Source organism: Cnephaeus nilssonii (assembly GCF_951640355.1).
Source record: "Cnephaeus nilssonii genome assembly, chromosome: 4".
Lineage (NCBI taxonomy): Eukaryota > Metazoa > Chordata > Mammalia > Chiroptera > Vespertilionidae > Cnephaeus > Cnephaeus nilssonii.
This window is the reverse complement of record NC_137075.1, coordinates 71574438-71718616: the sequence shown is the minus strand read 5'-3', so window position 1 is coordinate 71718616 and position 144179 is coordinate 71574438. Positions and strand designations below refer to the sequence as shown.

The 144179-nt window shown below is 40.3% G+C and overlaps 1 pseudogene across 1 annotated transcript; it reads right to left on the bottom strand.

The window, feature by feature from the left end:
* Positions 1-57702: 57702 nt before the first annotated feature.
* On the bottom strand, positions 57703-124266 carry LOC307098288 (KRR1 small subunit processome component homolog; annotated as a pseudogene). The gene is made up of 5 exons: positions 124228-124266; positions 113012-113144; positions 98604-98655; positions 97646-97748; positions 57703-58666 (listed from the first exon to the last, which is right to left on the bottom strand). The product of its transcript is annotated as a KRR1 small subunit processome component homolog (transcript).
* Positions 124267-144179: the final 19913 nt, after the last annotated feature.

Sequence of the window (144179 nt, the reverse complement as noted above, 5' to 3'; positions counted from 1 at the left end):
GTGTTGGATCTTGTGTATTTACAGGAAATGTTTCCATTTAAGGCCATTGATACATTAATAGTTTCCAGGCACATTTTATGACAGGGCCTAAGTTTGTTCTCTTTTGAACAACTAGGAAAGGATGTTTTTAAAGTAACCACTTAGATTTGCCTGGATCTCATTTATAAAGCAAGGGACTTAACTCTAAATGTCTCTGAAATCAAACTATGCCCCGGAGTAGTGAATTCCCCAGGGATGACCGAAGCGTCTTCCTTCTATTCATTTTTCCTTTTCTGTCATTCAAACTTCCCAAGTCTCCTTCACACCTGTGTTTTCTTTCTTGGAAAAATGAGAATGGATGCAGCTCCTGGTTGTCCCTCACATCATCACATCATCCAGTTTTACTCATGGGTAGTCTGTGATTTTATTTTCATAGTTCCTTTGAAAAGTTGCTAATCACACATTATTCATTACTGTACTGTTTTAAAGCTTTGCTTATTTGGACATTGGAGTTTGACTGGGATCTTTTAGCAGCATTATGAGACCTCTATGAATTGCGGGGCCCGGGGGGGTGGGGGTGGGGCGGGTGGTGACATCTGATTAGATGGAGAATATATGAATGTATTCTCAAGAACAGGTAAAGTTCTATTGACCTGAATCCTTTTGTCTTCTAGTGTGTAAGTAAAGCCCCCTAGTGGCCAGGTGACCCCAGTCAGGTGCTGCGTGTCCCCTCTTTTGGGGAGAGAGGATCTTGAGAGCCTAGCTCTTCTCTCCCGTTCTCTCTGAACTAGGAGAGAAGACTATTGGGTTCCCAATATAGCCCAGGTCCCTGGATTCAAAACTTCTCAGGGAGTCCTGGCATTGACTCCTTGCGGGCTTCCCAAGGAAAAAAGAGGTCAACAAGTATCCAGCTGAGAAGGCCTGAGCTGGCTCTGTAAAGAGGTAAGGGGCATTCTTACTGTCAGCTCAGGCTGAAAAACTCCTCAAGGCTCTCAGAGCTGTGAGCTGGGGTTTCCCAAGGTGGCTTCCTGGTTTTACACGACTTACCCGACTGCACAACTTCAGAGGGAGGGATGGAGTCCAGATTTCCCCTAGACTTTCTCAGAGGAGAGTTTAGGTAGCACAAAAACAGAGTTTGAACAGTTTCACTCACGTGACTTGGGTACTTGCCCGAGTGAAATCAAATGACCCCTCACTTTAGGTACTATAATGTTAGCCCTTGAGCAACCCCCTTTGTCCCCTAAGACCCCATGCCTCCACGTGACAGGCGACCATGTCTGCTCTGCGTCCTCGGAAATGAGCGGGGGTGTTTGGCACACACTGAGTCTTTGGAATACATGAACATTATTGAATTAAGTCAATTGGAAGTATAGGTGTTCCCCGTGAGACCCGCTAAGTTGCAAAAGATACACGTTACCAACCTTTTAAGTTCAGAGGCTTGTTGTTGTGTGTGAGCAGTATACCCAGCACTGTGGGGATGCAGAGGAATCTTAGACCAAATTAATTCCCAACGAAGAGCCAATAGTCAAGTGGAAACCACTGCCCACCTTGACCTCCACCCCCTGCCCTAATTCTCCACCCCCGGTCAAGCTTCCTAGTGCTCTTTCCCCACTTCACATGCCCCTTCAGTGCTTTCCTCTGCATTCGACCCCCACCACTCTGAGGCGCCCCCAACTCCAAGGTGCCCCCCACTCCGAGGACACCGGGTAGTGAAGTCAATGTCTCTTTTTAGTCCTCCCAACCTGAACGTCACCCCCAGGAGCATTTCCACAGGTGGCCACCTCCTCACTTCACTCTCCGCTCTGGTTTGCTTTTCTACTTTGTGACTGTTCCTTTTCAGGCTCCCCTGCCAGTTCTCCTGTCTCTTCGCAGATCTAAACGTTGGCTTTTCTTACACCTCTGTCTTGGAGGCTCGTTTCTCGTATCCCCTTTCTGCTTATTTTAATCCTGGATGTACATTAGAAGCACTTGGGGAGTTTTTTGTTTGTTTGTTTGTTTTTCCTACACATATCCAGACCCCAGAAATTCTGACTTACGGGAACATTTTGAGAAAATTCCACAAGTGAATTTTAATAAGACCTCCTTGTTAAGAACAACCACTGTCTCTCTCTCCTCCTTCTCTCTTCTTCCTCCCTCTCTCTAGGTGATCTCATCCTCTCCTGTGGCTTCCATATGCTGATGACTTTTCAATCTAAGTCTCCATCCCTAGCTTGTCTTTGAGTCCAGATCACTGGATACAGATGCATCCTTGGGCAACTCCGAGACTTCTCATAAAACTTGTCCTAAAAGGAAGTCATGATTTATTTCTCTAAACCTGCTCCGTAAGTCACTTGTCGTTTGTATAACCCAGAAAACCAAACAATCTCTTTGGCCACTTCTTCATCCTCAGCCCCGGAGAAGCCCCGAGTCTTCTAAATATGAAATGGCTGGTAAGCAACCATTTCTTTAAGTGCAGAACCTAAGAGATTGAACCCAAATACTTATAAACTATGTTTACTTCTCTCTGTTTCAGTGACAGCATCTTGGTCCAAATGCTGGCTCTTTAGGGGCTGAGAAACCTTTCTTACTGGCCTCTCTGCATCTGTTCTTGTCCCCTCTTTCCATTGTTTACATTGTCTCCGGAGTGATGTTTTTGAGGCAGATCTAATTACATCATCATACCTTTATTGTAACCCCCTGGAAGCTCTCAGTGTGCTTGGAATAGGTCTCCAGTTCTTAAATGGCTTGGATGACTCCATGTCACTTGGTTCTTTTCCCCTCTCCATCCATCTTATTCTAAGCAACTTTTTTCTTCCACTTCCTTCTATGGTCAAGTCTCGCTATGCTTTTTCAGGTACCTTCTGGTTTAGGGACTTTGCACATAAATTTCCTTGGCCTTTTATGATCTTTAACAATTTTTGTTTGTTTGTTTGAATAATGCCCATCAATTCTTCATATCTCAGCCTAAGTATCACTTCTGCGAAGCTGTGCCTGATGCTTCCCACTAGGCTCAGGGCCCCTATTAGTAGTCTGCAACTCTCAATTATAGTGCTAATCGCCATTGTTATTCATGCTGTAACCTGTAGTGCAATTATTTATCCAATAACTATCTCTCTGTGCTCCACTAAGTGTCCATGGGAGCAGGGTCTGTCTGCATCTCATTTTCCACAACACTCTCAGCTTTTATCATGGTGCCTTCAACTTGGCTAACTTTCAATGCATATGCATTAAATGCATGAATAAGATGGAAGTTGAAATCAATGTGAACAGCAAATACTAGAAACTATTTTAGAAGTGTCATGGTAGAGGCATGAACAAAGCAAAGTAAGTGTTGGAAAGGAATTTTCATAGAAAATTTCACTCAAAGAGTGGTATTGGTCTTGGTTCTTTGCAGATAGATGGTGGGTTTTGTTTTGTTTTTAATGGCATTTTGTGGAACATCTGTAATACTTCCAACAATAAAGTTCTTTTTTTTTTTTAAAGAATGGTATTATAAACAGATGAAAAAACAGAAGTGAAGGCATAAAGGTAGAAAAATATAGAGTAACCTTGAGGAATAACAAGCAATCCAATTGACTTGAGGAGAAGGGATGTGCCAGGGAGGTAGTGAGAAGGCGGAGAAATAGACAGGGGAGGGGCCAAATGATGGAGAGCCTAAGGAGTTTGCACTTTGAATTTTTAGCCAGGATCAGAGCAGTGCTCTGAGAGAACTGATCTGGCCTTTGTGTGCAGAGGGAGTTTTGGACACCCAAAACCAGTTAGGAAGATGGCAATAAAACTTGTGAGAGATAATGACAGCCAGAACTCAGGCTGTCACAGTGGGAGTGAAAGGAAAGATGGACTCGAGGCTAAGATTACAGACGGAGCTTTGCTGGGAAGTTGATGACTGGTTCCATGTAATGGCAACAGAGAGACAAGGCCAAGATGGCCTTAGGTCCAAACACCACACCTTGGCCACGGGTTTCAGAATAGCCACTAGTCAGACTTTAAGGGGGAACTGATGAGTGCATCAAATGTCCATTCCACAAAAGTGACAAGAGTTCATTCATTAGTCAGATCTGTTCACCAAGACTTCCTGCTTGCCATCCAGTGTCAGCTGAAACATTTCTACTCATGAATAGTTGTTGAGATGATTTGTAAGCTGATTTTTAGACTGCTGATTTAAAAAAATTTTTTTTTTTTTTGCATTTGAAAAATTCTTTTCTTTTCCCAGACAGTTGTTATGGTTCAGTCCACTTCACAGGTATGCGGGAGGCTGGCAAATGACTATTTCCCATTTACTGTGTAAACTAGTGACTCAGTATGTTGCTTTAGAACCAGATATGTGTGGTTTTGCTTCACTTGAGGAATTCAGTAAAGAACATACTTCATGTCAGCAGAAACCCTCGTAAATCTATAGAGAGAAGGACATGAGTAAAGCCTCCTTTTATAATCACATGGGGCATGGAATTCGTTTCCTTTGCTTTATGGAGAAGCTCTAGATTTCTCTCTCATGCCTCACAAAAAAAACTTATTTGAGCCTGTGAGCGGCTTGTGAGAAGAAATACCACTGTCAGCTTGGTCTTGAGGTTACTCTTCACTATTAAACACGTGATTGAAGGAGAAAATAAAATTCTAGGGATTGTTGTTTTGACTTGTATGTAAGAAGTATGCATTCTCCCTCTAGACCTGTGCTCCGGGGAAGCTTGCCAGGAAAAACAAACAGGGCAGCTGGACCCTACACAGCTTCGCCCGCACAATGGCCGAGCTTCTGCGTCTGGCGCTGTGAGCAGGGTGGGCAAAGATAGGCTTACAGTTGGGAGTACCCGAAACACAGACTTTATTCTTGTATTATTATTTGTTAGTTATTGTATTATTTTCCCATATGAACAACTGTAAACCTACTTTTGCCCCACCCTGTATATACACTGTGTATCCTGGAATAAAAGGTCTTCTAGAAGCATCAACCCATGAACCCAAGAAGGAGGGAGGAGACAGAACATCGATAGCATTACTATTGCAGCTTGGATATTAAGATTTAACATATCAGAGCTTTCACCTTTGCTCCATAAATAGCATCTTCTGGCCGTGCAGGTTTTGGCTCAGAGAAACTGGGACTAGCGAGATTAAGTGGAAGGAGATAGCTATTCAGGGGAGCCCCCAGATAGAAGGGTTGTTGCAGGAGACACCTACCCAGCTTGACGTAATGGACTCAGCGGCCAGGAAGAATCTCTATTTGAATACTTCGGTTGGTTTCTAGGACCTTTTGTGGCATGGAAAAAACACACATATAATTTCTTTTTTTTCTGAGTCGAGTGCTATATATTCCTCTAAAGAGTCCTGGGCATTCTGTTGTCTCCTGGCCTTTATTAGTGAACTTGGACATGTATGATGTTAGAAACAAATGTAAGACTTTTTAAATTTTCATTTTCTGTGGGCCACATCACAAAGCTTCTCTAGGAAATTGATGTATTATTTATCTACATTTATACTTGAAATGCCAAGCATTTCACGTTGTCACAGGGATATCTACTCAGGCATTAGTCTTTTAAAACACATTTTAAATTTCATCTCTGGTTGTTCTAACACTATTCCTTGTGTGTGTGTGTGTGTGTGTGTGTGTGTGTGTGTGTGTGTATGTGTGTACATATTCTAACCTCTGAAATCTAAGAAATATGTCTTATTTTGTTTGACTTTAGAAGGCTTTTGAGGCTACTTGTCATGCCTAGTGACTAGTGCCCAGAGACCATGTGCCCCAGAGTCCACAGGTCTTGGACCTGAGGTTGCCACCCCTGGTTTAATAGCAACCTCAGTGCTCCCATGACCAGGTGTTTTCGTATTTTCTTTGGTGAGTAGGCCTAGAAAATATTGCTCCTTTAATTTATAGGTGACACTTCCTTGGAAGGGAAAGCTAAAAGTGTACATTTGGGATCAGATTAGACTTCAGAGTAACTTTGATAGAAACTGAAGAATTAATAGAGCGAAGCTTTGTTATATGGCAGTAACATTCACTGGGTCACAGAGCATTCACCCTGTCTCCAACTTTAACTCAAACCTGACTGCTCCCAGGACTCCTTCTCTGGGGTCTCCCCAGCACAGGCTGCTGGCCCAGTCCCTGCTCACTCCCCACTTCCCCTCACACACTCCTGAAAGCCAGTTCTCCATTCCTCTGAGGTCATTTGGATCCCTTGCTGCCTTCTGCTAAGGTTCATCTTCTGACCACTTTTCTCTCACCTTCCACTGACATTCATGGATGGTTTGAGCATGTTCCTTCTTCATTCTTTTAACATGTTTGTTCTTCTCCTTTTCCCCTCTCATGATGGAAAAGATGCTCCTCCACTCACCTAAGACAGTATCTACTGGTAGGTCCTGGATCCCATCCCTTCTGGCCTCTGTGGTTCTTTGTTGTTGTTGTTGTTTTAATATCTCCAGCTTCATCACCTCTGTCTTCATTTAAGTCATCACAATCTCACAATCTCTTAGGTCCCCATTTGGTTTTCTGCATAATATTGCCTTTTCCAGACCATCCTTTCTCATGAAGCCATTCTGAGTTTTCCAAAAGGTACACCTGAGCCTTTCACATAACCCCTTCCTTCCCTGCCAACCTGGGTTCCCCTTGGTTCTTTGAATAAGGTCTAAACTCCCTTCAGGGTGCTGGCCTTTGCTTAGCTCTGGGAGGTGACAACAATCACCTCTCAGCAAATTAAATGGTGATATGAATTCATTGAAGTCTCCTATGTTAGAACATATTTTTAAATAAACAATCTCCAGCACATAGCCTCATTTTAAAGAGTTGAGAGAGAACTTCAGAGCTTATAGAACTGTTTCTGTTATTTGCAGAATCTCTATAAGCCATGCACCTTTTTCTTTTGGATGCCCATGATGCATGTCTGGACAATTCCTTTTGTAGGGAAGATGTGATTCACTGGAGAGATTGATTGGTAGTTTAGAAACCATGCGTTCTAATTACAGGAAGTGGCCTGTGCAAGGCATATGCGCAGTCCTTTCCTGTTTTCTAGGCTGTAAGATGGTGACAAAACTACTACACCGCCTCCATGGGTGTTTGTGAAGCATAACTAATAAAAATAACAGGAGATGTTTTAGGCTGTTAAGATGCCTTGCAAGTAATAATCTTTTTCCTTAATAATGCAGATTTATGATTTATGAGTCCTGTGGAATTGTTTTTAATCCCTGAGGCGAGTCCTTATGTAACTTAAGGAAGAATAATCAGATACAAGGTGGTGATACTTCCTGCTCTCGGTGTGTGTAATATGATAGATGATGCCAAACTAAAACCATGACATTGACAACAAAATCAGCTAATATTTAACATTTATGAGTATCATTTTGCTTTCACAACCCTTTCCAAACCTCAACTAATTAATTTATACACATCTCAAAGGAAGGCGATGATTATCTGTTTTACAGGTGGGAAGAAACTGAAGTTAGCTGTTAAAAGCCTTGCCCAAGGCTACAGAGGAGGGGGATGCTTTGCACCTGGCCTAGAACCAGGCCACTCCTGACCTGGAATTTAGCTGCATCACCAGCTCTTGGAATATTGCCTCTGCTTCTCTCCTTCGTGGCCTTGATTGTTGAGTAATGGATTTTTGACATTTGGTCTTCAACGGCTAGAATGTTGAAGCCAATATATTTTGTGATTCGTGTGGCCTTCATGGGTCCCCAGAAAATCTCAATTCATGGAACCATATTTTTGGGGATGATTTTTTTCAGAGACAACAAAAGGGGTGTGAGGGAATAAGTAAAAACATGATATACCAGGAAGTGCTTCTGCTCCAGCATGTGGGTAAGTGGTAATTGATGCCCTGTGTGGCTTCCAGGGAGGAAATTGAAGCAGTTAGTGTTAAATGTTAATTGTGAGTGGACTCGGCCTACCTAGTGCAGGGTGATGAATTGTAAACTTCTAGAGGGCAGATGATGGTGTAATTCCTTTGTCCCTGCAAACTGAGGATGACAGGTTAGACAGGTTGTTCCAAATGCTCTCTGAAAAGGGACTGTCAGAGAGCCTTGATTGCTTGCATTCCTCACTTTACATAACAGATATATTCCCCTCAAGTTTGTGTAAATGAAGCCATATTTTTAAAGCACCAGGAAAGCTTGCCTTTTAAAGAACTCTTGTTTTGAATTCATTTGAAAGTGAACTAAACTATTGTGATAGAGACAATTGCTTCTGAATCTATTGTGCAAATCTGGCTTTTGAGTAAGTGCATTTTTAAAAGCGGGGTGTGGGGGGACTTCTGTGAACTTGTCACAAAATGGGGCAACTGCAGAGGGGAAGGTAGCAGGTCCCCTGGAGGAACATGACATTTAGAGACAGTTGTCTTTGAGTTGCCATATAAATTCTGTTAATTAATAATACTGAGGTGACCATGGGCAAGTCTTCTTTGGTAAGTTTTACAAAGAATCAAGTGGTTTTATACTGAGAATTTTAATGTAACCAAGTATCATGGACAACTTCAAGATGGTTTCAAGGCAGTTTTATAGATTTCCCTCATTCTTTTAATATATGCATAAAAAATTTCATTGTGTACATTTACCAATAGCTTATTTATTCATTCTTCTAGTAGTGGATGCATTAATTTTTCTCTACTTTTTTAAAATAACAAAGGATCTTGCAAAGAACATCTTCACAATATGTGTTTTGGTATTCCTATTCTATGTGTGTGATCAATGGAATAGGAGTTTTTGGGGTGCTGCGAGGAAAAGAATTTCCTGAGGCCCCACAGGAGGATGGGGTTTCATGGAAAGTTTTGTTGATGATGTAAAATTAAGGGGGTTCCCTTCCAAGGTCCCATCTCACTCCATCTTGCCATGGAAGAAGTCCAATCTTCTCTCCAGGAGGGCAAGAGTTAAGGCCACTGCCCAGAATTTCTGCTCCATATTTAAGTACAGTGCAATCCAGCATCTGGTAGCTTAGCTGGTGTTCCCAGCTGTAGTCTGTTGTGTGTGGGGTCTGCAAGGCTATGGAACATGCGGCTGCTTAAGGCCACATGGCTATGGAGAGAGAACAGGCAAGCACATGGGCAAAACCGGTCACGGAGCAAGAGAGAGCGAGAGCAAACAAGAGCGAACGAGAGAGAGAGAGAGAGAGAGAGAAAGAGAAATCTTTGGGGATTTTAATCAGGAAATTCTTCAAACCAACCAATTTCCCAAGATTTCGAGTGCTTGCATTGGGGTTCACCCTCCAGCCAATCCATTGTTCCGTAGACTGACAGGTAAGCACCTTCCTTAAGTCACCCCAGCTTCACTGTGCATGCACCTATCTCCCCCTTCATGGGACCCCTTCCCCTGGTGATCTGCAGGGAATGAGCTAGTGGTTCCCTGGGGAGAGTGAAACTGTAGCTTCCTGGTGAAGCTGCCCAGGTAACCGTGCTTATAATGTCTGACTCCCTTTGCTTTCTTTCTTTAATTAATATTAATAACTAGCTAATTACGTCAACAACATATGTAGGTCAGGTTTTTAAAAGTGGGATGACTAGGCATGTGTGTTTACTTCATAGGTTCTGAAAGTGTGCTCCAAAGGTGACAGCACTGTAATTCCCAGGGACACTTTGTCAGAGAGTTCAGATCCTGCCACCCTGGCCTCTACTGGGCATTCCAAGCATTCTCCTTGGTCTACTCTGTTAGATTGAAAAAAAAAATGTATCTAATATTGTTTTTATTTGTATTATTTATTTGGGGGTGAGCTTACTAATCAGATTTTACTTGTGTATTAGGCCAACAATTTTGTTTCTGGCTGATTGGAAATAACTAAAAATTAGGCATGCAACTTAATCCAACTCTGGGAATGAGAACTTCCTTGATATTAGCCTCTAGGTAATGGTTACAGTAACTTGCAAGATGATGCCCTGATTTATTTATTCCCAACATATTGGGGCGGGGCGGGGGAGTGGGAATGAAAAAGCAAGTGCAGCAGTTCCTGTATTGTCTCTAACTTTATTAAGTCTCTTGATTATTAGACAAGCATTTTTTTGTTCTGGGTACTGTAATTGGTGAAAATGCTTTATGACAAAGCTTAGGAGAGAACTCAGTTTCAAGGAACACGAGGTTAAGATTTTAGGGGGAGATTGACTTTTATTTAACAGAAAATAATTTTATACCCTTGACTTCTGACTTTGAGCTGGAGAATCATTCCTAGTCTTGACATTTTGATTGTTATAGTTGGTAATAGTTAGGGGCTTACTCACTTGAATTCATGGTTTGAATAGCCCACAGACATTTGGCCTGTAGCCTTTTGAAGAAAATGACCCTTTAAATGTGTTGTTATTGAAAAAAAAATCATCTCTGTGCTAATATTAAGTCTGATAACAAGACTGTGTTTAAGGCTTTCTCTGTAATTGATTTCTTCTTCTTCTTCTTCTTCTTCTTCTTCTTCTTCTTCTTCTTCTTCTTCTTCTTCTTCTTCTTCTTCTTCTTCTCCTCCTCCTCCTCCTCCTCCTCCTCCTCCTCCTCCTCCTCCTCTCTCTCTCTCTCTGTCTCTGCCCTCCTCCTCCTCTTTCTTTCTCTCCCCTCTTTCTCTCCATCATTATAAGAAACACTTTTCAAATATTACCTTATATTAATAAAAAATGAGAAGAGAGGGTGGGAAAAGCCAGAACATAAAATCAACCTCTTTTTAACCTACAGGAGGATCAAATAAATTATTGCAAGTAAAAATAAAAAAATATCAAGTCAATTTCACCCCTCCTTGCCCCCCCCACCCCCCAGTTCCCTATCGCTATAATGCAGTTTTTCAAACATGGACCACTATTTGGGAACCTCTGCAAAAATGGGATTAAGCAGAAATACAAACAAGGGTAGGGTTTTCCTCTCTCAGAAGAACCAAAGCATTTTTGCCAAGGAATCAGAGGAGCGTGGTTTTATAATACTCCAGTGAGTATTGCAAATCCTGTTTTGAAGAAAAGTCTACTGCAAGATTATTTTAATAACTAGAACAAGAATATTTGGTACTTAATGATAAGACTATGGAGCTAGCTCGGTCCTATCACTTAGCTCTTTTTGATTAGAGAAATTTGGTTGGGAGGAGATGATGGTGGCGGACAGATGTGGGACAATGGAAAGGGATGGAGGCTCAGGAAGGGGAAAACCTGGTGTGCTTTGTGGGGTGGCCTGGCCATGAAAAATGGTTGTGGGAAAAAGAGAGATAGAGAAAAAAAAAAGAAAAATGGTTGTGGCCAAGCCCTGGCTAGTGTGTTCAGTGGTTAGAGCATCAGCCTGCACACTGAAGGGTCATGGGTTTGATTCCCCATCAAGGACACTTACCTGGGTTGCAGATTTGGTTCCCAGCCCCAGTCCAGGCATGTGTGGGAGGCAACCAATTGATGTGTCTGTCTCACATCGATCTCTCTCTCTCTCTCTCTCTCTCTCTCTCTCTCTCTCTCTTCTCTTCTCTTCTCTTCCTCCCTTCCACTCACTCTAAAACTCAATGGGAAAAATATCCTCAGGTGAGGACTAAAAAAAAGAAAAACTTGAGGCCAAGAGGACTTTTAGGAGCGGCATAGCTAATTTTATCATACAATGTTTGCAAGTCTGCAATTTAAATCCTTTTTATATCATCAAAATGTCAGTCAAATCTACCTATACACATAAAGACTTGAGTATAGGGACTGAGTTGACTGGGTCGGTGTGTTATAGAACAGAGACAGCATGCATATGCTATCTAAATGATTCATAGACTGCATTAATCATTGGAAGCAGGAGCTAGAAGTCAGAGATTACCTCGAGAGTGTAACCCTTGAAACCTCGCTGACCATCTCTCTCTTGCATCACTTCACTTCCCGCAGCAATCTGGGAGTTGTAGGAATCTTTGGGTGAGGGTGGAAGGAGCAAGGGATTTTCTACAAAATGGGAATCGTATGTCCAAACTGATAGTATCTAGACTTTAGTAAAAGTTCCATCTGTCTAAGTAGGCAGATACTCAACTTCCACCTTGCAGCTGAGGCGCTCCTCATGGAGAAAAGAGCAGCCTCCCAGGCTCTGGCTCCGAGAGCAGACACAATTTTGGAGGATATTTTCACGTTGTATTAAAATAAAAAATGTGTATATCTGTAGAGGATATAATTAGTTAAGTGAGAGAGAGAGAAAAAAACATGTATTAAGACATTCACTGAAGCAATTTTTATAATAGACAAAATTGGAAGCAATTCTGTTTGGCAGGTGACCTGACTGTCTCCCCAGACGTCCCAAAGGAATCTACAGAAACACATTCTACTAGTATTCATAAGTGAGTTTAGCAAGATAGAAAAAGTCAGTATACAAAAATTCATTGCATTTCTACGTAGCAGAGGTAAACAATTGGAAAGAAAAGTTTAAAAAATCAATGCCACTTAAAATAGCACCAGGAACATGATGGTATTGCCTAGCTGTGTTTGTCAAAACTCATAGAATTGACATCAACTAAGTGGGAACTTTACTATGTGTAAATAAAGAAACCAGTAAGAAAATACTCCTGTAGAAAAATATCCACCAATATCTTAAAGATTTTCTGAGTGGCAGGACACTGCATGATTTCAGTTTTTCTTTCTGTTTCTGTAATAAAAATAATTTCAAAATAAAAATAAGAGACAAATTAATACATGCTGAATGTAGCATATATTGGAAAAGACAGAAAAGTGGTATGTAGGGGAAAAAATTATCATAGCCCAACCCCCTTTGGCAATTTCACTTTAATCTATTTCACTCTGCTCTTTTCTGTATATAGGGCTACACATGTTTCCAAATGACTTAAATATGTTTTTGTTTTTCTTTAAATCTGTACTTTTTATCTTATCCAAGAGCACACATACTTACCCTAAGAAATATATTCCTGTTGTTGGTAAAAATAGTGGCCATTTGTTCCACTTTTGATGCCACACCCAGGCAGGGCCTTGAGACCTCTGTCTGGTCTTGGGGGACCAGCGCCAGCAAAGCAGCCTTCTCCCTTTTGGGAAGCATGTCCGTCAAGGCCTTCAGTGCAGAGCTCGCTGCTACCTGGGTGGGCATCTGCCAGGGCACTCATGTGAATGGATACCCATAGGAAGATTTCATATCTCCAGGAGCTTTATTTCCAACACAGGAAATATCTTACTCAGATAGCCCTCTAATGACTAGTGTGTTTATATTTGCCCTCAAGTCTAGTCTTGGCTTCCTCTCATATTCTGAGTTCCTTCATGGTTTCTTCTTTTGTCTGGAGCCCAAGTAGCACATTCTTTCAGTTCTCCCTGCTCAATTGAGCCTGTGTGTGTACTAGACTTTTTCCCAGGTTTGTATCATGTTTCCTTCTGGGCATCTCCTTGATTATTCTAGCTGCTGTTCTCTTTGACCTCTGGCTGAGCCACTTCTCACAATTCTCTCTCTGTGTCTCGAGGTCATTACTCTGTATCCCTGCCTCTTTCTTTGCATGTCTTTCAGTCTCTCTCTCTCTCTCTCTCTCTGCCCCTCACCTTCTCTCACTCCCCTCTTTTCTTTCTCCCATTTGGACTCTAGGTGTTGTACAGAGACATCTGGGGGTCAATCCTCCCTCCCACCCCTCAGGGCCAAAATATTTGTAGTAATTCCACATCTGGCACCAAATGTCTGTGCAAATATTGCTTATGAATATAAACTGCCCAGTGCAAAGATTATAAAGGAGAATGTTTTTTGGATTAACTTTGAGGTAACTTTTTTATACGTAGGGAAAGGCAGTGTAGTATTGTGGGTAAGGAGTCAACACTCTGGGGCCAGATTACTTAGATATGGATTCCTGTTGTGCTACTTTCCAGCTGTTGGGTGTTGGGTGAGTTAATTAACTTCTCTGTGCCTTGATATTCATATCTATATAACAGGAACTTGAATGGTACCTAGGTCATGGTATTGTTGTGAGGATTAAATTGGTTTTCTTAGAATAATATGGAGGAGTGCCTGGCACATTGTAAGTGCTACATAAATGCCAGCTCTTCTCATTATGAGATAATTTCACCTCTATGGGCCACTTACGATGATGGCAGAAATAAGCGTTAACAACAAATACCAACTGTAAGTTGCGGGATGAGCCAGCTCCCAGAAGAGGATTCTCTGTGATCTGAATGAAAGCTAGCATCAAGGCAGAGGGCCTGGAGAACTGAGAAGGCCATGGGGTGTTTGTTCTCAAGGGATTGAGGTTAAAAACTTCAGGTAGTTGCCCAGACAGAACAGTTCCTTGTACAGGTGTTACCTCTGTGAGGAGGGACGATTCGGGAGCCCAGAGAGCTGCGTATCCTATCCATTTTCCTGTGTGTGAGAGTTTGTGTGAGTGTGTGTGTGTATGTGTGTGTATGTGTGCGTGTGTGTGTGTGTGTGTGTGTGTGTGTGTGTGTGTGTGTTTAGATGGGGGTGGTGATTGGGAAGGAGGGTCTTTCCTTCCCCAGTGCTCAGTGAGCTACACAGAGTTTACATCAATGACTGCCATTTAAAACCATAGAACTACTACTACTAGGGAGCTCGGCCTTCGTTCTTGGTTGATTCTTACACCTGGGAGAAACTTACCTGCTAGGAAAAAGTTAACAAACCTTACTTCCGTTTTTGAAATGGAAACTCAAGACCCTGGGAAGCCTATTGACCTTTCACGTTTTGCTGTCCTCGTTGGCTAGTGACTCCTACACAATGCACGGTCACATCATCATTTCCACAGAGAGTAAGGCAGCAAAGAACTATTGAAGCGATACAGATGCCTCTGGGAATGGGCTGTTTCTGTGAAACGCACAAGGAGGAATAGAGGGCATTTTCTAATTTGATTATACATTTCCAGTGTGCGTCTGTTAAAGGCAGCGGAATACATTTCCGTAAACACTCGTCCGTTTTCTTACAGCAGGGCTGTTTGAATCTTTTCATCTGACTGTGCATGCCCTCTCACCAAACAAAAACAACAGCACAACACAAAACAAAAACTCCAGCAACTGGCAGCAAACTAGAGGAAGCAGAGAGGATCAGCAACATTTTGTGCCCAGGAGGGATTTAGTTGCAGAGAAAGTGGAGAAATAGGACCAGAGGGGCAAGATGGAGAGGGCCCTGGAGCTGCCCGGGAGGGCAAGAAGGTAATTGTGGGAAGCGTGCCTAGCTATGTGGTTGCAAGGGGGTACCAAGGATTGGTTTGGGGTTTTTTTCCCCTCAGGTGAATATTTTAAAAGTGAAAATTTAAAAAAATCCCATTAACTATGACATAAAAAACATAAAATACTTAGGAATAACTTTCACAAAAGTGCTCTACCCTGAAAAGTACAAGCCACAGCTGAAAGAAATGAAGAAAGACCTAAATAAATAGTGCATGAATCAGAAGTCTAATATTGTTACCTGTCAATTCTCCCCAAATTGATCTATAGAGTCAATGTAAGACCAATCAAAATTCCAACTGGATTTTTTTTTTTTTTTGGTAAAAATTGACAAGTTGATTCTAAAATCCTATATAATAAAAGCCTAATATGCAAATTAACCTCTTGACCAGGAGTTCTACTGGGAGTTTGACTGCTCGCTATGACGTGTGCTGACCACCAGGTGACGCAGCGCTGGCAGCAGGCGGCAGTGGAGGTGCTTCGGGCCCCGATGGGCCCCGATGAGAGCAGGACCATGGTGGGATGGTGGAGCAGGTGAGTGGGAGGCGCAAGGCCAAGGTGGGTGCAAGCTGGGCCTGATTGCCCCACCAACTGCCCCTCAGATGGCAACCAGTGGTGGTGGCGGGGTGCGTGGCCGCCACCCGGCTCCCAGGCACTGAGGGAGCCGGGCAGGGGCCCGATGACTCAGACAGAGGGAGGCGTACGGGGGCCCAGGGGCCCACGTGCTACCCAGGGCCCAGAGGTCAGCTGGGACCTGCCCTTCCACGCTAGACGCTCGCACTTCAATTGCTGGCCAGGCCTAGGGACTACACATGTGCACGAATTTCGTGTACCGGGCCTCTAGTTTATATAGAAAAGCAAAGGTCCTTGAGTAGCCAAAACAACCTTGAAGAGGAAGTATTTTTTATACCTTAAATATTGATGACAAAAGGGCTGTTATTTAATGCTTTAACTCGTTGGGGAAAAGTTACAATGATGAGATGCCCAGGGGTTTTAGTTTTTGTCTGCACGTTCTGTGTGTCTTTGACGGTTAATACTGAAAAGTACCACAGTTACAGCTGCATTTGGTTCTTGGTTGGCCTTTTCTTAATTCAAACATTGGAAAGGGTGAGGGTTGAGGTGGAGACCAACAGAACAGATGATGTCCCTTCATGCTTCTGTTAGTTCCTAAGTGGATAGGCAAAAATTTAGCTCTAGCATACACAGTTCTCTAAATTTACTAACAAAATCCCTGTGTAAATCTTACAAGGTGGTTTATATTTATAACTGCTTCCTAATGTCTTCCTCCCTTTGGTCCTCTCTTTAGACATGCTAACCATAGGGTTTAGAAAAACTGGGACTGTTTAGAGAATGTTAGAGAATATTGGATTAAGGCCAGGATGTGTTAAACTTCTCAATGTAAATATCTACTAACATCCCATGGTGAGTGGGAGTGCAGCTAGTGTTTATATTTACCATTGGTTTCCATAAATTCACATTAGCTGGGCTGCAAAGTTAATCTGGATACAAAACTTGAATGGAGCGCCTTTACTATGTACAGTCTGTGAGTGGATGTGAATGGTGATGACAGCTGCTAGAATAACAAAATTGAGGAGAGGAAAAAGGATAGCACAGCTCTCATCCTGAGCTCAATTGTTGCTAATTGGAGGACCAGTCTCAATATCCAGGCAGCTTGTTCTGGGCTCAAATGGCAGACAGATGCTCTAAAGCCCTTGGGCTCAGGTATCTTATAATTGTGGATCCAGCCAAGGACAAATTTGATTTGTAGCCCATATTTTGACCTCTCTACAGTGCAAAGTGCTGGGAGTTGTTCCCACTTTGCCCCTCTCTTTCAGATTGTTTCCATCACAGTCCCCCACTCCCAACTGCTTGTCGATTTCCAGAACTACATTCATATTTTACTAATAGTCAGTCCTCAGGAGATTGAATTCCAGAAAGAATGATGGGGCAGAAGTGATACTAGAGGAGAAAGGAAGACAGACTCATGGTGCAGGTCACTATAAAGCTGACCCTTAGGCTTTTGGGAGGCAGAAAATGAACACTTGCTTGGGAAGTGTGTGATTCTGCGAAGACCATGTCAACCTCTCGTGTGCAGATTTATATGGATAAAGTCAAGTTAAAAAGAAAGGGAAGGCAAGTTGGAAGGGAAAGAGAGCAAGGCATAACTTGGTGTGGTGTGTAAGGAGGTCAGATTTGGCAATAGTTGAGAAGGTTTAAAAACAAATTGTGTGTTAAGAGTCTCAAAACTTTTCAGTCACCAGATGTCACAATGACCTCTCAGAAAATTAGCAGGCCCCTGTAAATGCCATCACCACTGTGTGGGTCCTTGGATATTTATTTTAAAAACAATAGCTCATTTTGATGGTTAAGCCTATGGGATGGGACCCTACCCCAGTTAGGACTCAGCCTTAGCATTGCAGAGCTGCCCAACGCGTATGTGTGTGTGCGCGCGCGCGCACACACACACACACACACACGAATGCCCTTTGCACACCAACAGAGAATAGCATCAGGGAACTGCTTAGAACTTTGCAGATTCTTTATTTACATCAGAGCTACATGGCCCCAGGCATTTAACCTTTCTCTTTAAGCACAAAACTTGGTTTTTAAAATGTTTGTTTTGGTCAAAAAGAAATATTTGTGAAATTGTCAGAGATAACATGCATGTCTTATTATACATCTTACTGATCTTATAACCAGTACAGTAAGCACCAGCTACTTATGAGGAGGAGGATCAAGTGATTATTGTTTCAGATTATATTTCTATGGATAGCAGTACGCTAGATTTTAATATAAGAAACATGTAAAAGGAAAGCTGATCAACAGCCAAGATACTTGCCAATTCAATCTATTTCCCTCACTCAAATAGTTAACTATTTATTCAAAACAAACTATGTGACCAACACTTTGCCTAATGTAAAGTAACTTAATAATTTCAGTGGGGAGAAAGACATGCCAATAAGACCCATTAGTTATTTCTTAATCTGAGATTGGAAATGAAGGGTCAGCATTTCACCTACAGCATTTTCATATGAATAATCAGGTGAGCAAAGAAAAAGTTACAAAAAGCAACAAGACCGTGGGTCATAGAATTTGAAGCAGGAACGAATCTTGATAATCACAGATTCCAAAGCTTTCGTTTTACAAAGTTGGTAGAAGGGCAACAAAAAACATCTTCTAGAAGAGTAAGTGATTTGCCGGAGGTTATACAGAATCATTGGTCTACACAGACCAATCATAAAAAGGCATCCCTTTGGGTGGACCAATCAGAAAAGGCCCCTCCTCCTCAGGTGATTACAAAGCCTGGTTTCATCCCACTTTCCTCCTTGGCCAAGGAGAGTTGTGTACAACTGTAGGCAGAGGCCCTGAGAAAGGTCACTCTTCTTTGATCTCTTCATTGTGGTTGACATAGTCCCAACTCAAAAAAAAAATTTTGCTCCCCTCTCTCCCTTTCTCTGAGGTTCACTGTGGGAAAGCAATAAAAATCTATCAAGACCTTGATGATTTCAGGTTGTAACAAAATCTCTTTATTATGTTGTGTTGTCTTAGGAGTTTCAAATGTATGCTTCAGCTTCTTAAGTATGAATCCATGCTCCTTATTAAAATTATAATATTAATATTTTAAAAAATTAAATGAAGAGGAACTTTAAAATCCATTGCATTTTGTGTATTTAGACCAAATAATATTTGATTGTAAGCCATTGCCTCAGGAAGTTGAACTAACTTGTGGGGGCCAGTGTTTCTTCTGACGTAATCAGAGTTTTAAAAAATTATTTGTGAGGTGATAAACTCATTAATTAAAAAAATTTGAAAAATACAATCTTTCGGTCTGGCATTTTGGAGATCTGCCATGATCTTTATCTTTTCCCCCCAGATTTATTGAGATATAATTGATACGTAACATTGTGGAAGCTTAAGGTGTACCACCTGCTGAGTTGATACATTTATAAATTGCAAAATGATCATCACCATAATATTAGCAACTGCCTCCAGCTTGTCACATAGTTACCATATCTATTTTGTGGTGAGAATGTTAATTACTAAATCTGCTTTCTTAGCAATGTTCAAACTCACCATCTTTATTTTAATCTTAAGGTTTCTCATTTTGATCTTAGGTATTTATTTTTTAAATTTTTATTCCTATGGGTCTTCTTTGGGATTATTTCCCCTTAGTAATTAATAACATTTTTTTCCTACCCTTCTCTGAAGATTTGTATTACCATTACTGATGAATTATAGTCTGTTTTCTCTAGATAATTATCTTTGTTTCTTTTGATTTTTTTGCTAATAATTTAGGATTGAAGATTTTTCATTGCATATACATTTCTAACTGGATCTTGTGGCATGTTTCCATAATTACAATCTTGAAAACAACTTCTCCCATTTTCTTGATACATTTTAGCTGCAAAAATTGGTCACTGATTTTGTTCCTATTTGTTTTTGGAAAGCTGATTTCTTTGTGAATTTAAGATTTGAATAATTTGCCAATTGAAATATAGTTTGTTCCTGGCTATTCTGGTCTCCAAAATACTAGTTTTTTATTGGTAAGTTGTATTTAAATATAGTAAGATCTTAGCTTTGAAACCAAATAACTAGAAAGATAATTCATTAAAAAATAAGATTATTTTAGTATTAGTTAATTTTTAAAAATGATTGTGAAATATTGTAATATTTCAAATTGCTTTGAAAAATATATTATAAGATAATGATATTCCAGATAGGTTCAGGATTATGGATTATCTTCTTCTAATATGATATGTAAACTATGAGTAAAACATTCTGAACCTGGATTTCATATGTTTCTTTGTGAGCTCAATCTTATTAACTTTGCTTTCACACTTCCTATACAGTAACACTTAGTTTGCCAGAAATTCTATTAGTGATGATATTCAATTTCCAACCCTGAGTACAATAGAAACAATAACAAAACCCCCAGGTTGAGTAATAAACATTCTCCCTTCCATTCAGAATGCACCACTGTAATAAAATATTGATAATGTTTGATCACTTAGTTGAATAATATTATTTTCTAAAAGCTGTACTCCTCCTACCACAGATTTAGATTCTGCCTTGTTTCACCTCAAACCAGTTATTAACAATCCAATGTGACTGAGCTGGTGGTATCTTTAGGAACAAATGTTGTGTCTACCTCATTGTAACGTAAATAAAACTGCACGTCATCGCTATGAAAGCTACTCAGAATAACATATTGATAATGGGTGTTTCCCCAACTAGATTGGGAGCCTGGGGTGTGTCCTGAGGTTGTTACATCCACGTTGTTTTCCCAGGGCTTACATATGGTGAGCACTCAAACATGTTTACGGATTAGAAATAAATAAACATATTTATAATACGCTTTGGAGAGCACTTCCTTTACAGATGCTGCTTTGGTCTTTGTTGGCGCCAACAAGTCCTCCAATAGCTCTCTGCTCTGCACATTGCCCTGTGCTCAACCGGCCAGGAAAGGATTGTAGCAAGAACAGGGGTCCTGAGTTTGCTTAGTGCCAGAGATTGAAGTGTATGGACCCTCCAGAGAGGGATGCACACAGGGTGGGGGGAGGCCTTGGTTTCTTGGTACTTCCATGTGCTGTTCTCACCTATCTTGGGGCTTCATTTTTGCATCTGTCAAATATGGGTATATATTATGGGTGAGTGAATAGGCTTAACCCTTTGCACTCGCTTGCTTTTCTCGATTCCTTTATTCTACTGCTAACCGTGTCGAGTCACACTTGACATCCGAGTGCAAAGGCTTAAAAGGCCAGTACTTCTCAACTGTCCACGTGCACACAGATCTGCTGACCATCTTGTTAAAATGCAGATTCTGATTCAGTAGGTCTGGGTGGGGTCTGAGATGCTCTGCCCCTGGCTGGTTCTCAGATGATGGCCCGCACTGCTGATCCATGGACCACACACTGAACACTGAGGCAGGGACCTGCTTAACTCATCTCTGCATGTCTCATCCTGTGAAGGGAATAGACCAGGCCCTCAATAACTGTCTGCTGGGGAAAAAACAAACAAAGTCCCATATTTCATACCCACGCTGTACAGCTTTCAATTCAGAACCAGGCCCTTAGAGGATAAAAGAAGGATTTTGAATTCCAAACACTTTGCTTTTAATATAAAAATCTTGGGGGACTGAGAGCACAGAGCATTTACCATGAGCCACAGAGTTGGGTGGCTGGTTTCCAGCTTGTAAGAAAACACATCCAACAGCAGGAAAGGCAGATGAGAGATAATGAGAGGTGAGGTCCTAATGGGTGCCTAACAAGGGGTCCCTGGGGTTGGGCGCCCGAGGGAGTCCGAGAGCAGAGAGGACAAGTGCTCCATCTCTCAGGGTTTAGTACGGTGAGAGTGGAAGACCCACGCAAGAGCAGACCCTGAGGAGTGGATCAGTACCGGTGAGGACAGCCTCCCACACAGTCCTGAGCCCCTTAAAGAACTTGAATTGTCAAATTCAAGGGTTCCGGAAGTTGGGCTTGTGATCTAAATTGTGTGCTAAGTTAGCAAGAAATAAAGTATAGTTATTTTGTATCTGAGGCAAATCAGTAAATTTTAAATTTGCTCCAGATGTCTGATATTGGGCTCCCCTCTAAAGTAAAGAGGCAAACAGGGATGAAGTGAGCAGAGAGTCATGGAAAATGCCAGACAATAGTTGTGTGAACACAGTAGCAACTTCCCAGGTGCTTTGTGCCTGGCTGATTGAATGAACTGGATTATCTTAATTAAGAACCTAAGCTCTTGGGAATAGGAAGAAACATTCCCAAGAACTTCAAGAAGTCTTTGGTGACTGGGGCAAAGAGAAATGTCCAAATGTACCCTTCACTAGCCCCACACAGGTTGTGATGTGTCGCTCTTAGTGGGGGACAGAACTGACACAAGGTCACCCTCAAGGATGGTGTTTAGACAGATTCTGTTTAAGACACACACACACACACACACACACACACACACACACACCCTCACACCAAAAAACCAGGAGAAGACACAGCAGATAAGCTGCCTCGTAGAAATCATGTGGAAGGGAGAGTACAGAGTGCTTTTGTTTGCTGGCTTGTTCCTTACTACCAACCACTTGAAACCCACATACCACGGTTAGAATCCATCTGCAATGCGATCCCTCCCACCCAACCCACAATAGGATCCCATGTTCCATTGTCCTCTGCCCCAAGAGATGAATGGGGAGTCTGCGGACCCAGTTCAAGCCGCTGGACTCTCACAGGCTTGAGTCCAGTTGCAACATCTGGTGGCTTGGGAGGGGCATTGGCTTGAAGCTTGGAAAACAGTTGTGACATCTCTGTCCTCACGAGAGGTGGCCTCCTACCACAGCTTCCTCTTGGAGCTCCTGCACCACCCAAGCTGACAACTGTGAAAGTGGGTGGGATCATGAATCCAGCCATGGCAGTACCCCGGGGCGCTGGGCCTTCAAACGGAGTGGACTAAGAAGTCAGTGGCCTGGAAGATCACAGGCCCATTATGGTGCTAATATTTTGTGTGTTTTTTTTTCTCATTTCCTCAAGCTTTAATCTAAGGTTTGTCTGATGACTCTGGAACTCCATGCTTGTACTTGCACTGGGTCCCAAGCACAGCTGATTACAGCTCAGATTCCAGGCCTTACTTCAGACCTGGTGATTAATGTCCAGAGGTGGGGCCTGAAAAACTTTTCTACCTTTCCTTTTTTCCTTTCTTCCTTCCTTCCTTCCTTCCTTCCTTCCTTCCTTCCTTCCTTCCTTCCTTCCTTCCTTCCTTCCTTCCTTCCTTCCCTCCTCCCTTCCTCCTCTCTTTCTTCCCTTCTTTCTTTTCTAGATTTCCCCCTTTCTCCATCTTTCTTCCTTCAAAACATAAGCTTCTCAGGTGTTTTCTGCAGGCTACTTGTAAAAACTGGACAGCGGTGGTGTTTGCAAACTCTCTCCGTGGTGTCTGCTGTGCTCCTCTGGTCGTGTCCTGTCTTTGGCATCATGAGCAAGCTTTGATGTCTTGCCCAGGCATTTTTTGTTACTACCCCTTTCCCAGGTCTTTGCCTCTGCTATTTCTGTCTCAGCCAAGGCCTTGCAACAGTACCAAAATATAGGGAGGAGGGCTGAAGACCACGCTTGGGAGAAAGCCTAGATTGGGATCATGGCATGTGTCATATCAGAGGATGGTGAGGAGGAGAATCAAGTGATTATTGTTTCAGAAGAGAGACCATTTAGGGAGGAAGGTAAGCATCTCCACCAATATCCATAGACACGTCCAAGAGAATGTGCAGCATATGAGGAAGGGCAACGTATCGCAGTGGCACTGGGTGGTGGGAGAAGCAGCCAGGTAGCAGGGAAAAGGAAAGTGTGAGCAAGCCCCCTTTAAAGGAAGGGAAGCTGCCTCCCAGGAAGGCCACATGCACAGGTTACCTCCACTTTCTAAGTTTCAGTGTCCTCGTCTGTAAAATGAAGATAAGAATAGTTCTAAACTTGAACCATTTGTCTCCATAGTAGCTAAATGTACAAAACAGAGCTTGGCACAAAGTAAAAACTCAAAAACTATTTCTTTTTTCTCCCCCCCGCCCCCGTCTCTTCCTCCTCCTCCTCCTCCTCCTCCTCCTCCTCCTCCTCCTCCTCCTCCTCCTCCTCCTCCTTCTCCTCCTCCTCCTCCCCCCTTCTTCTTCCTCTTTTTCTCCTACTTTTAAATCTTGTTACTGACTCCAGACTTTGCACATAAAGGTCGTATTATTATTATTATTATAGCTTTCCCCTTGGGCTGAACTCTCTACTGGGAGATTTGGGGGGGGGGGGGGAAGCATATTGCCTTACCAAGTAGAAGTTATTATTATTTATAATTAAAGAGAGGAAGGTAAAAACAACACCAATTTGCTTTTTACATTTTATTTTTATTGATTTTTAGAGAGAGAGGAAGAGAGAGGGAGAGAGAGGGAGAGAGAGAGGGAGAGAGAAAAACATGGATATGTGCCCTGACCGGGAATCGAATCGAACTGGCAATCTTTGGGTGCACAGGTTGCCACTCAACCAGCTGAGCCACACTGGCCAGGGAAATACCAATTTGCTCTTGATGGTCTTCTTCTTCAATTGGTAGCTGAGAATTGGTTGGGGGTGGAGAGGTGAGGTCGCTAGGTGGAGTAAGTTATTTTCCTAAGTTGGCGTTAGTGTTACTGGAAGCCCCTCAGATGGAGCTGGTGGCTTCTCCTTCTCTTTCACCCACAGCAGTGGGTCTATAGATTTGTTAACTTTACTGGCTCCATTTCTAATGCTTAATAACAGATACCCTCTCTTTAAAACATGGTGTCGCCATGCCTTCCATGTAAGGGTGGCAACTGCCACCACTGAAAAAGTCTTGACATCACTCACTTTTTCTGGGACTCTGTTTTGGTTCCCAGGGCATCTGAGTTCTTAATGTACCTTTAAACCTTAGCACATTGCTTATTGCTTCCAGATACGGAGGCCATCCTGCCTTTATTGGAAGTGCTGCGCTGCCCCACTCAATTGCCAACAGTGGTAAAGGAGTGCGATATTGGTGGCCTATTGTTCTAGCCTGGCAGACCCTGGAAGACATTTGTAACATGTTTTTTAAGTTTTAGATTTTAAAGCGAATATTTACAGGGTCAGCTGTTTAATGTTTTTTTTTTTATTTTTTTTTCACTAATTAGACTAATCCCTTGCAGTTCGCCTCTCCTTTGTGTTTTATGTTTATTGTGACCCATATAATACATAAAAATACATAAAGTCTTTACTATAGTAAAAAAAATGTAGTAAGAAATTAAATAACTTCATTATTGAGTTCTTCTTGGCCAGGGTCATTTTAGCCACATCTTCCTCCTCCCGTCCCTTCTCCCTTTTGTTGTGAAGGCTCCCAGGACTGTGCCTTCAGGGGACCCACAATTCATAAGCCTTTGTTCCCAGGGGGCCCTCTGCTCTCCTGGCCCACCTCCCTGAGTGATGTATTGGAACAACCAGTGGGTCCCGGGGTTTTATCCTCCCATCCCCTTAGGGGCCTTGTGGTCTCTGCTGAGTCTCAGGCTTTGGATTTGCAGAGGTCTCAGCTGGGGAACACTGGGTGGCCTGGTCTGCCTTCTTTGCTTTAAGTGCGATAGAGCCGTGAGCAAAGAGCATTTCTGGAGGAGAGGAAACACTGCCCACCAGCTGAGCCCCGGAGTGAAGTTCCACCCTAGGCCACAGGATTCCTGGAAAGATGATGTCCAGAACCAGTACCATGCTCTTTGTAGGACTAACTAGGTACGGATGTGTCACCCACATCTGGTTTTCCCTGGAGATGTTTACATGCAACTGCTCTATGAAATCAGTCCACCATGCGAACTCATCTTACTGAGAAATGTGTGCAGATGATTTAACTTAATGACTTGGTTGAATTGAATGGCTTCCAGTAGCATAGTAATGTGTTTTGAGAAGTTTTGAAAAAGAGAGAGGAAAAGCTGGTTTCCCATCTCCTTCAAATAATTTTCCATTCCTCAGGGGAAGAAAGGAAAGTCTGAGAATCCAGCAGAATGAATGCAGGCTACCCATGACTTCATTTTATAATGTTTGGCAAGGAACACAGGTAAGTCCGTTCAGTCTGCTTACTTGGCTCTTCCAGGCATCCCGTGTGCACTGCAGGGACAGTGAAACGGACTTCTGCTGGGATGCCTTCCTGGAGAGGAGTGGGCCTGTGTTGTATAAGCAGGGCTGGCAACACCTGGATTCTCAGGGGTTGATTTGGGACCAGGGGTTTACACTTGAGCACTTGTACGCAGTCACCCCTCTGGCAGGAGAAGCACTGGAGAAGCCCATCCCTGACCCCTCAGGCTGTTATGGAGAAGCTTTGTATGGGGCCACCTGGGATCAATTCCTTTCTGCTGTTTTCATGGTGGCGTTGGGCAGCAGGTCATGCGATCTCTGCACATCCTAAGGAGAACTCCCTACTTGGGAGAATTGTTGGAACAAGCACATAACACAGCAGATCTGAAAGGGCCTTATCATCTGTGAACCAATAGCACAATGCATTCTAACAAATCATTTTGAAGAAAGCATACTTTCAGCTAGAACATGGTAGAGAAGAGGGTAGAGGATATGTAGAATGAAAATACTGACTTCCCAGACCTGTTCCCAAAGCGTGTGACTGATGCGTGTGAAAAGGTGGCCTTACTGGAAGGAGTTGGATGCAGTAGTGAGAAGGGCCATAGGCTGTGTTTGTATCCCATAGTGGAACTAGCAGGTGAGAGGGTGGAGACTGCATTGGGCAGATGAGGACAGCAATGCCAATGACCTTGCATAGACTGAATAGACTCTGGTCACCTGCTAGATGCTTACTTGCATCACCTCAATTCTTCTTCACAACCATTGGCTCTACTCCAAGTCTTATCCACCTTTACAGAGAAGAATTCTTGGAGAAGTTAAGAAAAGTGTCCAAATTTACACAGCTAGAAAGTAGCAGAACAGGATTCAAACGCAGGTCTGATTCACTTTTGAACCCACACCCTTAAAAGGAAAGAAATATAGCAAGGGTTTTGTTCCCCCCCACCCCGCTTCTTCCTGAAGGTCCCAGTATAGAAATTTTCTTTTCCTCTATAAACTATATCAGGATTATTCCCAAAATTTCTTAGGAGCACCTAGAAAAATCAAAATAGAAAGGGAAGAGGAGATTTTACCATGTGGCTGCAATTAGTTGCTATGATCGGCTAGAAGCAGGGGCACCTCTGAGAACTGTTAATCCTCAAGAGGACCTCTAGACTCTCCTTCTTGAGATCTCAGGACAGATGTTCAAGTTCAAGTCTCGGCTCTCCATGGGGACAAAACCCTATGTTTTTGGTTTCTAAGGATTCCCTTCAGTGCCTCATATATCATTAAAAAGAAATACTTGGTGATGAGTAGAATCAGTAGAAATGAAAACAAACCCCAAACTGCTCCCTGTAGATCTTGTCCTCTTATCACTTCTTTAAAAACCCCCAATCATTTCTGAAGTTTGTGGCTCCAAGAATTTCTATAGCTAAGCTCTGAAAACAACACCTGCATTGGTTCTGCTGAGCAGGTGAGGCCTCACCTGGCTCCCGGCTCTGTTCGTGCAGAAGTTTGAATTCATTGCATATCTGGAGGAGGAGCAGATGTGACCTGGTGGGAACTGGGTCTATTTGGCTTGTCATCCAAACTTTTGGTCCTCCGTGATTTTGTCTTGTACTTCTCCAGTTGTGTTTGCATATAAAATAAACAAACATGAAAGCCTCAACAAAGCAGAGAGAGAATGCTTATCTAACAGGGTGGTGCCAATTTATACATACCTACTGGTTTCATTGTGTTAAGACTCTCTTTTCCTTTTTTTTTCATTCTTCGATCAACTCCACTTACATCTGAATCATTGAGAAAGTATTCCCAAGAAGTTTTACTGGAAAGAAAAGGCATAGTGATGCCTGGAGGCAAGGGGCTGTTTTATTTAGTGCGGAGGTAAAATCATTCATTCTCATTGGGAAGATGAGCATGGGATTGTATGCTTGGTGCTTGATCACTAGTGTGTGAGAAAGATTGGGGTGAGACATTGGTGAAGCTCCTGGGGCCAAAGAGATGATGCAAAACCACTTCAGAAACCACATGACCTGGAAAGGATTCTTGTTTAAGTACGTTGTTCTAGTCCTCGGTGTAGCCTGCATTTAGGAGAGACCGCCAGCTTCCATCTCTTCCTCCTGTCATTGGGGAGGAGTATTATACACCCTTTCTTGTATATAACAGCCTTTCCAGGTGGTTTTGTTGGAACTTTGGAGTGGTACAGTAGAAGAACCCCAGAGATCAGGCAGCCCCATCCTTCTTGGCTTCTCTTCTTACCAGCTAACGACCTTGCCACTTAACCTTTCTGCACCTCAGTTTTCTGGTTTGCCTACTTCACAGAATGGCTGTAGGCAGAAACTCAGGGGTGTTTGTGAAAAGACTCCAAAAACTATAAAGCACTATGCCAATTTAAGGCAATAATATTTTAAAAAATAATTTTAGAAAGAGCAGGTCACTATAAGTGAAAGATGAAATAGAGAAAATTTCTTTTTAAATGTTGTTTAAATGATGCTTATGTTAAAATCATATAAACTGGAGCTCCTTCATGTTGGATGAACCATGTTTGATTATATGGGATTCATTAGTGTGACAAAATAGAAATACATTGAACTGACATATAAGTTAGCAATTTAAAGAATCAGACACTGATTTATTTTGTAACCATGTTATAGCATGTATTATCAGCCCACTTTTTAGTCCATGGTCAAGGTGATTGAAGAGCTGAATTGTGGTGGCTTTGTAGTGCTTAAGTTACATTTATACAATTATTCCACATATTTAGAATCACCAAAGCATAATGATTAAATTGCTATAATTAATTATAGTTAATTAGACTTATGTAACTTATTTTACTTACTCAGATTACTTTGTTGTTAAGATAGTGAACAGCTTTTTATTTATTTATTTTAAAACAAAATGCCTTATTTTTTAAAATCTTAATATAATTTTTTTAATTTAATAAATCTTTATTGTTCAGATTATTACAATTGTTCCTCTTTCCCCCTCCCCATAGCTCCCCTCCACCCGGTTCCCACCCCACCCTCTGCCCTTACCACCCCACCCCCCACTGTCCTCATCCATAGGTGTACAATTTTTGTCCAGTCTCTCCACGCACCCCCCCACCCCTTTCCCCCTGAGAATTGTCAGTCCACTCCCATTCTATGCCCCTGATTCTATTATATTCACCAGTTTATTCTGTTCATCAGATTTTTTATTCACTTGATTTTTAGATTCACTTGTTGATAGATATGTATTTGTTGTTCATAATTTTTATCTTTACCTTTTTCTTCTTCTTCCTCTTATTAAAGAATACCTTTCAGCATTTCATATAATACTGGTTTGGTGGTGATGAACTCCTTCAGCTTTTTGTTATCTGTGAAGCTCTTTATCTGCCCTTCAATTCTGAATGATAGCTTTGTTGGGTAAAATAATCTTGGTTGTAGGTTCTTGCTATTCATCACTGAATATTTCTTGCCACTCCCATCTGGCCTGCATAGTTTCTGTTGAGAAATCAGCTGACAATCGTATGGGTGCTCCCTTGTAGGTAACTAACTATTTTTCTCCTGCTGCTTTTAATATTCTCTCTTTGTCTTTTGCTCTTGGCATTTTAATTATGATGTGTCTTGGTGTGGTCCTCTTTGGATTCCTTTTGTTTGGGGTTCTCTGTGCTTCCTGGACTTGTAAGTCTATTTCTTTCAACAGGTGGGGGAAGTTTTCTGTCATTATTTCTTCAAATAAGTTTTCAGTATTTTGCTCTCTCTCTTCTTCTGGCACCCCCATAATTCAGATGTTGGTATGCTTGAAGTTGTCCCAGAGGCTCCTTACACTATCTTCATATTTTTGAATTCTTTTTTCTTTTTGCTTTTCCGGTTGGGTGTTTTTTGCTTCTTTGTATTCCAAATCTTTGACTTGATTCTTGTGGTCCTCTTGTCTGCTGTTGGATCTCTGTATAATATTTTTTATTTTAGTCAGTGTATGCTTAATTTCTAGTTGGTCCGTTTTCATATCCTCGAGGGTCTTGCTAAATTTATCGGCCTTTTCTAGAAAATTCTTGAAAAACCTTATATCCGTTGTTTTGAACTCTATATCCAGTCATTTGCTTTCCTCCATTTCTTTCATTTGTGACCTGTTTCTTTGTCTTTGCATTTTGGCTGCTTCCCTGAGTTGATAGAGAAGCTTTGTGTGCTAGGTGTCCTATAGGCCCCAGTGGCTCAGCCTCCCCAGTTACCTGAGGTGGACACTTTTGGTGCACCCCTTTTTGGGCTGTGTGCACAGTCTTGTTGTAGTTAAGCCTTGATTGTTGTTGGTATCACTGGGAGGAATTGACCTCCAGGCCAATTAGCTGTGAGGATCAGCTGTGTCTACGCTGGGAGAACTTCTGTGCTGGAGACACCCTTATGAGACAAGACTTGCAAAAGCCTTTGTGCTCAGCTTGGATGGGGCAGTCTCAGGGCAGAGCAGACAGCATTGGCTTCCCATCAGCCCTGCCCTAAGAGACCCCTGGGTCTCAGTGTCCTGCAGTAATTGCTGCAAGCACCTCTGAGAGAAAGCTGCCCTCGAGTTTCTCCCGCTGCCAGAGAGTCCAGTTTCTCCCCGAATGAGTTTGGGTCCCCAGAGTCTCGCCCGGAACTGAAGTTCAGAGCAGTCGGGAGCTTTTGTCTCCCTCCCGCTTGAGAAAGCCAGCCGCATACTCAGTTGCCAGCCCTCTCCACACACGCACCTCCGTACCTCTGCCTTCTGCAGTTCCTTTGAGTCTCAGTGTGCTTTTCTCTTTCCATCTAGTTGTAGAATTTCCACTCAGCCAGCCTTCCTGTGGTTCTAGATGATGTCCAGTTGTAGTTTTGAAATTGTTTTGTGAGGCAGCAGTTTAGGTGTTTACCTATGCCGCCATCTTGGTTTCCCTCAAAACAAAATGCCTTATATTTGCATAGTGCTTTGTAATTTTCAAAGCCTTTCACAGACACTCCTTTTAGTGCTTTTCTCTGAAAGTATTATGGGAGGTGAGACATTGGGGATTCAAACAGTCCCAGTATTACTGGCAAGATGAAGAGACCTTGGTTTTTGTCTTCTTGAAGGAAAGGTTTTAATCAAGAGACAACGTGTAGCAAAGCAAGCAAGAATTTATTGACCTCAGCAAGAACACACTTAGGACAATGAGGCAAGAAGGGCATCGAAGAAGCATCAGGAGAGCTGAGGCTGGGCTGCATTGACTCACAAAGAAGTAAGAGAAAAGGGAGCCTTGGAGACAGGTTCATGGATGAGCTGCCACTGCCCACTGCTCCCCTGGTTGCAAGTCTTGTGAGGTCTCTTAGATGGAAGAAAGGAGAAAGGAATGGCATGGGCATGCTCCCCTGGGGGAGAGCTTTCTCTGGGTCCTTCATCCTGATCCTAGGTCAGGGTCATTAGTCAATCCAGCTGGTTCTGAGGCAGCCACAGTGTCACTTGTCTGATTTTTATGCTTTTCTGGGTCTGAAGCTGAGATACAGCTGAGACCTAGATGTTATCTTTGGTAAGGAAAAGGTCAGGGTCGGGGGGTCTAAATCACATGACTAGTAATATGAAAAGTCAGGGGTCCAAACTGCCTGTGCAGCGATATGCTAGGGGAGGAAAGGTTACCCTGGGGGTGAGGTTCTTGTTTTCCCCCTTGCTAGGCATCCTGGGATTTCTGCCCTGGTGAGATTCTATACCTGGCCCATCATCCTTGCTCTGCTCATGTCTGTCCACTGCCTATAACACCAGGAAAACCAATGCTAATTTACCCCTTAGGATGTTGTGAAGTTAGATTCTCCTTGTTAGCTGTTCTCCTAGCACTGTGGCCCTTGCCAAAGTTGTATTTGTAAGTCAATTTCTTTTAAAAAAAAATAAATATATTTTTATTGATTACAGAGAGGAAGGGAGAAGAAGATAGAAATATCAATGATGAGAGAGAATCATTGATCGGCTGACTCCTGCACGCCCCCTTCTGGGTATTGAGCCCACAACCCAGGCATGTGCCCTTGACCAGAATCCAGCCTAGGGCCCTTCAGTCCACAGGCTGACACTCTATCCACTGAGCCAAACTGGCTAAGGCTATATGTCAATTTCTGTGATGACTTGGTGTCTTTCTCTGCCAGGAGATGTTCAGCTCCACGAGGGCAGGACCAGTCTGTTTGCTCATCGCTGGTCCCCACCTCCTCACATACTGCTGGCTCTTCATAGGGGCTCAGTAAAGAATTGATGAATGAATTAATGAGTCCAGGACAGTGCTTGTTACATGACACAGGGTCTCCTTTTTTGAGGCTCCCAGGAGAATTTTCTTTGTGGTCTTACTGCTGCAAAGAACATGGCTTCTCCAAAACAGTTGGTTTGTTCTTAGCTCATGGGTACTCTCAGCTGTGTACCTGTTCATATTCTCCTGTTTCTGTTGGCAGCTAGAAAGCTTTAAAATAAATTGTGGTTGACCCTTGGCAGGTACATAGAACTTACGGTATATACTCTATGCACTGGCCACCTTCCTGCTTACAGTTTATGCCCCCGTCCTTAGTTTCCCTTCTCCTTACTTTTCTTTACCATTCTTTTTTTATTATATTGCATATTTTATGTGACCTTTGCTATTATCTTAAGTATACTTGACAGCAAGGCAGGTTATGCAATATAGTACTCATATGAATGACCCTTAATGTACTGGTGGCAATAAATAAAAAGTTAGGATTTCAAGAACAGGACATTTTCATATGACAGTAATTTATTTCAACTTTTGTTTGCTTTTCTATTTCATGGTGAAGTAATGATAAAAATCAATGTTCACGCTGAGATTCTTTGGTTCTAGCAATGTTAAGATCCTATAACCGCACAGAAATGTAGACCATGCTGTCTACTTCATGTTTAGAGGCTATGTAAGAAATTAAGTTATCTAAATAGTGCTTGGCCAGAAGACTGCTTGGTTTCTCTCTTGTTTTGCTTTCTCATACCTTTAGTTTTGGAGACATGGATAAGGCAGGTTCTTCTGTGGCTCACCACACTCAGTTTTGCTTTGTTCCTCCCCCCCCTCCCACAATCCCTCCCACCCCCGGCTTCAATGACTGGAGACCTTATTTCCCACACCTAAAGCATGGTCCAGCCTAAAGCTCCTCAGGCACTCTTTTGGCTTGAGAAATGTTATCTGACCCATACTGTCCCTGAATTAAACCTTAAAAACAGTTCCAGCTACAATTTCCACAGCACTCAAGCCACCAGATTTGCAGCACCAGCCTTCTCTCTGTGCTTTTGAAACTTTCATGACCTCCACTGTGGGGGGCAGGGAGCCTTTGTTTACACGCGAAGCACTACTTTCAGTTACATGTGATTATGTGACTTTCGGTATTTGCTATGTCCTCACTCTTGGCCAACACAAATATGTTATCACATTCGACCTTCCTTCGCATAAGAATGACTTTGGAAGGCCACAAGATTTTCTAATAAACAAATAATGAAGGAAATGAGAGCACCTGCAAAAGGAAGGAAAACCTCCAACTGCAGATTAGGAGATAAGACATAACAAAGCCATCCACGTTCCTGTTAAATGATGGTCCCTTCCAAGAATGCAGAGTGCTATGGCCACTTGTGTGGAATGCCTGCCTTGGAACACTTGTTCCAACACAGGCAAGCCAAGCCAAGCCAGACAGGGAGTATCATCTGATCCATTTTCCCTGAATGAATCCCCACCCATTCACCCCAGGGCCTTCCCTGACCCCCACCCAGGAGGCCAAGGAGGAGAAGGCTCCTGGCACTGTGACACTTGAAATGAACTCTTTGAGGGCAACAGCTACAGTATTCATTCCCAATCCTCCCTTTTCCCTTGCAACCCATCCCCCCTCCCTCCCAACCTGCCCATTGCCCCCAACCCATCCCAACTATTTAGAGTCTGTTTATGAAGACAGTTCTTCGAGTTGGGAGGAAAGGGTTTCTCCTCTTATTCTGACTCAGGAGAAATCTCTTAGTCTCTATTAGCCTGTTTCATCCTCTGAAAAGAATCCGGTTACATTAGAAAAATCTCCAGAATCCTTGTACTTTCAATTTCTCAGTTTTTGAATAGCATTACCTCTGTTTCTCTACTCCCAATGATGCTCAAACTTCTCTAGAATGCTTATTTAACCTTCTTCAGACTGTTTTGCTTCTTTTACTCCTTATAGGATTCAGACAACTGGGTTCATTTCAAATCCTTGCTTCGTGACTTGCTAGCTATGAGATCTTAAGGAAGTTGCCTAAGCTTTCTAAGCCTCAGTTTCCCACTGGGGGAAAAGGATTAAATTAGAAAATCCATGTATAACACCTCATATTCTTTCCTAACCCCTCTTCTTCTTTTTCTCTCCTTTCCTCCCTCCTCCACTTTCTTGTCTTCTCTCCTACTCTAACAACCCCTTCCCATCCCCAACTTTCCTCACTCCTTCCTCTTCTCTGATACTCCATTGTACAGCTTGGGTAAATCAGAATCTAAAAGGAAGCAGCAGTAAGATATTAGGGAGGGATGTTTGAGTTCCTACTCCCACTGTTAACTTTTCTACCTCCCACTTTGACCCTGTAGGCAAGCCCAGAGACCCTGTGTCTACGGCACCAGCAAGCACCAGGAGAGGACCCCAAGGGCATGGAGCCCTCTGCAATAGGGGAGATGTGCTTTGTTTGTATTTCCTTTTAAAATGGATACAAGCACATTTATTCTCTTCAAAAGTAATTCTGTGATGAAGCCATGGCTTCATCTTAGTTCAGGAAGCTTCTTACATCAACGGTCTTATTGATCTGTTAGGCTCTTCGGGCGGTCATCCTTTTGAAACAATGACCAGTATCATGACTGAAGGAGGGATAGGGACAACAAATAGAATAGAAGAAAGGAATAAAACAAAAGCTTGTAGAGGTAGATATCTGGCATATTTTGGAATTGGTTTGATAAGGAGTTTGTAGTTGAGCTTAAGGAAAGTTGTGTGTGTGTGTGTGTGTGTGTGTGTGTGTGTGTGTGTGTGTGTGTGTGTAATATATCCTGAACCTTTACTGCTTACAAAGCTGCAAAGGTAGAACCACAGATATAGACAAGATAGGGAGCCCATGAGCAGGATCCCACATACAGTGATGGGAATTAGGTTTTACCTCACGTGCCTGTTCCCAGCAATTTGTAATGTTTGCCTTGAATGTACTGAGAAAACTTTGAAGGCAGTACTACAAGTTTTTTTAAACCAATGCCTGCCATGGGCAAGGTGAGAGTGATGGGTATATGGACTATGTATTTGCCAGTTTTAGATTAGAGCATACAGTGATGACATCATCTCAAGCAGGAAGCAAAATAAACTAAGACTGTTCCAATGTTTTAGTGTGGCCCGCTGAAAGAGAAAGACATGAGTATTCTTTTCTTGGAATGGGGAATGAAACGGGGAAGAGAGAGTGAAGAAGACAGGGCTGCTGAAATGAATAGGGGAGGGGAAAAATCGGTCCACAGTAGGGGGATATAAAAGATACACGAACCTTAACTCTGTGAGATGAAGTCATATGAAACAGTCTTTTAACAAAAGTCTCTCCTTACACCTGGTAATGTTTAACCTCTGCTGAGGTGGAGCCAGTAATTCAGCTGGACATATCCGTTGAGTGTAAATGGTTTTCTAGGTTTCCCATATGCTGTTTCTGTCTTAAGTTATTGATACTCTGCAAAGCAAAGGGGAAAAAGTTTAATTTAAGTGTATGGAAGAAGCCTTGCTTGTCTTCAATTCCTTTGATGAAAAGGTCTCCCTTTTAGATAACTTTGACCATAGCAAAGGCTTTAAACGGGCTCTCTTACATGAAGATTATTATTGGAGATGATCATTTAAATCTAACTAATGAAGTGAAATCTGGTCATGGCTACTTTACTCAATACAAAATCAAATTGGAATTGTCTCTATGTCCTCAGGAATTTAGGCTCCTCAAGTGTATAAATTAGGTTGTGTTTTGAAAAGTTTTCAATTAAAAAAAAAGTTTTTTGACTGTCACTATGTTTGTATTTGGAGAATATTTGATATAGATATGATGATTTTTCCTAGTTGTCACAATTTTGCAGTTATAAACTCATAGCTTTCTGAAGTAGCCCAGTGAGGCCATGTGCAAGGAATTAGGTACTAACAAGGATTGTTCTCTTCTTTCTGTAATGACTCCTCCTACTTCCTACATCAAACTGAACACTCATTCCTGTTGATTTCACCTAATAGCCTTTTGGGCTTAGTTCATCTCCCTTCTCTGCTCTTATTCAAACCATCCTTGCTTCTTTAGTTTATTTGCCAAACTCCTGCCATAATAATCTTGTTACTCCTTTACTTAAAACCATGCAGCAGTTTTCCAGAGCCTGTGGGATAAAGCCCATTCGAGGAGTTCGAACTTTGCACCCCCAGCCCCATCTTTGCCTCTCCATATCCTACAATCCATCCCCACCACATCAGATCTCTTACGGTTCTCTCTGAATCCCCTGGTGATTCTCACCTCCATGTTTCTTCATGTATGTACTGTATCTCTCTTACCTTCATCTTTTGGTCCACCAGGTAAACACAACTTTGAGATCTAGCCCAAGCATTGTCTCTAGTCACCAAGCCATTCTTTCCCCTTCTTCCTTGTTTTCGCCTCTGCCCTAGCCTGGGCAGGATCTCCAGGCTTTGTGCCCTATGAAACCAGACAGAATGTTTAATCATTAAATAATTCCATGGGACACGGGGGCCCCAGGACCTCCTAGTGACCCAGCAATTGAAGGGTTACTTCTCTCACCAGCAGGGGGTCTCCTGGACCCTGTTCCAGTGCTCTGGCACAGCCATCTGGGTTCATCAGTTGATATTTTCAATTTGTCCCTTGATCACATCATTTCCCACCCTTGAATGCATTGCCTGTTGCATTTACTACCTCTTCTCTCTTTCTAAATTATCATTTTCTGAAGGCAAGGATACAGCCTTCCCCAATCCAGAATCCTCAGCATCCAGGGCAGAAACTGAAACAAAGTAGGTGCTTAATAAATACGAATGAGACTGTCTCCTGAGGTGGGGCCCGGGGATTGTAGACACTGATTTCTGAATGCCTCTGAACCTGCCCACACCGGTTTCTCTTGTAGCAGTGCTTCTGATCTGGGGTGATTTGGACCCCTCAGGGGACATTTGACAAGGTCTGGAGACCCTTGTAGTTGTCAAGATCGTGGGATGGGTGGATGCTGGGTGGGGGTGCTAATGACATCTAGTGGGTAGAGCCAAGGCATGCTGCTAAACATCCTACAAGGCACAGCATAGTGCCCACAGAATGATCTAGTTCAAAATGTCAAACAGTGCTGAGGTGGGGGCCCTGCCTTACCGCCTTGGCAGACATTTCCCTTCCTCTGTTCTCCCTGACATCGTCGTGGGGGGGGGGGGGGGGGCGGGGAGGAGGGGAGTCTCGTCCTCTCCTTAACCTTTTCCTGACCAGTTTTCCTTATTCCCTGGTTCTAGTGAGTCTGTACCCAGGAACAGAAGAAGGGAATTAATTTCCTTTTTTCTCTCTCCCTTCCCATTCCTTTGCTGTCTGAGGAGGCCCCTCTCCACCTTATCTCTGCCAGTGTCCCTCCAAGGTTGAGGTCCTTCCCTTATTCACATGCCTAGAAGTGAAGGTTTTGAACAGTGTGTGAGATCTGAAGTTCACATGCACAGCCTGACCTACTCAAGATGGTGTGGGGGGCTGTGAGAGAACTGGTGAAGGACGGGGAGTCGGAGTCTGGATATTTGACTGAGTCTAAAGGACATCAAAACACCCGGTGGAACAGGGAAAGAAGGGGCTGCCAGGCCGCTCTGTTTGTGTGGAACAGGCCGATTGTTTCCTCCCACGTGAGTGGCTGGGTTTGTTTTATCTGTATGTAGCCACTATCCTCTTTTTCCCCCCACAGGCCAACTACAATTCATTCTTTTTGTGATCTTTGTTTTGACTTTTTTTTTTTTTTTTTTGGTTTCTTCCATTCAACTCTTATTGTGCTGCATAATATCAAAATATTTTCTTCAAAGACAATTTCCTTTAAAAATAAACTGTTATCAGGATAGAAGCTATGTTCACAGCTGGTAAAGGCATGATTAAATAATCACTGTATGGGGAATTGCAAAGCAATTTCATAATATAGCCTTAGAATCCAAAGAGAAAATCGAAGGAAACATTCCATTTAGTTAAGAAAACTCTTAATCAAATGAAGCCTTTGAACTCTAGTTGGTTTTTGTACTTTTTTTTTTTTGGGGGGGGGAGGCAACTTTCTGTATGTGCATGTTTTACTTGGTGAGACTTTGTAAGAGGTTATCTTAATACAGTTATGGGTTTCCTGAGAGTTTGGTTAACCTTCTAATTACATATAAAATCGCCTTGCAAATAGTTACACTAAATGTTTTGGACATAAATTTGACTCAGGTCCTTATCTTTACTGCCAGTCTCTGCCATAGCTTTGTTTTTATTTTTTATCTTAGTTTAAAAATTATCACTAATCTAAGAGGAAACAAGAATATTTGAAGAGAAGCTCCTATATTCTTCATGCTCATAGAGTGACATGGACTCTTTTACCCATGAGTAGTAAAGTTATGGAGAAAGAGAACCTTCTTTTGAATCGAAAAGGCTTGGGCTCTGCCAATGACTAGCATGTAACTCTCAGAAATCACCTCACCTCTCTGAGGCTCAGTTTACTTCATCTGTAGACTGGGCACAATGTTACAATGTTCAGGTTTGTGCTAATGACTACAGTTTACCAGTGCAAAGTCCTCATCACAGTGCATGGCAGGTCCCGGATGCTCAGAAATAATAGCTATAATCATTACCACGATGATGCTGGCAATTTGGTGGACACCAGGTTTTACATAAAAGGTTTCACTTTGAAACTGATGTCACAGCTACTGAAGAGGAATTTTAAAAATGCTTATCAGAACTCCTAAGGCCACAAATGTACATAGTCTAAACTGAAATATAATTTTATGCCTTTGGTTTCGGGGCCAGTATATATTAATTTCAGATAAGAATTATTTTATTTTTTTAACATCATTAGGTATGGATATCCTGTACTAATACAAAAAATTAAAACAATTTATATAATTTACTTATGTAATTTATGCAATGAATTTATTGTTTATTTCATAAATAATATTTATTATTCATTGCATAAATATTTATTATTTATTGCTTACATTTAACCAAATTTGTGTAATTTAATTGTAATTGTGAGACAGTGTAAATTCCATTAGAAAATTATATTTGAATGATTATAAATGTGATTCTATTATCAGCCCCAAATTTTTAAATAATAAATTTAGTTATGAAACATTATTTAAATACCGAAATGTATCTTCGAACTTTGCACATTGATTTACTTGTATAAATGACATAGCTGAGGATGTCTGTTTTATAAAGCTATATTCAAGCCTCAAAAAATTGAATAGCAGAAAAATCTTTCCAAAATTTGTGAAATGACATTATTTTTGTTGTTTACATGTAGCTCAGACTATTTTAATGCTTGTGTATATGCTAAAATCAAAATTACATATTCTGAAAACATATCTAGCTTCTATAACAGACTTGGCACATGCTTTGAAAGTAGCACATTCAGCAAACCATTTGATTAATTTATATAATACAGTATTCAAAATGCCTTTCCAAAGCATATTTACCTCTATTTTATCCCCAAGGAAATTTGAATTTTATTTAAGTATGTATATGTCATTTTTGTATTTCTCTTGAAAAGTCATATTTAACATTCTATAAAGACTTCCATTAGTATTAATCCAACAGATTAATTTCAAAGAATGGTATTTTTTAATTAAACTCTTGGTTGTTTTTTTTTTACCTTTTATAGAAATGCTATATCATACCTGTTAATAAGGTTTATCTTCAATGAAAAGATAATCTTGCCTATCCACACACAACCTCCTATGCACATAGGATTTTTAAAGATGAGATGAGTTCAGTCATTCAGTGAAGGACATTCTCTGATTCTACAAACAAGAAAGAAAACTGGTGACATGCAGACAAAGAGAATCAACCTAGTTTTAAAGCTGATTGCTTTGTATTTTTGTCTTATGAACTTTGAATTGAACTTCTGCCCAGGATCTGATCTGGATGAAATGTCATATCTGAGACTAATCCTTATCTCCTAAACGTTTCCTTTGTTTCTTGGATTCTTTTAGGCTTTACCCTCTTATTTTATTGTGAGTGGCCCAGAGCTTTGATCTTGCAATAAGCTCTGGCTTGCAACACAAACCTTTGCTTTGGTATGACACACAGAGGGACATGGGTATACTCAGAAAATCTAAATAGACAAGAGGTTACTTCTTCTGTGGTCAGGGCTGAAGGCAAACGGGGTAACTTCAGAATTTATTGTCTCCCATTACATTATGGGAAACTAAAAATTCACACGGGTATTTTAACTTTAAGAACGCACACCTGTGAGAACAAGTTTGGATGTACAGTATATATCTGTTTCTCATTCCGTTTGCAATCATTTCTTGAGTTTTAAGAACGAAAGTTTTGCCCTTTGTATTGCTGCAGACAGAAACATGCCGAGCCATCTTTCAGATTCCAAATTCCTTTCTGGTTAAAGAATTACATGAAGATAGTTTTGAAATGGTACAATAAGTCTAAACATTATGAATACACTAAACACAGACTGGATCATTCATAAGTTTTCTTTAGCCTCAATAATAATTAGAAATGCCTAGTGCATACTAAAAATAGAAGTTGTATTTTGTTTGCAAATAGTATTTCCTAGTTCCTATTTAAAATTGTTCTTACTTTAAAGAAAAAAAGCTTCATAAAAATTTCTGAACCATATAATTCATTATATCCTCAGTTTCAGAGAATATACTCAATAATCCTATATTGAAGGCATGTATTTAGACTAAGCGACATCTACACATGTTAGATATATACGTCCAATGCACCTCTAAAACTGGGGGTATCATAAATAGAATGTTCCGACACTCAGATTACCCTAAAGATGCTTGAGGAGAACTTCAAAGGGTTTCCTCCTTCAAGGAGATCTACTAATAAGTTAACTATAAACATATAAGTAGTGGTTTTGTAAGGCAGTTTTTTTGGGGGGGAGAGGGCTTTGTTCAAGCAAAAACTGTTACGTACCATGCCAGATCCAGCCATATGACTCCATCGATGGCAAGTTTATCGTTTTGAGATGGAGACGGACACTTTTATATCCCTCAAAATAAAAACAACTAAGACGTTGATTTTACATGCTTAGTAAATGAGTAATTAGGATGGAAACATTTTATTTGCCAACATCAGACATTTCCCTAACAGACATTTCTACTAACATTTTCATGACATTTTAGCTGAAAGGACCAGGTCAGAAACATATGGGTAGACAGCTCTAAACCGAAGGTTATGCTGAGGAATCAGTCCTGTTACCATGACTCCTATGTCAGTCTTTTACTCCCAAGAATCAGAGACTTTCAGTATGTTGCTCTTTCTTCATGTATTTACATACATACTGATATTTTTTTAAACTGGGACTCACCCGCTCGTTCCCAAACAAGCACTGAACTTTGTGAGTTCATAACCTGAATCCAAGCTGTAGGTAATGTTTGTAATTCTAAAAATGCCGACATTTGTCATTGTGAATTATGTTTCCTTTAGGAAATTCCTTTACTAAAGAGAGGCAGTCATTTTTGACACTAATCAGATGCCTCGGTGCTGACCCTCTTGCTGAATGAGGCCAGGCTTTCTAGGTTATTAGTATTTAAAAAGAAATAACCATTGAGTGTAGCATTTCAGTAAATAATGACCTACAAGACTTATTAGGCATATTCCACAAGTTTTCCCACCCACGGCAATGATTAACTTAGAAAACATTACAGGGCTTTTCTGGTGTCAGCTGAGCGGGGTTTGTAGTTCCTCATTCACATTTTTTCACTTAATCCGATGGCTTTGAATTCCTTTGCCTTGCAAGTTCCTATATATAAAGATTAGAAACTGCTTTTGGCTATGCGGAATTACATGCTTTTAGATGAAATTCAATCCATTGTAAAAGGTTTTGTTCAGAGCAACACTATTTATTCCTTGTTGAAGTTGGATGACACAGAGAAGAACATAGTTAACTGGGAACAGAAATCGTGTTACCCAATTTAAAAAAGCTGTAGCAATAATTTTGGGAAAGACTAGAAAAATTAAACACGGGTGAGTTTATTTAAGCCTTTTAAGGAAAAGAGGAAATACCGGAAGATAATTAAAAGTGCAGGGCCAACTTTCCCTCTGGAATGTCTTTGACTTGCCTGCCTTTTATATAGGTTATGTCATAATGAAGGCTGGGAATTGAAAACAAATTTTTGGTATTTAAGGAAGTGATGGGTTTTTCTGATTCTTAGTAGCCATCTTTGAGTAAAACAGATTTAAAAAAATCTTTAGGAGTGAAAAGGAAAAATATTTGGATCTCATGAACTACTGGAAATGTGTGTGTGTGTGCGTGTGTGCGTGCGTGCGTGTGTGTGTGTGTGTGTGTGTGTGTGTGTTTCAACTATAATAGGTTACAAACTTGGAGAAGTCCTGAAAAGTGACCACTGTCTCCTAAATAATTTATCTGACCAGAGGGGAGGCTCCTTTCTGAGATGCTTGATATTTGGCTGCAGAATTCCAAAGAAACAGAAGCATGGAGGGTGGGGGTTGGGGTGAGGAGTGGAAGTAAGAAAGGTGTTCACATATTACCCACAGAGGAAAATGCTGAACAAATATTTCATTTGTTCATACAGCAGGATTAAAATGTTTGTTCCCTGTGGAGTACAGGCATAAATCCTTAGACAATCGGCAAAATGTGTCGAAGGATCACGTGAACTTAACGGTAACACATTCTTGGGGCTTTTGAGGGACACATTTTTACATCCTTACACCCTTTTCAACTAACAGGAAGGCAAAGCACCCAAAGGACCTCCTTTATTGTTCTCAGTGTCCTTCTCTGCCGTTCACATCTTATTTTCTTCCCAGATGCATTTAGCAGGTTTTTGTTTTGGTTCGAGTAAATGAGTTTCATCTCAAAGTAGCCACGTCCCTCCCACTTCTGAACCCACTTTTAATGGATAACCCTTACTTCCTTGTTTCCCAGTCTTCCCCCTAAACACATTTGTTGCTCCACTGTGTTTAACATTAGCATTGAATGGTTCTCGGGATTCATTCAAAGATGGTAAATGAGGTTTTTTCCCCCCATTTAATTTACTTGGCTGGAAGTTGCTCATATAAAAAAGATGCCGGGAAAAGAAAATGAGCAGACATTCTAGGGTAGTGAGGTAACTATTAAGCAGAGGGCAGTACCAGAAGGTTCCACTCAGAGTGGGCTTCGGTGTTATGGAGCACGAATCTCCCAGATCCTGGCTCAGTGCCCTCAGATAGAAAGGGTGACATAAATATGTAACCCCTCTCCAATGGACTCTTCTCATCACCAATAAGTATTATTGACTAATTGACTATTTGCTCCAGGAAGATATTTTGTTAAGAAACTTTTTTTTTAAAAGACCAAAAACAAAACACACACACACACACACACACACCATTCCTTCATTGAGCTGAGAGACCCAGACTTCTCTGACTAACCTGTTGAAGAGGAAACCGGAAATGTTCAACTAAAGCATGCAGATGGCTATTTCATGTGCGCCCAACTCATACTCTTTGGCTGGGGAAGTTAATATCACCAGAAAGAACACAACACAGAAGCTCTGCGGGGGCCAGTCCACCACCTCTCCAGGGCGGTGGGTGCTTGGGGAAAGCTGGCTGACTGGATGAATGAGCTATCCTGCAAGCCGTGGCTGCCAAGTCTTTGGCTGGTTCCTTTTTGATGTAATTTGTATTAGGCCTGAGATTTGCTTTGAAATCACAGGAAGAAAGACTCTATATAAACTAAATGGCCATTGTTTTGGTTAATATTATTATGTCACACCCAACCCCCATTCCCTCCCAGACAACAATTGAACCAAAGCAATGTTTGTCACATGACGCCCAGGTCAAGTGAGTTCACCTCCCTGCCTCTAGCCTGGCATTATGTAAACCACTGAAATAAAGGCAACTGTTTCTTTGGAGGTACACACTTAATAAAAACACAATTTGAGATGAGAGGGCAGAGGAGGGACAACGTTCTATTTCCTCCAGAAGAGGAACCAAGTCTCCTGCAAATTCCATTTTTCCCTTGGATTGTGGACTTCCAGTTTGTTGTGGCAGGAAGGGCCTGACCTCACCTGCACCAGGTGATTTCTGTTTGTCTCATGCAAGAGACTAAAGCTTCCTCAACACCAGATTCTGGGTGAATTTAGATTGACTTTTTGGTAATGGTAAGGACAAAAGGAGGCCATGAATTTTGAGCCTCATGAGACTATCCACGGATGGGTGAAGTCTCCATGTGCTTGTATTGTATAAGTTACAGTGAAAAAAGGATATGCTCTCACACATCCCTAAAAATTGATGAGAAGTGTACCCTTCTCATGCCACTAGGTCTTCCTGTTTACCATATATCTATACAGCAGATATTTATTTAGCATCTTTTTGGGTCAGGCTGGTGTCAGACAGACATGATTCTACCTTCCTGAAGTTCCTATGTTTAGCATTGAAACAGTTATCAATAAACATAAGAACTTTCACTCTCTAAAATACTATATTCAGACTGCTTCGTAATAATAATGAAGAGGAGGCAGAGGAGAAAAAAGGGAGAGAAGGAAAAACAAAAGAGAAGAAAATGAAAGAAAATAATACATAAGGTATCAACCAAGAATGAACCAAAAAGAAAACCTAGGGACTGTGTTAATCAGTAGCAGAAAGCTCAGCCCCGATCCTCAAATCCACCGGCCACCTTGTGACACCCTATCACATAGTATTTGTTTAATGGACACTCCTGGGTGGGAAACAGTGGGAGAGCCAAGGCTTGGGTCAGGCTGCAGATGTTTGCTATTCTTTGGGGAGTTCCCTTCCCCAATAAACACCTGCTGAGGTAACAGGGAATTGTGGCAGCCACAGAGAAAGCATAGAAGGGGCCTCCCATTCATCTTGCAAGGGCAAGTTTGGGCCACAAGTTCAATATACCCTTTTGCTTAATAAGAACCCTTGCCTGGTGACACTGAGCCTCTTTACCTTAGTCATCCACTGCCAGTGGTGAGGGACCCCCAGTAGGAGGGAGGGAAGAGGCCACACCCAATAAAAGAATATCCTTTCCTGCCCATGGTCCTGTTCTTCCAGATGAATCTACAAGCAGTGCTCGGGCCTAGCAAGCCATGAAAGAAAGTATGCTGCATAAATTAATAAAAATATTGCCCGAGGAGTAAGCCAATGCCTTACAGGGCAGGTGGGAAACACAGTGGAGCAGAGTGACCAGGGTCATGGGCGGTGTTCAAACCTGGCCCAGTGCATGGGGTGGGCCCCACTTCACGGGAAGCTGCAGCTTAGTATCGCCATGGGGGAAACATGGGGCCAGCATTGCTCAATCTTCTGAGTTTTTCAAGAGGAGCCAGAAATCTAGACTTCTGTGTGAAATAGCATTTTTTTTAAAAAATCTCATTTTAACAATGTTGCTATCACTATTTTTTTAAACACTGTAAGGAGGACCAAACAGAACATATCTGTGGGCCAGATGCAGCCCAAGTCTGCTACTTTATGGCTCTAGCTGAGATGAAAACAAAGGGGGCTGTATTGGGAAAAACAACTCAAAGAACATAATTTTGGAAAAGGTTTTTTCTGTCCATATTCATGAACTCTTTCGGTTTATGTCACTTAGAGAATATGCTAGGCTGGGACGGTCTCGGCATCTCGTGAGGTGCTCTTGTTAGGGCCTCTCTTTGGCTTTCTGCTGTCTTCTCAGAGCAGGTACCTCCTTAGATCCAGGATGCCAGAACTCTCCCCAGGGTTACTGCTTGTGCTCACTGCTTCTGAAATAATGGAAGGACGCTAAAGTACTTTTGTGTGGTGGGTCATTCTACCTGGTGATCAACAGAGGAACCAACGAGGCCATGCTCTGCAAATGATAACAACAAGCAACAGTACGGGACTGAAATGTATTTAATTATAAGTTGTGGGGAGGGGTGGAGAACTGAGGCCTGATATCACTCTGGGAATAAGAGAAAAATGACTTTTCACTCCAGTCAGTACAAAGCAAATTTCTAGGGTGTGACCTGCAGAGAACATCTGTGACCTTCTTTATTTCAGAAGTTCCAGGAGGAGGCTATGGCTCTGGCTGCCACCACCGGTTGAGCTGGTCAGCAGGAAGCTTGGCCTGCCAGAAAAACAAGGAAGGGAACAAGAAAGGCTTTTTTCCAATTTATCCAGATGCCTCAGAGCCCAGAGCCTATGGGCCAAAGAGACCGATTTTAATGAGCTTATTGTTACCAGTCTGTATTAGATATGGTAGGCTACCTGATGCTATAACAAATAAACCCCAAACCTCAGTGGCTTAACACAGTAAAAGTTCATATTTTTTATGTAGGCAAAATCTACTGGGTATTCAGAGGGTGGCTTCTGTGGGGCTTTACCCCAAGAATTCTGGGATCCAGCTCCTCCCTTTTAGGGCCTCTGCTGGGAGAAGCAAAGAGAGAGAATCAACCAGCCTGCCTTAGAGCCAGGCCTAGGAGTGGAACTCTTTGCTTCTGTCACATTTTGCTGTCCAGAACTTAGTCACATGGACAGAAGCTGTTTACCCTGCTATTGTCTGTGGAGGAGGAAGCAGTGTATGAACATACTGGTAAAGTCATCCTGACACACTGCCTGTTGACCCTCTGAGCAGAGGAGGGAGAGTTGTACCAACATGTTCTTCTCCCCTTCCCTCTCTATTCCCCCCTCGCTCTTCTCTCCTTTTCTATCTTCCCCCTTGTCTTTATTCTCTCTCATGCTCATTATGACTGGATAACTACAAGAACAGTGAAGCCCAACTGCTAGGCTTTCTATGAGATTGAACTTGAAAAATCAAGGAAGAAGCATAATGGTTTCATTCGGATTGGATCGTAAAAGCTAATTTGTCTGTAGCCTATTACTTAATTTCTTACTTAATAGAGTTGTTTTTAAAGAACTTTTATTCCTTCTCCTTCTTAGTAAGTTTAAACTTATATGAACACAAAGACCAATAAAAGATGTATGTAGACAATTCCAATTAAACATGCATCTAGGTTTTTCTGACCAAGACAAGTTATTTAATTCATTAATTCATTGCACTTTCAAAGTGGCTTTCATCAGAGGACATAATGGTACTTTACAAATAATTAAGTCATTAATATTTATCGCCATGAGTTTTTTCGGTAGCTGAGCCAAATGTCAAACTTCCTTAGTTTATAGGGGAGAAACTGAGTCACTAAGAGATTTGTCCATGGCCACTTTCACAAGTAATCATTGCCAGAAGCTCCTAAGACTCTTAATCATTTAATTCCCCAAAGCAGATCAGAACTTAAACCCCTTATATTACTCCTACAAAAACTAAATTGTATTTATGTGTTGAGTATTTTTAAATATGCATTTTTGAATAATTGCCACTAAAATGACAGGCCCTTTGTCTTAATTCAGAAATGGTTGGAACATGTATTTAAAGAGTTTACTCAATCAAAGACAAGATTTTGAAAGCCACAAAGTCATGCTAGTTGTCCAAGCAAGTAGGTCCTCTTGGTTTTTGAATCTGGCTTCATGGTGAACCTGTGTTTCTATAAAGCCTGGCCTTTGAATGCAATTTCTAGAGTATCAGTAAGAAGTGGTGTTCTTACTGATGTGCAAACAGTGTATGTGGGGAGACAATTATCTTCTAACCAAATTAGGTGAAAAATATCTATTTAATGCACTGTATATAGAATTGTCAAATTAAAAAGATTTTTGAGTGGGCTTAAAGTGACATTTTTGGGGGGAGGGTTTATTGACCAGATGCAGTGAATCTGAGATCAATTAATTTTGCTTTGAAGTTTGTTCTTGATCCAGATCTTCAATAAGAAGGTAGTTTCCAAATCACTGGTCTGTGAACACTGCTTGTGATTAATTACCCTTTTATAATCTTAGGAATTCTGTTCTTTGCTATATTTTGAATAACTCAGACTCCATGGGGAGTTGTATTTTGGCTGGTATTTTTGGAACGGCTAATAAACACCTACTTCCTGTTTTTCTTACTACTGTGTATAACAAAATTGTAAAATTACTTGTATTGCCATCTCTGTTTCTTGTGTTTAACCAGCCCTGATTTATGTTGTGGACTAATCTGCATTAAAGAGTCTTTGCCAACACATTTCTCATTGCTTCAAAATGTAAGATACTGTGTCTGACTATTGCAATACAAACTTGGAAGATGATAGGAGAAAGTATTTCATTTCATCAGCACAGAAAGATTAGACTTTTAGTATCTTGGGCCCCAAATAATTCTTGGAAAGAAGCTAAGTGTATTTTTATTTTGTTTCTTACATATTTTCTGAGCTCAGTAGTTTTATTCTTTTTGGAAAATGTGATGGGATAGAAAATTCTTCTCTGTTTTCCTTTGAGGTGCAGTTTTTCTTGCTAAAGTCTAAACAGCATATTTAACCAATGGTAAATACTATTATTATTATTACTAATCTCAGGTTTTTATTTTTATTTTTAATATTTTATTTTTAACTTTTTATTATTTTAAATAATTTTTTACTTTTTAATTACAGTTGACATATAATATTATATTCATTTCAGGTGTACAACATAGTGATTAGACATTTATATAATGTGTGAAGTGACTAACAATAAGTTTAGTACCCTTCTGGTACCACACATAGTTATTATTATATTATTGACTTGCATAATATTATTTCTCTTGTATTCCCTATGCTGTAACTTTACATTCCTGTGACTATTTTTATAACTGACAATTTGCACATTTCAACCCCTCCCCCCTTTTCACCCATCTTCCCAACCCCCTTCTCATCTGGCAACCATCAAAAGGTTCTCTGTATCTATGAATCTGTTTCTGTTTTGTTCGTTCATTTATTTTTTTATATCTCACATATAAGTGAAGTCATATGGTATTTGTCTTGCTCTGTCTGACTTATTTCCCTTAGCACAATACCCTCTAAGTCCATCCATGTTGTTGCAGATGGCAATATTTCACTCTTTTTTATGGCTGAATAATATTCCTTTATATATATATATATATATATATATATATATATATATATATATACCACCTGTTTTATACATTCATCTGCTGATGGACACTTAGGTTGCTTCCATATCTTCACTATTGTAAATGATGCTGCAATGAGCATAGGTATGCACATGTCTTTTCGAACTAGCATTCTGGGTTTCTTCAGATAAGTACCCAGGAGTGGAATTGCTAGGTTCTTCCTTGTATCTTGCTATATATATATATATATATATATATATATATATATATATAGCCTTTGTTTTAAAGCCTATTTTGTCTGCTATAAGTATTTATATCTTAGCTTTTTATTTTGTTTTGTTTCCATTTGAATGATATACCTTTTTCATCCCTTTACCTTCAGTCTGTGTGGGTCTCTTGTTCTCTTATCCATTTAGGTGCCCTATATCTTTTGATTGGAGCATTTACTCCATTTACACTTAAAGTAATTATTGATAGGTATGTAATTATTGCCATTTTATTATTAATATTTTTTATTTTTCTTCTTGTTAAAGAAGTTTCGTCATCATTCCTTATAATACTGGTTTGGTAGTGAAGAACTCCTTTAGCTTTTTCTTGTCTGGAATACTCATCTGAGGTTTTTAATTTACAAAATACTCTTGTTGCATTTGTTGCACCCATTAGCCTGGCCAGCACTGAAACCTCCAGCTGGTGTGTCATCTGTAGGCTCAAGTCGAAGTCCAGGAAGTTGCTGACTTAAGATAGGTTGGGGCCTCCCACAGGAGCCTGGGAGAACTGGCCTGTGTCTAGCACTAGCTCTGAGAGGAGGTGGCTCTCTTTGCCTTGCAAGTCCAGTTATTGAGTGAATGATCAACAGATATTCATTCTCCTTTGCTGAGAGAAAAGTATAGAGAGTTAATGAGTTATTGGTGCCTTGGAATCTCAACCCCTTTTCTGCTCTCCCACAGACCTCTCCCACATGCTCCTGGTGACTGAAGTTGGAATGGAAAGGTTGAAAATGACATGTGATGTTACTTAGGAACAGTCTATGAATTAGGCACTGCACTGTGATGTAGCAGTACTGCCCTTGGACTTGGGCAATTGGGCCCCTCTGGGACTCCTTTTTTGGAGGATGCTGCTCAGACCCTTCTCTGCTTTGCTTCTAACCAATGGGACGAAATATTTGGGGGGTTAAGTAGCATGCACCCAGAGCTCATGCCCAATCCCTCTATAATCTGGTTACTGAGACTAGATAATTCCTGCCCAAATGACCCTAATACTTTTTTCAGGGCCTGTGAAGGCCTCATTCCTCATCTGTCCTCCTGAGAGTGGTGTGTGTGTGTATATGTGTGTTTGTGTGTGTGTTGGCAGAATGGAGTTTGGACATGAGGAATAGGGTATCCACACACACATGCAGGCACTCACAATGAATAGGGTATCCACACACACAGGCACTCAAAATGTAGGATGGGAACAAAGGCAAGAAGCCAATACTGGAGACCTTCACATATTTTCTTGCCCTGGTCAGGAGACGTTAGGGGCAGTCCCACTGTGCGGGGCCAAAGGAAAGGTGGAGCTTAAAGCCTCCACTGTGCTCCCCAAGTTTCTATCCTTTTCTCTTCCAGTTTCTTTGCTCTCTTAACAACATTTTTATATCTTCACCTCTCACCTCTCTGCAGTTGACTGCCCAAATCACCCTTCTAATCTCTCTAATCCCCACTCCCACTTTCAACGGCCATCTTGTTTTTTCTCCTGGAAGATTCTATCAGCACCTCAAAGGCAACATTGGAAACACAGATGAAAATCAGAATCTCCTACAACCAGCTCTTACTTTTGAGATCTCTTCTTTGGCGAATCACACCAGCTTCTATAATTATCCAGCCAGCTGTATTCAGAACCAGGTTTGACTTTTTGCTCTCCCCTCTGCCTTCATTTACTTTATTCAAAATTAATGAATGAATTCTGACTATGAGGCAGACTATCACTGTGCAAAACCTCTCATTTGCTACTGCCTCCTGCTCACTAGCAGGACCTTTCCAACTCAGCACCTCCTTTTGCTCCAACCAGCTTCCTCCAAGTGGCCAGACTCATCTTCCCCAAGGACAGGAGCCCTCATATCACTCCCCTGTTCAAGAGCCTTAAAGAAATCTCATTTGCTGAGCAAATTTAGCAAAAACTCCTTAGCCAGTTCTTTAATTTTTTAATGTTTCTTTGATCTATATTCTGTCTCTCCTATCAAACCATTGTGTTCCCCCAAGATCTATTTAAAATAATACCAAGAAGCTTATCTTGAGTTCTCAACTGTAGTGAGTATATTTTTCTTCATTTAGTGCCTTTTTTATTGTATAATATTTCAAATAAACAAGATTTGAGAATAAATGATGAACAGCAAATCACTGGTATAGATTGGCAGAGGGGACTGTCCAAGGAGATACTCAGCTGTGAGCCATCAGTAGCCTACGCTACTGGCAGCTGGAGATACAAAGCGGGACCTGGGTGGTTATACCACAGTATCCACTCCATGCATTATTAAGATCCAGTCAATTAATCAAAGTATTCTGATTACAAATACTGGCACTGGGGTGAGAGAGCCCCGGGATTGAATCCCAGATCAACAACTCATCCTGCTAGGTAACCTTGGACAAGTTAACTGTACTTAGTATTATTCATGATATTCTTTCAACAGATATTCATTGAGTACTTGAGAGTACCTTCCTTGAGATTGTTGTGAGGGTTAAGTGAATGAATACTCATAACTACTTTAACCCAGTTTCTGGTACACGTTTAATGCTCGATAAACAGTGACTATTATTTATTATGATTAATAATACTGTGGCTAAAAGCCGGTGTTACTTTGGCTCTGTCAGTGTAGTACAGCAAGAAACTTTCTTGGAATGTGCTTCTGTGGCTTTCTTAGATAAATGCAGTGCTCTGAGGTCAGTGGGATTTAGAGCGGGCTTATTCTCTAGTCTATGCCGGCAAATACCTTAGCTGTTTAATAAAACATTTCCTGGATTTATATTTAAAACTCAACTGACTTCCCACTTCTCAAGACCAGTTGTTATTTTTCTCTTCCTATTTTCATATGACTTAATTCCTATAACAAACGGGTAATCTCAGACAAGAGAAACAATTCAAGTACCCCATTTCTATCAGATGACTGTGGTACCTAGCTTTAGGAGAAAATTCTTTTGTTGTTGTTGTTGTTAGGATTGGCAGAATCAGATAAACTTCAGAGCCAAAGGGGTCCACAGAACTTAAAGATGATCCAGGGGTAATGGTTTTCATTTTGGTAAGTAGTGGGAATCACCACCTCCCACCCCCGCCACTTTTTAAATAAATGAGATATCATGCAACAGCCCATTATTTGGAGCAAGAAAACACAGGCCAGCTCTGGTTGAAGTTGGGATGAGAAGACTAAAATTCACCCTCTCTATTTGCTCTTTGCAGTCTACATTTTCATATAGCCATCCTTGATATAACTCTTGGTCATAGTTTAAAAAAAATCACTGGTGTAGAGTAACAAATTCATTGTGAAGATGAAAAAATGCCTGGTTTTCTTCCTGCCTCCCTGGCCTCTTCTTCTTAATCTCTTTTGCTGGGTCCTCCTTCTTCTACCACTGGGTCTCCTCACACTTTTTTCTTGAACCTCTCTTCTTTATACAGGCACATCTCTGATGATTCTTTACAATGTTATGGCTTTCAGTTCCATTTATATCCTATTGATTCCCAAATTTATATATCCAGCCCAGACCGCTGTCCCGAACCCCAAACATATTTCCCACTGCCTAATTGGAAGCTAGCTGTCTTGGGTATCTAACAGATAGCTCAAAATGAACATGGCCCAAACAAGATGCCTGCAAAGCTGCTCTACTTTATTTAATGGTCACTATGTCCTTCCAGTTGTTTGATCCTCAGAGTCCCCATCTCCACTCTCTCTCTGACAATCCACATCCAAGCCACCCAGAAATCTTGTGGACCCCACCTTAAACATACTTTAAATCAGATAATTTCTCCTTCATTGCCGTTAGCCTGTCTCGTAGCATCTTCATCGCTCAGCTGCATGATTGCAATAGTATGGTCTCTTTAGTTAGGGTGATAACGTAACTTATTTCTGAACTGGGACACTTTGAAGACTTCAAGGAGAGGGGCATTCATAAGTGTATTAAGACACATTGCCCAGGGTTGTTCTTGGCAAACAGGGGTATAGTCATCCTACCCATAACTCATCTTCCTATCTCTACTCTTGCTACCTTGAAGTTTAATCCTGATACTATCAGCCAGAGTGCCCCTGTTCAAATGTGGCTTTAGATCATATCACACTGTTCTAACCACTTCAATGGACTCCATTTCACTCAAAGTAAAGCTAAAGTCCTTACAAGGTTCTGTGCCATCTGTTCCCTTTTGCCTCCAAACACATTTCCTGACACCCTTCTTCTCCCCCTCTCTCCAGCAGCTTCTCTGCTGTTTTTCAACCTTGCCAGGCAGGCTCCCACCTCAGAACATTCGTATTTGCCATTTCTCTGAACGCCCTTCCCCAGGATGTTTGCCTGGCTGCATCCCTCAACCCCTTTAAATGTCAGTCATTGAGGCTGACTCTTATCATGTTATTTTAAATTATAACCACCCTCTTCCACTTCATTTCCCTTTCTTTGCTTTAACTTTTTGCATAGTACTCTTCTAATATTTTATAAACTTTACTTCTTAAATATTTACTTTCTGTCTCTGACCAATAGCCTATAAGCTCCATGTAGATGAGAAATTTTTTACTTGGTTTCTGCTGTATCTCTTGAGCCTAGAGCAGAGCCTGGCATATAGTTGGAAGATATTTGCTGGTAACTGAGCAAAGAAGCCAAAAGACTCCAAAGATTAAAGGGCTTCATTCAGTCACTAAATGAGCTTGTGGAAAGTCTGAATCTGGAGCTGGAGTCTCTGACTTCCCATCTTAAGGGCTTTGGTTTGGATTATAGACCACAACATGCAATGAGATAACAGACCACAACATGCAATGAGATAAAAGACCAAACTACTGGTTGTTCAGCTGAGCTCTGTTGTAACTGGGCACTTTATCTTGTTCAGATCTGCATGTCATTTCTGAAGTTCATTTCTGAAGGCTAGGTCTAAAAATGACATTGGAAATGTATCAAAAAAATTCATGAAGAACTAATTCTTAGAAGTCATTCTTTGTTTTAAGAGAAGCGATGTGAAAACAAATGCAATCCTATTCAGAGGATGATCTGAGGATTTCTGCTTCAATCCTATTGAACTAGAGATTAAAATAGCACTTTTTGTGGTGACAGCCTCAGAAAACAGATTCTAAGAAATTGGCTATGTTTGAGGAAGAGAATGAGAGGCTGGACATGGGGCTCTGCAAATGCTTGGAAATCTGAACTCTGGGGCTCTCTGTAATTCTATTTTCATGCTCCTCTATTTCTTTGAAAATATAAATCTTGCCTTCCTGTAAATATGAGGTGATGAGTGAGTCAAATTAATGTGGGAATTACTGCTAGTAATGTGTGACTTTTTCCATTTCTTATGTCTGAAATGTCTTCCCCACACTCATTCCCAAGCTTCTTCCAAATAAAAATCCAAAGTTGAATTGTTTTCAATTTTTTGAAATATTTACATGTTGCTTCATCTGCTATATCTTGATTTCAAAATGTTATCAAACTACTTTCATTAGGATCTGCCTTGAATCTCCAGTTAAATTTAGAATCATCTGAAGGTAGAGGATAAGCACTTGTGTACCTTTTTTTCTTAAGTTTCTCTTAAAGTTGTCTATTTATCTCACAAGGGTCAATGAAGGGAATGAGAAGACCTTGATTCCACTTTCAGTTTTCTGTTTACTATCTATATAATCTCTCTGCAATTCAATTTGCTCATCTGTGAAATGATAATAATCCTATATAATAAAAGGCTAATACACAAATTGTCCCCTTGACCAGGAGTTCGACCAGAGGTTCGACCAGGGGTTTGACCAGGGGGTGGATTCAGCCAGCCATCTGCCCGAGGCCCATCCCCCAGGCTGGCCCGATTGGCCCCGATTGGGGGAGGCCAGCCAGACCCCACTCATGCACGAATTTGTGCACCGGGCCTCTAGTAATAATAATAATAGTAAATAAGACTTCAGTGGGCAGGGCAGAACATCAAGTAAATAATATATGTATTAGTAGCCATTGAGTTGTTGGCCTTAAATTCTTACTTTTGGAATAACTTCCTCCCCTCTGATGTCCCGCCCACTCCCATCTGCACAGTTTGCAATGGATCAGCTCCTGCCAGACATATTTGAGCCATATGACCCAGCTTCCCTAGCCAGGTGATTGACAAATGATGCCTGACCAAGGAGGCCCTTTAAATCCTTGAAATTAAGACCAAAAAATATCAGTTTCATTTGACCATCCTTTTAAGTTGAGAAGAGACAAATTCAAAATGTTTGGTTGGGGACATATTTTCTGTCATGCAGCTCAATCAGAGAGAAAGCTGCTCTGTGGTTGAAGATAATAAAGACAAAAGGAAGAAGGATTTTTTGGGTTTCCTGGACCAGAGCACTCTAATTCCTCATTCCTGAGGCCCAGCTGCAATTCTGCCCTGGTACCTACATAATCAATTCTTATCATTATTATTTGCTTTATTTAGCTTGAGTTGGTTTCTGTTACAACCGAAAGTATGCTGGTTAATACACTGTATAAGCAATGATTGGTAAATCAGATATAAAGGATGATTACTGAGTAACTGCTTTCTCACTGTTCCACATTCCCTTTTTATGCTTGAGTCCTGGATGACAGTGAGGATTTTGAAGTGAATCAACATCTGATTCCTCCACTTCCATCCCAAGCTCACACTGAGGCATCCTTTGTTACCACCAGTCACCAAATATCACTTCCTTTGCACTATATCAAGCTGATACAGCTGTTCCGTGGGCAAGAAAGGAATTGGGACTTTTGTGGTAGTGAGCTAAGATTGAGTCAGGAAAGTAAGAATGCACAGCCCTTAAGAATGACTGTTTCACCCAAAAGGCTCCTAGAGCAACAATTACTGTCGTGGGTGCTGGCACTGGTGGGTTAGATGCCAGTGAAGCTGGGCGAGACTACTTCACAGCATGCTCTCAGGATCACTCCAGGACAGGCTTTGCAGGGATTCAGGGCTGTGCCTCATAGTTAACACTCACATGCGGTCCGTTTTGGTTTCACTCACGCCACATCATGACGTAACCTCTAAGAGCCAAGATAAGATGAGACAGATGTACTGCTTGTGGGATCCAAAGATCTGTAAGTTGAACTCTTTTCCTTTAATTTTATATTGAACTTTTAAAAGAGATTCTAACACAAAGGACCCATTCAAGTTTTCTACTGTTGTGAAGAAGTTGAAAACACACACATGCAAGCACCTTGGCTATTGGCTAGCTACGGAGGATGCAGTTAAGAGCACCTCCGAGCTTTTCTCCACACCTCACATGATTAAAGTCAATTCACGAGGTTAACTGCAGGCACCCACATCACAAATAATTTTTGAGTCAGAACAATGGGGAGCAACCTTGCCCTCCAAGAGGAATGTGCGGTCTGCATGGCAAATGTCAGAGATGGCATGGCACACTGAGGAAAACCACATTTCTCTGTCATCTACTCTTTTATGTGAAAATTCAAGGGTCTGCCTATAACCGGAGTGGGTCTGTCTCCCATCACTGGAGAAATGTGAGGAGGGTCTTGAACACCAGCACTGTGGTTGTTTTTAGACTGTAGCAGAAATGGATCTGATGGGAAAATGGGTGGCTGAGTAACATGACTTAAGCCATCTCTTGCTGAGAGGTGGCCAGTTAGCTGAAGACCAGGAGATCAAGCAGGATCCTGGTCAGAGTTCATTTGAATGACCCCAGTGAGGCCCATCAGGGTTCTCTGAGCTGCAGTTTTACTGCTGAGAGTTCTGCCACCAACAATTGGGTTGCAGAGGAAATGTGCCTCCCCCCAAATTTACTTTCACCTCTCCTCCCACTCATTGATTTTGATAGTTTTAAAACATCCTGGAAGATATATGACCAAATGAATTTTCTCTCCCCAAGGTTCTCTTCTATGGCATGTTCTCTAAAATTTTTGACCATTAATTATCATGTCATAGCAGTTTGATAATTGCCAATTTGGAAACACCCAATAAAAAGATTTATGGCATTGCAAATTATACACAATTATATTGCAATTCAATGACTTAGGATTGTTCTAAAACTAGAAAAAGTAATTATATTCTTTGGTTGATCTCTATATAAGATATAGAGCATCAGCGCATCAGCCATCTACATACAGTATCAAATCCCAAGATAAGAGCCAATGCTCTTGTATTGATTTCTCTGCAGGGAAGGAGCTACACAGTTCAAGGAGCTTACACTTTGGAATTGGACTTGGTGTGGATCCTGGCTCTACCACAGCACAGTGGAAAACAACTCCTTAGAAATAAATTGATTAATTAATACTGATTATTCCCAATGTTGAGTGCAGTACCTGGCATTTGGTAGGTACTCAAGGTTTTTGATTAATTGATTGATGGTTTGCCAAATGCTTTAATATGAAATTTCAAGTTTACTTTGAAAGGAGCAGCTACAGTTGCCATGCGAGGAATTAAACCTTCTTAGAAAAATATCTCCATGTATGAATGTTACCATGATTTGTTCCAGAGAACAGAATTAGGAACAGAAGTTGAAAATCAGAAGGAAGGTAATTTCAGCTCAATTTTAAGAACTATTTGACAAATTAGGGTTGCCCATTTGTACAATGGGTGTTCCTGTGAGATATACTAGAAGATGAAATGATCTTAAGAACACCCACTTTCCCTGAAATACCTTCCTCCTTCTATTGTATCCTGCACTGATGTTATTTATTTTTAAGAGTATAATAATTTATATTTATTAATAATAGCTGTTTACATACACACTGTTATAAAGAACAAAACAAACTCAGAAAAAATTAATCAGAGTATTACTTCTTACAGTAACTAATGCCCTAATATCTCAAACTTATTTATTTGAGAGAGAGAGAGAGAGACATTGATTTACTGTTCCACTTATTTATGCATTCTTTGGTTGACTCTTGTATGTCCCCAGCCCGCGCCCATCTCAAAATTCTTTACAAAAGAGATAGCTTAATAAGTTCTAGTTCAGGGTTGTTGTTTTTCATGCATATTACATTTTCCTCCTTTTCTTTTTATCTGCTTCCATTTTATGCTTAACTTCTTCAGCTGCAAGAGCTCCCAGTTGTTTATGCATTGCTTTTTTCATCTTTTCCTTGATGGCAGCCACATCAATTTTAGTTTTAGTAGAAGCTCTCTCAGGTTTTACAGCTGGCTTTTCTGTAGGTGGAATAACGCTTTGTTTTTCTCCTCCTGTCTCTTACTGAGAGTATCCACTTGTCTAGCCTTTATTGCTTTCATTGTCTGTCACTTTTTTTGACTTGCCTTCAGAAAGTATTCACCACTAGGCACTTCTTTATCAATCTGACATTCTGGTTGTGGTGGTAGGCATGGTGTATACTCTGTCCTATCAGATTTTTTCTTTGGTTCCTTGCATTTATTCACATTTTTGTGTGTGACCTGTGGCAAAAATTGTTCCCAACTTCGTGATTACAATTCAGAATCTTTTTGCCAACTCTTGTTTAATCATTAAGGTCTCTTTTAAGCCACTCAAAGGTCCAAATGGCTGAAACTGTGTTTCCCTGGACCATAATATAACGGTTTATTAAAGTTTTCAATGTTCAAATGAAACACTCCTTGCTAATGGTGTTATCAGGTCTCTGGCCCTAATGATGGTATCTGGCTCAAAATCTTCTTTGTTTTCCAAACAGTCATGCTGCCTTCCATCAGGTCCAGGGGTGTGTTCATGTGATGTTTATTCAAGGCTTTCTGTACCAGTGGCCAGCAATCTTTCAAGTAAGCCTCTCTATAATTTGGGAACGAAGTTGCAAAACTGCCCTCCTTTAAGAGTCCTCTGGGATTGTCCTCTTTGGAAATAGCTGGTTCCTGCCAATCATCAGGAACAGTGAGGAGTTCTGTTCATCTCGGTTCTCCTCCGGCTTTGGCTTCTGGTTACAAAATTCACTTTTCTCAGCCCGTTCAGTTGGGAGGACACCATCTTTAAATTGCCTGATGTTCTTTTTGTATTAATTGATATTATAAGAAGTTTGTATTTATATATGAACCAGATAATGTTAGTGAACTTTAACCAGCCACTATACACTAACCTCTTGGAATGTCAGAGCAATGTCCCATCTGGACAAGCATTGTGAAGGTCCGCCCCATCTTGAGTGAATGGAAGGGGTGTGGGATATGGTTACTCGTTAAGTGAATAGGGGATGTGGTTCTAAGATAAGTTCTAAGGTAAGTGAATGCCTCTGCTTGTGACTCAATCTTGGAAGCGTTCAGATGTGAGCATTCAAAATTTAGCTGCAAGCTAAATCAAATACTAAAATCCGGGAAAAGGATTAAAAAAAATTGTTCTGGGCTTTCCTGTTGTGTGTTCTTCACTCCCTCCTACTAACAATTTACTGAGGGCTCTGCTGGGTGACCAGCTGGGCCATCCTAGAGATGTCCCTGTCTCCAAGACCGAGGGGTGGAATGTAGGAGTGGGAAGAACAAGTTATACTGAATTGGCTTTTCTATTCATTTTAAAATTTCCATCTGTTTTAAAAGACTAGCTATTAACAGAAATGAATTTAATTAGTCTATTTCAGGTTGGGAAGAGAATTTGAAGTCCAAGTGAATTCTGAGAGTTGTATGACTATTAAGTTGGATCTACCTAGAACCATCCAGAGAGGTGTTTCTACCCTTTAATGGTGGGCTGATGCAGTAGCTGTGATGGTCAATTCTATGTTCTTTTACAATTTGGGGGATCTATGGGGATTTTTAAGACAAGGTGGAATGAATTCTGGTTTTGGAGGTGAGAAAGTTCTGGACCAAAAGATTTACACATGATTCTGCTTGTAGAGGCTCTGCTTGCTGTGGCTGCTAGGTGAAATCTGTGCATTTTTCTCTAGTGCAGCTTTCATAAAGGGGTTGACCAGAACTCTTACCTCTTGGCCTAATTTTTTGCTGCTCAGAAGGAAGCTGTGGAAATGCCTTGGATTTAATTATGGCAAATGATGTGTTTACCTCAGGACATTTTAAGTTAATGAAAAACCTGGAAAATATCAATTTGGTCATAATGCAAAGCCCAGAAAGCAGTAAATAATTCTAGCACCTTTCTGTGTCCAGGAAACACAAAACTAGCTTTGTTTTATTCTTTTTTTTTTCTATTTTAAATCTATATTCTGTTTTAAATCTCTGTGGGATACGTTTTCAGCTTTGAAAGGTTCATTAAATCACAGATCCTTAAATTAGGTTCTTTTCAATGGGTTTGGAAAACACAAGCACCCATAAGTTCTACTAATTTATACTGTCTTGAATTGTCTGGGTAGACACATTCACATTCAGAGAGAGAAACTTGGCCAATCTACTGAATCACTACATGGCAAAAACATTTTAGTTTATCAATGTATACTTAAAGAAATTTACCCATATCTACATTGGTCTCTCTTTTTAAAAATACTTTTTAATTGATTTCAGAGAGGAAGGAAGAGAAAGAGAGAGAGAGAGAGAGAGAGAGAGAGAGAGAGAAACATCAATGATGAGAGAGAATCATTGATTGGCTGCCTCCTGCACACTCCCCACTGGGGATTGAGCCTGCAACCTGGGCATGTGCCCTGACCAGGAATTGAACTATGACCTTCTGCATCATAGGTTGATGCTCAATCACTGAGCCATGCTGGTTGGGCTACATTGGTCTCTTAAAACATATTTGTTTTATAGCCTTCACTTTATGATTGACAGGTGAAACACTTCATCTACATGCTTTGAAAGACCTATAAAGAACAATTCATGCTGCTTAGGGGACAGGCTTGGGTAGAAGGAAGAGGGGTTTAGGGAACAGCATGGTGCAAGTGTTGCTTCCTGAGGTTAGACATTGCAGTGGGCGTACAGAGAGTGCACATGTTGATCTAACAAAACTTACTGAGAACCTGCCAGGTGCCAAGTCCTGTGTTGGACACTATGAATACCAACATCTACTTCATGGGCTTAACAATTTTGTTCATTGCTTGCACTTGTTAGGCATCACTTACAAGAGCTGTGTGTGGGGAGGTATGAAGTCAAGTCATGGTACTGATTGGATTGGGACTGATTCCAGCACAACCCCAGGGAGGATAGCCTAATCCCCTCTTAATTGTGGGTTCCTAGGGACCAGGTTCCCAGGAGGCTATATAGACTTTTGGTTAGGAAGCCAATGGCAAGTCCTTAGATTGGAGGCCAGTTGAAGAGCAGCTTTTATGTGTTATATCATAAATGCCTTAGCAGAAATTTGGTTCAAGCCAGTGAAATATAAATAGCAAGTAAATTTGATGTGACCAAGAAAATAAAAAGCATTTTTATCCCAAAAATATATTTACTAATTCAAAAATAGCTAGCATTATTGAGTTCTTACTATGTACCAGCAGCTGTACTAAGGATCAGGTATACATACTTTCATTTGATCTTCAACGTCAAACTATGAGCTACACACTCTTACTATCTCAGTTTTGCTGTTAGAGAATTGGGACTCAGAGAGGCTAAGTTGTTCTACACCACGTGGCTCTTGAATGGGAAGGAAAGCAGTGGACTTGACTCCTGATCTCTGACTTCAAAGCTCATGCTCTTCACTGGCCACTATTGCTTTAGCTCCTAGTGTTGGAGGAGGCCTGCGGAGAAACCCAAACCCACTGCCCCTCCTATCTTCTCCAGACCATTAATGGCCCATTATCTTCCCAAACCTGAACCCTCGGAGTCACCTGGTCCTTTTTTCTTCATTTCTTTCCCTTTCTTCTCACCCATCAGTCTTTAAGTCCTGATGATTTTAATTTCTAGTATTTCTTAAATCTGCCTGTATTCATTTTTTTTTTTACCATGACAATTGCAGTAATTTCCTAGCCAGCATCTCTCTTTCTCTCACTTCCAATTCAGTCTTTACAATGCTATTAACAACATGGAACAACAAAGATGTTCGCGCCACATCTCCACTGAAAAACCTTCAGTGAAGTTCAGACCCATCATGCTCTGGAGCCTCCTCCCACTCCTTTCTCTCTGTGCTCTAGGGACCTGGAGCTGGTTGCAGTTAGCTGACTGTGCTGTTGCTTCCCTGCCTCTGCTTATTCTTTCTCTAAACCAGAATGATATCCTCATGGGTTTCTGCCCAGTAATGTGGCTCTAATGTCTCTTCTAAGAAGCTTTCCCTTGGCCCTCCCAGCCACGGGTAGGTTCCCTGCCTCCAGCTGCACCTCACCCGTGTCTCTGTGATAACAGTTACTACTTCGAGCTGCAATTTGATACCTGCCTATTTCCCTCCCTCCATGGTGAATGTTTCAAGGCAGAGAAATGTCACCTGTCCAGGTAGACACAGTGTTCTATCTGAGGGTTCTTAGGAGGAGCTGTCCACACCAAAAGGAGCACCAATAACAGGCATCTATAGTACCTTAAGCCCCACCAAGAGTCCTGCTCAGGGTCAATAAAAGAGAAGCTTTCCACGCAGGTATCCATGGCACCTGCACATCTATTGTGCTGGTGTGATCAGCTCATATGCCAAATGTCAGCCCTGCCAGCATGCCCCCTTTGTATTTATCATCTGAAATATACTCATTGAGGCTTTGGACTCACCTCGTCAGTATGTTGCTCTCTAAGTTTGCAGCAGGGCAAGTCTTATCAGACCTGGTGTTCTTCATCACAGGAACATGGTCTGCTTGCCCCCTCCCTGAATAATATGCCCTTCTCTCTATCTCCTTGCACTTCAGTTATTTATGTATTTAGGTGTGTGGTGTGTTTTTTTTTATTGGAAGTATGTCATTCATACGTCTTCTTTTCTTTTTTTATTGAATTTATTGGGGTGACATTGGTTAATAAAATTATATAGGATTCAGGGATATAATTCTATAATACATTCATATGTTTTCTTTGGGGTAATTTGTGAAATGGGGCTCTCGCTGCTATGAAAGTGATGTACCCCCCCTTTTTTTGGAGCTCAGTTTTTCTTTGAGTTGTTACCTGGGCCATTGCCTTCTCTCAGGATGGCAAATCCTGGCATGTGCACAGCCTTGGCATAACTCCCTGCTGCCCACGGAAGACATCACAGAGGGATTGCAGCAGTCTTATCCCGGAGCCTGACAACTCAGGTGACTACTACCAATCATTTGGAGTTGACACCTGAGAGGAAAATCAAATTACCATTGTGTTCTTATGCTGGCTGGACAGCCTGCACACTCTTAGAGAAAATGGAACTGCCTTTCCCCAGGGACCACATCATGACCTTTACCCACTTCTGTCTTGCTCCCATGAAGCTGTTAGGCCTTTGTGGATGAAAATGTAAGAATCTGCAAAAATCCTCCTGGGTACAATGTTAAAAGCACAAGAAACCCAGACTTGTTTGCAGTTACCAGGAACAGGGGCTGCTGTCATCTGGTCATGAGTAAAGTACCTCCCAAAACAGTCAATGCACTGTAAGCTCAGATAAATCTAATGAGATCATGTGTATCATGTGAGAAACAGAAAAAAAGTAATTGAAAAGCCATATAAGTAAGAGAGTTATATTTTCTTAAAAATGAAGGAAGAAAGGTGATCACAGATGTGAATGTTCTAAGTCAGATAGCTAAATAGTATACTTTTATTTCATTTAAAATTTTTTTTTGCCTCAAAATAATCTCAAAAAAGAATATTTTTTAAAGCTTCTCTTTTCAAATGGCAAGAAAACCCATATGTATATTCTTTGAGGTGGGATTCCAAGTATTCAGCCAATTGAAGATAAAATTGAGCTTTAAAATAAAGCATATTAGAGACCTACCGAAAGAAGATGAAGCAATACTGAATTGTAGAAAAGAGCCGGAAGTCAGAGAAGAGTCTGGATTTTGTTTGGTGTCACTGCCTGTTGCCAGCTGTGTGACACTGGGCAGATTGCTTAATGTCTCTGAGCCTCGCTCTCTGCATCTCTGCATGTGTAAAACAATACCCCTATAGTTACAATACCCCAAACCTGGCATATAATCAGCACTCAGTCAATGGACGTCCCATGGGTCAAGTGGACCTATAACAAATGAAAATGGGTTATTTAAGTTGAAGTCAGAAAAAAATTGCCCTTGGTTAAGGTAATCTCTTACTTCTCTGATAGATTTTTCACCAAGAGACCCTTTAATCAACTTAACAGCACACTCAAACTTGAGGGGAGATGAGCTCTGAGCAAACTAATCGAAGTCTGAGATGACCTTAAAGGCAGTTTTGACTACATTTCCTGCAGCTGGCCTAGCTCTGCCCTGAGGCCACCAATACTTTGCTTGCTCAGTGTCCAGACCAGAAGGGACTGGAGCCCTCCAGAAAAATTACCCCTGTGGAAAAGAATGACATGATTAAGCCAGCTCTTTGCTTGGGGAATCCTCCTCTGGTCATAAGATTAGCCTGTTAGCAACTGCTCCAGGAGAACTTACCTCATAGGATCTGAACAAAAACATACTCAGAAAGAGAACAAGACAGAAGTGATCATCAATTGGTCCTCAAACCCAAGGAGTGCCTCTTATGGGCAAACAGAGTTCTGACTTTGACAATCCTCACTGCAGCTCCAAGGGAAATCAGCATTGCTGTTCTTATTTTATAGGCAGAAAACCCAAGGCACCAAGGGATTAAATAATTTGTATTGGAATGAGATTTTACTAACTCCATAGAAAATTGACCTAAAACTGAAACATGGATAAACCACATCCTTTATTTAAACAGTATTTTACAGTCTATGATGAAAGAATACTTAGAGATGGAATTTCCAGATTGGCTGTTCATGAACTCAGAGAAAAATCATGCAACTTTCCATTCATTCAACAAACATTTATTCTATATATACCAAGTGCTAGGCACTGTGATAGGTGCTGGGAATACAAGCTCATATAAAACTATTACCTGCCCTCAGGGAAATCAGAAGGAGGCACACATGTAAAGAAATAAAATTAAATGGCATAGACACCGTGATAGTAACAAAAACCTGTGTACATAATGGTAGGGGCCCAGAGAGGAGGCAAGTCCTGAAAGATCACTCAGTTTGTTTTGCCCTGGGTAGGCTTGGCAACAGAAAGAATGCTACCGAATCCTAAAAGAGTTGCAATACTTGCCAAGCTTAAACCCACAAATAGGTGAACATCATGTGTGCCTAAGTGCTAGAAGTCATGGCTGCATGTGCACAGAGAATGTCATTTTTTATGTTTAGTATCTGAATTGAGATTGTAATTATTTTCCAAATTCTGAAAAATTAGGCAGTGTAGTCTCCTAAATTTGACCTTTATATAATAATTCCTGGCTAATAGCTATCTTGCCAAAGTAGAGACTTACCATGGGGAGGGCCAGAAATCAACCCAGACCTTAGACTGTTGGAAGGAGGGTGGAGTTCCAGGCCCTGACAAAATTAAACACAGCTTTCAATCCACTTACACGCTCTCTTCTTGAAACATTCCGTTGCGCTGACTTTGGCAACACCCCATTTTCCTGGTTTCCTTCTAATTTACCGGCACTCCTTCACAGTCTTTGCTGACTCATCACCCTCTATCTTTAATGAAGGTTTTTTTCAGGCCCTTCTTACTCTCTCCATAGGTAATCACACAGTCTGCCATACCTTCTATGTAAATCTCAATCACTTTCACCTGCTTCCAATTGAGATCTTTTCTCTACCATCCAGACATGTATGTCCAACTTTAAACTTGATCTATCACCTGAGTGACTCTGACAAAACCTACATCAGATTGGAAACTCATGAAATTTCCCCTCAAACTCTCTCCCTGTCTGCTGTTTTCTCCTTTGGGAACTCTTGTTCACCTGATTCAGGGATTCTCTAACCTGGCTTCACATTTGAAAATGCTGAGAGGCACTGAAAACATACGTGTGCCTGGGCCCCCTGCTTAACCAGTTAAATCAGAATCTTGGAGATAAGGGTTTTCAGGAGAGTTTAATGAGCAGCCAGATTAAGAATCACTGAGCTAGTGGCTCAGGTTGGAAATCTATGAGTTATCATTATCCTTTCGTAGTCAGCCACCTGCTGATAAAGCTCTTGACTTTATTGTTTTCCATCATCAAAGTCATCACCCTAAACCAAGATATCATCATCTCTTGCCTGAAATAACTTCTAACTGTCCTCTTTGCTTCTGTTTTTGGTCCCATCCACACCATAATTCACAATGAAGTCAGGGAGATTTTTTAAAACTCTGATCACATCACTCTTACTTACAATTATCCCGACTTTTTGTTTGCTCCTGGAACAAGCCCTAGTCCTCCTGGCCTATGAAGATGTGGATATAGGACTATAGCCTCTGTGCTTTGGTCTGATCAGGAAACTTACCCATCTTCTCTGTTCTGGTAACATATCTTTCTGACCACTAACACACAGGGTAGGCTTATGATCAGGTGTCCCAGGGATGGGGGTGGGGGGGCTCTTTCCTTATAATTGTTGGGTCTAGAGTAGAAGTAGCCTTGCCTTGGGTTCATGGTGAAAGGGTATGAATTTGGACCTCTTGGCAAACATTTTTCCTCCTCTCCAACTCACAGAGTCAAATCCAATATTCCTGGAAACAGGGGGAAATCCTCTCTATGATTAATTAATTGTTGGAGTAATATTTTGTTTACTTTCTATCTTTCCTGTCCAACTGTTAGAGTCATGAGGGCAACGGCCATGCCTGTTTCATTCAATGCAGTATCTTTATTTCCTAGCACATGGAAAGTCATCAATCTTTGATGGATGAATGAATGAATGCCTAGTTTTGGAGACATCTACTGCAATTAAGGTCAGATTAAGGACACATATCAATGGAAGGTTTGTGGATCCATTTTACCAAGTTTCACTGTGCTGACTTGGCAACGAGGACTTGAGATGAAGGTATGTATGATATGTGAATGCCTAGCCACCCACCTTGGTACAATCAGGGATTTCTTTAGCTTTCTCTCACCAGGAGATGCTCCCTTGGCATTTTTAGTCTCTCCTCTTCCTTACTAAGGTAAAATTTCTGTTCCAAAACATCCCAAAGTGGGATAGTTACTATGGACTGTTTTATTTTATAATTTGACATTGGAATGGAAGAAGAGAGTATGCTTTTTAAGCTCTTTAAAATGCAGTTCTATTAAAAATAGTTATTGAAATACATCCATAAAATAAACTCTAAGGAATGACAAGGAAGAGTTATAGATATGTGTAATGGTGTTCTACCCAGAAATATTGTACAATATAGAGATAAATTTAATCCTTAAGAATGTAACCAAAATATACATAAGCCTCCATAATTTTTGCTTCATAATTTAATTCACTAGGGTTCTTGATGTTTGGATGTAACCATTTGATTCATTGATAGTGAGGTGGAAATATTTTGACATAACTAAAAAGCAAATTCTAAAAGCATATCTGTTTTAATTATGAATAATACATGAATCAGATTTGTCCTATCTTTGAAGTTCATCCTATTTCAACCTATTCTCCAACCATGGATGGGTTAGTGTCAGGGTTGGGAGACAGATGGTATGGAAATATAGTCCCAGATGGCTGGCAAACTACATGGAAAAAGGATTCACAGTCTTACCACACTTGCCAGTCTCAGAAAGGGCCTCCCATTATGGTTCTGAATCAGGTTGCTGCTCACTTTGGAAGAATTTATTTGTATCATCTGTATCTCAGTATCTTGAATTTATCTCCGAAATGATAATTTTCATAATCATTTGCTTTTTGAAAAAAAAAGTGTTTTTTAATTGATTTTTTAGAGAGAGAAGAACGAAGAGGGAGAGAGAGAAACATTGATGCAATAGAGAAACATCGATTGGCTGCCTCCTATACATACCCCAAATGGGGATCAATCTTGCAACCTAGGCATGTGCCTTGGCCTGGAATCGAACTGGCCACCCCTCATTACATGGGACAATGCTCATCCAACTGAGCCACACTGGCCAGAGCATCATTTGCTTTGAATCAATAAATACATGTGTTCATTTAATTGTGGTATTAATTCTGTCTTTTCATTTGAAAAGCTGTAAGATGAACACATTTAAGTTGACTTCTTGATTCTATAATACCATAGTATGTATTATTGACTAGGCAAGGTGGAGGTGGGAATAGGAAGAGGATATCTATTAACACAATAGTATATTCTCCAGTTTTCATAGAAAAACCTCGGATTTCTTGTGGTTTTCTCAATAGTCCATTATATGCACACATTTTACAATTATTAAACTCCTTCAAAATGGAGGTTGGGGGATTGATCAATTCCAATAGACTAAAAATCTATGCTGTTTTTCTGATTTTAAAATTAAAGCTTATTCATATAGAATAACATATTCTGTCTTCAAATAATACAGAAATGAAATTTTAAAAGAAGAAAATTTTTCCATGATCAAGTTTTAGGTTAGGGATGGAGTAAAAAATCAGAGACCATTTGATTCCTTGCAAAATGTTGAAGCATAAACTTCAAGGCCCTTCACTTGCATGGACCCCTTCAAAAGCCCTGGGAGGGCTCTAATAATATGTAGATAGAGTCATGGGCTTTTATAAAATGTATACATGCAAAATATTTTAACTTCAGTTAGTGAAATTCCTATTCTCACCTCCTCTTGTTACATTTCCTCTCACGCTGAGTAGCACTGGGGTTACCACAGGCCTTTTGGAGAACAGTCTACAAATAAGTTGAGTTAGGGACCCATTTACGTTTAGGTCAGATCCATTTACATCGTTTACAGCCATATTCATGAGGAGCTATTTAGCTAGCTGTTTTGGTGTAGGAATTATTTCCAGGCTCATTCCTACCATCCACTGCTTTGACTCACCATCATTATGACAGCAAAGTGCAAGACCAGAGCCTGCATGGTAATATGTGAATGAGCTAAAGCTCCTATCCCTGAAAGTATGTGGGTGGTGGAGGAGAAACACAGATTGAAATATATGGAGCCAGAAGTCAGTCTGTGGAAAATTCTTCCAATCATCAGGCACACAAAATTATAAGAGAATCACTCAGTGTTCATCAATGTCTTGTCAAAACAAGACATTGCTGCCAGAAATATACTGGGTAATGTTTTTGATACATTTAGAAATATTTTGGAAATCTCTCAAAAGGGTATTTATCAGAATTACCATGTTTGTAGGACAAACATGTTTGATGTATCCTGAAATATCACTGAATTACACAAGTATATTGGAAAAATATTTACATTTCTAACTGGTGTAAAAATAAAATACTGGCATCAGCAATGATAACATAAAACTTGTATTATTACAACAAGTTCATTGACTAGTTCTCTTCATTCAAAGAGTAAGATTGGCCTCTGATAAGAAAACTTGAGATGACTTGAAATCTTACAGCTCACATGGACCCGGGTAGAGGTTCCCCAAAATTTGACAACAATCCTAAGAATCATAAGAAGATTCTGCCACACCTCCAGCCCCAGTCCTTGGGCCCTAAAAACGGTGCCAGATTTGATTCTTTTCATAAGTGCCTCGCACATAGTAGGCCCTCGAATATTAGTTTTTTGTTTTCCTCTTTTTTCTGTTATTTTTCTGCCAGGTATAAGGAAATGTTTACGAAAAGAAAACATACCTAACACATTCCAATCATATTACCCAATGACTGCCTTTATTAGGCTGTCTAGTATGACAGAGTCCAGGCCTATGACAACAGAGCAGCCAGGAATTGTCTTTACACCTGGCATGATTTTTCATTGTTTCACATGGGACTGCAGCTAAACGGATCAACTGCAGCAAACTAGAATAAAGCGTGTTCACCGAGATGCTGAACGGAGAGATGCTACACTCAAATGCTAGTCCTTATCCTGTGGACAGAATAATAGCAACTAGTAATAATACAAACAGTAATAATGCTAAATTGTAAACCCATTTTGGTGTAGAGGGCCCTTCAACATTCATTGCCTCATGAAATCCTTGTAACAACTTTGGAGGGTGGGTATAATCTTTATCCTGATTTTAGAGAGAACAGGGGCGTCAAGTGACTGACCCAGGATGTCCTGACCAATGAGTGGAGAAGCCAGAACTTGGATCCTTGACGGTGGAACTTCTATGACTCCTGAATTTTTACAGCATTTATATTAACGGTATTCAATCCAGTACCTGTCCTGTTGACAGCCCCCTGTTCTCCTCATCATAAAAAGATGAAAGCCATTGGGAAAAAAACTTAGATGTTGTATAAAATGGATCACTTCAGGATGTCTCTGGTGGGCTCTAGGGATAAAAATAGAAAAAAAAATGATAGAAGAGGCAAAAAGGAAGTGAAAGCTCTAAAATAAGAAAGAGCTTGGCACTTGGAAGAAAAATTTTAAAAAGTGGGAGGTGTGAGCCACTGGGAGGTAGGTAGGAATGAGGTACCTGTGGCCTCACAAATGACTTTATTCATTTACTAAACTCTTATATGGCATTGCATAGGTGCCAGACACAGTTTTAATCCCCCGCCGGTTCTGTGAGGTAGAGCCTTTTATCCATCACATTTTCAGGTGGTAAAGCTGAGGTATAAGGAGGTTAAGCACCTTCCTGAGTGGAGCTCAGGCAGTCTGGCCCCTGCGTCTGCTAACCTGGGAGGTGGGTGGAAGCAGTTTATCATGGAGCATCCAAGCGGAATGTCTCATATCATTGGTTATAAAGCCTGAAACACAGGGATGGCTTTGGAATTGAAGATATAGATTTATCAGTTATGTTGGCTGCAATTGATGAGTTCATAATTTTTATTTTTATTTTAAAATATATTTTATTGATTTTTTACAGAGAGGAAGGGAGAGGGATAGTTAGAAACATCGATGACAGAGAAACATCTATCAGCTGCCTCCTGCACACCCCCCAAATGGGGATATGCCCGTAACCAAGGTACATGCCCTTGACCAGAATCGAACTGGGACCCTTTAGTCCACAGGCCGATGCTCTATCCACTGAGCCAAACCGGTTAGGGCAACTTCATCATTTTTAAAAACTAATTTAAACTAGCAGATTCAAGGACAATGTGGTTTCTTCTATTTATGTTCTTAATTCAGAGAAATTTCTGCATGCGTTGTAGCATTTGGCTTTAAAGTTCATGGTCTTCCATGAATCTCCTTGGGCCCACATGTATTGAAATCACAGGATTTGTTCATTCTTTTGTTCTATCAAAAATGTTTAATAAAAAATACTACTATTGAAATAGTATAAGTATTATAATAACAACTAGAGGCCTGGTGCACAAAATTTGTGCACGGTGTGTGTGTGTGTGTGTGTGTGTGTGTGTGTCCCTCAGCCCTGCCTGCACCCTCTCCAATCTGGGATCCCTCTCACAATATAGGACTGCTGGCTCCTAATTGCTTGCCTGCCTGCCTGCCTGATTGCCCCTAACCACTTCTGCCTGCCAGCCAGATTACCCCCTAACCACTCCCCTCCTAGCCTGATCGAAGCCAAACTGCTCCCCTGCCAGCCCAATTGCCCCTAACTGCCCTCCCCTGCTGGCCCAGTTACCCCTAACTTTCCTCCTTTGCCAGCCTGGTTCCCCCTAACTGCTCTCCCCTGCCAGCCCGATTGCCTCCAACTACCCTCCCCTGCAGGCCTGGTTGCCCCCAACTGCCCTCCCCTGCAGGCCTGGTTGCCCACAACTGCTCTCCCCTGCTGGCCTGGTTGCCCACAACTGCCCTCCCCTGCAGGCCTGGTCCCTCCCAACTACCCTCCCCTGCCGGCCATCTTGTGGTGGCCATCTTGTGTCCACATGGAGGAGGCCATCTTTGACCACTTGGGGGCAGCCGTCTTGTTGGAGTGATGGTCAATTTGCATATTACCTCTTTATTATATCTCTATAATAAAGAGCCAAGTGTAACGACCGATCATGACCAAAGGCTGATCATCTGAAGTCAGCGCTGGGTTGCCATGGTGACCCAGCGCTGACTACTGCGGCTGCAGGCCCGGTGACCCAGCAGTGACTGCTGAGGGGGTTTTGAATCAGGCCCAGAAAGAGACCTGAAGAGAGAAGCAGGGGCTGATCTGTAGCGTCTGAGGCAGCTTTTGACCAGCACTTGCCTCTCTCTTTCCCTCCGAGCTGGCCAGCAGCCCTGCCTCCATTTCTCTCCAGGCCTCCACTGGGGCTGCTGATCAGCCCCACCTTTCTGATCAGGCTCCGTTGATAGACCCAGAGACGCTGACTGGCATAGAAACTGGCCAATCAAAACCAAATCTGGGTCAACTGTGAGGAGGCAGTGGCTGCCTAGGAGACAGAGCTTTTGACACTGACTGGCATAGAAACTGATCAATCAGAACCAAATCTTAGTCAACTGTGAGGAGCCAATAGCTTCCTAGAAGGTGGAGCTTTTGACACTGACTGGCATAGAAACTGACCAATTAGAACCAAATTGGCCAGCAGAGGAGGGCAGTTGGGGGTGGGATCAGGCCAGCAAGGGAGGGCTGTTAGGGGTGATCAAGCAGGCAGAGGCAGTTAGGGGTGATCAGGCAGGCAGGCAGGTGAGCGGTTAGGAGCTATCAGTCAGATTGCGAGAGGGATGTCTGACTGCCGGTTTAGGCCTGATCAGGCCTAAACCGGCAGTCGGACATCCTCCAAGGGGTCCCCAATTGGAGAGGGTGCAGGCTAGGCTGAGGGAACCGCCCCCTCCATGCACGAATTTTGTGCACCGGGCCACTAGTAGGATAATAAAAATAATATTAAACCATTACTAATCCCATCTTTTAAAAAGCATATGTAATATAAAGTAAAACACATATACATTATTTTTAAATGATACAATATAAGTACTTAACAAATCTGTAAATAATATAACTTTTTTTTTTTATCAAACCCTGCTTTTATTCAATTTTGAAGAGAATCCTCCTCTTATTCTGGATTTTAATTGTAGGTAAATACGGTTCATAGGTGTAGTCCTGATGTTAATGTACAAAAAAATCATGGCAGTCTCGTTTTAAAATTCTTGCTTTAACTCATTGGCAAAAATATCAAACTTTATTAAGAATTCAGAGGGAGACACTCATTGCGCTTGCCAAGGTTCCTTCTGGTACTAGAGCAGCGTGAACGTCAATGAGCAAGAGGTGGTTCTAGTTCTAGAAGGGTTTACAGTACATGAAAGCATGTGCCAGGTAAACACCTGACCATCATACAATAGGTACAGGGCTGGAAGAGGCACAGTTGAAATCCACTGGAATCCAGGACCAGAGAGGGAAAATACATGTAGTCTATCCTCCATTAGCCATTGGGAAACCCAATGCTGATGCCCCCTTCTTAATTTGCATAAAATAATACTGTAGCAGTTAATATAGCCACTTAGACTGATTACACATTAACTTCTGCTGTGTCTTAGAGTGACTCCTAAAGCAAATATCCCTGGAATTTAAGAAGTTGAAAGAAATATAATGAAATTTCACCACTGTGCAAATGTGTTGTTTTATTTTTATCCTAGTTATCTGACTTCTTTTTTTTATATTGTCTCTTTAATTGCAACATCCTTTCCTTTGTATTTTCTTTTGTAGCTAAGTCCTTGTCCTTTAGATCTAAATAAAGCATTTCAGGTCATCCAGCTACCATTAGGCCTGGAATCAGACTCCTGGTTGCAGAGGATTAATCAAATAAATAACTTTCTCCTCTCACTCTTCCCATATTTAATTTATTTTTATTTTATTGTGTGGTACCTGCATTTGAAATATGGAATTATATCATCTATTAATTGCTGCTCATGAAGAAAATTAAAAGCAGTATCATTGAGTCAGATAGAATTATAAAATCCACTTACGGGAACAGAGACTGTTTCTGTGCCTAGGGTTATATAGAGGTTCATTATTTTGTATTAAAATGGAATTACAAGCTTAACTTGTTTTCACTTTTGTCTGTCAGCATGGAGTTTTGATTAAAAATGCATAAAAGCATTGTGAATTTTGTGCTGGCTATTTCTCCAACTTTTCTATATGTTGAAATGGGATGTTTGCTGGTAAAAATAATTTCTGATCGATTTTTCTATTTTGGCCCACTGACCAACAGACTGAATGAAATGCTTGACTTAAATTTTGAAACAAAATCCTAGATTTTAATGCCTCTTCCTACTGAAAATTATCCCGAATGTGTCCTATAATAAAATGCATATAGACAGTGGGCTGTAAGTGGTGGTTATCACTGGAAACATGTCCTCAGGGGACAAGCTCTCTGCTTGTTCCTCTGGCTCCACCCTTTTAGAATTTTCTTCTGTCCAATTTCCTCATTATGTCTCCTTCACCTATTTGCATTTGGTGAAGTGTTTTCTTGTGGAGAGAACATGAGATTGACCCTCTTAATAAAATTTTTAAGTGTAATGTATTACCATTGGCTATAATTGTGAATTATTCAGGAGTATTATCATTTCTATTGCATTTATGGAACACCCATTATATGCATAAGGATTTTAGATTGTTAATCATTTGATCCTCACAACACTACAGGTAGATAGTATTTATTGTTTCTATTTGATAGATGGGAAACTGGGTCTTTGATTCAGGTCAGAATCAATCTGACACCCTTGTTCTCATTTAGTGTCTGTTTCAGAAACTTCTGTGTTCAGAAAAGCACCTGCAATGTATTCAAAGATAGGAGGGCTTTGATGTGGGTTCCTCCACAGGTGACCCACAAACCACATGTCTACAGGAGGACTTCAGATGACTGTACCCCCTTCCTGTGCTTTCTCACCTCTCCCAGATTCTCTGGTGGGAGGAGAGAACTGCTCAGCTATCTGAAGGTTCTGATAGCTGCTCTGAGCTCGCCTCTCCTGGGATTCTGTTTTTTCATATAATTCCTGAACCCTTTGAACACCCATTGAACACTGATTCCCCTTTGAGCCATTAGCACTTGAACATATTACATGTGCACTGTGTATATAACAGGGGCTCAACAGATGTTTATTAATTACTTTTGTATTGTGTAAATTTCCATATAGTCCTCTTCAGTTCGTATGCTCAGTTTTCCTCAACTGAGTAGTAAGATGCTTAAGAAAAGGGAATGATGGGTCTTCCATTGTCCATTATCTGAAATCTCTCCATAGTTTGTAGATGTTCCAAAAAGACTGCTGACTCACTCACTTATAGTAGAAGATATTTAAAACATGTTGGATGAATTAATTAACCATTCAAAGGTGTTAGTGACCACTATTCTTTCATAGATGATGAGATTTTCACGATTGGAAATCTTTTGAACATTTACACTTCGTTTTCCACCTTAAACATTCAGAGGGGAGGAAAAAAAATAACCCAATTTTAGCCTCAGAGGTAAAATATTTAACTACTCAACATTCTTTGTTTTTGCATAAAGAAATGTTTAACCAAGATTCCTCAGGTTACAGTCAGATGGCCAAACTTTTAAAAACAAACGTGTGGACACAAATATGCAGGAGGATTTACCTCAAAATGCAACTGCTTGTGGATTAGGTCTCTACCTCTGTAACTTTGTAGGATCTCAAGTTTTTTTCTGAAGCTTGGATTTGCCTGAATAAATGGTTTGTTCTTTGGCATAGAAATCCTCAGCAAGGACAATTGCTGAGATTCTTCTTTTTTAAAAAAATATATTTTATTGAGTTTTTACAGAGAGGAAGGGAGAGAGATAGAGTTAGAAACATTGAAGAGAGAGAAACATCGATCAGCTGCCTCCTGCACACCCCCTACTGGGGATGTGCCTGCTACCAAGGTACATGCCCTTGACCGGAATTGAACCTGGGACCCTTCAGTGAGCCAAACCGGCTAGGGCCAATTGCTGAGATTCTTGAAGTTCAACCAAAGCACTGGGAGTTAGAAATGGAACTATAAGATAAAATGCCTAATGTATAACATTATAGACTGTTTGTATAATTAAACTTTTCTAAGAGAATATAATTTAAATGTCCTCACCAAAAAAAGGAGAAAAAAACGGTAAATACGTGAGACGATAGGCGTGTTAATTCATTTGATGGGTGGAATTCCTTCCACAATGTATATGTATATGATATGACCACATTGTACACTCTAAATATCTTACCATTGTATTGGTCAATTAGACCTCAATACAGCTGAAAAAAATAAAAGATAAAATGCCTGCCTTTAAGGAGTCTATAATCTAATTGGAGTAAATGTACATACCAGATAACTGAGAGTAAAAGACTGTTGTTTGTGTTAGAAATTTCCAAAATCTTAAAGACTATCTAGTTTAAAATTCTCATTTTTTTTTTTTATATAAAGGGGTGGAAGAAGAGGTACAAGAATGTGACAAGGTCATAGAGAACGTTAAAGGCAGAGGCTGAAACAGAGCCCTGATCCCTTTTCTCTTATTTATGGGCTCTTTCCAAACCACAGTAAAATCTAAACTCCTAAAAAAAAAAAAAAGTTTGCATTTCATCAGAGGGGAACATTGCTGGTGCAACATGATGGAGATGGCCAGGACCAAAAGGCTCGTCCAACTAGAGGGCCACTAGTTATATCAAACGATGACTATTATGGGATTGCAGCCAGGAAGCTAATTAGCATGGGGATGGGTACGTGAGTCATATAGTCTCAAGCCGGGAGGCAGAGAACCGGGTTTAGAGTAGTGCTGGCCAGTATAAATATAGTGCAAGCCACAAGTGCAAGCCACATGTATAATTTTAAAATTTCTGGTAGCCACAATAAAAAAAAAGTAAGAAGAAACAGGTGACATTAATTTTAAGAATACATTTTATTTAACCCACTCTGTCTAAAATATTATGATTTTAACATGTGATTAATATGAAAAATAAGGTATTTTACATTTGCCTTTGTGTGTTAAGTCTTTGAAATCCACTGAGTGTTTTATACCGACAGCACATTTCAAAGGTTTCATAGCCACAAGTGGCTAGTGGCTTCTGCATTGGACAGTGTAGGGGAGGGTTCTCACTGATGGGAAAGATTAGCAGAGCAACATTATGCCAAGTAGATTGTCTTGGTCAGAGAGTATCTTAGAGAATGCTTCTCAAACTTTAATATGTAGAGAACTTGCCCTGGCCTGTGTGGCTCAGTTGGTTGGGCATCCTGCCCCTAAGGGTTGCCAGCTCAATTTCAGGTCAGGGCACCTGTGTGAGTTTTGGGTTCAATTCCCTGTAGCGGACAGGCAGGAAGCAGCAGATCAATGTTCCCCTCTTACGCTGATGTTTTTCTTCCTTTCTCTTTTGAAAAAATTAGTATATATATATATATATATATATATATATATATATATATATATATACACTAATTTTTAAAAAAATATATATATTTTTTAATGTAGAGAACTCACCGGGAGATCTGATAAAAGTGCTGATTGTGATTTACTAGGTCTAGATTCTACATTTCTAACAAGCTTTCAGGTAATGCTGGTTTGAGAACCACACTTTGAGTAGCCAGGTAACTTTAAGAGATCAACTATAGTGAGGAGAAAAAACAAATAAAGATGTTCTAAGTGGACCAACCAGAATTTGATCAATGAGTTCCTTGGCCCATGAAATAGGAACGTCTACCAACAGTGCTGTTCTCTCAGAAAAGCAGAGGCTGCTTCTTCCATTCTGTCGATGGCTCCTCTTTAGGCTGTGACTGAGGTGTGCTTGCATGGGGGCAGAGAGTATTGGTAAAACTTACTACTTCACATCATGAATGTGATATCTCTTTTAATTTCTATAGGTCCATTTAATGTATTTCAGAACCTTTTATGATTTGCTCCTTAAGGTCTTGAGTATATTTTGATAGATTTATTTCTAGACATTTTTTCCTTAGGCAAAATTTGTCATTTTTGTTGCTGTAGTGAACAACATTTTAGAAAACCATATATATTATTTTTCCTCAGCTTGTTACTGGTTTCTAGAATTCCAATTGGTTTTCATTTTGTATCTAGAAAATCCCCTAAACTTTCTTATTGATTCTAATAATTTACATAAAATGTTTTTATCTTCCAAGAAGACAATCATATCTATAATAACTACCCATCTTTTTTTCTTTCTGATTCTATTCTTTTATATTTTTCTTGTTATTTTGCACTAAGTTTTTCAGGGCATTGCGGAATTGATGAGGCTAGAGTGAGACATTTGTATTGGTTTTGAAGATTTTAATGATCACTATTAAATATGTCATTTGTTGTATACATATTTTTTGTAGATGTACTTTATCAGTTTAAAAGTATTTTATTGTTTTCTGATTTTTGAATAATAAAAAATCTATCCTGATTTTATCAAATAAATTTTTGCATCTATTGAGTTGATCATGTTTTTCCATCTTGTATGCCTTTAAAAATTTCTTAAATTTTATTTTTCAATTACAACTTACATTCAATATTATTCTGCATTAGTTTCAGGCATACAGCATAGCAGTTAGATAATCATAGAATTTACAAAATGGTACCCCTGATATTTCCAATACCCATCTGGCACCATACACAGTTCCTCTTCTAAGCTATCAAAGTGGTTAAATTATATTATTAAATTTATAATATAATAGCTTAAATTTACCACTTTTCATGTCTGGAATGAACTCTACTTGGTTATGAGATATATTTCTTATACATTGCCACATTTGGATGCTAATGTTTTGCTTAGAATCTTTATATTTTTGTGTATTACTGGGATTAGCTTGTGATATTCTTTTTTAATACTTTCCTTATCTATTTTGATGTCACTGCCTCATACAATGAGTTCTCTCTTTTGCCATTCTTAAAAAATTTGTATATGTGTATAATGATCTATTCTTTGGATGTTGGGAGAAGCTTTCCTATGAAGTTACCTGAGTCTGATGTTTTCATTTGGGGAGGATATTTATCTATTATTTTAATTACTTCAATTTTTATAGTATTGTCCCTTTTTTTTTGTATTTCCTCATAAGTTGGTTTTGGTGGTTTGTATTTTAGTAACATCCATTTTATCAAAAATTTAAATCGTCTTAGCATAATTTTGTTCACTTCTTTTGTTATTATTTGTAGTATGTACAATTATGTTTCCATTTTCATTTCTAATATTATTCATTTAGATGCTATTATTTTTTCTTGATCAATCTCATAAGAATTGTGTCAGTTTCATGAGGTGGTTCTTTTTAAAGCACCAACTTTCAGCTTTGTTAATTTTTTTCTGTTATGTATTTGTTTTGTATTTCATTAACTTATGTTCTTGTCTTTATATCCTTGGCTTTTTTGGATTATATTTTGACTTTTTTAACTTCTTAATTTTTAATCATTTTTCTTTATATATCATTGAAGGCAATACATTTTTCTCTAGGTACTGCTTTATCTTTGTTCCATAATTTTTAGCATGTTGTTTTCTAATTCCCACTATTTTTTGTACTTTGATCAATGAATTATTTTAAAGTGTTTTAAAAATTCCAAGTATATTAACTTTTATTGGCTATCTTTTTGTAATTGTACCTTATGTTATTTTCAATGTGGAAATCCTTTAATTATTGGTGATGGCTTGCAGTAGCATATGGTCATTTAAAAAAAATGTTTCAAATGTGCATAAGTATGAATTTTTTTAAAAAAATTGGGTGATTTAGTCTTTAAAACTTGTTTCAAATCTTTACCGATGTAGCTTCTGCTTTCTGTATCAATTACTGAAAGGGGTACATTAATGACTATCTATGATAATGATAGATTTGTTAAATTGCCTTGTAGTTTTGCCTATTTTAAAAAAATACATTTTAAGGTGGTATTAGTAGGTACAATCAAGTTTAGAATTAACTTCATATTGTGTTGAGCTTTTTATTATTATGTAGTGATCTTTTCTTTTAATCATGAGTAATGTTTTGTGGTTTTTGGTTTTTTTTGTTTGTTTATTTGTTTTTGCCTAATATCAGTATAGCTACAGAAACCTTTTATGTGAAGACTAGAGACCCGGTGCACAAAATTTGTGCACGGGGGTGGGGGGTGTCCCTCAGCCCAGCCTGCACCCTCTCCAATCTGGGTCCCCTCGAGGGATGTCCGACTGCCTGTTTAGGCCCGATCCCGGTAGGATTGGGCCTAAACAGGCAGTCAGACATCCCTCTCACAATCCAGGACTGCTGGCTCCCAAGTGCTCACCTGCCTGCCTTCCTGATTGCCCCTATCCGCTTCTTCCTGCCAGCCTGATCACCCCCTAACCACTCCGCTGCCAGCCTGGTTGATGCTTAACTGCTCCCCTGCCAGCCTGTTTGCCCCCAACTTCCCTCCTCTGCCAGCCTGGTCACCCCTAACTGCCCTTCCCTGCAGACTTGATCGCCCCAACTGCCCTCCCTTGCAGGCCTGGTCCCTCCCAACTGCCCTCCCCTGCTGGCTTGATCACCCACAACTGTCCTCCCTTGCAGGCCTGGTCCCTCCAAACTGCCCTCCCCTGCTGGCCATCTTGTGGTGCCCATCTTGTGTCCACATGGGGGCAGGATCTTTGACCACATGGGGGCAGCCATCTTGTGTGTTGGAGTGATGGTCAATCTGCATATTACTCTTTTATTAGATAGGATAGAGGCCTGGTGCATGGGTGGGGGCCAGCTGGTTTGCCCTGAAGGGTGTCCCGGATCAGGGTGGGGGTTCCCTTGGGTGTGGGGTGGCCTGGGCGAGGGGCCTATGGTGGTTTGCAGGCCGGCCATGCCTCCTGGTGACCCAAGAAGAGGCCCTTGTATCTGGAATTTATTTTCCTTCTACAATTGAAACTTTGTAGCCTGGAGCAGAACCAAGCCTCCTGCTCACTCCGTGGTGGCAGCCATTTCTGTTGGGATTTATTTATGTTCTATAATTGAAACTTTGTAGCCTTAAGCGGAGGCCTGGGCCAGCCAGGGTGTGCGGAAAGCTTGGCTTCCTCCATTGCTGGGGAAACCCAAGCCTCTCTCCTGCTCTCTCCATGGCTGCAGCCATCTTGGTTGGGTTAATTTGCATACTTGCTCCTGATTGGCTGGTGGGCATGGCTGGTGGGCATGGCTTGTGAGTGTAGTGGAGTGGTGGTTAATTTGCATATTACCCTTTTATTAGATAGGATAGTGGTTGCCTTGTCTATCTTCTTCCACCCTTTAAGTAGTTCTGTGTCATAATGTTTGTAAGTATTTCTGGTAAACAGTATTTATCTGGAATTCTTATTTTATCTAGACTGACAAGCTTTTTCTTTGAACTGGTGAGTTTTAGTCTATTTATAGTTATTTTGATTACTGATTCAATTGTATTTGTTTCTGCTATATTACTTACTTTTTTCCCACATATGTATTTTTTTCCTTTCATGTTTCCTCTTTATTGTTTTTCTCTTTATTCTCATTCTGGAGCCTCCTTCTACCAGTTTAGAGAAAATAACTTCTAAAATATATCCATTTAGTTATCACCTTTAATATTTTAATATGGCCTCTTAACTTATTGAAGTTTACAGATAATCAGTATTTTTTCCTCTTCCCAAATTAGACAAAGATCTTAGAACACTTAAATCACCATCCTCCCTAGTATACCCTATTTTTATAGTATATGTTAGTTCTAACCCCACAAGACAAATTTTTATTACTGCTGTGCACAGTGATAATTTAGAGCATTTCTCCTCAGCATTTCTCAACCTCAGCACTACTAACATGTTGGGTCAGAAATGTCTGTTGTGAGGAGCTGCTCTGTATGTTGCAAGATGTTTAACAACATGCCTAACCTCTATACACTAGATGCTAATAGCATCACCCTCCCCAAGTTGTCATAGATAAAAGTGTCTTCAAATATTGTCAAATGTTCCTGAGGGGGGAAAATTACTCTAGGTTTAGAACCACTGATTTAGATCTACTCAATTATTTAACAACTAGAGGCCCAGTGCACAAAATTGGTGTGCTTGGGGGGGGGGGGGATCCCTCAGCCTGGCCTGTGCCCTCTTGTAGTCCAGGAGCCCTCGGGGGATGTCCAACTGATGGCTTAGGCCTGCTCCCAGCACTGCCACGGTGGCAGGAGAGGCTTTCGCCACCACTGCTGCGCTCCCCAGCTGTGAGCCTAGCTCAGGGCTTCTGGCTGAGCGGCACTCCCCCTGTGGGAGTGCATTGACCACCAGGGGGCAGCTCCTGCATTGAGCATCTGCCCCCTGGTGGTCAGTGCATGCCATAGCAACTGATCATTCCACCATTTGGTCAATTTGCATATTAGCTTTTTATTATATAGGACTAGAGACCTGGTGCAAGAAATTCATGCACTGGGGGTGGGGGTCCCTCAGCCCAACTGCACCCTCTCGCAGTCCAGGACCCCTCGCTCCTTACCGCCTGCCCATAGAGGAGGCAGGAGAGGCTCCCACCACTGCCGCTGCACTTGCCAGCCGTGAGCCTGGCTTCTGGCTGAGCAGCGCTCTCCCTGTGGGAGCGCACTGACCACCAGGGGGAACCTCCTGTGTTGAGTGTCTGCCCCCTGGTGGTCAGTGTGTGTCATAATGACCAGTCGTTCCACTGGTGATTCCACCTTTCAGTTGATTTGCATATTAGGGTTTTATTATATAGGATTGGAACCACATACATTGGTAAAATTGGTCCAAACACCCATGTGATAGAGAACTTACAGTTATGAATTCTTATGAGTGGTTTGCCTCTTTCAGCCAGTACCAAGTTTCCTTATTATTCCTCCTGCTCAGTGGGTTGATTTCTAGAAGGTTGTAGTCCTTTTGCAAATCTTAAATACCCCCCCTAAGCTTAAAAACATTCAGGCATTGTCAAGAACTATGAAGAGCCTGAGATTTTTGTTCTAATTTTAAGCAATCAAATTTCATGAATTCCAGTGCAAGACTTGAGACACCGAGTCAAACATGAAGGACAGTTTATTTTTATAGCAAGAGTGTCATATTTTACATTAGTTCCCAAGCCTCATTCCCCACAAGGTGACATAAAAGCGTTTCAGATGACTTCTATACATTCAGTGGGTTTTATTATTAGACAGAAACTCTGAGCTTAGGGAACCCAAATCTTTCATAATGGCCATTTAAGCATGCCTGCTTTCGCACCAGGGGGAGACAGTATCTCTATCTGCCAAGGCTTCTCAGTAAACAAACATTCTGGAAAACATAGTTTAGAACAAAGGGTAGCTAGTGCCTTTTTCAAAAAACATGTAGACACAAGAGAGACCTTTGCAGAATTATCCCCCCAAAGTTATCAAAATGGAAGGTCAAGTTTCAGTAGATATCTTTAGATTCTAAGGCTTAGAATAAAAGTTATTAGTGCTCATTAACTTCAAAGAATTCCTATTTCATTTTAACCTTTGCAACTCCTTAATTTTTTAAATAAAAATATTGAGTATATTTTATGCACCATTTTTAAAAAGAAAAGTATTTCAGAATTCTAGTTTGTGATATTGCTGGAAATTGAAGTTGCAAAGTTAATTTATAGAACTTAAAATAAGCCAACGACTTATCCTAAGCTTGTTTCTTATGTAATTCTTCAATTGGTCTCCAGTATCTGAATTACAAGAAGTTCCTTTATATTTCCTTTTCTACTTTGGTATTGCAAAATATAGCTTCCCATTAAAATGTAGCCTTCCTTTAACCTGCAAAGGAAGATTCTATTCTTGCGTTGCACACAAAAATGGTTTTCCACATAAGCATTTGTAATCTCTTTCTTGATGGCAGAACAGAAGAGAAACGCTATGCAAATCCCAGCTAAGAATGGCATCTCCATAGCTGATGGAGTTAATCTTTAAGAATAAAACTGTATTAGATCAGTCTTTTCGTTGAAATGGTTTTCCTCAGTTAAGTGGGAATACTTTGGAGTTGTAAATAAGGGTAAAATTGTTTTCTTTTATGTATGTCTCAAACTCTCATGCAGCTTATTTCCCATAAGCCTTTTGTTGTGTCCATATGTACCTGGCCTATGTGTAGATTTCAGGAAATAGTTAAATAACCGAAATTTAAAATATAGTCTTATTAAATTTCAGCCCCAGGCATAGTTTGTATTTTGTATTTTGCTGTCTACAATGGGAGTATTTGGTAGTGAGAAATAGAGTAAGTATGATGAGAAGACATTTATATAAGAATAGGAAATCTTTCAGACAGAATTTGCCAGAATTGATTTTCCCTAGCCAAGCCCTGAAGGTAGCTCTTGCCACTGTTGTTGAGGTTAAAGGATTTATGAGAAGTCACCACAAGGTACTTACAGGTCGCTTGAGCTTGAGCTGTAATTATGAGTCCAGTTTCCAGATTCCATGCTATTTAATAGTTTTGTGAACTAAGGATAGGACTAATTCCACATTATAGGTTAAACTCCCAGGCACAGGCAGGAAATGTTTTTATGTCACATTGCTGAAGAATGAAGAGCTGGGTAGAGACCTCAGCTAAGGTTTTCCCATGTTTCATGCATTCCCATAATATAAACATTTTCCAAATTGTACCTATGGAATCCTTTTTTCATAGATGTTAATAGGTATTCCTTTAAATAAGGTTCAAATGATTTTTAAAATGCTGATTTAAATAAAATTTACAGTATTTTAAAATATATTTTGGATCCTAATCCTTTATGAGTTACATGGTTTATAAATATCTTTCCACATTCGGGGCGTTGTTTTTATTTTTTGTTTTGTTTTTTACCCTTTTACCACATTTTTTTCTATTTTTTTTATTCAAGTATTGTTGACATATAATATTATATTAGTTTCAGGTGTACAGCATAATTAATTATTTGACATTTATATACCTTATAAAGTGATCCCACAATATGTCTAGTCATCATTTGACACCATACATAGTTATTACAACACTAGAGGCCCGGTGCATGAAAATTCATGCACTGGAGGGGGGGTCCCTCAGCCCGGCCTGCCCCTTCTCACAGTCTGGGAGCCCTCAGGGGTGGGAGGTGACCCAGTGATCAGGGGAAGGTGACAGCCCATCACACCTCTGCTGCTGCCATTGCCGGCAGCGCAAGCCTCGGCTGGCTCTGGTTACCTGAGCCTCAGGTGGCCATGGGCAGCTGGGCAGCTGCCATCCAAGGCTTGCCTGTGCCTCAGGCCGGCCCTGGGAAGCCACCATCTGAGGCTTGCCTGAGTCTCAGGCTGGCCCTGGGTGGCTGTGGGGCTGAGGGGATTGGGGACTCCAGAGGCAGGCACACAGCAAGGCTGGGCCCGCCTGTGAATGGTCCTGGCCTTGCAGTGTGTCTGCCACCCTGGCAGGGCTGAGGGGACTGGGCGCTGCCATCTTGTGGCTGTGGGCACCGCCACCTTTGAAGGCGGGGCAGTCAATTAGCATATTCCCTCTTTATTGGCTGTGGGCACCGCCATTTTTGAGGGCGGGGCAGTCAATTAGTATATTCCCTCCTTCTTGGCTGTGGGCACTGCCATCTTTGCAACAGTGTGAGGGTCAATTAGCATATTCCCTCTTTATTAGATAGGATTATTGACTGTATTTCTTATGCTTTCCAGTAGCTTTTGATGAATAGAAGTTTTAAATTAAACTATAGACTGATTTCTTAATTTTTTCAACATTTAATCTTGTGAGGTTTGGTTTTAGGGATCCTACCCTACTCCCATATATTCTTATCTATTTTCTATTAGAAATTTAATGTTTTGGTTTTTTACATTTAAGTCTATACCTAAAACTGATAATATATCTGGAACTGATTTGGAGATATGGTGTGAGGTAAGGATCTAATTTTCCCCCACATATAAAAATTATTGTCCCTGTACTATTTGGTAATCAATCTTCAAGGGTCATCTTCAACATATGTGAAATTTCCACATGTGTGTGAATCTATTTCTGGCCTGTCTATTCGCTTCCATTTTGTTACTCTGTCTATTCAGACACCAATTCTAATACTGTTTGTAATTGGAAAAAACAGAACAGGAGACTGGATGGAAAAATTGTGATTATTCATACAATTAAATATTATTCAGCAGTGAAAAATAAAACTAGAGCTACCTATGTTAAAGTCTCATGAATATAATGTACCCCCCCCCCAAAGAATTAGCAAAATAATACCTAGAATATTACACCACTTTTAGGAAACATAAAAAAACAAAACTATTCATTGTTTAGGAATATATAGAAATACAATAAATATATTAATAAGTGCATGAAAAAAATCTACGTTCAGAATGTTGTTACTTCTGAGAGATGGAAGGGATATGATGAGGGAAGCATCCATGGTGCTTGTAATCTTTCTTAAGATGCTAAGTGTGTACATGTATTTATTTTATTATTCTTCACATCTTTTTATGTCTTAAATTATTTCTAATGTTTTTATAATAACAATCTAAGATGCCTTTAGTGTAGTAGTTCTCAGAGCCTTTAATTTGCCAATAGACCTTGTCTTTATCCAAAAAAAAAGGGGAATTCTATAAATATTTCCCAAATTTAATTGAGCATGGAATCTTCTTTTCCCAGGAACACCTATTGGTACCTTGGGAATTAGTCTGTTTTATGGATCCCAGATTCAGAATATGGGCATTATACTATACTGCTTATAAAGATGAGACCAATCCAAGGTCTAGTCTTTAGTGTGTCATCGAGTTACAAGAAGAGCTTTGAACCCAGCAGGATGTAAAGGGAGGTGTTATGCATGTGGTTTTTACCTTAGCGTCTTTCCTCAAGTCCCTGGATATTCCTATGGCTTCAATTTGTTGTGTGCATCCTCCTCCCACTCCGCCCTATGGGGGCAGTTGGAATGTTTGAAATAGAGAAATCAATAAAGTAGAATTTCCACATGGTGAGAAGACAGCTATAACACGACCTCCTCGTTGCTTCCAAAGTGCAATGCAAACAGCACACAGTGTAGAGAATGCCTGTTACAGGACCGGGGCCACCAAAGGCATTCACTGCTCAAGAATCAATTGTTATAGGAAAATTTTTATCACCCTAATTAATGAGCATTTTTATGATGGGTTATCCTTATAAATAACATATCCTTTTATTTTGTAAAATTATAAGGAGACTTTGTTTTAATTAGTATTTTTATTATATAAAAATGAGGCCGATTCCTACTTTTTTTTTTTTTCAATAGGAATGCTTTATTTGGCAGACTTGATGTAAAAAAGGAAAAAAAAGAATATAAATAAAGCAGCTGATTTGACCTGGCAAGCTTCGATTCCAATTCAGCGTACTTTCCCTATTTATAAAGTGCAGTAAAAATGTTGGCCTTTGGAAACTGATATTCCCTGGGTGTGTGAGTGTGGTGAGGCTTTTTTGTTTTGTTTTGTTTTTGTTATTATTGCTCTTTTTAAAAAATGGAGCAAAATCCTAATAGGAAAACTCCAAATAAGAGCGAAGGTGATGTCCGTATGCAAACATTAAGGAACAAATTATTTTAAAATGACTTTTTAAAGGTTGTGGCCCTAAAGGGTGACTGTGGGCCTTGTGCAGTCCAGTGTATGTGCTACTATGATCTTGCTTGAGGCTCATAAATCTTGCATTATTTGGAGTAAGCGTAGACACTCCAAAATGAATTTAGAGGCAAATGTGAATGTGTTTCTGGGCATGGCTGGGTGGAGAGAATGCTGTGATCATGTCTCAAAAAATTCTAATCATCTGGTCTTATAATGAATGGATTAGTTCCTCCATTCTGCCAATAGCACATGAGCATATGAAAACTTTGAAGTGCGGGAGGCAACGGCAAAGAAAACAATAAACTGTGCATGTGAGACTGGCTTGATGCTCGGTGATTAAGAGATGAGGACCCCGCGGGTCAGCTCCCCATAGGTACAAACAGATGTTTGCACCGTTTTACAGCTGCTAAATATGATATAAATCCAAAGAATTTTTCTTGTTTTTATAAAGGAAAAAAATACCCAGACAGCAAATTTTTGGTCATTCAGATACTCTTACCAAATGACATCTGGTTTCTGTACTGCTTATTTAAGCAATCCTTAAAAAAAATGTTTGCCAAGGGGAGTAACTCTAAACTTTCAGTCCTTCACCATACATAACAGTACAGTTTAAATTACAGTGTAGCATGCAGAGTTTATTATAAGCAATGACATTCTTTATTTCTTAACCAGCAAGTTTTACTTTTAAGAAAATGGGTTAGATATTATGTAATTAGTTAGGGGAAATCTATGATGAAGTTACATTGAGAATATCTGGGATTCCTCTCCTAATGATGGCAAAGAAAATGAATTAATTGTTTCCATATGTTAAGAACGGTGGCAAGCAAAGTTAAACCCTACAGTTACCTAAAATAAAATGTCAGCAGTATAGCAAGACAGTATTTTGACTTGCATCAAGGTGAGAGAACATGAAAGGCAGAAAGGAAGCAGTGACAGGTTGAAGGTCAAGAGGGAAATGAATCTTAATAAAAGACTTGCCCAACTCTTTTAGAGAAGAACCAGATTTTTGCCATCTCTACATCCATTATGCCTTTGGGTTTATATGCAGAAATTAGTATTCTGCTCAACAGCAAATATGTTTATATTGTCCGTTCCTCTCAAAGGTGTCTAGTGTAAGGATCTAATGCCCAAGTTTACAGGCTCGCTTTCTGAATTTTTTTTTTTACCTCAAACCTTTGTGTCTGACATTGATCTATGGGGTTTTTTTGGAGCTTTCATTCAGTGAGAGCTTAGCACTGAAACAGAAAATGTGATAATTCCATAACAAATTTGGCAATTAGCAGCATTCCTCCTTTTGGGTTTTACATCATTATTTGGCCTCATACTGTAATTCCAGTGTGATATTAATAAAGAGTAAACAGTCTGACAGGTCCAGCTCAGTTGGAGAGTCCTCACCCGAAGATTTGCTAGGTCTGTAGTGCAATGGGAGCTGCCCAGAGTTAGGCTAACATACTGCACGGACCTCTCTTCATCTTCTAAAATTGATAGGTTTGTTTTTTGGAAACTAGGCCCCTGCCATCAGGCGACATAGGGTCTATCAGAGGTATATTTGCAGGACCATAATTTCTCCTATTGTAAAATTTGACTTGACTTTGTAAAATTTGGATAAGAGTTCAGGCTTGGCATATGTAATGATCTTTGGTTTCAGCATCAAGTCTAATTCACTGCTTCATTTGCTATTTCTTTTTTAGACTTTGGCAGGAATGTTGCCTTCCTCCAGATTTCATGATGAGGTTTACCCTATCTCTAGCATCCATCATTTCTGTGTTTACTAACTTTGAGAAGCTTCTCATGTCAAACTTTCTTGTAAATCCCCTCTGTGTCTGAGAGTCCCTGGTGGGGGCTCATAAAGAGGTTTCATGGAATCATAGCTGAGGAGTCGTGTACTCAGGTTGACGCTCAACTGTGCACAGCTACCTCCTCCACCCCCAAGCCCCCAGTGCCAAGTTCTCCTTATCGCTAACAGCTTCCTATTGATGTCAGGGAGACTAAATGTGCGCAGGAAATATGAAGCTCTTCACTCCCTGAGAATGAGGATATTTAGCTTGTGCAGATCCCTGGACCCTAAAATGGATTTAATCAGCCCAATTCACATCATAAATATCGTGTTGCAAGGACACACATGTGCTGGAACAGATAGGAGATTTCATTTTAACTTTTAAATTTGCAAAATCATACCCTGTGGGCCATCAATTTTTCTTGGACACTCCAGGGACTTCATGCCAAGAGGAATTCTTCCTCGCATTGAGTAAGTTCATGGTCTTTATTGCGAAGGGAGCAGTTTCCTTTGTTTTCCAAGATATTGTATTTCAACTTCTAGAACCCTATTGGAATCTTTCAGTTGTTCTTTCTGCCTCCATTGTCCCCAGAAGGTTCTGAAGAAAGGCTAGATGATCTTTTGCAAGCTCTTCTCCCTCCCAACTCTTCCTCCCTCCTCTTTTTCCTCCCTCCCTCCCTCCCTCCTTCCCTCCCTCCCTCCCTCTCTCCCTCCTTTCCTTCCTTCCTTCCTCCCTTCCTCCTTCCCTCCCTCTCTCTCTTCCTTCCATCCTTCCTTCCTTTTTTCCTCTCTCACTCCCATCTTCCAAATAGCCTATTAATATATAGTGATTTCCTACTGAATCTCATCTAAATATAAGAAAATAACTGAGGCCAGAGTTTTTTTTAATTAAATTTTTAATTTTGAAATCATTGTGAATTCACCTGCAGTTGTAAGCAACAATACAGAGATCCCCTGTACACTTTGCCCAGTTCCACAATGGAGACATCTTACAGAACTATAGTACAATATCACAACCAGGGTTTTACATTAATTCAGTCAACATACGGAACATTTCCATCACCACAAGAATCCCTCTCTTTGCCATTTTATAGCTATAACCCACTATCCTAACCATTGGCAACCACTAATTGATTTCTATAATTTTGTCCTTTTGAGAATGTTATATAAATGGAATCATACACTATGTGATTTTGAGGCATTAGCTCTTTTTCACTGAACATAATTCACTGGACATTCATCCAAGTCATTTCATGTGTTAATAGTTGGATCCTTTTTATTGCTGAGTAATATTCCATGATATGGATGTACCAAAATTTGTCTAACCTTTCACCTGGAAAAAAACATCGTGTTCTTCCCAGTTTTTGGCTACTATGACTAAAGCTGCTATGAACATTTGTGTGTAAATTTGTGTGTGAATAAGTCTTCATATCTCTGGGATAAATGCCCAGGAGTAAAATTGCCAAATCATATGATAGTTGAATGTTTAGGGTTTTTTTTTTTTGTCTGTTTGTTTGTTTTTGTGTGTGTGTGTTGTTTTTTTTAAAGAAACTGCCAAGTTGTTTTCCAGAGTGACTATACCATTGTTCAGTCCTGTCAGGAATCACATATAAGTTATCCAGTTTGTCCATATTTGGTGTTGTCAGTATCCCTTATTTCAGCCATTCTGATAAATGTGTAGTGACATCTCATTGTGGTTTAACTTGCATTTACCTAAGAAATAATGATGCTGAACATCTTTTCATGTGCTTATTTGCCATCTGTATATTCTCTTCAGTGAAATATCTGATGATGTCTTTTGCCCATTTTGTAATTGTTTTTTTTTTAACTGTTGAGTTTTGAGTGCTTTTTACATTTTCTAGCTACCAATCCTTTGTTGGTTATGTGATTTGAAAATATTCCTTCTTAATTTGTAGCTTGTCTATTCATTCTCTTAACAGGGTCTCAAGAAGCAGAGGAGAGGTTTTAATTTTTTAGTAAGGTCCATTTTATCTATTTTTTCTTTTCATGGATCATGTTTTTATTGTCAAGTATTAGAATTCTTTGTCTAGCCCAATGTCCTGAAGATTTTTTTCTAAAAGTTTTAAAACCTATAAAATTATAGTATATAAGCGATAGACATAGTGATATGTATATCTTATATGTATATCTTACATAATTTATCATTGAGTCTATGGCTGTTGACATTTTACAAGTTTAGATAAAGTGTAAACATCACCTCCCTTTACGCTGCTTTACCCTACCCTATTTATAACATAATTGTCTTAAATATTTCTTCTATAAATTTAGAATCACATCAGCCAGTGTTATAACTTTTGCTTGCACCATCAAACATAATTTAGAAAACTCAAGAGGAAAGTCTATTATAGTTATCCACATTTTCACTTACTGTATTTACTCTTCCTAATGTTACAGCGTTCCTATTTTTATCATTTTCTTTCTGTCTAGCAAACTTTCTTCCATCACTAGTTTAGGTTAGCTGTGCTGGTGACAGATCCTCTTAGTTTTCTTTCATCTGAGAATGTCTCGATTTCTAGCACAATCACGAGTCCCCTTACAAACCTCCAGGGTTTATTAATGGGGTCAAACGACTTCTTATAGTTGAGATTCAAGTCTCAGTGACTCAAAGAAGCTATTTGCCCATTTGCTTAGGGCCAGTTAAACTTGTGGTGGGTGAGTAGTAATCTGTGTTGTTCAGGTTATGTAACTAGGGAGACAGGAGACTGGTACAACTTTGCAGTTTTATGTAGCTTCATTCTTTTTTGTGACTGCTCAAGAATGCATTTTATTTTAATTACTATATATTGAGAATTGTATGTAATTGGAAAGTAGAATCCTGAGCCTCACCATTCCTCATGAGTTACTTGAGACTATGTCTTTTCAGATTATTATAGTTGATTGGTAATTAAAGGCCTTCATGAACAATCCTTGATTTTTTTAAAAAAAATTAATTTCTTTTAAAACCAGGTATTTTTCTATAGATATGAAAGTATGTATATATATCATCTTGGAAATTGAACTTCTGAATATATGAACTTTAAAATATAATAAAAAGCCTGGCCGGCGTAACTCAGTGGTTGACCATCGACCCATGAACCAGGAGGTCGCCAGTTCAATTCCCAGCCAGGGCATATGTCTGGGTTGTGGGATCCGTCCCTAGTAGGGGGCATGCAGGAGGCAGCCAATCAACAATTCTCTCTCATATTGATGTTTCTATCTCCCTCTCCCTCTCCCTTCTTCTCTGAAATCAATAAAAATATTTAAAAAATAAAATAGAATATGAAGATAATCAGAAGGAATGGGCTCTGTGTGATCCTAAAGCACATACCTGTTTTTCTCTCATCCTCCAGCAATTTGCCCACTTGCTCAGACAAGTTAATCTTCTCAATAACCCATTTCCTGGTGATTGACTAGTTTCCAAGGATTCTATTGCTACTGCTGGAGCGAGTGAGCCCAAATTTACCACAACTGAGCCAAATTCTAGACCCAGTGCTGTTCCATTTCATTGATTTTCAACAAAGAATTTTACATATTCTTTAAGGCCCATCTCAAATGCAACCTCTTTTAAAAAATCCTTTCCTGATTCCCCTAATGGTAGTCATCTTTCATTCCTTCAAAGTCAAATCTTTCATGACACTCATCCTGCTTTTCATGTTAATTGTGCGCCAATTAAAACAAAAATAATGTTATTTATTTTCATCATTGTAGTACAAGACAGTATCCTAGTCTTCTTACTAGTTCTTTGATGTTTGTAGGTTTGGGTTTTGTAAATGAATCTTTAAGGATTAGGGGTCCTACCAAAGCTTGTTCTAGATTGTTGTTATTACTGACAAACATACTTTTACTGAATCACTTCCTATATTTGGATTCATCTGGATAAAACACATCACAGATTTTGATAAAAAGGATGATAACCACCCACTAAATGCTCTTCTCTCACTTGCCATCAGGAGGACTCTTAAATGTAGTGTGGATTAACTTCTACATATCGCTTTCTGAGTATAAGCCTGTTACAAATAAAATTCCACAAGGATGCTCTTCAGCTGGGATGATAGGTAAGAGATATTCTTTGAAATGTGATGGTATATGTCTATCTGTTGTGGATATGTTATGCCTTGGTAGAAGAGAAGATATTTCTAGAACACAATCTCATAAAAAATAAATATTTTGGTTGTTTATGAATAATGAAGTCTGTTAAAATGGGTAAGCAATAGCTTCACCAGTTTTTTTAAAGCTGGATATGTATTCCTTTAGATTTGGAAATGTTAATCTTTTGACATTCTTATTGTAGAGGCCTCTGTAGAGGAACTGTGGAGGTGGGAGAATCTTGGGCTAGTGGGTCTGAGTTCTGGTATGTAATTTCAATTCAGAGAACAATTTTTTGGAGAATACAAGAATATGGATTTATGACATTTATAATTTAGTAATTATACCCAATAAATGAAAATGACATCATGTAACTTGGAGAATACAAGAATGTGGATTTATAGCCTTTATAATTTAGTAATTATACCCAATAAATGAAAGTGACATCATGTAACTTGGACTTGAGAGTCTAAAATTGCAGAAAGATGCCAGAGAAGAATGTTCATGATGAAAATTAGGGCCACTAGTTATTAATTGTTGAGCATGCAGAATAGATGACAGTACTGTGAATATAAATAATCTTCAGCCATGGAAACAAGCAATACCTTTTTTCCTCAGCATATGTTAAACACCAAAATCCCAGCAATAAATCCCACAGTGTAAATTACTCTCTCTTTCCTCTCCCCAGAATACCCTCCATCCTCTTTATTAAGATTTATTAATAATAGTTGCATGTTAGAAGAGAGGCTGTAAAGTATTGGTTAAAAGAACAGTTTAGAATCAATAAACCTGTTTTGAACCTGGCTCTTTAGTTTTCTAACTGTGTTTCCTTAAACAAATAACTTAATGAGGTTAGGTCTCAGTTTTCTTGTAAGTAAAATGGAGATAATAATCACATCTATCTCATAAGGTTGTGGTGGGATTACATGAGATAACTTCTAGAACTCAGTCTGGCACAGAGTAAGTACTCAATAAGTGACAGCTGTGATGATGATGATGATGATGATGATTACTTGTTTTTACATTCATAATTGTAAGTAATATGGAATTAAAAGTCATTTGGTTTGGTCTTTAGCCCTAAAGATCTATCTACCGAGGTAATTGGAATATACCTGAAACCAGAAAGCATGAAAGACCCCCCAAACTGCATGCAAATTTAGCATACATAATAGGTGGCAGAGGCCACATATATGATCCCCATAGAACACTTGACTGATATTCTGAGTTAGCAGGATGCTTCATTCATTTGATGAACATTGCCTGAATACCTACCATGTTCTAGACCAGTGGTCGGCAAACTCATTAGTCAATAGAGCCAAATATCAACAGTACAACGATTGAAATTTCTTTTGAGAGCCAAAAACTGACTTCTGCGCATGGGCCACGAAGTTTCAATCGCACTGTATGTGCTCGCCCGCACGCGGTATTTTGTGGAAGAGCCACACTCAAGGGGCCAAAGAGCCGCATGTGGCTCGCGAGCCACAGTTTGCTGACCACTGTTATAGACATTGTGCTGGCACTGGGATTCATGCCCTTGTACTGTTCACAGTCAATTTTGCAAAGAGAATTCATGGTTTGAATGGTTACCAACTGTTTTTTCTCAGATAACTATGGGTGAATGTATAGGAGATATCTGCTAATTCAGAATATCAGTGAACTGTTCTCTATATGTATGATTTTTCTTGGATTTGAAAATCAAATTTAGAGCTTGCCAGTTGGCTTATATCTTTGCAAGTGGGAAAGTGTCAGTCACCTAAAAATGAAACCTGTGAGTATGGTGGCCATTGTGAATAAGTACAGCTGCTCTCTAGAAAGAGGCCTGGGCGTTCCCCTCTGACCTCCTCAGAACTGTGTGATCTCACACTGGGGTTCCCACACTTGAATCCTCTGGGGACACACGGGTATGGCTGGGTGGGATGTGTGTACATCATGTGCCGAGTGGCTCATGGTGCAGAGAGAAAGGAGTGTCTGACGCATTCATTAGCCTGTGTGCCGAGGAACAGGTGGCTGGAGCTTCATTGCAACAAAGTGTTAGAGTTAATCTCCATCTGTTTTCATTTTGCTAACGCACTACATCAGGCACCACAAAGAACATTTATTAATTAAATGTCCCACTCTCTAACTCAAAAAGAAGGCACTTGGAAAATGGAAAAAATGTTCATTTGCAGCAGGGAAAAAAAGAAGCCAGAGAATAATTTGAATCTTGAAACTTCTACAGTTGGAATAACAATAAAAAGAGCAGAGATGGCTATAAAATAGTCTGTTCTTGGCATTGCTTAATTGGCCTATTTATTTTTCTGTCTCTGTAGCTGTCTTTAGTGACACCTACTGATAAGAGCCAATCGGAACCATGGCTGAATTCCTTCGGGCTGGACCTGCCAACAAGCTACTCAGCCCTCCAGATGTTGCTGCTTTGTGAGAAATGAGAACTCAATAAACCAGGCTCACCCTTCCTCCTGGGGTGAGCGCAAAGACAGGCAGATATGGAAAATCACTGCTCAGCACCATGAACAATGCACTCAAATGAGGGGTTGGGCCAGTTCTTATTTGTCTTGGTGGAACAGACAGCCATGAGCCTAATGCAAGAATTTTAGCTGGCAACAGTTCAAAATGTGACTATACATTGAAATTGCTCAACAAAAGAAGGCCTTTTAGCTAGGAAAAAGCCCAACAGTGGGTTTCAACAAATGCTGAAGGAACTTATAGACAGGGTTAAATAGATATCACACATGATTTTTTATTATGCTGAACATTTCTCCACCTTTTGTGTTATTCAGATTCCATTCTTTTGTGTTACGTAACAAATTAGAAAGATACTGCGTAAACATCCTCATGGCACATCCTATCAATGAATAATATTCAGTGAGCACTCGCAGTTCTGGGAATAGAACAAAATGAACTAAAATGAATTCATTCTTGTCCTCTAGATCAGAGTGTCCCAATCTTTCTTAGTACAGGACACGCTTATGATATTGCTGTAAAATAGTAAGGAAATATATTACCGGTCTTTTATCCTAAGGCAGTCCCTCAGCCGGTTGTTCATCCACCCAAACCTACCTACACCCACAATGCATGCACTCATGCACCCCATGAACGCCTAAACTAAAGCCAACCTCAATGTTTGTAAGGTGAGACACCATTTTTTTCCATAATATAATCTCTAAATAAACTTTTTGGCTACCTTAAATATGGTAAGTATAATGAATATTAATGAGTTAAATGCTTACCAATGCTCTTTAATTTATTAACCTAATCTCACATATACATTTTCAACCACATCTTATATATACTGATATATTATTTTAGAACCAATTTTTTTTGAGTTCACAGCTGACAACTTTTAAAAAAATATATATTTTATTGATTTTTTACAGAGAGGAAGAGAGAGGGATAGAGAGTTAGAAACATCGATGAGAGAGAAACATCGATCAGCTGCCTCTTGCACACCCCCCACTGGGGATGTGCCCGCAACCAAGGTACATGCCCTTGACCGGAATCGAACCTGGGACCCCTGAGTCCGCAGGCCGACGCTCTATCCACTGAGCCAAACCGCTTTCGGCCACAGCTGACAACTTTTACTTGAGCTCTTCGCATGAACCTTGAAGAGAGTCGAGATGCAACAGAAACATCATCACTGGAGCTGTTTTATGAATCACCTCATACATTTTTCCAGAGCCTAATGTCATCTCTTCTATTTCATTTTTTAATCTGAGTGTGTAATACTGTACTACAAATTTTATCCCAGCCACATGTACCCATTTGCATAATAAAAAATTTAAAAATCTCCCCTGGACCCCAAAATAGAACTTGTTAAGTGAACCTTGAAAGTCTGATATCCAACATGTGAAATTGTCAAATATCCAAGAATAATGACTAAATCTATGGTATTTTTTTTTCTTTTTAAAAAGCTGCTCATATCAGTAACTCATACAAGCTTCCAAAACTAGCATTGATTGAGGCTATTTCAAACTAATGAATCCTCCCCTATCCAGTGGTGTGTTTTTGTGTGTGTGTGTGTTCAGAATAAAGTAATTGAGAGAGCATCCCCATGCTACAAGATACTTGGCAAATACTCAATAAGAGATGACTCTCTTTTTTTAAATCCTTACTCAAGGATATGTTCTTATTGATTTCAGAGAGAGGGAAAGAGAGTGGGGCGGGGGGTGGGGAGAATCTTGAAACTTTTGCAGTTGGAATAACAATAAAAATAGCAGAGATAGCTATAAAAGTCTGTTCTTGGCCAGATATAGTCTGACCGGGTGTGGAACATGCAACCTGGGTATGTGCCCTGACCAGGCATTGAACCTGTGACCTCCTTTCAGTGTACAGAATGATATTTCATGAGCAACACTGGCCAGAGTGAGAAATGACTCTTTTTTTAAAGAGATAATATTTACAAGGGAAACTTTGCCTAATACTCAGGCATATTTAGTATATTCAGATATTTTGTGCCATCTCTCCTTTTTGCCATGTCCACACTCAGAAATTGGCAGAAATGAATATTACCCTTGACTTTATGTCTCACAGAGTTAGGCATAAAGTCAAGGGTAATATAGGCTTTTATAGCAAAGAATGATAGAGTAGAAACATTTATTTCTAATCGCACATATTTTATATTATTCTTATTTTCAAGGAACAGTTTGATGGGAGGAAAAGCCCAGGTTCTCGCCTATGACTGAACTGAATTTTAATACTGTCCCACTGTTGCTTACTGGATATGTAACACTGGGAAACATGCTTAACCTCTAAACTTGTGCTTGTAAAATGAAGATGATGATATTCACCTTATAGGAATAATAATATTCACCTTACAATAAAAGACAAGAGACCAATTGAAAGGTAAAACAAGAAACCAATTGACAGGAATGTATAGATGTGTCCGCAGAGAGAAAAGAAGCAGCAGTTTTTGAAGTTGTATAACTGGGAAATGTACCACTAATAAAAATAGGGAAACCAGGAGGGGAGAGCGAAATTAATTTTATATTGAAATGCCAAAAATACATATACAGGGAACTGCTCACCAAGCAGATGAAATTGACCATCAAGCTTTGTAAAGGTGTGAGAATTATAGATTTAACAGTGTAGAGTTTTAGCAGGTTTGATCTATTGGAGTAGATGAGATTTCTAGAGGGTGAGGATAAAAACGGAAATAAGAACAGAATCATGGAGGACACAATGCTTTAGGGAACAGAGAAGAAAGAACTAGAGAAGGAGACAGAGCAGTGTTTGGAGTAAAAAAGGAAGAATCAGAATAATTAGTGTCAGAATAATCAGACAGCAAAGAAGAACTTGGATTTAAGGAGGTTGGAGTCAGCTATGTCATGTCACAGAGGATTAAGAAGTATAAGAAAAGTCCTGGATGCTGAATGTTAAAGTCATCGAAGGCAGTGGCTTTGAATAAGATGAAAAGGACAGTTCAACCAGGTTCTAGCAGCACTTAGGAGTATGAGAATGGATTGGGAGATTGGTAGAAATCTGAAATTCATGAAGAAGATGGTGTAAATGGATAGGGTATACTTCAATGGAGTTTGCTAAGTGATTGTGGAACCAAATAATAGCCTGAAGCTTTAGATAGAAAGGTGGTGAGTGTTGGCACAGACTACAGGTAGAAGCAGTCTTCTCTGAGAACTGTGGGAGAAATGATGTCAGATAAATAAATCACGGTGAGAGAGAGGAAACAGCTTTAGAACAGTGGACAGCCAATGAGGTAGGAGTTCCAGAGGACATGATGACCGCGTTTGGTAGAGGGTTGGGTATGCAGGAACTGGTATGGGGAATCTGAGGCTAAACTTCATAGAACTGATTGTAGAGGATGATGGTGGCAGTGAGAGGTCGCTCAGGAGACAGATGTGGGCAACAGGTGTGATGGAGGCAGGCACTGGCAAACTAGCTGAGGACATGCATTTGGGAAAGAGCAACTGCCTCACTTGTTCTGATATTACTGTCAGAAGTTGAAACAGTCTTATCCTGCAGACTTACCTCTCCAGCGTTGAGCCCTTCTGTAAATGGCCTTCTTCCAATTTCAATGGCACTGAAAATTAGGGAGGAAACAATAGTTGTATATGCAGCTACAAATTTTTGCTTTTACTTGGCATATAATTTAAAATGGCTCTAGAAGAATTTTTTTCTGGACAACAGGTTACGTGTGTGTGTGTGTGTGTGTGTGTGTGTGTGTGTGTGTGTGTGTGTTTGAATAACTGGTTAACTAGGGTTTTGGCTAAGGGATTAAAATGTGATTGCAGAAAGTTGATCTTTGTCAGGGAAGCTAACCTTTGGAGGTTAGCTTGCAAATACAGATACCGGGCCTAGGACATGACTATCCACTATAAACTGCTTTTTACTTTAAAAAGTTTTTAAATTTCTGAACATCCTTGGTGGTCACTTTAGGTCTCTGAGTTTGCAAGGCCAGGCTGCCACACTGGCCTCCCCAGAGTGGGTCAGGTTAGCATGTGGCCCCTTTTCATCCACAATACAAAAATATAAAGATTCTTATGTATTTACATGTTTTATTTTATCCTATTTTATTCCATTTTTAAAAAAATATATTTTATTGATTTTTTACAGAGAGGAAAGGAAAAAGATAGAGAGTTAGAAACATCGATGAGAGAGAGACATCGATCAGCTGCCTCCTGCACACCCCCCACTGGGGATGTGCCTGCAACCAAGGTATATGCCCTTGACCGGAATCGAACCTGGGACCTTTCAGTCCGCAGGCCGACGCTCTATCCACTGAGCCAAACCGGTTTCGGCTATTTTATTCCATTTTAAAGCCTGTACCATTTTATTAACTGATATCTCCCCTAATAAATTCAATTCCAAAAAAGAATTAAAAAAAAAAAACCACCAAAAAAATGTGAGTGCAGGAGGTCTGGCAAAACTTGGAGACAGACTAGACAGAAGGAATGAAGAAACTAGAGAGATGTGGATTATTTCAATGACTAAGAAATTAGAGGATATCATTGAGTATACTAAGTAAGGTAAAAGTATTTAGAGACAGACAAAGAGGGAAAGATAATTAGGAATGTGGGGGCCATTTCCTTTTTGACAACAGAACAAAATGTTCTACAATAGTTTTCATAATTTGAATTTTACTGTCACAATTTTTATTCTCTATCTGTGTATAATCACATTCTTATTTACTTAATAGTTCTGTGATCAATCATTTTTAAATCCTAAGTAGTTCCTGAGCAGAAATATTCATGGAATCTTAAATTTGATGGACAATATACATGTTTTTCTAAAATTCATGTACATAAATATAGAAGTATGTAAAGATATTTGTGTACTACCTTTGGCAAATGGTGTCTTATTGGGTTGAAGAGAAGTGTGAAATAGTGCTTAGGCCTGAGTGGCAGGTCAAATATCTTCAGAGAGAATTAAACCATTGAAGAATATTAATACCCCAACAGAATCTGTATAGAGTGAAGGGTCTAGAAACAAACCTTGTATGGATTTATAAAGCAGTAATCAAGGAGAAATGGGTTATTGGAATGTGAAGTGGTCCAAAGATCTGTAGGGATAAGAGGGTATGTTTGAGGAAGAGGATCAACTTTATCTGGAGACACTGTAGGAATGGTGTTAGAAGACTGACATGAAAACAAAAGCAGATCATAGTAAAAAGAGAGGATTGGATAAAATAACAAAACAGTAGAATTAGACAACCCATCCCAAGTGGTGAACTTTGAAGGTTAGCTTGCAAAGACAGATATATATTTTTTAATTTGTAATATTATTTTGAGGATTCAGTGAAATAATAACATAAAGTTCTTAGCACAGTGCCTGGCATATGGTCATCAATAAATGATAGATGATGATGATAAGGTTATAACTTTTTAAGAAATAGACAGATATAGGTATATGTTCTAGGTCCAGGGAGAAAGAGCTGGAAAAAGTGCTGTCTGGGAGAGAATATAAGACTAAGAGGCAGGGCTGCCTCTGGGAAGAAGAGACAACTAAAGTAGGAATGGAGGTCAATATTTCTGGAGATATAGGCATAATCCTCTTCTAGAATTGCAAGGAAAGAGAGGAAGGAGGTGGGATAAGGAATCTATTGAAACAGTGTTAAGAGGAATAGTGCTGGTGCACTCTGAACACCCTGGAGGTGTTCTTTAGGTAATGGTACGAGGTGAGTACTTACAATTCTGCACTTGACTCAGATTTGGTTATTTGAAACAGTCAAGTGTGTTGAGACAATAAAAAAAAAAGAATCATAATTTCAAATATAGAGCTATTAAAAAGTTTTAAAAATGAACTTCTAAGGATAGGTATGTATTTTGGCTCAAATTTCAAGGAATTTACAGTTCTAACTTTCAGAAAAATACTCAGCAATAATCTTGATGCAGTTAGGAGTGCATATATTTGCAGGGGATGGAAATCTGGATATATATCCCGGGATCACCCACACTCCCAATGTGTGAGTTAATGCTCTAGAGTGTGAGAAGTCTTTACATCGCTGGACAAATGTAAAGTGGTTCTGCACTGTGTCTTATCTGGGTGAAAACTCCCAGCGGCTGCGTTGGGTTTCCCAAGTGTCTAAAACTCCCTGAGAGTCAAACCCTGGGGATGGGTTCCCTCAAGGTCAGTGGTTACATTTTCTTTCCAAAGATGTCTTTGTTCTTGAAAAGGACCTGGCAAAGGAGGACCCTCTGAGCTGGAGCATCTTTTCCTTTGGCCCAAGCACCCATCATCCCATCATTCTGATTACTGCTCTGCAACCACAAAGACAAGCATGATGGATCTCCTTCTGGAAGACGGTGCAGTGTGCTGGGGAAAACATCCACTTTAGACAAACAATAGAAGAAGCCCAAGTGGGGCCTTGGCTGCTCTGCTGGTGTTACACTCGTGCATATGCCTCCGGTGCTTGGCAGCCACAGTTTTCTGGTTGCACAGAACAGCAGACAACCCTTTGGGGCTACCCATCCCCTGTTCTTGTCCAGAAACATAAATTGGAAAACATAACTTAATCACTTTAAATTAGTAGCCCAAACAAGATGCAAATTTGACTATCTAAACCTCAATTTTTAGGTATTGTAAAGAAGGATTTTTGTTCATCTGATCTCCAGGGGAAGAAGGCTGGGGGAGATGATGAAACAGATACTGTGTAAACAGAGTTCTATTCTGTTGAAAGATATATCAAACTCAGCCACACATACTTTACTGATCCCCTCTGTTGGAAATTATCTCCTCGCTCCTCCTCTATCCCGATAGACTTTGTTTCTTCTCATGGAGCATTCATCAGATTCTATCTAGTATTGTAACTACCATGTGCATGTCTTAATTTCCCTTGTAGTCTGCAATTTTTATACTGGCAGGGACAGTGTCTTACTCAACTTTGTTTCCCCCACAAATTATATATATATCCTACATAATAAAAGCCTAGGTGGCGTCACGTCCTTGTGCAATGTCATCACAAGATGGCTGCCACAAGATGGCCGCACGCACAGCAAAGGCAGGGCCCGGTGGCTGCTCTGTGTGGTTAGGTCTGGGGGTCTTGCAGCTTTGCACAGTGTGGAGGAGGCTGGTCCTGGTGGAGGATGTGGGTTGCGGCAGGGGAGGGCAGTTGTGGGCGATCAGGCCAGCAGGGGAGCAGTTAGGCATCAATCAGGCTGGGAGGGAAGCGGTTAGGGGGTGATCAGGCAGGCAGGCAGGCAGGCAGGCGAGCAGTTAGAAGCCAGCAGTCCCGGACTGTGAGAGGGATGTCTGACTGCCCCTGAGGGGTCCCAGATTGGAGAGGGTGCAGGCCGGGTTGAGGGACACCCCCCCACACACACACACACATGAATTTCATGCACCGGGCCTCTAGTGTGTATGTGTGTGTATTTATATTTATATTTATATTTATATTTATTTTTATTTTTATATTTTTATATTTATATTTATATTTATATTTATATTTATATTTATATTTATATTTATATTTATATTTATATTTATATTTATATTTATATTTATATTTATATTTATATTTATATTTATACTAGAAGCCCGGTGCACGAAATTTGTGCACGGCGGGGGGTTGTCCCTCAGCCCAGCCTGTACCCTCTCCAATCTGGGACTCCTGGAGGGATGTCTGACTGCCCTCTCACAATCCAGGACTGCTGGCTCCCAACTGCTTGCCTGCCTGCCTTCCTTATTGCCCCTAACCGCTTCTGCCTGCCAGCCTGATCACCCCCTAACCACTCCGCTGCCAGCCTGGTTGATGCTTAACTGCTCCCCTGCCAGCCTGTTTACCCCCAACTTCCCTCCTCTGCCAGCTTGGTCACCCCTAACTGCCCTCTCCTGCAGGGTTGATCACCTCCAACTGCCCTCCCTTGCAAGCCTGGTCCCTCTCAATTGCCCTCCCTTGCAGGCCTGGTCCCTCACAACTGCCCTCCCTTGCAGGCCGGGTGCCTCCCAACTGCCCTCTCCTGCTGGCCATCTTGTAGTGGCCATCTTGTGTCCACATGGGGGCAGGATCTTTGACCACATGGGGGCAGCTATATTGTGTGTTGCAGTGATGATCAATCTGTATATTACTCTTTTATCAGATAGGATAGAGGCCTGGTGCACGGGTGGGGGCCAGCTGGTTTGCCCTGAAGGGTGTCACAGATAAGGGTGGGGGTTCCCTTGGGGTGTGGGGCGGCCTGAGTGAGGGGCCTGTGGTGGTTTGCAGGCCGGCCACGCCTCCTGGCAACCCAAGGGGAGGCCCTGGTATCTGGAATTTATTTTCCTTCTACAATTGAAACTTTGTAGCCTGGGGCGGCAGCCATTTCTGTGGCAGTTAATTCACCTTCTACAATTGAAACTTTGTAGCCTTAAGCGGGTGAGCCCGGCCAGGGTGTGCAGAAAGCTTTGCTTCCCCTGTTGCCACCGGCAACCCTGGCCTGCTCTCTCAAGCTCCATTCTGCCGCCATTTGTTTCAATTTGTTTACCTTCTACAATTGAAACTTTGTAGCTTGAGTGGAGGCTTAGTCCTGCAACGGCTATGGAAAGCTTGGCTTGCTCTGTTACCTGGGAAACCTTGCTCTCTGTGGCTGTAGCCATCTTGGATTGGGGTTAATTTGCATACTTGCCCTGATTGGCTGGTGGGTGTGGCTTATGTAGCGGAGTGATGGTTAATTTGCATATTACCATTTTATTAGAGAGGATTTATATTTATATTTATATTTATATTTATATTTATATTTATATATTTATATCATCAATTCTATTCCCATGTAACCTTTTATTTTGATAAACTTATTATTCTGTTCAAACTTTTACTGAATATCTAGTAGTATCTGTCAGTTCCTGAAAAGAAGCTAATATTTTAAGTAATTGTTCTAAGTACTCTAGCCTTGTTTAATTCTACCACAAAGTAATAACTATTATTTATATCCTCATTTCATAGGTGAATAAACAGAGCCATAGAGAACATAACCAATTTTCCAAAGGCCATACAACCTGTAAGTTGGCTAAGCCAAGATTCCACCCACTCAGGGCAAGAGCCTGTGTTCCTAACTACTAGGACATACTACCTCTGGGTGTTGCATCCTGAAATAGGATTAGGTAAGCAAAGATAAAAAACATATGGCCCCTAAATCAAGCATTTTCCATTCCGGTAGAAAAGACAGACCTGTAAAATCATCATAAGCATCTAGGGATTGGGTGTGATGATGGTGCTGCGAAGAGTGGATGCAAGCATAGAGAAAGGGCTGTCTCCAGGTTACAGTGATCCTCAGTGAGGGCTTAGGTTGGCTGTGGACTTCCTTCACCTGACAGGCCTTGTCTCAATATCAAAAACAGTGTTTAGACCTTAGCTGGTTTGGCTAGGTGGACCAACAGGTCTCGGGTAATTCCTGATTAAGGGCAGGTACTATCCCCTGCACTGTTGGGTGGGGGAGGGAGTGGGGAACCCATGCAGGAGGCAACAAATACATATCTCTCTCACATTGATGTTTCTCTCTCCCTCCCTCCCACCCTCTTTAGAAATCAATGGAAAAATATCCTTGAATGAGGATTAACAACAACAATAACAACAACAAATTGTACTTAGTAGAAAGAATAAGGAGATTTTTAAAAGACCATCTGCTGGTTTGCTCCCTTTACAGCAAAAGAGGAAACTGAAATAAAGAATCGGCAATTCACTCAGCACACAAGACTAATTAGTGCCCATCCAAGAAAGGACAGAAAAGGCTATCAAAATCCTGTCGCAAACCTAAATTTTCTGGAAAATTCATTCAGAAGAAAAAGCAGCTATAAAATAATGAAAGTAAAGGAGATGTAAGAAATGATCATGACTTTAGAAGACCATTGTGATATACAGAAAAAAAATCGGTGAAGAAACAAAAGTTGTCCTCGTGTATCTTAATTTGAAAAAATGTATAAAAATAAGACTTTCCCCCATATTCCTCTCCCACCCTTCCCCCCATCCCAATTACTTCAGATGCTTCTAATATGAGAACTGTGAAACTATTATGCTTGGTGGTCTGTGCTCTGGACCTCAAATATGGTTTAACTGATTGCTAGTTTTTCAAGGGCATATAAATCTAAGTGCTTATTGCACTGTCACAAGTTTACTTGGGCTTTCACTGTCTATTTCAGCTAAAACAGGTGCTATTTGGCCAGGCAGAATATTGTAGAAACCAGTTCACTCTCTAGTGATTTCAGTTATAACCGTATGGGTAAATTTCTTTGACTTCCCAGGCTCTAGGTTAATTTTGATTTGCACCTTATTGATTGATTGATTGATTTGTTATTCTCTCTGCCCAGATTTCCCCCTTATCCATCTAATTCTTTGCTCCTAGCAACACCCACTAGGAATTAAACTTCTCTCATAAAGGAGTTCTGAGCTAGAATCCCTAAAATGAGTTCCATGGAGCATGATTTCCTAAGGAACTTCCTGAAAACTAGTTCCATAGTCAGAGGAGCTCAAGAAATGCCACATGTCTCTTTTTGGATCTATAGAATTTATAGTCTGTACCCCAAATTTTAACATTCATTTCTAGAGTTATGTAAGAAACGATTAAATATCTATTGTGGACAAAGCACACACAGTGCTAGGATTAGAATTGTTTCCTCATAATAAGTCTTGCCTGTTTTCCCAAGTTTTAGATTTTTGGCAAGTAAGAACAGGTCTTACGATAGTGTTATATGGTTATTTTTTAAAAATGTTTTTATTGATTTTAGAGAAAGAGGAAGGGCAAGGGAGAGAGAGAGAAACATCAATGTGAGAGCAGAACATTGATTGGCTGCCTCCTGCATGCCCACTACTGGGGATAGATCCCAAAACCCAGGCATGGGCCCTGACTGGGAATTGAACTGGTGACCTTTTGGTGCATGGGACGATACTCAATCAAATGAGCCACACCAGCCAGGACATGTTATATGGTTATTAATAAGAGACTGCAGTACTATGGAAGTAATAGTCTCGATAAGTGTTTGTTGGTTGGTTCATTGGTTAAGTAAGTAAATCTGTTAACTTTTAGCAATGAAAATTCCTTTTCGTTTACTCATGAAAACTACTCTTTGAGAGAGCATACCTTTGACCCCACTTTGTGGTTATTTCTAATACAAAACCCTTCACATAAAGTGTGAAATTCATCTGCATATTGTACCACAACTATCCCCATTTCAGTCTCCACTACAGAATCCCATCCCCAGTCACTTGATTGTCTAGTCATAGTCACATGGGACTGAGTTGAGTTCATGAGGTAAATTTGGATTTGAATTATTTGCTCCCCCTTATAGTTGCAATTGTTTAGTGCTTCCTGAAGATGAGGCAATGGGAGAGGGAGGAGGTGCTGGAGGAAAGGACAGAGACTAGACCCATCAGGGTGGTGATCCTGCAGTCATCAAATGTGGGGTCTAGAGAGTTGCTGTGGCACAGAGATCACACACTGGTGGCTGCACGTGTATTGTATTTGGACCTTATGGCATTTGCCTTTATATGGGGCATGTACTCTTCAGTCTCCCACAGCCCATCACCGCTGGCTCACCCCCTTGCCTCTGAAGGCCTGTGATCTTCAGCTCCTGGGGATTTAACATTGTGGCCTATTGTCTCCTTGTTTTTAAATCGTGAAATATAAACTTATTCATAAAAGTTGGTCCTCAAGAGAATAAACAGACTTTTATCTTTGATTGGTCTCTAAGTCAAAGTTACCTTTATTTTCTGGAAGGCACCAATGAAAAAGTGCCTAGCAAAGTGCTTCAGTGCAGTGCAGGCCTCAGCAAATCATTTTTGCTTGCACAAAGGAGTAATGTGATAAAGCCAACGATTTCTATTAGAGCTGTCTTGTCTTATCCCTCCCTCCCCTTCCCCCCGCCCCCTGCCCTAGGTCCTTCCAAACTGTAGTTTCCCACCACAAAATGGTGGAGGCAAATTTCTATGATCTGGAACCTCATTCACCTGCTTTGGGTGGGACAGGTGCAGCCCAGATTTTTCTCCATCTTTGTTTCAAATTCTCTGTGAAATTAAGGCATAGCTTTTAGGTTGGTCTGAGAGGCCTCTCCATACGGCTCATTCCCGAAGGTTTTCACGTAAACATTTTAATTTGTGGCAAATCTGTTTGTTTGTTGTGTTTGTCAAGTTAATGTAAACTGTAGTCCGTTAGGCCTTGAGATGCATCTGCTAAATATTTTCAGATGGTTTTTATTTCCTTAGCTAAGAGCTGGATTTGAACCAGAGCTTGGGGTGAAAGGGCAATGTGTAATATACTGAGACATGAAGTTCGACATATGAAATAAAATAATGTAATGTTTTTAATATTTAAGATGAAAAAAAGCAGCAATAAAACATTGTGGAAGGAGGAAAACACGAATACCTGTATATTTTAATTTTAAATGCCTGCAGATGTTGAATTTTAATCAGAGCATGTCAGATTCTAACTCTGACAAAGGCAAAAATGTGAGATCTGTTTTCTTGAATTGCTTCCACATTTCATGCTTCAGATTTTTATTACATATAGCACTGCATCATCATATATTTATGTAAAGTGCCAGCATCCATTGACTTAGCATGTGCATGATGGTTAACATATAAAATAGTGTGCAGCGAAGGAAAGACCCCTTCCCTCTCCCCACGGCATAGATTCTCTCTGTGACCTTGTGGTAAGGAAGGCATTTAACTCCTCTGTGCTTCAGTTTCCCTAAAATCAAAATAGTAACCATCACTCATATCTTTTGAAACTCGATGGGCTTATTTTAAATAGTAATTAATCTACAGTATACACTTATTGCACACCATAACAATATCATATACTGTATATGTACATGTGTGTACTCAGGAAAATTGAAAGAGAAAATGAAAACTGGTGAAAACTAGACATATGTATTAAAATCTAAAGTAAATGTACTTTTAGATTTTATGCACATTTATGAGACAGTTTCTATTTTTCTATTTTTTGCACCATATTTTCTAAAGCAGTGTGAAAGCCAATAACCTTAAATTTCATACTGTAATACTATTACTGAAAACAGTGGATTTATATATACATAATGTAGTTCAAAGATAAATCTGTTAAGTACCATTATATTTCTCTCAACAGTTTGAATGTTATAGGATAAAAAAATGAGAAGCAGTTGATTTGGTTGAAGGTCTTCAATGTAAATAGTCATTACTCATCTTGCTCTTGCTCTGAGGGTCTTTTAGGCAAAATGACTCTTTATTCTTGTTTCTTTTAAATATTTCTCCTCTGGTCTTTTTTTCAGTTTGGGGTCCTCCTTCTGCCTTTTACAAGGATTTGTTTTGAGTTGTAATCAATAGCCAGGGGACTTTTGAGAACAGTGAAGTTGAGTGTCCAATGTTGAATTATCTGTTATGTAGCCCCTTTCTTGCTATTCATAATTGTTCAGAGAAGTCTGAAATACACACAAATGTTTAGGCAGAAAGCAAAAGGTGGTATTTTGTGTCTAGAAAGATGTGCTGGAGAATATGCACAGCATATTCAGAACAGCAAGGCAATGTGTCTGCTACCCTGAGTTACTGGAAACAAGACTCATAGGCAGCAGGAGGGGGAAAATTACAGGAGTCTCTATTCAACCATGCCCTCTACCAAATTACCAATAGATCATGTACATTTTTATATACAACATATATTTAATTTTAGTTTTAAGCAACTGCATTTACTTGACTCTTCAGTTTTTTATTATTATATTGCAATGAAGAGTTTTTTTTCACCAGAAATTCTTCTCAATATTTCAGGAGAAAGGTGGTCAGTGAGAAATGAATCGTGTTGCAAGAGCTCTGTGCACTTAGCCTGGGTAGGGGTCGGGGGATGGAAAGGGAAAAGGGAGGACTAGGCAGGGAGCTTGGATTCCCAGTGCTCCTAGAGGGACCTGTGCAACTGCAGGGTAGGAGTGGAAGCGTGCTGGTCCTTCCTGCCTGGATGCCAGGGCTGGAGAATGATGGCATGGAGGGAGTAGTGTGCTGATGAGAGATGGAGAAAATTTGTAGCTGTTGTGAGTGGAAGATTTAGAAGAGAAATTTAGGTGACTAAACAGGAGTTTCAGAAAGTTACCTGTGAAGAAACATGTGAAATGAAACCTCCAGCCCCACATCTAAGAAAACCTACAGTGAAAATACATACTATTCTTCAAGAACTGGATATTATGCTTCTGAGGTTATTTTTTTCATTGTCAGTTATGATACACACAATCAGCTCTGTCCATCAAATGACATGCACACATCAAGGTTCAGCCTCTGACTTCATCAAGCCTCCTTGATTCCTCTGATGTAAAATTAATTTCTCCTTTATCTCTGTTCCCTTAACCCTTTTCACCTCCATTATTGTGTTTCATAGGAATGTAGATTCTCTGGGTTGAAAGATACTTTAGAGGTAATGAGTCTAAGCTCTCAATCACCATCTAATGTGTTCATTCGTTCATTCACTTACTCATTCATTCATTCATCTAATATTGATGCTCCAGTCACTAAAGTATAGTAGACATGACATAAAAGAAAAATATTTGCTGAGATCTATTGCAGAAAAGCTACACCTTAATGAAGATGGAGACCAGAGAGTCCCATTCTGCTGGCCCCTAAGCCTTCCAGGTCTGTCCTTTCACACACCCTTGGTCAGCTCACTCTCCCTTCTTTCATAGTGGCTCATTCAAACTTGCATCATTTTTCAAAATTTCTATTCCCATCCCCACTGCCATACAGCTCTTTTAGGAGTTTGAATAAATAACCCTTGGCGATTTAATTTTTGCATAAGTAATCCTTGGCAATTTTATGAGGATCATTAATGTTATCTAGCCACATCATTTGACAGGTGTAAAAAAACACACATGTTTAAAGGAGCTATGTGACTTGCATGGATGGTCACATGGCTGGTTCAGGGGTAGACCCTGAGGTAAGCTCTAGATGAGTATAACCTCTTGCCAGTCTTCTGCCCATTAGGCCATTCTGACTGAATAAATGTGCCCCACTCTAAAACACCGTGCAATTCAACTTTATGTAATAGATTAAAGGCTGTTACTAATTTAGAGTTCACACACTCACAAAGGACTGCTCTGTCAATGTTGCCCGCCTCGCCCCACAGAATTCATTACAAATAAAAACTTCAAATGTGTAGGATGTTCTTAGGCTTTAGAATGGAGAACAAAGATATAGGAGTTAGTCATAAAGAAAGATTCTTAAGCCCCAACAGAAAATTGCTTCTACCTTGAGAACTAATCTTCCCTGTATTTCTGAATTTCATCACAATTGCTGAAATTCTACTGAAGCTTCTATCCCATGAATTAGTATGTTTAAAAGCAAATATCCAGGGACATCTGCTTCCAGTCAAGATGGAACATCAGGAAGCAGATTTACTGTCCTCTCTGAAGCAACCAAAAAATGGACACAAAGTGTGAGAACACAACATCATATGCTTGGGGTTCCTTCCTAAATCATTCCTAGCTTTCACCATGGTTGATTCATTGTCAGTGATAATTACATGATCTTTTCTCTCAACTGATTGTTTCATCCTATAAGTATTTCTTCAAACCGCTTCACTAAGTTTGCTGTGTGACAACCAGAAATCTCTTGGCAGCCAAGTAAAGCAGAAGCGGAGTTGAATTCACCATTAATCTCTGGGTCTGTCAAGCTTAACAAAGACTTCTGGTTCTGTCTGCTTGACCTAGAGCCGATGTACAAAAATACACAGAAGTGTCACATTTAGTAACATTATTAACCATTTTGTGCACAGTACTAGCAGAAGCATAGTACAGAAACCTTTTCCCCCCAATAGCTTGTTTTCTAGAAATAACTTCATTTCTTAGGATGCATAACTTGGGCAAATCTCAATATTCCCTTACCTTCAACTATGAAAAATGGTGAGGAAAGCACAAAGTGGTTTGGTCTTTATTAGAGGAGCTTCTGATCCGGAAGCTGCCTTTTCAGAGATAGGTGAGGGAGATGAGTCAGGATTTCAAAACTGGCTTGAGGTTTTAGAGTTCCACTGTCGGTGTGCTGCAGGCGGCCAGGGAAGCATGCAGGGAAGGTTTCTATGAGGATACGGTGTGCCGTCCATGCTAAGAGTCACCATCATGCCCAAAGACACCCAGGTGCCTCTCCGGATATCGGGAGAGAAAGCTTACGTAAAGACAGCTTTGATGGTGTTGGGTAGTAAAATTCTGCAAAATACTTTGGTTTAATTTGTGACTTATTTTGTAAAGAATTGTTTACATACTGTGTTTGTACTTAAGTCATTGTTTCCTCCCAATGAATGGGAAAAGTGACCTTCCCAGACCTCAGTGATGTGAGCACTCTTGCTCAGGAGTGACAAGTTTCTGATACGCAGAAGAAATGAGTGATATTTCTTGCTTCTCATATGCATGGTTCTGCCTATTAATGACTTGTTGGATAGCTGTTAAGGTACTAGAACCGATAAATGTGTATAGGGACTTTTGGTGATAAAACTGGCTATTATTTTAAAATAATCTGAGAGAAAATGGTTAATAGATTTCAAAAATACCTTTCCTTTAAAAAGTAACATCCATGAAGTAAAAAAAAAATAAGGAATTATCTTCTTAAAGCATTCTTTTGAAAATTTTACCAGTGAGGAGAAAATGTATGACTTGGGTAACTAACTAATTTTTCACTAACATTTCTTTCTTTACTTCATATTTTCTATACCCTTCTTCGATCTGAGATCAACATTGATTTACAGTTTGTAGGCTTGTTATTTTAGAGCTTATCCTCCTCATGACTTTAATTTGTTTTTGAAATAACTATAAAGTAACAAGAGAAACCACACAGGAAAAGTGCATGCAGGTCTGTGTCTGAGGCACATTTCACACAGAAGATGCCTTGAAGGACAGCATTCCATCTCCACTACTGATCTTAGTGGTTGGTATTTTTCTTAGCACCCAGAGGAGTCAACTGCTCTGCTCTGATTCCCTCTTCTGTGGGCTTAGTACTGTGCTGAAATATTCCTGGTGGGACAGGGAGAGGTTTGGAGAAAGAAAGAAGGCAATGGAACCAACGGTACATAGTTTTGCTGCTGAAGATTACTTGATATTTTTACTTCAGAATAAAACCACACCTGTTAAGAAAACTGAGACTTAATGAAAAAAATCTTGACCTGATAAACTACCCCATGGAATTTTTTATTAGTGTCTTGCTGTATTGTTCTCTCTCACCACCATCATCTACCATGTGGACACTGAGTTTTAAAAGAATGAATATCAGGTTTCACATTCTGAACCAAGTTAGAGAGGTGTGCTTTGGAAATTTCAAAATAAAGACTTAAAACTGATGCCAAATCAACCAGGGACATGGAATGTATTTGGTTACATTTAGTTATATTAGATCATCTTGCACACACCCCAAATATCACTTACAGCCTGTTTCCTTATTCTGTCATATTTCCTAGCAACCATTTGCTCCAAAACCATGTGCAAAAAGCCACCCTCCATGATAAAAAGCCCAACTTTAAAAAAATTATATTTTTGCTCCTTTTACAGGACCAATTATGTATGCCATGCAGGAATGACTTGTGGAGTTTCCTTTCTCTTGGCTCATTAAGTCTAGAAATGAAAGTTTGTACATTCTTACCTTTCTTGTTAACTTTCCATCTTCCCAATGCCCCTCATGAGACTTTTGTCTCACATCCTGTGTTCCTTTCTCAAACCAGATTTGCCCCGCCTTCTGTGGCTCTCAGAAGGCCTTTCTATCAAGCTAGCTTAGCTTATGTAACAGATGTGTGTGAGCTGGTGAATTATACAATTATGAATCAACCCAGTGTTTCCACCAATAGCTCATTTGACCTATCGCCAGTCATCCTCCTTGTGTGCTGGCTCCATGTAAGGGATTGAGACAACAAGGGATGGAGACAAGCTGCAAAGCGAAGGCACCAGAACCACAGGGAACCAGATCCCACTCTATATTGCAACCAAATGGGCAGAAGGTCACCCTGATCATTTGAGAAGAGGCTCATCCAAGTTACCTTCTCCTACTAATGGCTCTCTTTTCAGGGTGTCCTTAGCTGAAAATTTCCTCCTGTACATTAGCCAGATGTATTTTTCTGTCTGATATGCCCAGGAGCTATGTTCTGTGTTTGCTTCAAATTCCTCAGAAAGCTTTTTTAAAAAAAAAGTATCAGAAAATAATTTAGTTTTATTTTCAACCAAGGTAATTAAGGCACTTAGAGTATGGAAAGTGCTGACGCCAAGTGTATCTGCTTTAATATAGGCTTGTGCTGTTGCTGTGCTTCATAATTCTGCAGATTATTGGCTTTGCCTCTTTTTTAAAATAATGAAGCTGTGATTGGTGCCCAGTTACCTTTCTTTATACAACACTATAGGCCCAGTGCATGAATTCATGCACAGGTGGGGTCTGGCCGGCCCAGCTCCAATAGGAGCAGATCAGGGCCGGGCCTGTCGGGAGGAGGAGACGATGGGAGGTTGGCCTACCAGCCAGGCCCGATCGGGGTCCAATCAGGGCTGGGCTGCCCAGGGGGAAGGGCCATGGGCAATTGGCAGGTGGGCCTCTGTCCCCGATTGGGGTGGGGGGGCCGATTGGAGGTAGGGTCGGCCATGGGGAGGGGCTGTGGGTGGTGGGCCAGCTGCCCTGCCCCCTGATCAGGGTGGGAGAGGCTGATCAGGGGCAGGGCTGGCTGGGGGGAGGGGCCATGAGACGTGGGTCACTCTGAGGCCCACTGCAGCCAGCGAATCAGCCGCTGATTCGCTGGCTGCAGTGGGCCTCAGAGTGACCAGTTGTTCCGATGTTCTGGTCACTGGCTTTTTATATATATAGATGCTAATGCTTTTTAAAAGTTAATTTCTTGTAATACTAGTTCCTCATGATCCTTAGAAGAATTATATTGAATACTAGAGGCCCAGTGCCAAAATTCGTGCATGGGGGGGGGGGGTGTCTTTCAGCCCAGCCTGTACCTTCTCCAATATGGGACCCCCTGGGGGATGTCCGACTGCCAGTTTAGGCCCGATCCCACAGGGATCCCTCACACAATCCTGGACTGCTGGCTCCCAACCACTTGCCAGCCTGCCTGTCTGATTGCGCCTAACCGCTTCTGCCTGCCAGCCTGATCACCCCCTAACCACTCCCCTGCCAGCCTGATTGATGCCTAACTGCTCCCCTGCTGACCCGATTGCCCCCAACTGCCCTCCCTTGCAGGCCTGGTGCCCCCTAATTGCCCTCCCCTGCAGGCCCAGTCACCCCTAACTGCCCTCCCTCCCCTGCAGGCCTGGTCACCCCCAACTGCCCTCCCCTGCAGGCCTGGTCCCCCCCCCAATTGCCCTCCCCTATAGGCCTTGTCCCCTCTCCCCAACTGCCCTCCTCTGCAGGCCTGGTCACCCCCAACTGCCCTCCCCTGTTGGCCCGGTCACCCCCAACTGCCCTCCCTTGCAGGCCTGGTCACCCCCAACTGCCCTCCCCTGTTGGCCCGGTCACCCCTAACTGCCCTCCCCTGCAGGCCTGGTCCCCCCCAACTGCCCTCCCCTGCAGGCCTGGTCGCCCCCAACAGCCCTCCCTTGAAGGCCTGATCCCCCGCAACTGCCCTCCCCTGCAGGCCTGGTTGCCCCTAACTGCCCTCCCCTGCAGCCTGTTTGCCCCCAACTTCCCTCCCCTGCTGTCCTGGTTGCCCCTAACTGCCCTTCTTTGCTGGCCTGATCAACTGCCCTCCCCTGCCGGCCATCTTGTGGCGGCCATCTTGTGACCACATGGGTGCTGCCATCTTGTGACCACATGGGTGCTGCCATCTTGTGACCACATGGGGGCGGCCTTCTTATGCAAGGTTGTGATGGTCAATTTGCATATTACCTCTTTATTATATAGGATAGACTCTTTGGTCATATAAGTTTGGAAAACACATTTTGAAATAAATTACACAGGTGTTTTTTTTTAATGTCTTAAATACTAACATTCTTTGGATGGTGGCGGTTGGTGTATGGGGGTGCTGGGGCGACTAGGTAGGAGTTCTCAATGTCCTTCACCTTTTTTCTGCAAAGAGCCTTCCAGGGTGATCAGTATGCCCTGGATCATACTTTGGGAAACACTGTCTTGCACTATGCTCCTGGGTACCACAAATATGAGAATGAATATGCTTCAGTAAATGAGAATTACTACATCTTAATGATATTAGACTAGAGCATTTATGAATATCCCTGATGTTAACTTTTTTTACATTGTATATCCTTTTTCCAAGAATTCAGATTTCAAGATCCTTATCACTGTTTTCCTCTTACACGTTCCGGTGTGCGGAGATGTTCCCTTTAAAGCACAGAGCAGGTAAACAGCTTTATTTCCCAGAGATGGGTTCTGTGCTCTGCCTGGAATGAAGCCACTCCCAAGCCCTCAGGAGCTCTGTAAGCAGAAGTGGGCATCATTTCCCCCCATCATTTAGCCGCCATGCCTAGAAATTCTGATTCAGTAGGTCTGGGGTGGGGCCTGGACATATGTATTTTATAAAATACCTACAGGTGCTTTTTCATGTGAGCTCCTACTTGTCTAGATATTTGACAAATTTTTAAGTTAAATTAATTGGGTATTCAACCCTAAGAAAGGTGCTGTTTATACTTTTTTATGTAGCAAATAAATTTCTATCAAAATACAATACAAGAATATTTAAAAATAGTCGTATTTCTTTAGACACCATTTTTTAGGGGGGTACAATTTTCTCTGTCTTCAGAATGCTTTTTCCCTCTCAATGTTTCTCTGCCCCTTTTCAGATCAGTCTCCTCTGTTCATTTCTTTGACTGACTGACTGACTGTGTGTGTGTGTGTGTGTGTGTGTGTGTGTGTGTGTGTTTTTATGTGTGCACGCCTGCTTTTGTCTCACCGTGTGACTTTGCCTCCTACAGCCGCATGCATGTGGTGTCTCCATCAGCTCAGCTGGGCTCCTCTCAGCTTCCTGCAGTTTACACAGGTGTCTGGCTCTTGGGGCCAGCGTGGTCTGTTTCCTCCCTTCCTCGCAGGCCTCTCTGGCATGCATCGCCTCCTCCAGCCCATGCATTCTGTCTGTCTTCCCTCTATCCCACAAGGACAGGAATGCCAAAGGCTGGGCCAGACAGATGGTTTGGAATCCTGATAATGGGTGTGCCCATGGGGAGCAACCTCCCCAGAAGAATCCATGGCACTTCCAGTAGGGAAAGGCAGAAGGGTTTGCATTATTCTAAAAAGGCTTCTTGTCATTCAACCTTAGCTCACCTTCTCCATCCCTCCCCTTGCACCCTTTATGTTTTTCTCATTTCCAAACAAATTCTTCCTTCTTCATTTTGTTGTATTTGGGCTTTTGCTCCCCTTTTATTCTTTTTTCTCCTTTTCTTCCTGTCCTCTCCCCCACTATCACCTCCTTCACGTCTGTTCCTCTCTTCTTTTGAATTCAAGTGTTTTTCTTCTATGACAGGGGTGGGGAACATTTAGCCAGCAGGCCGTATAAGGCCCGCAAAATCATTTAGACTGGCCCTGCCAAGGCATTCAGGGTGAGTTAATTAAATGTTTGACCTAATACAGCAGGCTAACTTCTAAGTTGATAATTTTGTATGGCTCATGAATGATGTTGTAAATATCCAATGGCTCTTGGCTATAAAAAGGTTCCCCACCCCTGCTCTGTGACAAAGAAGTTAAAATCATTCAACTGGAAAGGCATCCCTGGGACGGACCTGAGGATATGAAATTGACACTGAGATGATTTTCTCTGTTATTCTCCAATGAGAGTCTAGATGCAGCCAGGTTTGTGAGTTCTCTCCCATCTCAAGTGTATCATTTGTGTACAAACAATATAAATCTCAGGAATTTACTCCAGACAAGACACAAACATGAATGTGTGCTCTGGAGCACTGAGGTTCACAGTAGGAAACTGAACACCCAGGGAAGAGAAAAAAAAAACAACTTTAAAAATATTTATAGACAAAGATGTTATTGGAACTCTAAAAAGACATTTATTTGGGGGGGGGTTGCTGTGTGGATGAGATGCTCCAACTCATGGGGGGAGTGATTTGGGGCAATCAAGCTGTTTTTGCTGTGCGTCTAACATGCTGTCATGCAAATTTAATAAAACTGCCTCCCATGAAGTCTGCGTGTCCAAATTCGGACTATTTCTCAAAGCTCAGCTTAAATAGCCCCCTTTCCTCAAAGTCTTTCCTGACCTCCACCCCCACCACTCAACTCCCAGGGGGCCTTAATTTGCCTCTCATGCAGTAATCACCACTGTCACCTCTTTTCCATCCTAATAAATGTGGGCCACTTAGTTCTTCAACCAGAGCACCCATAAGATTTTTAGGGACAGAATCCATGTTAAACTCATCTTTTCTTCCCCTAAAACATCTAATGTGGTATGCCATATGGAACAGGCACTCTAGAGTTTTCTGTTGAATCAACTTGGATGAATTGAATAGACAAAGCCTGAGTGACATTGGAATCTTTCTGAAGTTCTTGGTGTAGAAGCAATTGAGAATTCCAGATCAGAGAAATATAAAGTGAGCAGGTAAAATGTCATTGCATCAATGCTAAGAGATTCATAGAAGCCCAAAATTGTTTAGGGAAGATCCCTGGATGGAAATGCTAAATCCCTAAGGAGAGACATAAGGAGAATGGCTCTACAACTCAGCTCATCTAAGGAATATGTTAACATGCCTCCACCCCAGGTGAAGTTTTTGTTTCAACAGATTACTCCCCCTGCTAGGATTTTGTCACATATGACTTGAGTGCCCATTAACCTGGGCTAAATAACTGCACTTTAGATATTTTTCAGGTAAAGCCTTCACCTTTGGGGAGCATTTAGTTGTCAAATTTGCAGTTTTGTGGTATTTCAACTCTTAGTGAAAGAATATCTTCAAGGTTACAAAATATTGCTACTTGCCAAGTCTAAAATTTAATGTTCCACTCTCCTCACTTGACTTTTATTTGCTTAGGATTTCAGATGAAGCCTTCTTTTGTGAGGCTCATGTCCAGAGGGCAGCTCAAGGAGGACTTCCTAATTCTGTTAGGATGCTGGCAAGTGTTCTCTTGGGACAACAGGCCCTCAAACACTTTGCTTCATGGAATTCTTGTGTGCATCACTAAAGGCATTTTCTTAGCAATTGCAGGTAATATTTTTATTTGAACCCTTACCTCTTTTCTTTTCTTTTTTTAATATATTTTTACTAGAGGCCCGGTGCACGAAAATTTGTGCACTAGAGGGGGGGGGTCCCTCAGCTGGGCACCCTCGCGCAGTCCAGGACCCCTCAGGGGATGTCCACCTGCTGGCTTAGGCCTGATCCCCTGGGTAGCAGGCCTAAGCTGGCAGTCAGACATCCCTCTGGCAGCCCAGGAGCCCTTGGGAGATGTCCAACTGATGGGGAGCGGGCCTAAGCTGCAGTCGGACATCCTAGCACTGCCTCAGAGGCAGGAGAGGCCCCCACCACTGCCGCTGCACTCGCAGCACCTGACTTGTGGCTGAGTGGAGCTCCCCCTGTGGGAGTGCACTGACTACCAGGGGGTAGCTCTTGTGTTGAGTGCATGTCATAGCGACCAGTTGTTCCTGGTTGTTCTGCTGTTAGGGTCAATTTGCATATTACCCTTTCATTATATAGGATTGATTTCAGAGAGGAAGAGAGAGGGAGAAAGAGCCAGAAACATCAATGATGAGAAAGAATCATTGATTGGCTGCCTCCTTCATGCCCCACACTGGGGATCGAGCCTGCAACCTGGACATGTGCCCTTGACCAGAATTGAGCCTGGGACCCTTCAGTCTGCAGGCTGATGCTCTATTCACTGAGCCAAACCAGCCAGGGCTAACCTCTTTTCTTTTTTTAAATTCTGCCTGAAACAGTATGGAGAGTGGCTCCCAGTCATCTGCTTGTGCTCCGAGTGTTTCACCTGCATAACCTTGCAGTTTCAAGGAATCATTTTGAGACTAAAATTTCCACCTAACATTTTTAATGTGTGAACTCCTAGAAAGAACCTTTAATGCCAAATGTTTCAAAAAGTTTTTCCACAAGTACTTATCAGAGAGCAGTTTTACCCTGGTAGAGAGTTCTTGAAGAGCAATGTATGAGGACAAACCATGGGAAGTTGAGAAGTTAGAGTAGGTCACACACTCGGAAGCCCAGCCAGTTGGACTGGGGTCAGAGTTTGGCTGGTCTACAGCTGGAAACTGATTCTCAGCACTCACCCCAGATCTACTGAATCAGAATATCTGGGGCTGGGGCCCAGCAATTACATTTTAATAAGCTCTCCTGGAGACTCCAGTGCATGCTCCAAATGGACAACCACTGCTGTGGAAGATTGGTACACAGGTTTTGAAGGGTCTGTGTAACAAGCTGTGCAGGGACCAAAAGGCCAAGAAGCAATGCAGACCATTGTAATGAACTTTGAAGCCTGTCCCATAGCTCTGGTCTTTCCCTGAGATTGACCACTTTGTGGGAGTTGAAAAAGTTAGAAGTTTACATTTCAAGCACATAATAAGTGGAAGACACCTATGTACACTGACAGAATGAGAGTAAAACACCATATGAAGATAGTGATGAAGATGACCTTGAAGGTGAAGACCACTGGGAAGGGTACTGAGAATCCCTTCTTTGAGAATCACACTTGGACCACACTTTGAGAATCACTGTTTTATACAAAGGGCTATTTGTATCAAGTTTTATTCATCAATTGTTTAGGTAGAATCATTTAGACAATTACTCCCAATGTCATTTCTAACGGTTTTATATATTTACTAGAGGCAAGGTGCACAAAATTCGTGCACGGGGGGGGGGGGGGTTCCCCTCAGCCCACCCTGTACCCTCTCCAATCCAGGACCCCGAGGGCAGGTTTAGACCCGATCCCAGGGATCGGGCCTAAACTGGCCGTCGGACATCCCTCTCACAATCCTGGACCGCTGGCTCCTAATTACTCGCCTGCCTACCTACCTGGTCACCCCTAACTGCCCCCCCCCCGCCAGCCTGATTGCCCCTCACTGCCTTTGCATGCTGGCCTGATTGCCCTTAACTGCCCCCGCTGCCAGCTAGGTTGCCCCCAAATGCCCCCTCCCTGCTGGCCTGGTCACCCCCAACTACTCCCCTCTGCTAGCCTGGTCGTCCCTAACTACCCCCCCCCCCCACCAGCCTGGTCGCCTCTTACTGCTCTCCTTGCCGGCCTGGTTGCCCCCAACTGCCCCCCTTGCCGGCCTGGTCGCCCCCAACTGCCCCCCCTGCCGGCCTGGTCGCCCCACACAGCCTGCTTGTTCAGTTGTTTGGTCATCCCTCACTAACCCCCCTGCTGGCCTGGTCATAGGCAGCCATCTTGTGAGGGTGTGAGGATTAATTTGCATATCACCTCTTTTTTTATATAGGATTAGTCTTCTTTCTTTTTAATTATAAACTACTGTATATGTATATATGACCTCCAAAGTGTCTGATTTTAGGTCTAAACACTATGTGTTTGATGGGTGCAGAAATGCAGACATAGTTACTTAATAATTATGGTTGAATTGGTATTTTTAAAGTGTATCTCTTTGTAAAAAAGAAGGAGAAGGAACATTAGGTCATTTTCTGGTCTTACTACAGGCAGATTTAACCCAGAAAGATTACTACAGGCAGATTTAACCCAGAAAGATTGACAGAAGGTTTTTAAACAAAAAGTTATTTTTGTTTAAAAAATAATTTAAAAATATAATTTTTATAATATATTCATTCAGATTTTTAAAATACTTATTCATTGAATAATATAGTTCTTAGCTAATTTTTTTTTAAGTTTAGCAGTCACTGCTTCTGTTCTTAGTACCAGAAAACCTGGGCTTAAATCCCAAGTGCACACCGAATTGGCTGTGTGAACTTGGACAGTATTTTATACTCTATGTTTGGTCTCCTTATCTATAAAATATGGAAAATAATACTTACCTCTAATTCTTGTGATGTTGGAACGAGATAATCCTTTAGGTGCTTAGCACAGTCTCTGCACATGATAGTTGGTCAATATCTGTTGGACAAATAATTGTTGAAAGAACTCTAAATATTGTTCATTTTATGAATTACTCTTCTTAACACGATTAATGTTGACTAAATTACAAAAATCACTTTTGGAAAGTTGATTCTGTGTCTTTTTTTATTTAACCATCTACATTTGCTTCAGTTACTTTTTACATACTTTTCTAAGTGTTTCACATCTGGGCCTTGGAATGTGTATATGATGTGTTTTTCAGGTAGAAACATCAATTATCAGGGCGATGTGTGCACCACCCTATGCTCCCTGCACTTGTATCCTATTCTGAGTCCCCAAATTAAGTAAACATATTGTGATATTATTACAGCTTCCTCTGAGTTATTGCTTTCTTATATTAATCATAATCTTCTGGGAATTGCAACCCAGGCTTTTCACAAAGCACCCATTTTGGAGATGTTTTAGGTACTAAGCTTGCCTTAAAATTTTTCCAGTCTGTGTCTTCACTTTAAAAATGAAAATTAGCTAACAGACTGTCATGAGACTGTTACCTCTTCTACAACTGTTCTCACTCTCTCCACACCTGACATTAGGCACATGTGCCTGAGAATGACCCTTGGTTTCTTCTATGACTCATTGTTAATCATTATAAGAAATAGCTCCATCAGTTCATAAATTTGAAGTAAACTCAATTTCCCACACAGTCTGTCAAGTGATCATCAGCAAGCTGTTTGGGTTGATTCATAAGCTCTTAAACTCCCATTATTTGGAGGAGATGTGGGGTATATTGACAAACAAATTTGCACGTTCTAGGTTTATTCAAACAAGGCCTTCTCTATCCTCCAGAATACTGTATATAAGTTGACCTTCTGACAGACATCTAGTTCATAACTAAATATTTAAAATCTGAGCCCATTAGGTAAGTGCAGTTTATCTGCATCACATGTTGAAATGAGAGAATACATTTGCAAGATTCTTGCTCAGTATAAAGTGAGTATTGCCTCCTAAAAATCTATTGTGAACCAAGATCACTTAGCTAGGGATTGCTATAAACATACACAAAGCCACCAAACATAGGCATGACAGTAAACCACGGGGAGTTGGATAATTTAAAAAATACATAGCATCCTTGCCCTAGCTGGTTGGCCAGTGGTAGAGTGTAGGCCTGTGGACTTAAGGGTCTCAGGTTTGATTTTGGTCAAGGGCACATGCTGGGGTTACAGGCTTGATCCCCAGTGGGAGGTGTGCAGGAGGCAGCTGATCAATGATTCTCTCTCATCATTGAGGTTTCTATCTCTCTCTCCCTCTCAACTTCCTCTCTGAAATCAATAAAAATATATATTTTAAAAAATATATAGCATCCTTGCTCTGTGAGGCAGAAATTATTTATTCAGGCATTTCCTGACTATTCCTGCATATTTATTTTTCCAGAAGCTTTTTAGGATTATATTGCAATTTTCTTTAAATTGTGCTTTTGTTGTAGCTGCGCATCTCAACATTTGTCCAGTGTTCTCTCATGGGACGCAGGAAGTTTTTCACGTAGATTGTTTTAGCCTTGATGAATGGAACTTTTACATGATGGTGTGTTTTTTTTTTTTTTTTGGGGGGGGGGGCAGTTCTCTTGTTATATTTTAAATTTATTTATTTTATCCCTGAAATAAAACACATATCAGATTGACCACATTAAGGTGTGACTTAAGTTAATCTGGAAAAAGCTCGGTTTTCTTTTCCCATGAAAAAACTTTAAACCACTGTCAGACATGCCTATGGAAATAAAAGTATAGAAGTTCAAGTGATAAGAAGTTCTACAATCCACAGGCTTGCTTCCAGAGACGTTCACTTTTATTCTTTCTAGAATTAATTTTGTTGAGGTAGAATTTACACATAATAAAATTTGCTCATTTTAAGTGTGTAATATACATTGATTTTATATATTCTAGTGTGTGCAATAGTATCTGATGGCCTTAACTTGCATTTTCTTAATGATGAATGCTGTTGAACATCTTTTCATGTGCCTATTTGTCGTCCATATATCCTCATTGGTGAAGTGTCTATTGGAAATTTTTATTAGGTGCATTAGTTCGATTTGTGTTAACGAATGCCTATAGTCATACAACTGCCAATGCAAGAAGGGTAGAGAAAGTTTCCCTCACCCCAAAAAGTGCCCTTGTGCCCCTTTGCAAACTACTCTGTCCTCCATCCCCCTTGCCTGGCAACCACCATCTTCTTTCTGTAACTTTTCTTTTTTTTCTGTTCTAAAATTTCATACACAAGGAATTATTATAGTGTGTAGTCTTTTGTGTCTGGCTTCTTTTGTTTGCATAATGATTTTGAGAATCACCGGGCTGCTGTGTGTATTAGTAATTCACTTGTTTTTATTGCTGATTAGCATTCCAATATATAGATAAGCCACCACTTGTTTATCCACTCACCAGTTGATGGAGAATTTCATTGTTTCCAGTGTTTGACTATTACGAGTTAACCTGCTATGAGCATTCTTGTATAATATAAATCTTTGTGTGGACATATGTCTTAACTTCTTTTAGATAGACACCCAGGCATTGAATTTCTGGGTCATATGGTAAGTAAATGCCTACCTTTAAAATAAACCGCCAACATTTTTCCAAAGTGTTTATATAGTTGACACTGAAAGCAGAAATATATGAGAACTTTAGTTGTTCCACACCTTTGCTAACAATTGTTGTAATATACATTGATTTTATATAATCTAGTGTGTGTAGTATTATCTGATGGTCTTAATTTGCATTTTCTTAATGATGAATGCTGTTGAACATCTTTTCATGTGCCTATTTGTTATCCATATATCCTCTTTGGTGAAGTGTCTATTGAAACATTTTATTAGGCTTATTTTTATTAGGTTACCTTTGTATTATTGAATCATAGGAGTTATTTGTATATTCTCGATGTTAAGTCTACAATTGGTCATGTATTTTACCAGTATTTTTTCTTCACCTGTGGTTTGTCTTTTTATTTTCTTAATATCTTTCAAGGAACACAAATCTTTAATTTTGATGACTATCAGTTTTTCTCTTTTATGGATTGTGCATTTGTGTGGGTGGGTGTGTCATATCAAAGAAATCTCTGCCTGAGGGGACAGCAAGTACAAAAGCCCTGAGGTAGACCAGTTCCTGAGCCTCTGAGGAAGGGCAAGGTCAGTGTGCCTAGAGCAGACTGAGTGTGGGGAAGAGTGGTGGGAAATGAGAACAAGAGAAAAGAAATCTCTGCATGATTAGGATCACAAAGGTTTTCTTCTGAAAATCGTATAGTTTCAGCTCTTACCTTTAGGTGTACAGTTCGTTTAAGTGTATTTCTGTGCATCGTGGTAAAGGTCAAAGTTGTTTTACATATAATTGTCTATTTATTTCAGCACTATTTGTGAATAACCTAAAATCTTTGTTGAAAATCAGTTGACTTTCTACATGAGCATCTATGTATCTGGGCTATTTTCTGTTTCATTTATATATATGTTTATCCTTATGCCAATACCACAATGTCTTAATTACTGTAGTTCTAATCTCCCAGTGTTCTAGTTGCATCTTTTCTATATTTCCTGTTTTTCTTCACATCACGGTCAAGCTTTCCTCTGCCTTCTTGAACAATGCAGTATATTTAACCCCTACAGCCTAATTATGGAATTTCTGTCATTTTGGGGTCTTTCCTATTGATTGATTTTTCTCTTGGTTATGAGTCATATTCTACTCATTCTTTGCATGATGGTAATTTTTGATTGGATGCTAAACATAATGAGCTTTTCATGATTGGTGGCTGTATTTTATGATATTTCTTTAAATAGTGTTCAATTTTGTTTATGCGGAGTTAAGTTACTTGGACTTAGTTGGATCATTATGAGCCATTCATTTGTTAGGTTGGGTCCAGAAAAGCCATTAGCATAGGGCTAATTGAGCCCCATTATGCTTTCTCCGGATTTCACCTGATGCCCATCTATTACAAGGTCTTTCCTCTCTCCCTGGGATAACTGCAGTTATTCTCACTTCTGTATGAACCCCCGAAACTGTTCTGCCTACTTTCTTCCAGTCATTCTTTCCTTCAGCTTACACCTGGCCAATAAGTACTCGGCCTGTTTTTTTAACTATTTCCCTAAAGTTAAATACTTATTATATCACTTGCCTTTGATATATACAATAGAATATTATCTATTGGATAAAAAAACAGTTTAGGTTAAGCCATAGTTTGGTCCTGCTCTGTAGAGATAACTATTTTAATTACTTTAGTGGTTACCTCCATTCTGCTAAATAATATACTTATATTTTTGCTTCTTTACTTATCAATATTAGACACAATCTGTTGATTCTTTCCTATGAGAGATATGGATTTGGTCATTTTATACTAATGTCATCTTCCCCTTCTCTCTCCTGACAATAGGATAATATCATGATTTTTTAATTCCATTACTTCAGTCTATGTTTCTTGTTCCATCTATTGCAGTGCCTCTTGACTCCCATTTTTTTAGGAAGAGGATATTATCACCCTTATCCTTCCCGCCATATCCCTTCACATTCCACCTTCAGACTTCTCTCGACTATATTTTGAAATTGTCAAGGCTGATAATAACACTCTGCTCAGTAAGCATAATTGCCTTCTATGCTTTATTGAAACCCCCAAATTTCAGATTATGTTATTTGTATATAAGTTTTGTTCACCACAGAGCTAGTATTATGGGACGATTATATTTTTTTTCTTGGTGGTTTTCCAGTGTTATGACCCCATACTTTGAAAGGACAATATTCCTAGCACCAAATATCTTTTTTTCTTTGGTAGACAATCCTTTTTAGTTCTCTCTGGAAGTATTCTGGATATTATCTTCAACCTTGGTATGTTGAAAATGTGCAATGACATACCTAAGTATAGATTGTTCTTGTTTTAGCTTATTTGGAACTTGGTGAATCATACTTTTATGACATGTTACCCTTTAGCTCTGAGAAATTTAGTAATATTATTTCTTTTTTAAGTTCATCTTTTTTGTCTTCCTTTTTCTTATTTTCTGGGTTGATTTTCTGTGCATCTGGATTGAATGTCTATGTATGTTACCTCCTCTTGCTTATATTTTCTGCTTTCAGTTCTGCTTTCTGGAGATTTATTCAATTTTATCCTTTAACTTTAATTATTTTATTTTAGCATTCACCTTGTAAAACTTTAAAAGGTCTTCATTTTTTCTGGTTGTTATTTTTGCATACTTTTTAAGAATAAAATGTTTGTTTGACTCATTAATGTTAGATTTCCCTAATTCATCTAGATTTCTTAATTTCTTTAGAGTTCGTATTTATTTCTCTTTGATGTTGCAGATTTTTCTCAAGTGATCCTTGGTTGTCCATGTATACCCGTGAATGAGGTTAGAAAGGATGACTGGGAGCTCTGTAGCTATGGATGGGGCTTATCAACCAGCAGCGATTGCCTTAGTGTAAGTGCCACTGGTCATCATAGGACTGAGGACTTACTCCAGTTTTGATAATTCCTTTTGTTGTTTTATTGGTTTGCATTATACCTTTAAACATTATACTTAAACTTGTACTTTTTTGGCTCTTGTATTGGAATAGGCATAGTGATAGCCTCCACTCTTCTATTTCCCACATTCTATCAGTTATGTCTTTAATTTTACATTGTCAAAATTTGATCTGTAACTACATTTGAGTGATTTCCTTATAATCTTATTTTATAATTTGAACCATGTTGCCTATATATGATATTATGACCACATAAATATTGTTTACCATGGAGCCAAGTATTTTATTTCCCTCTCTATGGGTCCAAAGTTATGTCCATTTCACCAAATAGCAAATATCCAAATCAAAAGTTTGACCTTTTCTTGCATTCCACTGAATGTTAGCAATTAGTTCATATTGATTTTCCTTTCGAATTGGATCATGACTTTCTTATTCTGTTGTATTTTTCCTTGAATTTCCACTTGCCATTCTTTTTTCTTTTGGGAGAAGAAACATATGCTTTCATCACTATTCACTAATATTATCCAGGTCCTTAGTTATTCTGTCTTTTGCTTGGAATCCACTCCTTTCCCCCCCGCCCCAAAACAATAAATTTTTTGGAGCTGTGAATGATTTTGCTTTGTATTTTAAAAATGCATCTGCTATACAATTTATTTTATTTCCAAAATGTCTTGTAAGAAAATCTTAAAACATGTTCCCCCACTTGCAAGGCAATCTAGTTTACATACAGTTAGCTTAAAAATAACAAGATCCATGAGGACAATGTTGGTGGATTAATTATCACAAGATTGGGGGACAAATTCAGTTTTTAAGGACAAAACATTCCAACAAGACGAGTTTCCAATAACAAATATGCACAGTCTTGATGTCACAGGTTACAGTCCCTGGAAGATGATTACTTGAAAATCATTGGAAAGTCTTTTTCCCTCTTGGTAAACAGACTAGATAAAAACTAAATTCCTTGATGACAAGATACAAATAAGTATAAATTAAATTATACAGAGACTTCATCTGCTTGGCTACAGCTCTTTGTTCCTCTATGTACATTTTTCAACCTTCTCCTTCATCTTTAAAACAAAGGGTTGTGTCAACAATCTTTTTGGCTTTCATGGTTCTAGTTTAAATACCATTTTGCCTCATAACATACAGTTTCACCAGCAATTTTAAACAAGGCTAAATCAAAATATTTGGGATTTATAATTTCCTGTTTATTTGGAACCAACTGTTCTAATTTAGAATAATTGCTTTCAAGGCTTGTTGTCCAACAGTCATTCTAGATTTCTCTTTATTGGTCTCCTTGGATTTTAAGCTGTCTCCTTTTGTATTGTTAACTCTCAATTTACTGGACAAGGTTCTCATGTAACTCCTTAGGGTCTTCCTTGTGTTCTCATATATCTGAAAATATCTTCATTTGGCCCTCCTCATTGTGATTTATAGTTTGACTTGGTATCGAATTTTAGGTTAAAAAGAAGGGTTTTGGCATTTTGATTTGTTTATGTGTTGTTTATAATTTAGTTTTCTTTGTCACATGCTGTAAGGTCAATTTTTTGTATATGTTATCTGGACACTTGCAAAGGACATGTATTTTCTGTTAATAGAGTCAAACTATACCAAGTCAAACTATAAATCACAATGAGGAGGGCCAAATGAAGATATTTTCAGATATATGAGAACACAAGGAAGACCCTAAGGAGTTAATTGAGTATTGAGTTTGATAAATATTTATTATAGAAATATTTTAAATTATATAATTTAGATTATTTACATTCTTTATTTGTGTCTATTTGCTCTATCAAGAAGTCTGACAGATATGTATTATCTTGTGTTCTTATATATTACTTAGCATATTAATACCAACAAAATATTCTTATTGCAAAATATACTCTTTACTAATACAAAATGAACCAATTCCCAATTTGCCCCCTTAAGTGTTTTTTGTTAAATCCTTGCCCAAGAATATAGCCGGGGGAGGGACCAAGAGGTAGGCTGTTTCTGCTTGCTCACCGGCCCCACCCCCGCCACCGGTCGCCCTCTGTGTGTGGGTCAACCGGTGGGTGGGGGTCTTGGCCTGGTGCTGCCCGCATCCCCCCGCCCACCCTGGGTCCCCGTTCACTATCAGCGATCGGAGCCTGCCGGCTGGGGAAAGGGACTGAGAGGTGGTCAGTGCACCTCATAGTGACTGGTCGAGTGGTCATTCTGGTCATTCTGCCGGTATGGTCACTGGGCTTTGATTATATAGGATATATATTTACATATATGTTGAGGAAACTATCTACTTTTATTTGCTTTAAAACTTTTATATTCTATTTCTTAGTTTTATTGAATTTATGATAGAACTGTTTGATTAGGTTAATTATTTTGAAAATACTGCTTTTGGTAAGACATATATCATTTAAATTACTTTTATGCAAAATGTTTTTATGTCACCAGAAGCCATTTAATATATATTTTCATATATTATGATTCTTTATTTTGATTCATGTTTTAGTATAAATCTAAAGAAAAATATACAATGTAAATAGCATAATTATAAATTTGTAGAGGTAAGTTTTTTTCTGTTTTAATCATGTTAGGATTGTTTATTTTTCCTTAAAATTTATAATTTTCACCAAAGTCTAGGTTTATATTCTTTTTAAAAATATCATGGTGAGATATTTTAGTTTGTATCATTATAACTTTCTCATTTCATTAAAATGTTCTTCTTTATATTTTTCTTTATATTTATATTTACATTTTTCACTAGAGGCCCAGTGCACAAATTCATGAACAGGTAGGGTCCCTTGGCCTGGCCAGCGATCAGGGCAATTGGGGCCGATCGGGGCTGGCTGGCCTGGGGGACGGACTGTGGGAGGTTGTCTGGCTGCAGGAGGTTGGCTGTGGGAGTGCACTGACCACCAGAGTGCAGCTCCTGCACTGAGCGACTGCCCCCTGGTGGTCAGTGCATTGCGATAGTGACTGGTCAACCAGTCGTTCGGTCGACCGGTTGTAATGGTCACTTAGGCTTTTATATATATACACTAGAGGCCCGGTGCATGAAAATTCATGCACTGGGGAGGGGGGGTCCCTCAGCCCGGCCTGCCCCCTCTCACAGTCCAGGAGCCCTCTGGGGATGACCTCCTCTGCGGGAGGCAACCAGGCTGATCAGGAGAAGTCACTGCTCCCATCACCCCACTGCTGCTGCCACTGCTGGCCACTGCAGCTGCTGGCCCTCAGCCCTCACTTCTTAGCGCTGGCCCTGCCCCCTGCCCACTGGTGTGTGGGGGGCGATCTGAGGCCAGGCCAGCTGGGGGAGGGACTGTGGGAGGTTGAGGCACAGCCGATTGCACCTTGTCCAGCCTCTGTGGAGGCGTGGCGCCTGGACAAGGCCCGTGCTGCTGCCTCTGTGCTGCTCTGCGGAAGGGGATGCAGCGCCACCCGCCACCTGCTCACATGGGCACCGCCTGCGCTGTTCATCACCTCTGCAAAAGGGGCCACGGCGCCGGACCCACCCGCCTCTCCCACGTGGCGCCGCCCGTCTCTCCCATTCAGTGCTGGCCCTAGGCCCTCACAGCTGCTGTGGCTTTGTCCGGAAGGATGTCCAGAAGACGTCACCCTAATTAGCATATTACCCTTTTATTAGTATAGATTATTCAATCTAACACATTTGTCTTATTTATGGCTTAATTAGGTATCCTTTGTTAATTTTTTTCTAATCATCTTCACTCTTGATTTAACCTTCTTGTCCTTTTCTTTCCATTCATAGAGAGCTTCTTGTCCTGTTTTCTATATCACAGATTTTACTTTTACAGGGTTAATTTTGATTTTTACTGTTTTTATGTTCATTTTAAAGCTAATACTAATTTTTGCTTATTTAGTTTTCTATTTTTCATGTAGCTAAAAATATTTTCCCATGCCTCCTAACCCCCTTCTTTTTCATTTCAGTTGGTTGTCTTCCCATCTTATCTCTTGTTTCACAGATTGCATGTATTCTTGAATTTCCTTGAGAATATAAAGCTATTTAGAGTTGATGAATTATATGTAGTTAGTTATTTTTGAATTTTAGTTCTTCACAACATCTTATTTCAAATTATTGTTATTGTTTTGAGGTTAATAATTCTAGGACAAGATGCCATCTAAAAGTTGGAATTTGCCCCAATAGAGTATTGGTGAGGTCTTCTTGGATTCCTTTGTTGTTATTAGGATGGTGTTTAGATTCTTCTCTTATATGTTAAGCTGAAGTCTTGGTTGATATAAGTTTATATCAGCAGTTAAGTGATTCAGTAGACTTAAGGGAGTGAGCAGAGGTCAGAATCATGGATTAATGCAGGATGTGTGGTTTCTTCTCTGTACTTAGTGAAACCTGCTATGCCAGGGACCAACTTTTGGTATCTAAATTTGCCTGTCCACTATCTCAATTATAGGCAGAGCTGTGTTTGCCTTCTGGAACACTCATTCCTCCTGGATCAGAGAGAGGTTGAACATGGGAGGAAACTCTCTGCTTTAAGTTTGTGTTCTGGGAAATCTGCTCTTGCCCTTGTACACACAGCACTGCTTTGGAAAGGCTATTGATTGGTAAAAATAAAGGAGGTTCCACTTGGATATTTTTTAATCTGTCCTGTAACTAAGCTCCCATGTTAATCATCATCATGTAAATTAGGACAATTATGAGAATGAGAGAAGGCTCAATTACAATTAAGCTGGCACAATAGGCAGAAACCCAAACTGTTTCAGTCAACTTGGGCATATGGTCACCCTACTTATGATCTACAACTATCTTTAGCCACTACCCATTCAAATTAGTATTATTGGGGCTCTATGAAGTTATTCTCTACTAGAAGCCCGGTGCATGAAATTCGTGCACGGCGGGGGGTTGTCCCTCAGCCCAACCTGTACCCTCTCCAATCTGGGACTCTTGGAGGGATGTCCGACTGCCCATTTAGGCCCGATCCTGGTGGGATCGGGCCTAAATGGGCAGTCGGACATCCCTCTCACAATCCAGGACTGCTGGCTCCCAACTGCTTGCCTGCCTGCCTTCCTGATTGCCCCTAACCGCTTCTGCCTGCCAGCCTGATCACCCCCTAACCACTCCGCTGCCAGCCTGGTTGATGCTTAACTGCTCCCCTGCCAGCCTGTTTGCCCCCAACTTCCCTCCTCTGCCAGCCTGGTCACCCCTAACTGCCCTCTCCTGCAGGGTTGATCACCTCCAACTGCCCTCCCTTGCAAGCCTGGTCCCTCTCAACTGCCCTCCCTTGCAGGCCTGGTCCCTCACAACTGCCCTCCCTTGCAGGCCGGTTGCCTCCCAACTGCCCTCTCCTGCTGGTCATCTTGTAGTGGCCATCTTTTGTCCACATGGGGGCAGGATCTTTGACCACCTGGGGGCAGACATATTGTGTATTGGAGTGATGGTCTATCTGCATATTACTCTTTTATTAGATAGGACAGAGGCCTGGTACAGGGGTGGGGGCCAGCTGGTTTGCCCTGAAGGGTGTCCTGGATCAGGGTGGGGTTCCCTTGCGGCGTGGGGTGGCCTGAGCAAGGGGACTGTGGTGGTTTGCAGGCCAGCCATGCCCCCTGGCAACCCAAGTGGAGGCCCTGGTATCTGGAATTTATTTTCCTTCTACAATTAAAACTTTGTTGCCTGGAGCGGAGCCAAGCCTGCTGCTCCCTCTGGGGTGGCAGCCATTTCTGTGGCAGTTAATTCACCTTCTACAATTGAAACTTTGTAGCCTTAAGTGGGTGAGCCCAGCCAGGGTGTGAGGAAAGCTTTGCTTCCCCTGTTGCCGGCAGCAACCCTGGCCTGCTCTCTCAAGCTCCATTCTGCCGCCATTTGTTTGAATTTGTTTACCTTCTATAATTGAAACTTAGTAGCTTGAGTGGAGGCTTAGGCCTGCAATGGCTATCGGAAAACTTGGCTTGCTCTGTTACCTGGGAAACCTTGCTCTCTGTGGCTGTAGCCATCTTGGATGTGGTTAATTTTCATACTCGCCCTGATTGGCTGGCGGGTGTGGCTTGGCTGGTGGGCGTGGCTTATGTAGTGGAGTGATGGTTAATTTGCATATTACCATTTTATTAGAGAGGATAACTAATATACTGTATATCAAACTAATAATTTCTAATAATAATAACAATAGTGGTAGTAATAAATATTCATTTATTAGGTGCTTACTATTATTATAATCTGTTCCAGGGTTCCAAAAAGAAAATTTATATCTACATACAGATTTTGAACCCTTTCCTTCTCAAATTCCCAGAAAACTTTTCCCACTGGTCCATAATTTAAAAAAAAATTCATTTTAAATTATAGTTGACATACAATATTATATTAGTTTCAGGTACACAATATAGTGATTCAACATTTGTACACTTTACAAAGTGATCACCACAATAAGTCTAGTAACCATCTGTCACCACACATAGTTCTTATGGTATTATTGACTCTATTCCCTATCCTGTATATTATATCCCTGTGACTCATTTTATAACTGAAAGGTTATACTTCTTAATCCCCTTCCCCTTTTCTGTTCTTCCCCTCACCCTCTACCCTTTTGGCAATCATGAGGGGTGAGTTTGTTTCTGTTTTGTGTTGATTGTTGTATTGTTTTGTTTTTAGAATCCATGTACAAGTGAAATCTTTCAGGATTTGTCTTTCTCTGTCTGACTTATTTCGCTTAACATAATACTCTCTAGGTCCATCTATATTGGCTCATTTGGGAAGATTTCATTCTTTGTTTTTTTATGGCTAAGTCCTGGTCCCCAATTTTTGAAGTTCATTGACGTTCTTGGAAAAGAGAAGACAGAAGCCCCTGATTGTCTCTTCCTTGCCTCTTTCTCCCTCCCAACTTCACTTCCATTCTGCACAGATGTCCTTTGGTCATTTCACATGTGTATCTTTTGTTCTCAAATAGATGGGAAACTCTTTGAGAGGAAGAACCTTGTCTCCTAAGTCTTTGGCATTCCTCATAGCTTCCAATTTGGTGCCCTCCCCATAATCTCTGCTTCCTGAATGGTGTCTATAGTTCTGAGGGTAGGTTTTCTCAGACCATTTTTAACTTTCCTTGTCTTGGTTGTCATTACAACTTAACAACTGATCCAATATTTCTGTTATAGTTGGATTTCATTCAAATTTTAATTCCACATTTCATCTTAAGAAGGAAATTAAACAATTTGCTTTGGTTATACATATTTTCCTTTCTTTAATGGAGTGCAATTCTAACTATTTTAAGACAAACTCTAAATCTGAATAGACTATTTGTGATGACATAATTTTATATAATATAAATCAATCTTAAATAGCTGAATTACAAGCTGAGAAGAGCCATTCAGTCATTATTAGGTCATTTACACACACTTAGCAAGACATTAACTTGGTCAATGCCTAGATCGCTTTTCCTTGCCTTCTGTTTTTTAATTGTGCAATTATTATTTGATTGATGATTAAATTACATTCAATTGATTAAAGTTTCTACTTGAAAAGGAAATTTAAAGTATTTAGCTATTTCCTTATGTGACGAAAGATGCACCATAAGTTATTTGAATTACCCTGAAGATGGAAAGTGGGAAGCAAATTTGTAAAAGGCTTAACAAGAGTTGACCTTTGTAACTAATTTTTTACATAGAAACTAGGGGAAAATCCAGTACTCCCAATTCAGCAAATTATTTATTCAGACTTCACCCAATAAGTTTCACCTCCATTTTATGCTAGATTAACTAATCAAAATTGGTCTGATTATGTGTTATTACATTTCTTTCCTGGAAGAGAGAATAACAAAAAGAAGGCAGTCACTTCTCTCATAGGCTCTAAGTTCCCTGAAAGCAATATATAAATCTTAAACTTCTTTGCATCCTTTCTTCAACTTAACATCTAGCACAATTCCTTGGGCATAACCCATATTTAGTATGAATTTGTTAACTTGAACAGCATTTATTTATTCATTTTAGCAGACTTGGGTCATGCTATTTGTAAGAAGCTTCTCATCCCAAGAGCTTTCTTATTTCAGGTTCAGCTCACGCTTAGCTTGTTCTTTTACACAAAATCATCACATTTAATGTTAGGTATCCCCATGATGAAAATAGAAAACTCAAATTATCTGGTTACTCTCAAGTGCATGTCTTTCCTTTCATTTTATAGCTTTCTGAATCTAGTTTTCTAAAAAGAAATGTTGATAATGAAATATTATCTGCAGGGTTTAGTTCAGCCTGCTCTTCTGTCACAAATTTTTCACCCAAAACACATTATTGTGCTTGGGCCTTAGTTTGCAGAGGTTGTACTACTTTCCTTAGGCAATTTTCACTGTGTGTTTTAAAATCCCTGTACATATTAGGGTTAGGTATGATGATTATAATGATATTATTAATGGCTATGTAAAACAATGTACAAATACTGTTTCTGCATTGCATATCATAGTCCTCGAAGCTGATATCAATATTTTACTGTGCAAAGTCTCCAAAAACACCTTTACAATGCATTATAAGAGAAGTGTAGGTATCAGAGTGAGAAACTTGAATAATATATGGGGGGAAAAAACAATGCTGCCTACAGTAGGGTGTTCTACAGATGATGGGCATTTATTATAATGTTATTGTATTTTTCCTTGGGTTTGAAGCCTCCACTTTCCCTCCCTCTCTATTGTCTATTGTTTTGGACTTTACTTACTGTTTTTATGACTCAGCAACAAATTCAAGAAATTGTTATTATCTATTAGATTGGTTATAAGATTTTTGAGATTTGAAATTCTCTCATTGCTGAAGTACAAAGAGTGACAACTGTAGGACTAAAATGTGCCTATGATTGTATCCTTGCCCCAAATCAGATATGGACTCCTTCATTTGTGTGTGTGTGTGTGTGTGTGTGTTTTTCCCCATGGGATTTTGCAAGACTGTATAAATGACCCAAGAGTGAAATTCTCCTTGAAATCCATCCATTATATGACACAAGGGATACAATTCAGTATACCTCGGTCTAGTGCTCACTTGTGTTTTCCCCACAGGTACGCTAGACTGGGGTTTTTAGTAACAGAAATGAGGATCTTTGCACATTTGTTTTACAGAGCTGACTCCCTAGGGAAAAGCCCTCCATGTGTCCTGACAATTGAAGTTGGGAAAAAATGGTTCTAGACTGCACCTCTACAATGTACTGACTAGGTGGGAATCAGGATTCAACTCCTTATCCTTTGTTGGCTTAACCAACTCAGGCTCCTCTCATTTTCAGCCTCTCCAAAGTTCTATAGCTTTTACCTACTTAAAAATGCTAACTCTATTTTAAACATAAACTCCTAGTCTACTGTTTCTCTACTCTGTGAGATGAGACTTTGTTTGGCACAAGTATAAAAAATGTTAGGTTACAAGTAAATTTTCATGCATAGACCTTTATTCATAAATGGTCCTTTTTCACACAGTGCACTTATGGCAATATAGTAGGCCTTCCATTAATGACCACTAACAGTATACACAGATGAGTAAGTTATGGCTGGAGCTGATTTCCAAGTTGTAGGAAGAATGGTTGCTGTTTTAACACATTTTCCTTCTGCAGAAGCATCTCTCCAGCTAGTCAGTCTCTGGGTTTTCCTTGCTTGCTTCCATTTTTGCAGGAAATATTGTGTCCTGCTCATATTCGCATTGCCCCAGGGCCTTATTCTATGCAGTTCACCCAGAAGGGATTGCCGTCCAGCCTCCAGAAGCAATGTCCAAGGGAGCACTGCTTGCGTGTGTTCTGAAGATGGAAACGATTATCATAAAAGACGTAAGAAGGATTATGTCAGGAATTCTCTCCAGATCTTCACATTTAGCAAGCCATCCTGTTTTGCATTACAGAATCACATTATGTTCTGCAGCTCTTCTGTGGCTGTTTAGTGTTGGTCATGGCTTTGTGAGAGATTGGGGTCAAAGTCAGCAATGTTTACAAACATAGGAGAAAATTCATCAAGAGATGGCTAAATCCAAATATGATCTTTATGATTCTCTAAGTGGCTAGTCATCCATCCTATAAATGGAAAGCATGGTTTCTGGCTACGCAAGGTGTTCCCTGCACTCAGAGTTTAAATGCTGTAACCAAATAAAATCATTCATCTTCACTTCAAGTGCTGGCAAGCTGGCCCCTTCCTGATGCCAGGTTTTCTGCCTAATACCTGGTATACTTTTTTATGGACTAAAGCTTAAAGAGAACCACAGGAGCCTAGGAACATATATGAGTTCATGATTAATTAAGAGCCTGGAAATAACAGCAAGCCATTTGAACTGGGCTAGTGGGGTTATCCCACCGCTCTGGCATTGAGATCTAGTGATCAGTAAAAAGCAGACAATGGGCCCTGGCTGGTTTGGCTCAGTGGATAGAGTGTTGGACTGTGGACTAAAGGGTTCCAGGTTCAATTCCGGTCAAGGGCACATGCCTGGGTTGCGAGCTCAATCTCCAGTGTGGGGTGTGCAGGAGGCAGCGGATCAATGATTCTCTCTCATCGTTGATGTTTCTATCTCTCTGTCCCTCTCCATTCCTCTCTGAAATCAATAAAAATATGTTTTTAAAAAAGCAGACAATGGTATTCAGAAGCGGAGAGCAGATCTTGATAATTCAATTCCTTTCTGAGGGTGTCATTCTCAGGTAGATTTCCCTGTTGAGTTTCTCTGCCTGTCCTTAGATAAGGCACCTCTTATGATTCACAAGTGGAAGTTTTGTGGCAATTCCCACTTGCCAGGTGGAGCAGGTTCAGGAGGCATGAGACAGAGCAATGGTCATCTTGCTATGCGTGAGAGATGAAGTTAAGAGTCTTTCATCTTACGATTGGCTGAAGAGTGGTTTGGGGATGAGTCCGTGGCCCTGAGGGGATGGATAAGCATGCAATAAGTCTACTCTCAAAGAGCAGGATGCCCTTCACAACAGTTTTATTGAGACTACTTCTACAGTATCTGGCCTGAGTTCTATTTTGAAAGCTAGAAGGGGAGCCCAAGGAGGGATCATGATTACATGGTGTGCTTCCTGCATCTTTTCCAAAAAGACATAAAGTGCAATAGTTTAGGCATTAAAGAGCTGAATTTAGAGTAACACGACTATAATTCAAGCTCTATGGCACCATAAAAATGTTAAACTAAGATGCCCATAGAGCAGAAGATTGACACAGATATGATCCTTGACAAAAACTTTCTGGAGCCATTTCCATCTTTAAAGAGGTCCTCAGAGTTGTGTCCAAGATGGGATCCAAGTTTTATATCTTGGAAGTTGGGAGTGAGGGTCCCACAGCTGGATGTGTGTGGTTGAATCAATGGGTTCCACCTCAAGGTGCTTCCTTGAAGTTCTGTTAGTGTTCTATATTAGCTACTCAAACCCATTTGTGACTATATCTGACAACTGCCATTAACAGGGGAACTGGGAGAGAAGCAACGTGCCCACCAAAAAGGGAGAACGTAGCATTTATATGCTGGAGAAGGGTGGATTCTGTCTGAAGACTCTAGCAATTATATTCTACTCTTCTCCATGTGGATTTCTGCATCGCTTTGATTTAAGCCAAAAGGAAAAAAAAATCAAAGAATGGGATAAAATTACCGCATGCAAAAGTTTATGATTTAAGGGAGGAAGAGACCAGATCAACATGTGCTTCAGAAAGCCATTCCTGGACAGGCAGAGATGTGAGGAGATCGAAATCAAAGAGCTCATCTAGAGTGCACCAGTCACTTAGGAAACACAGTGTGATTTTATGGGGTCTTTGGGAAAGAACCCATAGAGAAATGATTAGTGAGACCTCAGGCGTGGGGCGAAGAGTTAGTGCAGTGTGACTGAACAGAAGAGTTCACGTTTCTCTGTTCTCTTTTGAAAAGTTGCATAACTCCCAGGAGCTTCTCCTTCATAGCCGCATCTTAGTTTCTGCGGGTGTAGACCCCTGGGGAGCAAGAGCTTTCAGTAGTAGGTGGGGTTAAGGATGCTTTAAGGAAGAGCTCTTTATTCTTAACTCAAAAGCCCCGAAGAGGAAATACTTAAATATAAAAATTGATGGGAATCCCAACAAAGTTCTCTGCAAACTTCTTGGTGTTGGTGACAGAGCTTGGAAACCCCACCGAATGCAGGACATGTGAGGGTTTTGCTAGAGAATAGCAGGTACACAGCAGGATTCTTGGAGAGAGGTTCACAGGGGAAATAGGAGGTGGACAAAGTGGTGTTAACTGCTGCTGAGTCATACATTTAGGTTCCCATTTCAGCTATTTTTAGTGGTTGGTGGTGGGGTAGTTGGAAAAATGTTTGGCATTTGTAAATAATGCTTTTGAATTCTAACTTTTTCAAGTCATTTTTATTGTACACTATGCTGTATCCTGAAAGCACTACATTATATTTCACTAACTCAGGTACCTGAAATAACTGTGGTGGGTAAAGTTTGCACTCTGAAACCCCCAAGAAGCTACATTTGAGAATTTTTCTCTTCCTAGTTATTACAACTAATTTTCCCGTCAAATCCTAGAGGGCTGCTTTGAACCACACTAACGCTCTCAAGGCAGAAATGTATTTCAACTCATTCACGCTGCTGCTAATCTCCTTGGTGATTTATGAGGTCTTTAAACCTTTAATTCTCTGTCTGTCAGAAGTCTTCATTGGTAGCAAGCTGACAGTTTAAATTAGTGTTTAGACATGGCTTTCATAATGTCAGTTTTGTTTTGTCTCAGCAGCGTCTTGGAATTCCTTCCATTGTACCTCAAGTGACTCATGGCAATAAACGACTCTCCTGCTCTTTTGTTCTTAATCAAGGAAGAATGGAATGAGCCACATAATGCTTGTAAAAGAGCAACTTTAATTAGTGCTCAGCTGTCGCCAGAGATGCTTGTCTTGTCTCTTTAGTACATAAATGTAGGACATGATGCATTCAGGTGAACAAATACTTGTTTCCTGAAAAACCTCCCGTGGTTCTCTTCCAACAAATAAAGGGCAATTGCAGCCGCCACACTGAGCTTCTCCTCAAACTCAACAGAGAGACCCCAAGTAACTTCCAAGAGTTGTATTTGCAATGGCTTTCGTGGAACCGAATAAACCACCAAATGAAAGAAGATCTCCTGAAAGGGGTTTCCCTGCTCACCCGTAGGCCCTCCCGTCCTTTGGGGAATAGTGCCAAGATACACCCAAGGCCACGGGGCCTTTCCTGCCAAACTGCCAAGCTGCATTCTCCTGAGTCCTGAGTATAGGGCAAACTCCAGGTCCTTGGGGGTCCAAGTTTGTTTACTCTCAACAACGTTTGACTTCCTAAGGAAAATGGTGAAAGAAAGTATAAAATTCCATTAAAAAAAAAAAAAAGCCCCTCAAGTATTTTTGGACATCAAACAACTCTTACAACACAGCCCTTTGATGAGTTCAGTGTAAATGAATCAGAAACATATGGATAGTGTTTATGCTCAAATGCACATGCATTTAAAAATTCTGAGATAAATTAGTTTAGTGAGCTATGTTTGGGTCACTTCCAGCATCCAAGAATTTAGAAAATCACTCCTCACGAGTAAAGATGTGGAAGAAATGGTTGAGCACCCCTTGGACTGAAAAATGGGCACGTTCAGCAGCCTACACTGCGTTGTGTATTGTAAACACGGTAGCCGAGGGCACAGATCTTGGGACAGCTCCAGACCAGGGAGGATTGGGGCTACTGATGTGGTAAAAGTTTCTGTATCTCATTACCAGCTGTCAGTACCTGTGCAAGCAAGTTCCACACTCCACAAACATGGCTCACCAACTTCCTCGGATTCGTTCAGTCCTTGGACACTTTTGTGAATTGCCTTTTATGCTTAGGCCTTTGGAACCGATAGGCCATTGGGTACCATTTGGGTACAACCTGTGCTTCCCTTTCACTTTGGGGACGGTGGAAACAGCTTATAATGTTATAAATGTGAGAAACGTGCATGGTCACATACATGGATTCTGGTTATATTAAATTAACATAAACTATTAAGAAAATCCCCATTTGGATATAATGTGTCCAAAGGCCTCAACATTTCTTATTTCTAACAAGACCAAAAAAGAATTGAATTTTTAAATTATCTAATTTTTACCCAAATGTGTGTCATTGTTTAGTGAGGAAGAAGGAGCAAGGGGTAGAAGCTACTGTCTCTTGATACATCAGATTTCTTTATTATTTTGGACCTATCTCAGTGGGCCAGGTCTGGATTTTTGATTATTGCTTTAGTGGTATGTATAGTGGTAAGATGCTGGCTGTGAGAGTTAATGAAACTTCACCCATGTCTCTCGATGTCCAATCACAGAGCAGCACTAATAATGTCCTTTCACTTTAGTTTGCTAAAAATACTAAACAAATACTACTAGTGAACAACATATCACAGGATGCTGAGGGTAATGCAAAAATGTAAATAACACAAGCTCTCTGACTTCAAATAACCTAAAACTGAAGTTACAAAATATGCTAAATGAAATAATTTCACTAGAGATGTCACAATAAAATGATATTTCAATGCTACACTAGTGACATAAACCACTGCTTTATGAGTTGAGAGATTTAGGTGGATCTAGACAGTGTGGGGTAGTAGAAAGATCATGAGATACTTGTACATTTCTGGAAATGTAACAAAATAAAGAATATTAGATTTGCCTCCTCTCTTCCTACTAATACATGGTTGAAATACGTTAATAAAACCTTTAGTCTGATAAAATGGAGGAAGAATTAAAAATCCCAGCTCTTCCATTAACTAATTGTGTGACTCTGTCCAAATTAATTTTTTTGCGACATTATTAATTGTTACGATGATGTTAATGTTGACATAAACATTGATATTAGGTATTAATATCTATCTATTATGTATTAATTTAATAGTTCCTGGAGTGATTATGCTGTGCCAGGCACTATGAAGAAGGGTGAATTATCAATGTACGCAAAGGATGGTGCTGTATTTGGCACATGGTGGGTTTGATGAAGGCAATGGTGTTGTGCAAGATTTAAATAGCAGGGGGAAGGTAAGTTGATGTTCAACTACATAATGTTTTCTTTGAAATTATTTGCATAGTTATAGCATAAAAATGTTTAAGACAAATATCTATTTCTTCATCATATACTGTAAACTCTAACATTGCTTTCTTTTTTTTCTCTTTCTTCTTTCTCCTTTCTCAGACCTTTGTCTGGAATGGGAGAAGGAGGTAGTACTGCTAATTGTAACAGCTTTGTTTTCACTCACAAGCTTTGTTCTCTCCTCAAAACACACTTGGTTTAAATGTAGCTTTATAGGATGCTTGCTCACTCCTCTACTTGCTGCTCTGCACATGCTCTCCCTCCCTTGACTTGCTGGTCTCCCTCAACCCAGTGTATGACCTTGGGAATGTACATCTCTCTATGTGTCAATGTCTCCATCTATAAAATAGGCTAATAATACTGACTAATACATAAAGCACTCAGAGAGCCACATGAAAAATACAAAGTCATATTATTATATGATCATGAAGCCTATTGCTCATCATCGCATTGCCCTATAGATATTTATGAAATTTTCTTCTCTTAATAACCTCTTATACTTTATTAGTTTGATCATTGTGAGACATCTTCTGCCTAGTATTATTGAAGGGATTGGGCACAGCCAAAAGAACAATTATGCTTCTGAGAAGCAGAAGGGGACTGTGGGAAGGGTGGAGAGGGATAAGGAAATAATGAGCCCTCTGAGGATATCATATTTCTAATATGGTAAAAAAGAAAACAAAGTCCATCATCCCATGGGGCCAAAATGATGTAAGCACACCAGTCAGACCAAACATCTGAATGTCCATAAAGAGCCTATAGAAGGATCATATTCATTGTGACCTGTTTGGAGCCAATCAAAAAGCTTGTCAGATGTGTATACCAGATTCCTATGAGAATCAAAGACTTAGCCCATTTTTGGTGGCTTCATGCCAAAGAAACCAAAATCTCAAGATCTCACAATATTTAACTTCTAGCCCTGACCAGTATGGCTCAGTTGGTTGGACATTGTCCCATGCACCCAAAGGTTGCCAGTTTGATTCCTGGGTTGTGGGCTTGATCCCCAGTAGGGGGCGTGCAGGAGGCAGCTGATTGATGTTTTGCTTTCATATTGATGTTTCTCTCTCTTCCTCTTCATTCCTCTCTCTCTAAAAATCAATTTAAAAAATCTTAAAAATAACTATTTTACTTCTAGAGAAATAGAAGAATTCTGTGTTATGGACAGAATTGAAAGGAGATAAGAGGGAATACAGAATAGAATCCACTGTCCATCACAGAATCGAACACACCTCAAGTTCATGACATACCCTCAGAGAGAAAATGTTCATCTCAATGTAGAACGTTTGCCCAATGTTCTTGGGACCACTGAACAGGGCTACCAGTCTCCTTTTTCTTCCTTTCTCTTGCGCTTGGCTGCTCCTCTAGTAATGTCAGAAAACGATTTATAGAACATCACTTGGAAGGATGCCAAATTATTAGCCTCACCTGAGCACACACACATTTCAGGCACAGCCTGGGAGAATTCATTGCTCTGCAGTTTAAGACCCTCAGCACCGTAGGAACAAGAGTGTGAGAGAGGAGGTGAGTGCTTTGCTTCTCTATCTACCTGATGGAGACACTTGAGGATGTAGATGAGGTCCGTTTCTCCTTTAAATTTCCAACCTCTGGCACAATTAAAGTGTTTAGTAAATGGGAATCAAAGGGAATGAAACCTTGACTCAGAGGGAAGGCATAAAACCAGAACAAATAGAGGAGAAAGTGTAGCCAATCAGTATGTACCTCAAAGAGGTACAAAGAGAAGATCTGGGCTTTGAGCAGTCAGGACGTCAATCTTAATGAAATATTGCAATCTCATAAAAGAAAAATCCCACCTTGATTTATTATTTCTGATGATCACTGTTCTTTATTAAGAGAAAAGACAGAAAAAGAAGAAGCATATCTATGAAAAAAATACTATTTAATTTAATTTTCTTTTAATGCCATTAAAAAATCTATCTATCTATCTATCTATCTATCTATCTATCTATCTATCTATAATCTATCTAGCTATCATCTTCTATCCATGTCCTGACACGCCATGCAGTGTGGAGAGAGACCACTGCTTTAGGCTCTGTGCAGGCTGGGCAGCCCTGGGCCTCTGGGCCTCTGCTCCCTCTTCTATAAAATGAGACCGGGGGATGAGTTCCAGCTCTCAAATTCTGTTTCTACCTGGGTTTGGTTAAAATTTAATAATTTGTTTCATCATAACTTTTACAAGTTATTTTCATTAACATAGAGAGGGTGGACATCACACTTGATGTATTATCTCCTTTTAAAATCCCATATATGTTTCTCAAATGCATAGGGAGATAATAATACAAACAGAAAGAGCAAATTTAAAGGATCATTATCAACATCTGCATTTCTTTTTTTTTTTACTTGCAGTGATTTTTAAACAATTAATTTTATTATTTTTCATCACCATTTAGCTCCTCTATGCCCTCTTCTACCTGCATTTCTAATTTATACTCTTCTCTAATATGAACTTCCACACACTTAAACATCAACATTATGTTTTTACATTTAAGCCAGAAAAAAAGCCAAAATTTCAACATTGTATTATGAACATTTTCAAGCATACCGAAGAGTGAAAAGAATTAAGATTTTCAAATGGCATTTCTCTATGTTTCTAAATGACTTGTTATCTCACGGCATCTTAAAGAATAAGACTGAAATACAAAGGGCACAACTAATCTTTATCTTGGCTTTAAACGTATGTCCAGCTGAGAGATAACTTAGGTAGGTGGGTTCAAAATAGTTTAATAAAACATGTTATATCTCAGAACATGAAGTTGTATTATTATCAAAAGCTTTGGATGATAAACCTAACTGT